The 144,179-nt window shown below is 41.7% G+C and overlaps 1 protein-coding gene across 1 annotated transcript; it reads right to left on the bottom strand.

Annotated features, from left to right (window-relative positions):
• Positions 1–715: 715 nt before the first annotated feature.
• Positions 716–98,132, bottom strand: VCAN (versican). Its single transcript, XM_044276014.1, has 15 exons — positions 97,892–98,132; positions 88,988–89,063; positions 65,780–66,157; positions 65,339–65,513; positions 63,955–64,082; positions 59,457–59,744; positions 51,753–53,972; positions 39,173–46,819; positions 38,493–38,609; positions 37,112–37,225; positions 29,864–30,022; positions 29,680–29,762; positions 5,266–5,410; positions 3,383–3,565; positions 716–1,958 (listed from the first exon to the last, which is right to left on the bottom strand). Exons 2-15 carry the CDS (start codon positions 89,055–89,057, stop codon positions 1,828–1,830), a joined length of 11,838 nt encoding a protein of 3,945 aa, XP_044131949.1. The 5' UTR covers positions 89,058–89,063; positions 97,892–98,132; the 3' UTR covers positions 716–1,827.
• Positions 98,133–144,179: the final 46,047 nt, after the last annotated feature.

The following is a 144,179-nucleotide window of genomic DNA, read 5'->3' on the forward strand; positions in this document are numbered from 1 at the left end:
GTGATGGGAATACCACTTTAAAGCATGCACACAATGCATTGTTTCATAGACTGAATACTTCATGATGACATTGATGACTCCTTGCTTGATGTCGATCATTTTCCCTTATTTAAAGTGCACTTGTCACATACACAAAGTAGAAGCAGCCATTTTGTAGGTCATTAATTGGAATGTATAGCCTCCAGAGTCATTATGTCATGTCATTAAATATTGGCAGAGCCTACAAAATGGCTTCATAAATATTTGTGTAGGCAAATTGTACACATTCATAAAATGATAAATAACTATAAAGGGATCTTTAAAAGCAGATAAGTTAATGTATGTTAAATACAAATTAATATAAAGATTTTTTTTTTTTACATTTTAGGTAATTATACCAGAGTTGTGAGTGATCATACCTAAAGGCGATATATCATTCAGGACTGCCCATTATAGGAATTGCCTATTCATATTTCAAGTGAGCAAGTATCTGGACTTCTTAATTTGTAAACCTACTGTAACTTAAAATATATTCAACTTGCTCCTAAAAACAAGAGATGACATACTGATGCTAAGAAATCATGGTCAGCATGCATGGCACGGAAGCACCCTATAAAGTAAATCAGTATGGCTTCCTAAATTTATGTCAGTATGCTTCACAGCTGCCGCATTCATCAATAAACATTCATAATTTCATTAAAAAAAGACCTAGAAAATGATTATATGTACAAAATTATTTACTTTTTTATTTTTATTTATTTTTTACAAAAATTGTAGAACTCACCTAGAATTTTAGTCTTTTTAAAGTCACTGAAATTCCCCCCTTTTAATTTTTTTTTGGGTGAAAACAACGGGAATCTCCCACTAGGTGTGTGGTACAAATTCAAAACTGACATAACTTGTTTTACCTGTGTTGCATCTATTTGTGCAGCAGTCTAGACATCATTTATAAAACCTGCATCAAATAAAATGATGCAATCTTTACATATAATCTGATGCAAATAGGGAGCGTGTATGTCAGGTCTGAGTTTGCATCAATGACCCTTACAAATAGAGCTCTTTATTGAATAGCATTATAAAATGCCAAATAAAAAAAAAACGAAAGACTTAAACAAGAAAAATTATTCATCCAGCAAATACATTTTGTTGAGTGGTCATGGACGGATAAAAAACTGTAAAAATTTTACTGCAGTCAATTAAAAAAATCGGGTGGAAATGCTGTTCCCCATGTATCTTTTTCCGTTTTTTTTTCCACAACACTAAAAACAATAATGTTCTATGGCACAAGTCATAATAATGCACCTATTTAAAAAAAATGCTTCGTGTGGCACTGTTTTTTTATTTTTTTTCACGCCAAGGTTTTAGGTTTTCTCCAGCCTTGATCAACTAGTATTGGCTTTATTTAGTGATTTAACAGTTAAGCCATATTGCAGCTATTAAATACGCCTGACTTTAGTATGACTATTCAATTTTATATACATGATTAGAAAACATATTTAGATCATCTTATTTACATAAGTCATCGGAGCTAGGGTCAAGCTGCTTAAATATTAACATAAGCTTGCATTAATACAATGTTTGCTTGCCTTGGTGACATACACTACATTTCATACTAGCAGTACAATTTCTAGTAGGCTGGATATTACTCTTACATCTCTTTAGTTCCCTATACGTTTTTAATGTTTGATTACAAAATGTTCGTGTTTTCTTCTGTTGTCTGAGTGATGCCATTGTCCAATACATCCATGATCTGATCAGCTAGATAATGCTTCTTGAAATTCGAAAGAAAGGCACTGTAATTTAGGACTTTGGCAGAAAGGATGTCCATTCAAGAGAAGTCCGATGCATTCAGCGAGGGGAATCCTGCCATGTCCTGCTCCAACGGTGAAGATGTTTAGGTGTGTTTAGAGGAGTCCTCATCTCGGGCGGGCTAAATTTGTAGTAATATTTCTTGGAGTAAGTCCTTTGGTAAATGGAAGCTAAAAATGTAATAGAGATATGTGTTCTGTATGTTAATCTAACATAAATGATAAAGAATCTTACATCATATATAAAGTACATAAACACAGCATTAAATGGGTTGTCTTGCCATATTGCCTTATTGGGACTTCACAGAGGGGGTCCTCTGTCTGGGATCACTACTTTAAGTACAAAAGCTCTTACACAGTCACTAACCCTTCAACAAATTTTACATACATCATTAGTACAGCTGAATGTAAGAAACACTGTAATATATCTTAGCAGAGAAAAATACCTCTTTTTCCACTTATCAGGGTCTTTTACTCTTCCTCCCACAAACTAACAACCCATTTTAAAATACCAAGAAGGGCTGGCAGCTCACTAAAGGATCATATTACATGCTGTCCATAGAAGACTTTGAAGAGGAAATGGGGTAGGCGGACAGAGCTGATGTTCAATCTCAGTCTAAAATGATGAATGTTAGTTTAGGAGGGGGAGGAAAAGAACCCAATAAGTGGAGCAATAGACATTTTTTTCTAATAAGATATATCACAAAATGTCTTATATACAACTGTACTATGGATTTACATAAAGTTGTGTGAAAAGTTAGTGATCACTGGGGTGTTGCCACATCATTAGACCTGCTTAATGTTTTTATTTTTATATTAAAGTCTTCTGTTCATGAGGCAACTCCTTTAAAGAGGAGGCAATGAAGAACAGAACCAAGTCGTTGACTTGGTATAAAATAAAAATAAATCCCCTTTCCACTCCAGTGGCGCCACTTTGGCAGTCTTCCCCAGTCCTGAAGCAGTTATGTCACATACTACTGTGACACTTACTTGAGGCCATGCAGGTGATATTGGTCATTTCATTGTTTTATACCATTCCCAGCTTGCAGGCAAATTTCATAATTTCCTGGATAACATCCTTGAATATAAGATTCCTTTATCTCACGGTATATGACTACATAAAAGGAAATCCTCTCATTTGCTAAAATTCTTCAAAGAGTAAAATCAAAGTTTTGTGCATATCAACCTAGGACCTGACACCTCCACTGGTGTCTTCACAGCAGGGTAGACCCAGGTTTGACCCCTTTAGCTTTGAATAGCCTCTAACTCAAAAATCACTTTTGTAGTTTAGGATAGTTGGGACTGGAAGCACATAGAGAGCAGAAGAAACCAAATCCAGGGATTAAAGGCTGGCCAGTCGATCTAATAAGATGTTTGACATCTTTAAGTAAAATGTTGAGTTTAAGGCTGGGGCTACATGGAGCATTTTTGTACAGCAATTTTCCAGTTGTAACTGCCCATTGAAAGCTGTAGTCTGCAGGTCAAAGTATTTCCCTGAAATACACCTGTAGCTCTAATTATAATGGAATGTGAATGATACACTTGCAACACTAAAGATACCCAAAAGTAGTTCACCTTTGAATTTATATACTTACGTTGCATACATGTGACTTTAGGTAGATCCCACCTTCCATCCCCTCTGCATCGTATAGTTGGCATGTGCCGTTGAATAAACCCATCTTTGCAGTGGTATCGGATCATGGAATTTATTTCATATCTCGGTTTGGTCTTTCCAAAAGTCTTAGCATTGTCAACAAGAGGAGGCTGTCCACAGGCAACTGAAAAATAAATGACCAGGTATGAGTTACTGAGCACTTTTTGCACTAAAATTTATTTTATCATTTCATGCCTTTGGGAAAATCTGACATGCATTAAAAGTCCAGTGAAATCATAACGTGAACTTGCCACCCTCCTTCCTAATTCAATGCTGCACTTCTCAGCCAGCCATGACTTAATTGTTTGCTAAAAGAAAGTCGAATGTCTCTGCAAACCAATTATCTCTCAGAGCCACAGAAAAGTTCATAAGTTTAAACATCGGCTTTATACTACAGGAACATGAGAAATGAATACCACCTCATTATTTCATACACACCACTTAAATATTTAATGTCGATATCTATATCACATATTAAAAGCAGTAATCAAAACTAGGTGGTTTGGGTAATTATTGGGATAATCTGGACTGGTTAAAATCACAATTTCCTCATATAACATACTGAGCATTTTAGTTTGCTGCAAGGCCACAGGTTGGAGACCACTGCCCTAGTAAATAGCTTTGTGATCCTTTGCTTAGCAATAAATTTACTTTCAAGTTTAGAAAAATGGACTTCATATTAAATCTTTAATGAGACCTTGCTATCATAAGTATTTCTGGCATATACCAGATTCCGCCCATAAATAGGTATAGTGACAAAAGATGAGTAATTTTCTTAAAATTAGTTTCAGGTCCGATTCTAACAAATAGGTCTCAAGACTCAATTGGGGTACAAATAATAAAATCGACCCAAATCGTAAGTGTTCAGATTTCCCTGAAAAGTCAGGTAGGGTAGTATTAGTAATGTCAAAGTAACAGCAACATATATGGCTATGGGTAAGCGGATAGTAGCTGGTGGTAACAAACAGTCAGATTGTATTTTTAAATTAAAACATGATTCACAAATTTTCCTTTTTTAGTGGTAGATTCCTTCTTCTCTGTCTTCTGACCTGCCGAATGGTGACCACTAGAGATGAGCAAAGTTTTGGAAAATTCAATTCAGCTGCTTCACTGAATTTTACCCAAAAATTTGCTTTGTAATTAATTAGTTTGCCACAAGGCACTTTTTTTGCGAGTAGCGGGTGCAATGACAGGGAGCTGCTATAGCGCTGCTCCCCATTATTGTACCCCTCATACATGATCGCAGCATCTGAGAGTAATAATACAGTGTCAAATTAACATTAAAAAATGAAATCATACTTACTGCCTCCATTTGCTCGCGACCTGCCACCATCTCGCTTGAAGATCTTGCGCGAAATCTCGCGTGGCGAGATATGATGTCATAACGCACAGGATTTCGTCCGAGATCTTCAATCAAGATGGCGCGTCCAGCCCGTCGCGAGCAAACGGAGAAGGTAAGTATGATTTTTATTTTATTTTTTTACACTATTTCAGGTTAAATCGATTCGCTACCACGAAGCACGAGGAACTCGGCTTCACAGAAAATCTAATTCATCCTGAAATTTGGATCGAATTCCACTTCGCTGGATTTGATTCTCTCATCTCTAGTGAACACTATTTCGAGAGATTCAGCTGAATCTAATCAGAATAGATTTCAATTTGGATTTCCGTGAAATTCGAGACAAACTGGATTTGTTTAGAATCAATCCGCTAATCTCTACTGGTGACATAATGTAGACCGTAGTGAACACAATAATAACACTACAGACAAGAACAAAACATATAACCTAACCAAAGATTTTTAAAAGTGCACTGTAAAAATACCTGTTCCCTTCTTGCAGGTGTATGTGAGATGATAGTTGCAGGGTACATCATTCCATTGTCCATTCTCATGCCAAATAATTACAACACAATCTTCACCCGCAGAAAAGAAGCTGTCTGGTTGGTTTGGCCTCCAGTTTTCATATTGCTAAAAGTAAAAAAATAAATAAAAAAAATTAATTTTGTATGTTTTATTGTTATTCAAATTTTGTTCAAGTATTTTGAAAATTCATTTTTTCAGTTTACAAAGAAGTTGTTACTATTATAATTGACATATTTTTTCTACTCGGGGTGAACAGTCCACAAGGTGATTCTATTAAATTCAGAAATTTGCCAGGCTAATGACTGGCACTGAAAAGGCTCCAAAACAATATACAGATTATTTATTTTCTCGCCATTGCTTTACTTATAAAAATTAGCAAGCTCCAGAGTTTGTGTTTTCTCAACATCTCTATGAGTGACATTTTATGACCTCACAGCTGATTACATCATCAAACACCTTTATCTTGGCTTAACAACTTTAGCATTTCTCAAGGCCAATGCCAAAACAAGAACAAGTTCACTTTCCATCCTATTTTTTTTTTAAGCATTTAATCTTCTCTTAGCACCTTGGCCCAGTGCCTGATACCATAATACTCTGCCACAATTTCAAAGAGATAATAGCACAGATAGTTTGTCATTTTTTATAACACTTTAAGGTTTAGAAGTATTGCATTTATGTTGGTTTTGTGACTCATACTGGAATTTGAGCTTTTTATAGTAATTTGCATGTCTGTCACAAATATGTTGTAGATTTAAAAAGATGAACCGTAACATACAAGGTTAAATACTAAAATAGAAATACAAAATAAAGAAAGATAAATACATCTAAAGAATACAATTTCAAAAGGATATAAAAAAACACAGCAGTGTAATATACTCACAGCTATCTATACTCAAATGTGTAATACAGTATATTTTATTGGGGAAGTATTTAGTTTAGAGTTACTAGTAGTGTTAAGCAAATTTTTGTAAAATTTGGGTCAAATTTGATTAATTTACATTTAGAATCAATTTGTTTATCTCTAGTTATTTAAATTAAAACAGAATATTCATCCAGGGATCTGTCTAAATTGCAATATGGAGTAAAGATTTTTTTTCACTCTATGGCTAAATGGTCATTGCCAATAAACAATGTTTTATGCCATCCTTTTGATCAACTCGGATTTGTAAGTATAAAAAGTTGAAATTGAAGGACTTATTTATTGTAGGTCTTGTTAACACATTAGGTAATTATACAATGTTCTTGACAACTAACAGTTTAAATAAAGAAAATAATAATTTATAGCCCTACTGCATATATTAAAAGGGCATCCTCTACTGCTATGGTCTGTTGAAAGGAGGCCCTAACCTAAGCTGGCCCTCTGCAATGGGTGGTGTGAAACTGCCCATGGTTCCCTTTCCACCAAAATAAAACTACGGTGAGCAGAAGGGTTATAGCACTCTTCTGTCAATCAGTGGTTGATCAGGTTCTGAGCACTATCACAGTGGGATGTAAGGTTTGGGGACCCAATATGAAGAATAGAAGGTTCCATTTTGCTTTGCCTTTTTTTTCTTGTGTAAATGGAATCTCATGAGTTATTAGTTTAATTGAACATTTTAGAGATCCATGCATGCAAAGTAGCTCCTTTCCAAAAAGGAACGAAAGCTGAGTCTCTAGTGCTACCAGATGTAAGGTAGCTATTTCCAGAAGACCATTGCCAGGCCTGTAAAACTCCTGCCACCTAATAGGCGCTCTCCATATTGGTCGAGCAATGACTTATAAGATAGTTACCTTACATCTGTACCCCACCAAATCCTGACAAAGGAATCTCACCCAGTTAAGCCAGTTCTTTCTGCTCTGCACTAATGAGGGGGAGTCACCATGAAACAGCAGACATTGGCTTAACTTTAATTCAAGTTATGTCTCAAAGTTGAGCATTGACGTATGGGATAGCTACCTTACATCTGGTGGCATCCGAAGTTCAGCTTTTAAAAGCTAATTTAGATAACTTTGTCTTATAGGCCTGGCAAAATAAGGGTGTCTTGACACACTACAGATTTTGATAAAAATTAATTCCATTCACCTGAATGGCGCTTGCAGAAATCCATGTACTTGCTGCCCCATTCAAATGAATGGAACTGATTTTCATTTGCTGAAATTTTTGCAACAAAATCTGCAGAGTGTGAAGGCGCCCTAAGACACCGTACGCCTACTAGGAGGAGAAATAGGACCACCAGAGATCCATGTGTAACAGCCAGTAAGAAGCCACCATTTATACCCTGACCATACCCATTGAATGATATCTTCCATCCACTGAATTTTGTATTACTGAATGCGTTTCACCTCAGACATCACAAATTACATTATTATTATTTTTGTAGTCTGTGAATTTTTTCCTAAGCCTGAGTTTTATATAATTAGTGAATATGGCAGCTTTATGGATTCAGCCATAAATATTCAGAAAATTGCATTTTAATCAAAATAAATTCTCCTTGACTGAGCATTTTGGCTTCATGCATAAAGTTGTTTGAGTTCACTAATGTCAATGCAGTCACTCAGGGTTTTTTAAGCATAATGGCAAGAAAATGTAATATTGAGACATGGGGCGCTATTCTTTTATATCTAACCTGTTGGAGATTCAATGGCACTCTTTGCATTTATTGTTAGAGATTAGATGTCAGGCAGCTGAAAGCATTGATCGCCATTCTGGGCGAGCTCCAGGAACTGCTTCATTTGATCATGTTTTCCCTTGAAATTACTTTACAATATTGTTTGCTACTAGGTATAAACTTGGAGAAAAGCTCCAAGAAAAGCAAATTTGACAAAACGTCTCTTTCTGAGTTTGCTGGTATCTAGACTGTATGTCATTTTTGCATGTGCCCAGTTTTAGCTATAAATCCAGGGGCCCTGTAATCTGGATATCGCAGAACAATGATCGGTCTACTGATTTTTATTGTTGGCATTGCTCCACTTTCTAGGATAAAACTGGCATCTGAACGTTTTGGGAAAATTTGGAGACATTAAAGTTAATTATGAAACCACTAAGGGCTCGTTCACCTATATTAGGCGGTGGAGTCAGTTCTTTCCAAAAGAAGTCTGCTGGATGGGTACAACAAATGAATAGGCGGTGCTCATCCTTTCCATTCAGAAGGTCATTGTTCTTCACTTTACATAGAATGTCAGTAGTAATTTTGCATGAGTGCAGGAGATGTGAACAAGCCCTAACATAACCTTTATAAAGTCTTGTCATGTATTTAAGTATGATAAATGGAGAAAGCTGTACGGGTTCTGAGGCTGGTATTCTTTTCTACGGCAATCGCATAATGATATTATTGTGCAGTTAGCATGGCATTAGGTAGCGCTGAGCAGACCCAAATTTACCATTCTGTTGTGATATAAGAACTATTGTCTTAATCCAGAAATGTATAATGGGACAAGAGATACCGCACTGCATACCAAAAGCAGCTCTGCTAGGTTATGCGCATGACAATGTAGCTCCTAGATCTAATATTAACACCAGCAATGAATGATGCAAATCCTGTTATTCTGCATATTGAACAGAGCTTTGTCCGATCTTTGTACTTTTCTCTATAAATATATATATATATATATATATATATATGTTAGAAATTTAGAACACTCAGTAAATAAACAAATATTTATAGCCATATCTTATAGCCCTTTAGGTTGTTTTTTTTTATGCCGCAAGCTTAGTTTTCTTTACAAAATCCACAGATCGAAAACTTTCTCTGAGAAGAACAGTGCCACCTTGTGGACATGATGGTGCAATACACCCAGGTTCTGGATCTTCAAATGACTGAATATAGTAAATGTTAAACTCACTCTCCGTGAAGGTTTTTGCAGTTTTGTCAACTATATAATGGAGCAAGAAAGCTGAATATATATCCTATCATTTCACCTTATAGTCCTTGCTTCTATTAGATGTAAAGGTCCCTCATATATTCATAACCTTATATGCAAGCCATATTGACGATGATTAGGGACATACATTTGGTCCGTGTTCTTCTCCCCAGTTATAAGGTAGATGACAGCTTAGATTCTGCGCTCGTCATAAATTACACGTGCAGAGAAGAGACATGGTTTATAAAGGTTTTCTTCCGTACACAGATGTCTAAGGGGCAGTGAGATCTTTTACGGGGTTACATAAACAGCGCCGTGGACTTGGTTACATTTCGGATGCCATATAAGGGAACTGCTGGCTTCAACAGAAGAAATGTCTCTATAAACGTCTGTGTGACTGCTTGATAGAAGTATGCTCAAGACACTGGCACCAAGAGGACACTGAAACTAGGCAAGAACTTATTAGAGAGATGCTTAAAGGGCACCTATCACTTCACAAAACTTTTAACCTGTCAGACGATTTGATCTGTGGGGTCATGGTGCTGAGAACCCCACTGATTGCTGAGACTAAGAGGCAGAACATATGAACTCATAGGTGGGGATTTATCATCCCACTGCACAAAGGATTTGGTGTTAAAAAGTCACAAAACCCAGTTTTGTGACTTTTTAAATGATATTTTTTTAGGTGCAACTGGCATTTTTACGCCACTCTCACCAGTTTCCGAAAAAGGGGTGTGATGAGGGTGGGGTGTGGGAAAGGCCATTGGTCTCGGCACACTTATCACATCTATGCCAGAAATAATGACTGAAACCTATGCCAGCCACAAGCTGGCTTACAGTAGATTTCAATCTGGCACATGGAATGCCGGAGGAGACATTTAATTTCTGACATGAATGAAATGCCTGCTCCAGCTGAGCAGGACGTATCAGGACCAGCGTAGCACACGCCAGTCTTTACAAATCAAGCCATAGTCTTTCTATGGATCCGTAGAGTGAATGCTCTGCTCTGCCAGGACAGCAGAGCAAAGCCACTCATGGCTGAAAAAGAGTGTCTCTGATCCTCTGTTTTATAAATCAGTGAGAGGTCTCAACATCCACCGATCACAACTTCTGATATGTCGCAAGTAGAGTTGAGCGAACACCTGGATGTTCGGGTTCGAGAAGTTCGGCCGAACATCCCGGAAATGTTCGGGTTCGGGATCCGAACCCGATCCGAACTTCGTCCCGAACCCGAACCCCATTGAAGTCAATGGGGACCCGAACTTTTCGGCACTAAAAAGGCTGTAAAACAGCCCAGGAAAGAGCTAGAGGGCTGCAAAAGGCAGCAACATGTAGGTAAATCCCCTGCAAACAAATGTGGATAGGGAAATGAATTAAAATAAAAATTAAATAAATAAAAATTAACCAAAATCAATTGGAGAGAGGTTCCATAGCAGAGAATCTGGCTTCCCGTCACCCACCACTGGAACAGTCCATTCTCAGATATTTAGGCCCCGGCACCCAGGCAGAGGAGAGAGGTCCCGTAACAGAGAATCTGTCTTCATGTCAGCAGAGAATTAGTCTGCATGTCATAGCAGAGAATGAGGCTTCACGTCAGCCACCACTGCAACAGTCCATTGGCATATATTTAGGCCCAGCACACACACAGGCAGAGGAGAGAGGTCCCGTAACAGACAATCTGGCTTCATGTCAGCAGAGAATCAGTCTGCATGTCATAGCAGAGAATCAGGCTTCACGTCAGCCACCACTGCAACAGTCCATTGGCATATATTTAGGCCCAGCACACACACAGGCAGAGGAGAGAGGTCCCGTAACAGACAATCTGGCTTCATGTCAGCAGAGAATCAGTCTGCATGTCATAGCAGAGAATGAGGCTTCACGTCACCCACCACTGCAACAGTCCATTGGCATATATTTAGGCCTAGCACACAGGCAGAGCAGAGAGGTCCCGTAACAGACAATCTGGCTTCATGACAGCAGAGAATTAGTCTGCATGTCATAGCAGAGAATGAGGCTTCACGTCAGCCACCACTGCAACAGTCCATTGGCATATATTTAGGCCCAGCACCCAGGCAGAGGAGAGAGGTCCCGTAACAGACAATCTGGCTTCATGTCAGCAGAGAATTAGTCTGCATGTCATAGCAGAGAATCAGGCTTCACGTCAGCCACCACTGCAACAGTCCATTGTCATAAATTTAGGCCCAGCACCCAGGCAGAGGAGAGAGGTCCCGTAACAGACAATCTGGCTTCATGTCAGCAGAGAATTAGTCTGCATGTCATAGCAGAGAATGAGGCTTCACGTCAGCCACCACTGCAACAGTCCATTGGCATATATTTAGGCCTAGCACACAGGCAGAGCAGAGAGGTCCCGTAACAGACAATCTGGCTTCATGACAGCAGAGAATCAGTCTGCATGTCATAGCAGAGAATCAGGCTTCACGTCAGCCACCACTGCAACAGTCCATTGTCATAAATTTAGGCCCAGAACCCAGGCAGAGGAGAAAGGTCCCGTAACAGACAATCTGGCTTCATGTCAGCAGAGAATCAGTCTTCATATCATAGCAGAGAATCAGGCTTCACGTCACCCACCACTGCAACAGTCAATTTTCATAAATTTAGGCCCAGAACCCAGGCAGAGGAGAAAGGTCCCGTAACAGACAATCTGGCTTCATGTCAGTAGAGAATCAGTCTTCATATCATAGCAGAGAATCAGGCTTCACGTCACCCACCACTGCAACAGTCAATTGTCATAAATTTAGGCCCAGCACCCAGGCAGAGGAGAGAGCTCCCGTAACAGAGGATCTGGCTTCATGTCAGCAGAGAATCAGTCTGCATGTCATAGCAGAGAATGAGGCTTCACGTCACCCACCACTGCAACAGTCCATTGGCATATATTTAGGCCTAGCACACAGGCAGAGGAGAGGTTCATTCAACTTTGGGTAGCCTCGCAATATAATGGTAAAATGAAAATAAAAATAGGATTGAATGAGGAAGTGCCCTGGAGTCCAATAATATATGGTTATGGGGAGGTAGTTAATGTCTAATCTGGACAAGGGACGGACAGGTCCTGTGGGATCCATGCCTGGTTCATTTTTATGAACGTCAGCTTGTCCACATTGGCTGTAGACAGGCGGCTGCGTTTGTCTGTAATGACGCCCCCTGCCGTGCTGAATACACGTTCAGACAAAACGCTGGCTGCCGGGCAGGCCAGCACCTCCAAGGCATAAAAGGCTAGCTCTGGCCACGTGGACAATTTAGAGACCCAGAAGTTGAATGGGGCCGAACCATCAGTCAGTACGTGGAGGGGTGTGCACACGTACTGTTCCACCATGTTAGTGAAATGTTGCCTCCTGCTAACACGTTGCGTATCAGGTGGTGGTGCAGTTAGCTGTGGCGTGTTGACAAAAGTTTTCCACATCTCTGCCATGCTAACCCTGCCCTCAGAGGAGCTGGCCGTGACACAGCTGCCTTGGCGACCTCTTGCTCCTCCTCTGCCTTGGCCTTGGGCTTCCACTTGTTCCCCTGTGACATTTGGGAATGCTCTCAGTAGCGTGTCTACCAACGTGCGCTTGTACTCGCGCATCTTCCTATCACGCTCCAGTGCAGGAAGTAAGGTGGGCACATTGTCTTTGTAGCGTGGATCCAGCAGGGTGGCAACCCAGTAGTCCGCACAGGTTAAAATGTGGGCAACTCTGCTGTCGTTGCGCAGGCACTGCAGCATGTAGTCGCTCATGTGTGCCAGGCTGCCCAGGGATAAGGACAAGCTGTCCTCTGTGGGAGGCGTATCGTCATCGTCCTGCCTTTCCCCCCAGCCACGCACCAGTGATGGACCCGAGCTGCGTTGGGTGCCACCCCGCTGTGACCATGCTTCATCCTCATCCTCCTCCACCTCCTCCTCATCCTCGTCCTCCTCGTCCTCCAGTAGTGGGCCCTGGCTGGCCACATTTGTACCTGGCCTCTGCTGTTGCCAAAAACCTCCCTCTGAGTCACTTCGAAGAGACTGGCCTGAAAGTGCTAAAAATGACCCCTCTTCCTCCTCCTCCTCCTCCTCCTCCTGGGCCACCTCCTCTTCCATCATCGCCCTAAGTGTTTTCTCAAGGAGACATAGAAGTGGTATTGTAACGCTGATAACGGTGTCATCGCCACTGGCCATGTTGGTGGAGTACTCGAAACAGCGCAACAGGGCACACAGGTCTCGCATGGAGGCCCAGTCATTGGTGGTGAAGTGGTGCTGTTCTGTAGTGCGACTGACCCGTGCGTGCTGCAGCTGAAACTCCACTATGGCCTGCTGCTGCTCGCACAGTCTGTCCAGCATGTGCAAGGTGGAGTTCCACCTGGTGGGCACGTCGCATATGAGGCGGTGAGCGGGAAGGCCGAAGTTACGCTGTAGCGCAGACAGGCGAGCAGCAGCAGGATGTGAACGCCGGAAGCGCGAACAGACGGCCCGCACTTTATGCAGCAGCTCTGACATGTCGGGGTAGTTGTGAATGAACTTCTGCACCACCAAATTCAGCACATGCGCCAAGCAAGGGATGTGCGTCAAATTGGCTAGTCCCAGAGCTGCAACGAGATTTCGCCCATTATCACACACCACCAGGCCGGGCTTGAGGCTCACCGGCAGCAACCACTCGTCGGTCTGTTGTTCTATACCCCGCCACAACTCCTGTGCGGTGTGGGGCCTGTCCCCCAAACATATGAGTTTCAGAATGGCCTGCTGACGTTTACCCCGGGCTGTGCTGAAGTTGGTGGTGAAGGTGTGTGGCTGACTGGATGAGCAGGTGGAAGAAGAGGAGGAGGAAGCCGAGAAGGAGGAGGTGGCAACAGGAGGCAAAGAATGTTGCCCTGCGATCCTTGGCGGCGGAAGGACGTGCGCCAAACAGCTCTCCGCCTGGGGCCCAGCTGCCACTACATTTACCCAGTGTGCAGTTAGGGAGATATAGCGTCCCTGGCCGTGCTTACTGGTCCACGTATCTGTGGTTAGGTGGACCTTGCTACAGATGGCGTTGCGCAGTGCACACTTGATTTTATGGGATACTTGGTTGTGCAGGGAAGGCACGGCTCTCTTGGAGAAGTAGTGCCGGCTGGGAACAACATACTGTGGGACAGCAAGCGACATGAGCTGTTTGAAGCTGTCTGTGTCCACCAGCCTAAATGACAGCATTTCATAGGCCAGTAGTTTAGAAATGCTGGCATTCAGGGCCAGGGATCGAGGGTGGCTAGGTGGGAATTTACGCTTTCTATCAAATGTTTGTGAGATGGAGAGCTGAACGCTGGCGTGTGACATGGTTGAGACGCTTGGTGACGGAGGTGGTGGTGGTGGTGGTGTTGGTGGTACATCCCCTGTTTGCTGGGCGGCAGGTGCCAACGTTCCTCCAGAGGCGGAGGAAGAGGCCGAGGCGGCAGCAGCAGAATAGGCCGAGGCGGCAGCAGCAGAAGAGGTAGCAGGGGGAGCCTGAGTGACTTCCTTGGTTTTAAGGTGTTTACTCCACTGCAGTTCATGCTTTGCATGCAGGTGCCTGGTCATGCAGGTTGTGCTCAGGTTCAGAACGTTAATGCCTCGCTTCAGGCTCTGATGGCACAGCGTGCAAACCACTCGGGTCTTGTCGTCAGCACATTGTTTGAAGAAGTGCCATGCCAGGGAACTCCTTGAAGCTGCCTTTGGGGTGCTCGGTCCCAGATGGCGGCGGTCAGTAGCAGGCGGAGTCTCTTGGCGGCGGGTGTTCTGCTTTTGCCCACTGCTCCCTCTTTTGCTACGCTGTTGGCTCGGTCTCACCACTGCCTCTTCCTCCGAACTGTGAAAGTCAGTGGCACGACCTTCATTCCATGTGGGGTCTAGGACCTCATCGTCCCCTGCATCGTCTTCCACCCAGTCTTGATCCCTGACCTCCTGTTCAGTCTGCACACTGCAGAAAGACGCAGCAGTTGGCACCTGTGTTTCGTCATCATCAGAGACATGCTGAGGTGGTATTCCCATGTCCTCATCATCAGGAAACATAAGTGGTTGTGCGTCAGTGCATTCTATGTCTTTCACCGCTGGGGAAGGGCTAGGTGGATGCCCTTGGGAAACCCTGCCAGCGGAGTCTTCAAACAGCATAAGAGACTGCTGCATAACTTGAGGCTGAGACAGTTTCCCTGGTATGCATGGGGGTGATGTGACAGACTGATGGGGTTGGTTTTCAGGCGCCATCTGTGCGCTTTCTGCAGAAGACTGGGTGGGAGATAATGTGAACGTGCTGGATCCACTGTCGGCCACCCAATTGACTAATGCCTGTACCTGCTCAGGCCTTACCATCCTTAGAACGGCATTGGGCCCCACCATATATCGCTGTAAATTCTGGCGGCTACTGGGACCTGAGGTAGTTGGTACACTAGGACGTGTGGATGTGGCAGAACGGCCACGTCCTCTCCCAGCACCAGAGGGTCCACTAACACCACCACGACCATGTCCACGTCCGCGTCCCTTACTAGATGTTTTTCTCATTGTTATGGTTCACCACAACAACAAATATATTATTTGGCCCAATGTATTGTATTCAAATTCAGCGGGATATAAATTTGAGGCCTAGTATTTAGGCGCTGGGTGACCGGTATGGATTTAGTGACAGAATTAGACTTGGAAATGCACAGAAGCGTGTGTGTGTGAAGTTATTCTGAATGACCCAATGTGCACCTTGAATATTATATACCCTTTTAGGGATAGATTTCAAATAGCTCTGATATAGCAGAAACCACTAAATTATGAAATTGCTAAATTGGGAATTGTACTTCAACCCAGAACAAAAAATGTGCTTTGACGGACACTAAATATCTTGCCCAGCAACAACAGTACAGCGGTGGGTAACGAGAGATTTAGAGGGAATTAAATTTGAGGCCTAGTATTTAGGCGCTGGGTCACCGGTATGGATTTAGTGACAGAATTAGACTTGGAAATACACAGTAGCGGGTGTGTGTGAAGTTACTCTGAATGACCCTATGTGCACCTTCAATATTATATACCCTTTTTGGGATAGATTTCAAATAGCTCTGATATAGCAGGAACCACTAAATTATGAAATTGCTAAATTGGGAATTGTACTTCAACCCAGAACAAAAAATGTGCTTTGACGGGCACTAAATAACTTTCCCAGCTACAACAGGACAACGGTAACGAGAGATTTAGAGGGATTTAAATTTGAGGCCTAGTATTTAGGCGCTGGGTGACAGGTATGGGTTTAGTGACAGAATTAGACTTGGAAATACACAGTAGCGGGTGTGTGTGAAGTTATTCTGAATGACCCTATGTGCACCTTCAATATTATATACCCTTTTAGGGATAGATTTCAAATAGCTCTGATATAGCAGAAACCACTAAATTATGAAATTGCTAAATTGGGAATTGTACTTCAACCCAGAACAAAAAATGTGCTTTGACGGACACTAAATATCTTGCCCAGCAACAACAGTACAGCGGTGGGTAACGAGAGATTTAGAGGGAATTAAATTTGAGGCCTAGTATTTAGGCGCTGGGTCACCGGTATGGATTTAGTGACAGAATTAGACTTGGAAATACACAGTAGCGGGTGTGTGTGAAGTTATTCTGAATGACCCTATGTGCACCTTCAATATTATATACCCTTTTAGGGATAGATTTCAAATAGCTCTGATATAGCAGAAACCACTAAATTATGAAATTGCTAAATTGGGAATTGTACTTCAACCCAGAACAAAAAATGTGCTTTGACGGACACTAAATATCTTGCCCAGCAACAACAGTACAGCGGTGGGTAACGAGAGATTTAGAGGGAATTAAATTTGAGGCCTAGTATTTAGGCGCTGGGTCACCGGTATGGATTTAGTGACAGAATTAGACTTGGAAATACACAGTAGCGGGTGTGTGTGAAGTTATTCTGAATGACCCTATGTGCACCTTCAATATTATATACCCTTTTTGGGATAGATTTCAAATAGCTCTGATATAGCAGGAACCACTAAATTATGAAATTGCTAAATTGGGAATTGTACTTCAACCCAGAACAAAAAATGTGCTTTGACGGGCACTAAATAACTTTCCCAGCTACAACAGGACAACGGTAACGAGAGATTTAGAGGGATTTAAATTTGAGGCCTAGTATTTAGGCGCTGGGTGACAGGTATGGGTTTAGTGACAGAATTAGACTTGGAAATACACAGTAGCGGGTGTGTGTGAAGTTATTCTGAATGACCCTATGTGCACCTTCAATATTATATACCCTTTTTGGGATAGATTTCAAATAGCTCTGATATAGCAGAAACCACTAAATTATGAAATTGCTAAATTGGGAATTGTACTTCAACCCAGAACAAAAAATGTGCTTTGACGGACACTAAATATCTTGCCCAGCAACAACAGTACAGCGGTGGGTAACGAGAGATTTAGAGGGAATTAAATTTGAGGCCTAGTATTTAGGCGCTGGGTCACCGGTATGGATTTAGTGACAGAATTAGACTTGGAAATACACAGTAGCGGGTGTGTGTGAAGTTACTCTGAATGACCCTATGTGCACCTTCAATATTATATACCCTTTTTGGGATAGATTTCAAAGAGCTCTGATATAGCAGGAACCACTAAATTATGAAATTGCTAAATTGGGAATTGTATTTCAACCCAGAACAAGAAATGTGCTTGAACGGACACTAAATAACTCGCCCAGCTACAGCACTAGGGACAGATTTAGCTGGATATAAATTTGAGGCCTAGTATTTAGGCGCTGGGTGACAGGTATGGGTTTAGTGACAGAATTAGACTTGGAAATACACAGTAGCGGGTGTGTGTGAAGTTATTCTGAATGACCCTATGTGCACCTTCAATATTATATACCCTTTTAGGGATAGATTTCAAATAGCTCTGATATAGCAGAAACCACTAAATTATGAAATTGCTAAATTGGGAATTGTACTTCAACCCAGAACAAAAAATGTGCTTTGACGGACACTAAATATCTTGCCCGGCAACAACAGTACAGCGGTGGGTAACGAGAGATTTAGAGGGAATTAAATTTGAGGCCTAGTATTTAGGCGCTGGGTCACCGGTATGGATTTAGTGACAGAATTAGACTTGGAAATACACAGTAGCGGGTGTGTGTGAAGTTATTCTGAATGACCCTATGTGCACCTTCAATATTATATACCCTTTTTGGGATAGATTTCAAATAGCTCTGATATAGCAGGAACCACTAAATTATGAAATTGCTAAATTGGGAATTGTACTTCAACCCAGAACAAAAAATGTGCTTTGACGGGCACTAAATAACTTTCCCAGCTACAACAGGACAACGGTAACGAGAGATTTAGAGGGATTTAAATTTGAGGCCTAGTATTTAGGCGCTGGGTGACAGGTATGGGTTTAGTGACAGAATTAGACTTGGAAATACACAGTAGCGGGTGTGTGTGAAGTTATTCTGAATGACCCTATGTGCACCTTCAATATTATATACCCTTTTTGGGATAGATTTCAAATAGCTCTGATATAGCAGAAACCACTAAATTATGAAATTGCTAAATTGGGAATTGTACTTCAACCCAGAACAAAAAATGTGCTTTGACGGACACTAAATATCTTGCCCAGCAACAACAGTACAGCGGTGGGTAACGAGAGATTTAGAGGGAATTAAATTTGAGGCCTAGTATTTAGGCGCTGGGTCACCGGTATGGATTTAGTGACAGAATTAGACTTGGAAATACACAGTAGCGGGTGTGTGTGAAGTTACTCTGAATGACCCTATGTGCACCTTCAATATTATATACCCTTTTTGGGATAGATTTCAAAGAGCTCTGATATAGCAGGAACCACTAAATTATGAAATTGCTAAATTGGGAATTGTATTTCAACCCAGAACAAGAAATGTGCTTGAACGGACACTAAATAACTCGCCCAGCTACAGCACTAGGGACAGATTTAGCTGGATATAAATTTGAGGCCTAGTATTTAGGCGCTGGGTGACCGGTATGGATTTAGTGACAGAATTAGACTGGGATATGGCCAAAAAATGAACAGACTATTGCTGGTTAAATGCACTTGGTGTGACAGCTTCACCCTGATGTAGGCTTTAGCCAAAAAACAACCACACCATTGAGGGTTAAATGCACTTGGTGACAGGCGCAGCTTGCCCCTGATTTTGTATATGGCCAAAAAATGAACAGACTATTGCTGGTTAAATGCACTTGGTGTGACAGCTTCACCCTGATGTAGGCTTTAGCCAAAAAACAACCACACCATTGAGGGTTAAATGCACTTGGTGACAGGCGCAGCTTGCCCCTGATTTTGTATATGGCCAAAAAATGAACAGACTATTGCTGGTTAAATGCACTTGGTGTGACAGCTTCACCCTGATGTAGGCTTTAGCCAAAAAACAACCACACCATTGAGGGTTAAATGCACTTGGTGACAGGCGCAGCTTGCCCCTGATTTTGTATATGGCCAAAAAATGAACAGACTATTGCTGGTTAAATGCACTTGGTGTCACAGCTTCACCCTGATGTAGGCTTTAGCCAAAAAACAACCACACCATTGAGGGTTAAATGCACTTGGTCGCAGCTTGTGCTGGCGCACCACAAGACACAAAATGGCCGCCGATCACCCCAGAAAAATGAGACTGACAAACGGTCTGTGCAGCCTAAAAACAGTGAGCAATTGAGGATCAGCAGCTCAATGATCCACAGCTGCAGATCGATCAGTTAATCAAGTCCTTTGGAGGAGTTAATCTGCCTAATCTCGCCCTACTGTCGCAGCCGCAACCTCTCCCTACGCTAATCAGAGCAGAGTGACGGGCGGCGCTATGTGACTCCAGCTTAAATAGAGGCTGGGTCACATGGTGCTCTGGCCAATCACAGCCATGCCAATAGTAGGCATGGCTGTGATGGCCTCTTGGGGCAAGTAGTATGACGCTTGTTGATTGGCTGCTTTGCAGCCTTTCAAAAAGCGCCAAGAAAGCGTCACAAAAGCGCGAAGAAAGCGACGAACACCGAACCCGAACCCGGACTTTTACGAAAATGTCCGGGTTCGGGTCCGTGTCACGGACACCCCAAAATTCGGTACGAACCCGAACTATACAGTTCGGGTTCGCTCATCCCTAGTCGCAAGGTTTTAATACGACAGTTACAGAGATCGGCTGCAGCAGTCACATGTCCCTGTCCCGGGACATCATCACTGCAGCAAGAAATGGATCAGTAAGGTAAGTATGCCTTTCTTATTTATTTCCACCATGTTCATCCATTTGAATAATATTATTTCCCCATAGAAAACCCTTAACCCATAATCACGTACATGTATATCATTATGCTTAGAGGGTTGTATGACGCAGCTGCCATGCTGAGCTTGGTCCATATGCCCAACTTAAATGACCGGGTTTGGCATCATCGCCGATCCCAGTCATAGAAGCCAGATGCCTGCTGTGTTATATTGCCATTTAACCCCTGAGATACTGCAGTCAATAGTGACTGTGGCATCTGTGTGGTTAGGGAGAAATAGAGGGCACCCTCTGCCTTCCGATCAGAGCCCCGCAGTAAAATCTGGGGGCTCTAATCAGTTACCATGACAGCCTGGGGCTGTCATTCTTCTTCTAAAGGCTCCCAAGTCTGTCATGGTTAAAAGGGTTTTCCAAGATCTTTATACTGATGACCTATCCTCTGAATAGGTCATCAGTATCCGATCGGTGGAGTTCCAACATCTGGGGCCCTCGCCAATCAGCTGTTTGAGAAGGCACCGGCGCTCGCAGTAGTGCCACGGTCTTCTCTAAGCTCACCAAGCACAGCGCCTTACATTATATAGCAGCTATGCTGTGTATCATAGCTCAGCCACAATCACTTCAATGGGGCTAAGCTGCTCCTACTCCATGTGACTGATAAATGTGACATCATTGGTCTAGACCAGGCATGCTCAACCTGCGGCCCTCCAGCTGTTGTAAAACTACAACTCCCACAATGCCCTTCTGTAGGCTGATAGCTGTAGGCTGTTCGGGCATGCTGGGAGTTGTAGCTTTGCAACAGCTGGAGGGCCGCAGGTTGGTCTAGACAAAGCTGCTGCGAGCGCCGATGCCTTCTCAAACAGCTGAGTTGGACCTCCACCGTGTGTCGGACCTCCACTGATCAGATACTGATGACCTACCCAGAGGATAGGCCATAAGTATAAAAGTCTCATAAAACCACTTTAATTGCCTATAAAGCCATGTGTGAGGCACGGCTCAGCAGGCAGTGTCTCAGAATCCCATAGACCGCAACAGTATTCTATAAGTAATGGGATAAACGATCAGAAGATCGCAGGTTCCAGTCCCTTAAGGGGACTAAAAGTTACTGTGGAGAAATAAAAAAAAACATAAAAAAATTTAAAATTCTAATCAACCCCTTTTCCAATTTTACATATAAAAATAAACAATATGAAAATATAAATATATAAATATTTTACTACGCGGTAAACACCATAATGAAAAAAAAATTATATAATTTGTCAGTTTTTGGAAAATCAGCCTTAATGTTGTCTAATATCTGCTGCTGATATCTGTGACTCTACAGTAAATAAATATTTCTTAATATTTAAGTCATGTTATAGACCTCAGATTACATCAGAATTATTGTCTGGATCTTAATATGTAAGGACTGAAGTGGACAGTTATGTGACAGTTATAGTCCCGTAATTAGTGTAATAGTCTGATCTAAGCTGAAATGATACATATACACGGGAGAACCTCCATATCAGAAGCTACCACAAGGTGGTGCTATTTCACAAGAGATGTTTGGAAGGTGCAGAAGTTCATTCTCAGCAGCCATTATATACCGTAATAATTATTATTAGACATGTACAGTATTGAGGAATTGTAGGTTATTTTTATGATGTTTACTTTTGAGAATATAGGCGCTAAGAATACCTAAATTAAATATTACTGCATGAGCTATTTGTTATTTTGGTGCAGTCCAGCGTTATAAAATGTCTTAAAATAAAACTATATTTGCGACTGTTCCCACTAAGTTGGAAGCATACAATTATCCAAAATGTCTCGATATGCTGAGGCATTGAGATTTCCCTTCACTGGAAGTTAGGGGCCTAGAAAAACCCCTGAAAATCAACCCCATAGGATTATGACTCTTCTGCCAAACTTTACAGCTGGCACAGTGTCATCAGGCAGCTAATGTTCTCCTTGCATTCTCCAAACCCAGACTTGCCCATCAAATACATGATACAGTATGTATAGTATATATAGCATAGTCTTCAATAAGCAACTGTAATACACTATAGAATGAGCTAGAATAATTAGACAATTTCCAATGAAAGTCAAAATCCAATGGGCAACAATGTGGCATCTGAAAAAGCCATGCAGAGCCCACAGGAATCAGGGGTGGACAGCGCTTTCCTAACTACTGCTGCCACTTTGTCTAGTGATTGGCAAGGATCAACACAGTCAGTCCTCTGGTGACCAGGCATTGATGACATATGGCAGCCATAAGCCATCACCTATGTGATAAAGTTCACCTTCAAATCATATATGATCATCCTGGTTATAAGGGTCAAAACTCATGTATATGGACAATATAAACGGTACTGTCCACAGTTGGATGGTCTACCACGGACTTACTAGTCATGGGGAGTCAAACAGCTGCGACCCCCAAAGATCAATTCTTATGGCCAGAGGGAATGGCTAGGCAAGTCAATTAACATGTCACAGCACCCATTAAATCAGGGGTCCTTCCCAGTGAGGGCTACTCTTTGCAGGGGACCACCATCTATTATTACCATTACTTATCCTATTAGGGTACATGAAATGGATTGATCAGAGTGTGCATTCCTCTTTAAAGGGGTAATCTAGTTATATAAAGTTATCCCCTATCCACAGAATAGGGGATCATTATTAGACTGCTAGAATCCTACAACAGAGTCCCCCACCAATTACCATAACGGGGCCCCGAACTCCATGAAGTCCACCAAATTAACAGAGTAGCTGGTCAGGCATATGCATGGCCGGTGAATTCATTTTTATGGGAGCGCCAGAGTACAGTGCTTCAATATCTCCAGAACTTCCACGGAAATTAATAGAATAGCCCCTCACATGCCCGAACGACCGCTCCGTCCATTTCAGGGGGCTCCACAGGGTACGAGGCCCTTGTTCTTGAGACCACTGGAGGTCCCAGCAGTAGGACATTCACCAATCTAATAGTTATCTCCTTTTCTGAAGATAGGGGATAACTTTATATAACTGGACTACCCCTTTAAGGCAACTCATGATAATGGGGCTCACAATGGCAAAATACAGGAGGCACATGTGAGAAGAAACTCGGGAGAGCAGAACTGGCAACGCTCAGGATTACAGATCGCTGCATCATGGGAAGTAACTGTATTATTTGTAAGCCGCAATAAGCACGATCTTAGCATTAAGTAGAATCAGTTTTGTATTATAACATGTTAATTCCTGTATGAAATGGCATCTATTTTCTGTAATTAACCTTCTCTAAAAGCAAGAAGAGGTTTAATGCCCGGAAATCTGGGAGTACAGACATCAGAGACGAGAGGAGCCTCAATGCTGGATCTGTGTAATGGAATAATAAGAAAGAATCTCTAGCTGTAACTTGTTGGATATATTTGTGCGGCTCCCGGTGAATTTGCCATCCTCAGCTAATCTGCGGCCCGCACACTTCCTTCCTATAAGCTAAGTGATGTAGGACATGAAACAGCCTCCTGATAGGATGCTAATCTTACATTATAGCAGTGACCTCACCGCTCTACAAAGTGCCATTTATCACCAGCATTTTCCAGATCTCATGAATAGCTCTTTGTATGACCTCTGCTGGTGAACATGGAGGACGATGGACGATCCATCAAGCTGCGCTAGTAATTGGTAGAACAACTGGATAATGCTGGCTAATTACACCCTAGATGGATCAGTCTCATTACTAAATTATTATACAGAATATTCAACATGCTTCAAGGTGAAATCAAGAATTCAAATCCTGCAAGATAATGCACCTGGGGTGTAAAAACCCAAGAGCAGAATATACAATCAGTGATACAGTCCTAACCTCAGTATCTGAGGAAAGGGATTTAGGGGTCATTATTTCAGAAGACTTAAAGGTAGGCAGACAATGTCATAGAGCAGCAGGAAATGCTAGCAGAATGCTTGGGTGTATAGGGAGAGGCATTACCAGTAGAAAGAGGGAGGTGCTCATGCCGCTCTACAGAGCACTAGTGAGACCTCATTTGGAGTATTGTGCGCAGTACTGGAGACCATATCTCCAGAAGGATATTGATACTCTAGAGAGAGTTCAGAGAAGAGCTACTAAACTGGTACATGGATTGCAGGATAAAGCTTACCAGGAAAGATTAAAGGACCTTAAGGCCCCTTTCACACGGGCGAGTATTCCGCGTGGATGCGATGCGTGAGTTGAACGCATTGCACCCGCACTGAATCAGGACCCATTCATTTCTATGGGGCTGTGCACATGAGCGGTGATTTTAACACATCACTTGTGCGTTGCATGAAAATCGCAGCATGCTCTATATTGTGCGTTTTCCATGCAACGCAGGCCCCATAGAAGTGAATGGGGCTGCGTGAAAATCGCAAGCATCCGCAAGCAAGTGCGGATGCGGTGCAATTTTTTCACGCACGGTTGCTAGGAGATGATCGGGATGGAGACCCGATCATTATTATTTTCCCTTATAACATGGTTTAAGGGAAAATAATAGCATTCTGAATACAGAATGCATAGTACAATAGCGCTGGAGGGGTTAAAAAAAAAAATATATAATTTAACTCACCGTAATCCACTTGCTCGCGCAGCCGGCATCTCTTCTGTCTGTCTTCTGTGCTGTGTGCAGGAAAAGGACCTGTGGTGACATCACTCCGGTCATCACATGATCCATCACCATGGTAAAAGATCATGTGATGGACCATGTGATTACCGGAGTGACGTCACCACAGGTCCTTTTCCTGCACACAGCACAGAAGACAGACAGAAGAGATGCCAGCTGTGCGAGCAAGTGGATTACGGTGAGTTAAATTTTTATTTTTATTTTTTAACCCCTCCAGCGCTATTGTACTATGCATTCTGTATTCAGAATGCTATTATTTTCCCTTTTAACCATGTTATAAGGGAAAATAATACAATCTACAGAACACCGATCCCAAGCCCGAACTTCTGTGAAGAAGTTCGGGTTTGGGTACCAAACACGCGCAAATTTTCTCACGCGCGTGCAAAACGCATTACAATGTTTTGCACTCACGCGGAAAAATCGTGCATGTTCCCGCAACGCACCCGCACCTTTTCCGTTTGAAAGAGGCCTAACATGTATAGCTTGGAAGAAAGACGAGACAGAGGGGATATGATAGAAACTTTTAAATCCATAAAGGGAATCAAGAAGGTGAAAAAGGAGAGAATATTTAAAAGAAGAAAAACTGCTACAAGAGGACATAGTTTTAAATTAGAGGGGCAAAGGTTTAAAAGTAATATCAGGAAGTATTACTTTACAGAGAGAGTAGTGGATGCATGGAATAGCCTTCCTGCAGAAGTGGCAGCTGCAAATACAGTGAAGGAGTTTAAGCATGCATGGAATAGGCATAAGGCCATCCTTCATATAAGATAGGGCCAGGGGCTAGTCATAGTATTCAGTATATTGGGCAGACTAGATGGGCCAAATGGTTCTTATCTGCCGACACATTCTATGTTTCTATGTTTCTACAGAGGGTTGTGCTTTGTGACATGCTCACTGTCGCCCCTGCTGAGTACGGCACTTTAGGTAAAGCGCTAAAAGGTAGAAGCACCTGCTGCGAACAGATTTCTGGCTAAATAAGGCTACTTTCACACTGGCGTTTTGGCTTTCCGTTTGTGAGATCCGTCATGGGCTCTCACAAGCGGTCCAAAACGGATCAGTTTTACCCTAATGCATTCTGAATGGAAAAGTATCCGCTCAGAATGTATCAGTTTGCCTCCGTTCAGTCTCCTTTCCGCTCTAGAGGCGGACACCAAAACGCTGCCTGCAGTGTTTTTCTGTCCGCCATGTGGTGCGGAACAAGACGGTTCCTTCCTGACACACAATGTAAGTCAATGTGGACAGATCTGTTTTCTCTGATACAACAGAAAACGGATCTGTCCCCCTATGACTTTCAATGGTGTTCATGACGGATCTGTCATGGCTATAGAAGACATAATACAACCGGATCCTTTCATGACGGATGCATGCAGTAGTATTATTGTAACGGAAGCGTTTTTGCAGATCCATGACGGATCTGCAAAAAATGCTAGTGTGAAAGTAGCCTTATAGACATTTTACTTTTCAATTACCCTTAAAAATATGTTCTACCAAATTTTGGGAATATTCTAGTCCAGGGGTGCCCACCCTGTGGCCCTCCAGCTGTTGTAAAACTACAACTCCCACAATGCCCTGCTGTAGACTGATAGCTGTAGGCTGTCCAGGCATGCTGGGAGTTGTAGTTTTGCAACATTTGGAGGGCCGCAGGTTGAGCATTCCTGTTCTAGTCTATTCTTGACAATGAGATTGTGTGGGAAATAAAATATTTGTAAATATGAAACCCTGTTAAAGGGATTGTCTGGCCATTTTAAGGGGCTATCCCAACATTACTTGTTAGTTTACTATAATTCATTCCACATGAAAAAGGAAGTATTTTGTTTAATTTACTTTCTGTTACAAATCTTTTCCAGTTGTGAGATATTCTCTTTATTTTAATATAATGGTGCCCCCTGGTGTTTGATTGGTATAGTAATGTGCTTGTCCATCTACTAAGGTGGTCGTACATGCTCATTTCCATCCTTCAGCTGCCACCAGCCACATCTGCAGTTAGAAGCTGTGGCAGTTACAAGGACAGGGCTGCATCAGATACGGACATGCCTCCTGAGAAAGGACACAACCCCTGAGAAAAGACCAGAATCTACCACAGCAATTGAAGCCATGAATGGGGAGATCTTTGGATCCATATGAGGTACATGGCTGGCTCTAGCTTAATTAGAAATAGATTGTCTTTTACTATATGATGTCTGATTTTCATTTTACATGAATAATGGGGTAACATTCAATTTAGTAAAAAATAACTGCTCAAAATGCTGTAAAATATTAAAAGTAATACTTACCTAACCAACTCGGCTACTCCCTTCCGTTCCTTCCGGGGCCTTCTGCTGGCCTCTACTTCTAGGTCCCTTTTGACATGACACACTACAGCCAATCACTGGTCACATATCCATGTCGAAAGGGACAAAGAAGTATAAAGGCTAGTAGGGGGCCAAGGAAGTGAGCTATGGAAGCACTGCTGTCCCATGCATAAGGATACTTCAGATATATCAGTAATAATTAGTATTTTCTATATAATGTTGATTTTAAAGGGTATGTTATCAGGAAAGACACTTATACATTTGGGAACCTTGAAGCCTACTAGGATTCCTAATATTGGCGATCTAGAGGGCAAGCATTGCCAATTATGGGGAAAGAATAAACTTTGCTATGTATATCCCTCCCCTTTGTGAGCCTTCTGGATCATTCAGTGGATATTAGAGATCACGATCAAAGGAAAGAGGAGTCAAGAGATAGATGTGGGTGCTCACTACTTCTGACCAACTGACTGCCACAATACGACATTCAAGGGCATGAGAATACGCCAGCTGGTTCCGCTGTGAAGAAGCATTAGCAGCTGTGCTAATGTAAGGGGAGCCTCTCCTCTTGACAGGGGCCTTTAAATAATGAAAACATTTCAAATAATATTTTCTTAAATAATTCCATAAAAATGTTTTCTATGTAATCCCATAATTGTCTTCCTCTCAGGTATCGATCTGTCTTGTTGGACACAAGCTTCTGTTATGTGGAGATGTTGAGTAACATTTGCTGTAGCTAGGCGAGTAATGAAGCTGAATAATTTCCAAACCTCAAGTTTGTGTCATTTCCAAATATCTAGAGTTTGGTTTCTAAGTGAGTCTGACAGAGTGGCAACATGCCTGATATGTAGAGAGTGGACAAAATGCTGAGCTGTGAAGACCGGCTACAATTATTCAATGTGCGGCCTCTGCCAGGTACTGTTCTCTGGCACAACATACCCTCCGATCTGTCGAATGCTAGAATCATTAAATACCAAGATATGATGTTTATGGAAAAGTGGCGCTGGGCTCTACAGCGGCCCTATCCTCGGTGCAGATTATGTGAGCTCACAACACAGTTTTATGGCACGCCTTAGGAGGATTTACAGCTGGGACATTGTCTGCTTTGTGGCTTGCTCTAGTATTTACTGGCAAGATGGTAAATGGCAGAGACACCTGATACGTGAGTCTTCTTTAAATGTAGATGGAGAGTATAATACATGGAGTTTTTTAAATACACTGTGTGACATGGAAAAAAAACTACATTTCTGCTTCCTTTCTTAATTTTCTTTGCTTGTAGTGTAGTCATACTTAGAAAGTCATTGGGTTTATTTATCATGACCCCACACCAGTTTTTGGCATAAAAAAGTCACAAGAACCCTAAATACAGGAGCATGTGTCAAGCGAGTGCCTCGTCATAAATATCATAAATGAAGTGCTAATTCCGGAAGCACAGGTGGTATCAAAGAGCAGAGTAAAACGCTGGTGACTCCTAGTAAGTCTCAGATTGCCCAGGTTTACACTCAAAACACAGAAACAGGTGCAGATCTTTCCATTATACCTTATCTCTGCGGAGGCTTCACTTCTGGATTTGGCTCACAATCACTGATGGAAATTACTGACCAAACACTGACTATGTGAAAACGGTCTAACTCCAGTAACACTTGAACACTGAAGCAGCAGAGTGATCCCAAACTCTATATTTGCTGGTCCCATCTCTGGGACTTACACCTATGCGGAAAGTGTACCATGTGCGGAAATTTAATGTCCAATATTTCTGTGTCCGCACTGCTCTATCCTGAGAAAAACACTATTTCTGGAGCACACTCTCATCCCTTGTGTAATCTCAGAAATATTGGACTTTTGATTCTGGGAGAGTGATCCAGCAGGGCTCACAAATCGAAGGCTAAAGATAAGGACTATATTTATTTGAAAAATTGAAATTTTACGTCCCAGATCCTCCTAAGTCGTGGGATGGTCAGAAGCTTAGGTAAGAAGCTTAGCTATCTTGGAAAAAGATAGGTTAAGCCAGCAGTAGACTAATGTGTATGGGGGCCTTTAGTCATAATGGTCAGATCTGATCAATGTATCAGGGCAAATGTTCTATGACTTAATTTTCATGTATTACATTGTGGCAAACATTGTAATAGAATTCTGATAGAATTTGCAGTTACATATGCCTTCTTAGGCTACTTTCACAATTGCATTGTTGTTTTCCTGTAATGAGATCCGGCAGATGATCTCAATACCGGAATTAACGACGCAAGTGTGAAAGTAGCCTTAAAAGGCCAATAGAATTTTTTATTTAATTCATTTTCATATAGAAGCTGTTTATAGCTCTTAAGTGTTTATATACATGTTTCCATATCTTGTCTTTTTTTTCTAAAAAAGATCACTGGAAAAATGCAGTTGCAGTGGCACCATAAAGACAACACCACGTGTATACAGTCACTTACCAGTGTGCTGCCATCAGTCCAGCGGAAATCGTGCTCAAACATCTTATCATTCAGACCAATCCACTGGTAGTCATGGCCCAAGCCTTGGTGAGAGGATATCAGAAAAGAGAAAATACTTGTTAAAAAATAAAACACGGTACAGGACAGAAACCAATAGCACCGTGACTAGTACACCGTTACTTACGGTTCACAAAGTTTTGTTCGTCCTGTGATAGGATGCTGGTTAGATGACCTCCCTGTACACGACATTCTCTCTCAGCGGCATCCCAAGTGCGTCGGTGAGCAAAGTACTTGTAGCAATGGCCTTGGAATTTGTGCCAGCCATAGTCACAGACTTCTGAGTCTAAAAGGCATCACAAAGATATTACCTTTCAGAAATTGTATTTATATACTATGCACACCACAGTTAAACCACTGTAAAAGACATGCACTGCGCCAAATAACAAATTCAGTTCTGTTTTTCCTGGTTGCAAATATTTGTAATGAAAGTATAAGTGTTAGGGCTCTTCGACAAGTTGTGACCAGTACACACAAATACGTTTTTAAATGGGCTGGACGGCGTCCTTGCGTGGTCTGTTGTTTTTGCACACTTATTCACTTGATTGGGCGAGTCTTGTAGGGAAAATTGGACATAAATAGTACAATATTCACTCCATGGGCCGATGGTTCGTGCAGAAGATCGGGTATGTGAATTTGCCTATTCACAATATTGTGCCAGTCTGGGTGCTGTCCGTTTTACACTCAGACAGCACCTGGACGTGAACGTCTCCAGTATGAATGAGCCCTACAGATGCTGTTCTGTAATACAAGGTATTACTGTGACCAGCCTTCCCTCCTCCTCTACTGGACATGTAAAAGTCATAAGCTTTGATAAGGAGCTCCAGATAACACACGGCTCATTTATAATAGTGTTCTCCTTATATCTAGGATAGAAGGATACCCCCTCTTTATGGTCAGGACACATGTACATCATAGGAAGAAGGGATTTTTGGTGCTCCTTAAAGAGCATCTGTCAGCATGATGAACCCTATTAAACCAGGTAGGGTTCAGGGTTGTAACTACCATAGCGGCAGACCAGGCGACTGCTATGGGGCACAGGGCAAGAGGGGGCCCAGTGTTAGTAGGGGTTATCTCCTCTTCTACTTGAGGTGAAAACTTGGTCAGGAATCTACCCTCTAAAGCAAGAACTTTTAGCAAAAAAGACAGTGGAAAAATGGCCCAAGGGTCATTGAAAAGGATTTAGGCAGAAACCCTTCTGTCCTCTGTGGAGGGTTTGGTTTGACGCTTGCTATGGGGCTCTTACTTCTCTATGTACACCACTGGTAGGGTTGATCATGCTGATAAAAAAGATACCTTTGTTTTGCATGTTAAACATCTGCAGAGATATCTATGTTTTTATTCATATGCAAATGCGCACAATTGAGTACTAGGGGGGCAAGGCTGGATCATTGGAGCCGCTTTTGTAACATCCCCTTTTTCTCTGCAAACTTCCCCCTCCCCTTGATTGACAGGGCTAGGAATCAGCATGCTGAGGGCAGAGCTGTGTCCTAGAGCTTTGTCATAGCATGTACACATCATATACACTACTTGCATTATCGAGTTTTCTATGCTTAGAGGTTTTCTTTACTTAGAAAGCTAAAAGAAATGTATCATTTTAATCAGCATGATAAACCCTACCAAGCAATAAGCCTGATTTAATAGGGTTGATCATGCTTACAAAGGTCTAGGATGAAAGTGCAAATGCAACCTCTGCACCCCTTGATATGTTTATGTATGTTAAAATCAGGAATGTAACATATGTAATGTATGGGGTGCAGTGATTGCAATTGTAAATGCACCCAGGACCCTAAGATGAACCAAAATATCTGTCATATATTCAGAGACAAGCACAACTGTATTAATGACCAATGACAGCTGAGGCGGTCCTGTGTCAGGCTATGCATTGGAGTGCAAGCTATGCCTTTGCATGTTAAGTGGAAAAGAATCCCAGGCAGTATTTCTAAGAATCCCATAGATTCCCATTGATATCTATAGTGCAGAGACTGCACATACAATACCATATAACATAGCCAGCATTCTGTCACAAGTGCCTTCTAATTTTGGAGCCTGATATCAGCCGGGTTGTCTACTACCTGTTACTAACATTGTGTCACATCTGGCTTGTCAAAAGCCTTGACAGAGCTATCTGGTGCTGGTTTATTGGTGTCGACTCCACTAATATGAACTCTATTATATTCCCTGCACCTGTGTTCTTTCTCTTTGTAATGTTAAGTGATGGCTTCAGTAGTAGAATTTTGCAAATGTAGCACTTAAACTCGCCAGCGCAGCTCCCATCTGCCGCCGGGACATAGAGCTGATACTATGTGATACTGTAAATTCTGCAAGCTTGGCAAATTTTACAGAACGTAGTCTACAATAATGCAAAACAGCAAAACATGATTTATATTTTTGTCCTGCACTGTAACATGTCTATAAAAAGTTGAAGAAATAGCCGATCATAGAAAGCTAAGAGATTTATCATTTATGTCAGTGCTGTGTTAGGATCTGGTCGGTTTTCAGCATGAGATCATTCAGGACACTTCTAGGTGTGAACGCAGCTTAGAGACGTAAAACACTTATTGTTCCACGTGAAATACAGTCTGACCAAATTGCAAGTAGTAAAAGTTAATCTAAGTATTAACCCACACCCATCCTGTGGTACAACGTGGTACATGATCAATCTACTTGGCAGTTCCTTCATTCCAATGAATTCAGGACTGACGCGGCAAAATGTAGTCTCCTGCCAGACAAGAGTGTCTACATCACTAATAAAGCTTTATTTTGTCTGGCAGAATGGAAATTTGGCTGGGGATACCTTGCTCGATTCCCAAACCACTGCAGAGCCATCAAGTAAAGGAAAAAATAAATCCAGAGATGAGGAACCAAGAATTCTGTTACTAAATGATACAATAGGAAACTTCTAACCATCTATGGAAGCAGCGATGCTGGTCCGCGTTATCCTTATATGATGGGATATCTCAGTTAAAGAGGTTGCCCACAGTTTTCACTCCCGTAGACCAGCAGTGAATTACACAGATGCCCTTTAATTTCACACAGCCTCATGACTAGCTAGCCACTAAAAGACCTGCTGAATGAAAGGGAATTTCTGAAGTGAACAATCCCTTTAAGATGTCTGCAGACACACCAATAATTTACTTGGTCCGTTACAAACCATCTTATTAATTGTAAAATTGATTTACCTGCTGGCTACTAGTTGTACCTAATGGTTGTCAGTACAATCATGGGGGTCACCGATGGGATAATTTCTCATTTACGGCAATGCAAACTGGGAATGAACTTACTTTTTCTAACTGCTGAATATCTGTAATTTGTGGCAGATGTTTTAATGTTGCAACATCTCATCTTGTTCAGATTTTGATCTCTGGTCCCATTTAGTATCACAATTGAGAGAAATTTCAATATGCCCTTAATATGATAACATCAGTTGAAAGTCAATGCCAGCTGACTCTCAGGCCTCTCGCCCACGACCATATGCCCTCCGAGATATACAGTCCATGAGCGAGCCATATGTCCCGGGAGTACACAGCATCATAGATTACAATGATGCTCTGCACATCGGGCCGCCCACAGGACTATTGTCCCGTACTCATATGATCAGAGTCACAATAGTCCCTCGGGCGGCCCGACTGCACAGCATCATTGTAATCTATGATGCTGTTTACTCCCATGCGCACAATTAATGCCGCTCACGGAATCATATATATCTCAGAGGGAATACGGTCGTGGGCAAGAGGCCTTAGGGTCCACTCACATGAGTTGGATCTGATGCAGCTTTCGGCACAGATACAGCCCCAAAATCCATGTCTAATGCAATGACAATCTGCATCCCATACATGTGAATGTGGTCTCTGCTGAGAACATAAGTTCGTAGTAGCTACTTATTTTGCAGGGAAATGTGGAGGACTGGCCCCTGCAGATGACAATAGGGGCCTCTTGAGATTCTGCTGCACATCTGCATCAATGTGGATTCCTACCATGGACCATGTAGTATGATACATGTTAGATTTGCAATATGCAAATCCAAAAGGTATGAATATGTCCTTCGATTAGTTCAGTAAAAAAATGTTTACATTGAAATCATTTATTAGATTTTATGGAATACTTGAAATAAATTAGAACAGAATATGTTTAAGAAACTGCCTAGCAACGAGCAAAGCCATAAGCAGGTGACTTTCTATTCGATCCATGGCTATTAGCACATTATAACATCTGCCGTTCTTATGTGACCGATGCACCACACCGAAACTTCAAAGCATAGCATGAGTCGGCATCCTTAATCAAGTCTAATTATCCATTAAGTGAAAAGTGTTGAATGAAATAAAGATGTTCTTTCTCTTCCAGCATGAACTCCTGCTACGTGGAGCTATCCCCCTCAGGACAACAGGTGACATGGTATTCCTGGACTGCACTTTATATTAGGAAATTGTAATATATCATCGTATTGGAAATAGTCTAGGGGGTAAATACAGGGTTAAGTGTTCTGGGCTGTACAGTAAGAGCGGTCCAAATGTCACAGATGTTTTTTGGAAACTAACCACTTGAAAACAAGTGTTTCTAATAAAATGTTGCATTTTGTAACCAACGATTTCATCTGTTGATAAGCACTGGACAGTTTTAATCAACATGTTCCTACTTTGCCAGCTAAAGGGGTCACCACAATTAATACAAAGATGTAGCAGAGCTGAATTTGCTTGTTAAGCCTCTCCAACCTAAAGTCCAATGCAAAACCAAGATTAAGGTTCATCCAAATTACTGCTACAAGATCCCGACCTCCACAATTCTGCTGAACTGAAGTTAGATCTTCCACAGAGTGATCATCGGGGTGTTCAACTGTTGCATTCATCTGAATGTGAGTCCAGAGCATAGAACTCGCTCGTCTGAAAGGGGCCTAAGGGTTCTCCATTCAAATGAACTACTGGCTGTCACGTTCTAATGAGGAACCACCACCGCTAAAACATATCTGAGACAAACACACAAGCACACAGCGTAAATAGAGGCAAGACATGACAGTAAGGCAGAACCTGGATCAGCAGGTAAGGGATCAGTGGCAAGAAATACCACTGGACCAAGTCCACCAGTTTTACTAGGGGGCAAACCCAGAGGGCAGAGACGCAGTGAGCCCCGTTCTTTACAGAGCCTCAGATGTTAGGGATGAACTTAGCTGAGGCTCACTGGTTGCACCTCCAGGATGGTCCCGCTGCACTGCAGAGACTGCTGGAGAAGCACCAGCAGTCAACACAAATAGGACTGGAACACGAACAATCTTACAGGACCAATAAGACAGGACAAACAAGAACCAGTACACAAGCAGCTGCCTGGACCCCATGTAGACTGACATGGCAGCAGGGCCGTCTTTAATATTGATTGGACCCTGGGCAAAAATTTACTTGGGCCCCCTGGATCCCGCCTTCCCACACCTTAGCATGCAATCACGCCCTCCACCACAACACACACACAAAAAATCCACACATCTGGTAGAGTCCAGTGAATGATTGTAAATACTTCCAGTTCAGAAGACTCCAGCGGCTCAGGATCAGTGCTCTGGGCTGGAAGTGGGCACCGCTCTGCAGGAAGGAGACCAGGGCTCGGCTCACCCTAGTGTTACAGTGCAGCACCCCACAGTATGCAGTATAGCACCCTATAGTATACAGCACCACACAGTATGCAGTATAGCACCCTATAGTATACAGCACCACACAGTATGCAGTTTAGCACCCCACACTATACAGTACCCCACAGTATATAGTAGAGCAGTATAGCAGCCCACAGTATACAGAACCTCACGGAATACAACACCTCACTGTATACAGCACCCCAAACTATACACGATACAGCCCCCCACACTATACAGTACAGCAGTATAGCACTCCCCCCCCACTATACAGGCCCCCCCACACTATACAGGCCCCCCACAGTATACAGCCCACCACACAGTATACAGCCCACCACACAATATACAGCCCATTACACAATATATAGCCCACCACACAATATACAGCCCACCACACAGTATACAGCACCCCACTATACAGTAGTTTACAGTATATTAACATAACAGCCCCTGTCACCTTTTTCTGATGTAATCTTTACACAAAAAAGCTCCACAGTTAACTTCTGGAACACTCAGTAGGACCTGTGATGACCTCATAGCCATGTGACCAGTAATTGCTAGGTTACTGGTCACATGGTAATGATGACATTAAGGTCCTAGAGCAAAACTCATTAAGGTCCTAGAATTAAGATCATTAACACAGTACGATCATGATGCCTGTGTAGCCTGACACCCGGGGCAGTAGCTAGCAGGGCTCAAGAGGCAGCTGCCTTGGGCCCCCCAGGAGCAACTGGGCCCAGGGCAGCTGCCCCTTTTGCCCCTTGGTAAAGACGGCCCTGCATGGCAGTCACAGGATGAGCTGCACATAGACTAGATGCCCTCCCTTCGGAGAACCCAGGAGCCCTCTCATGAAGGCAAGGACAAGATAAGCAGATGCCTGTTCCTCATGCATATGTAATCCATGGCTGAACAGACAGAGCTGTGAACAAAACAGGGACATACTAGACAGGACTAGCAGATGCCTGTTCCCCATGCGTAGTTAGTCCATGAGCGAACAGACAGAGCTGCACACAAACTCGATGTGCTCCCTACGGAGAACCCAGGAACCCTCTCACAAAGGCATAGACATGCAAATGTCTGGACTCCATGCAAGACGATGCATGACACTAACAAACCAGACACAGAACCAGGCTAGGCGACCTCGATGACATAGTAGGTGGCCACACAAACAGGGTAGATGGAATCACCCAGGTCCTGAACCTAGCAAGGATGGAGACAGACTGAGCCCAAAACCCAGGCTCACAGGAATATAAAGAGCACCTAGTGACCACAGCCAGACCAAGACCAGTAACCTCATCAGAACCAAACAGGGAGGGGAGCCTGTATGATCACAGAAGTGAAAGCACAGGCTGCAGTACTGGACGTTGCCTCTGGCAACCAGCATACACGGAGTCCACCGCAGCCAGTACAAAAAACCTGTGTCACAGTGACCACACTGTGACACTAAAAGAACAGAGACAGGGAGGGAATCAAGGATACACTAGGAGTAGTATACACAAAGTCTGCCGCAACAACACGTAGGTCAAAGCAACCAGCTACACGGAAACCACTGCAGCCAGTACGCCCGGGAGCTACGAAAGTGAGAAACACGGCAACCCATGTCACAGTGAACTACACTGTGACACTGCCTACTTTAAAAAGCTGTTCACAGTCTGAAGTGAAACAGATGTGGCATGTACAGTATATGACGAACATTGACAAGCCATTTTTACAAAAAAGATTTCTGATATGAAATAATTGATGACTTTTATATTATTTTACCTTGTTCACAAAGCGCTCCACTGTAGCTGGGGAGACACATGCACTTGAACGAATTAATGCCATCAAAACAAGCAGCTCCATTACGGCAGGGGTTTGACTGGCATTCATCAATGTCTGCAGAAGGTAAGCTGAGTTAGAAACAGGTAAGACTAAAAAGACAATTCTATTAGTGGGGACATATTCCTCATGGAGGTATCCTGCATAGTGACAAGAAATCTCTTCCCAAGAATATAAAACTTATTTAAATCCAGACCATTATGGAAGCCAAACATTCAACATACTAAGAACTTGGTGGTTATTCGCATTATATACTTCTGGACAGTTGACAATTTGAGTATTATGACACCAACAGATATGGGAAAAGACTTAGTAAGAAAATCTCTGAAATGGAAGAGGAATGCTTTAAAAGATGGAAGCATAGTAGTTTATCATCATACAAGTGTTCTCACCTGTATCCCCCTGTAGGGTGATATTATGTGTGATCAGTTTTAGGGCTCATGCACATGACTGTATGTATTTTACGGTCTGCAAAACACAGATCCCCAAAAAATACAGATGATGTCTGTGTGCATTCGGTATTTTGCGGAACAGAACAGCTGGCCCCTAGTAGAACAGTCCTGTCCTTGTCCGTAATGCAGACAATAATAGGACATGTTCTATTTTATGTGGAATGAACATCCGGACATCCGGAAACAGAATGCACACAGAGTAATTTCCGTTTTTTCTTGCGGACCCATCGAAATGAATGGTTCCGCATGCGGTCCGCAAAAAAAACCGCAACGGACACGGAAAGAAAATACATTCGTGTGTATGAGCACTTAGACAGGGGTTCCTTGTCCCCAACAGCGGTATTCTGAGGACCCGCACCGCATCTACAAAACACATCTGCACATCCTTTTTTAATTGCATTTTAAGCTTAGTTATCATCGCACACTTAGGGCACCAAAAAAGGTCTATCAGGTAATTTAACAACAAAACAAAAAAACTGAAAAAAAAATAAAGAAGTTTGTGGGAAGTGACTGGCTCCAAAACATCCATGTTGGAGATCTACTAGTACTATTTTGGGACAGTACATAAGCAATAGGGTAACCACTGACCGCCCTGCGACACAATGAAACATTCTCTTTAATAAACCTTACATATGCATAGATGCATTCTATATTGGCCTCTCTATAAGGCTCGTTACTATTGTTGTTGTATACTACTACCTATAAAATATAAGAATGGTAGATAGGTGTGGGGTTCTTAGAGGTGGGACCACATCTATCACATATTTATGGCATAGTCTGTGGATATAACAAAAAACTAAGATCGGAATAACCCTTTAAAATCCTGTCCATTTGTGACTGAGCAGCTACACATATATATTTCCTTTACATACCGATTTCGCATAGCTCTCCAGTGAATCCAGGCATGCATGTGCAGACATATGAAGAAGCCCCACGAGCATAGCATGTTCCTCCCTGCTGACAAGGATTTATCCTGCAAGGATCTTGGGCTGCAATGAGGAAATATCAAGACTTTTGGTATAATACTGTATGAGTTAAAGCTTTTACAATTTACTAAACTTCATAATATAAATTATACAATATATGTTTCACATAAACCAACAGCAACTGTAGCAGCTATGCTTTTATTTTATTATACATAGATACGTCATTCCCAACTTTACCACTTAGCCTAAAATTAATTCAGTAGAAATTTCAATTTAAAATGCAATTGCTTGATTAATGAGATGCATAGATACATACACAATAGAGCACATATGGATGGAGACCAGTGAGAAACATTGCCAGTAAAGCTGTGCAAGCAATGGTAATGACTACAGCACTGACGTTAATACTGTCCTCACACAGGATGTAATGATTATTAATGAACACTGTACACACATATATATACATACACACACAGAGTTCAAGAGCAATCACCCACACAGGGTAAATTCTGGATGCTAACTGTATGTTCTAAACCTATACTCAAAAGGATGAAAACTAAAAGAATAACATTTCATAAATACTAATGTTAATAAAAGTTAAATAAAATAGTATGCTTGTCTCTTACTTGTTATGCGAATTTCAGTTCCATCAACGTTATTACTAGTAGAAATCTGGATGTCAAGATCTGGAAGTGGTGTTACTCTCTCATAAGGAGTATCTTCAGTTCCTGTTTCCACTATTTCAGTCTCTTGAATTTGCTCCCCAGGCTGAGGAGAGGTAGGAGAATCTGGGTCAGCTGGTACTACCGCAATACTTTCTGTAGAGTAAATCAGCAATGAAGGACCAGGTGTAGCCCCCTCTTCAGGTTCCGGAGGGCTTCCTGTTGCATCAATTGACTGAAAGCCTACTGGTTTGTAAGTAGCAGTAATATCTGCACTAGCTTCTTGCCCTATGACAACATGGTCAGTTTCATTGCCGGAGGAAGGTAAAGTACTTGGAATAATTTTTCCAGTGTAATCTGATGCTCCATTGACAAGAATGACAGTGACGGGATCTTTAGGTTCTTCGGTTGAGTGGACAATTTCCTTTATACTTTCCGTTACATATACTTCTGGTTGCTTAGAGGTTTCAACCACAACATCAGTATCTGTTGTTGAATATTCTGTGCTAAATAATTCACCTTTAGTTATTTCAGTGGTGACTTTAGGACTGGCTGAAGATACAAAATCCACATTCTGCAGATCTGTGACAAGTTTCTCCTCTACTGTTGCAGAATCAGTGGAGTGCTCAATAGATGTAATTGCTGAGGTGGACTGAACTTTGTCTTCTTCAGCACCTACACTTGTTAAGTCTTCATATATTTGACTAAAGTCCTCAACAGAAAGAATATTTGGTGTAGGTTGAACCTTGACCTGCTTAGTCTCTTCACTAAATGTGGGATATTGTTCTGCTTCTGTTGTTTCTTGGCCAACTTTAGGCTCATCTATAGCTGATTCCAATGTGGTTTTAATCCTTGGCAATTCAGTTATTTTTAAGTCAGCTGTTGTTGCCTCATCCAAATCCTTGCTAACAATTATTAGTATGGTGGATGAAATACCTTCTGTGATTTCTGAACTTGGTAAGCTGGTTGATATCCCATCTTTCTGAGTGGAAACAGGAAATGTAGAAGCAAACGTGCTTGTTTGATCTGGCTGGTGGGTTGCATCTGTAGCTGTTGAAGGTTGTTCTAAGCCAGATCCTTCTGTTGAACCCTCAAATATATCAGTAAGAAGCACAGTGGGTTTTTTCTCGACATCAGAACTTACTGCTCCAGCTGTTGTGAACTGGATAACACTACTTTCCTTCACTGGTAATTGTGTTGTTTGTTGCTGGTAATCATCATCACTTGTGATTGTTCTGGTTTCCATGACAAATAAATCATCTGTCATCTCACTTAATGTGGCATCCTGAACCTCAGTCTGTTGTGGAGTTGGAAGCTCAACTAGATTATATGGTGGTAGTGTCTCTGGGGATATCGTAGTAGAATCAGCATGTGTACTAATAGAACTTAGCGTGGTAAGTTTAACAACAATAGGTTCCTCTGTATGTGCCTCTTCACCAGAACTTAGTTTTTCTTGTAAATGAACCTTAGTTTGTTGTAAAGTTGAATGCTCAACTAGATGATATGGTTGAAGTGTCTCTGGAGATATTGTAGTAGAATCAGCATCTGTACCAACTGAACTTACGCTGGTAACTTTAACAACAACAACAGGTTCCTCAGTATGTGTATCATCGCCAGAACTTAGTTCTTCTTGTACATGAACCTCAGTTTCTTGTGAAGTTGAAAGCTTAGTTAGATCATATGGTTGTAATGTCTCTGGAGATATTGTAGTAGAATCAGCATCTGCACTAACCGAACTTACAGTGGTAACTTTAACTACAATAGGTTCCTCAGTATGTGTATCATCACCAGAACTTAGTTCTTCTTGTACATGAACCTCAGTTTCTTGTGAAGTTGAAAGCTTAGTTAGATCATATGGTTGTAATGTCTCTGGAGATATTGTAGTAGAATCAGCATCTGCAGTAATTGAACTTACAGTGGTAACTTTAACAACAATAGGTTCCTCGGTATGTGTATCATCACCAGAACTTAGTTCTTCTTGTACATGAACCTCAGTTTCTTGTGAAGTTGAAAGCTTACTTAGATCATATGGTTGTAATGTCTCTGGAGATATTGTAGTAGAATCAGTATCTGCACTAATTGAACTTACAGTGGTAACTTTAACAACAATAGGTTCCTCGGTATGTGTATCATCACCAGAACTTAGTTCTTCTTGTACATGAACCTCAGTTTCTTGTGAAGTTGAAAGCTTAGTTAGATCATATGGTTGTAATGTCTCTGGAGATATTGTAGTAGAATCAGCATCTGCACTAACTGAACTTACAGTGGTAACTTTAACTACAATAGGTTCCTCAGTATGTGTCTCATCTCCAGAACTTAGTTCTTCTTGTACATAAACATCAGTTTGTTGTGAAGTTGAAAGCTTAGTTAGATCATATGGTTCTAATGTCTCTGGAGATATTGTAGTAGAATCAGCATCTGCACTAATTGAACTTACAGTGGTAACTTTAACAACAATTGGTTCCTCGGTATGTGTATCATCACCAGAACTTAGTTCTTCTTGTACATGAACCACAGTTTGTTGTGAAGTTGAAAGCTTAGTTAGATCATATGGTTGTACTGTCTCTGGAGATATTGTAGTAGAATCAGCATCTGCACTAACTGAACTTACAGTGGTAACTTTAACTACAATAGGTTCCTCAGTATGTGTCTCATCTCCAGAACTTAGTTCTTCTTGTACATAAACATCAGTTTCTTGTGAAGTGGAAAGCTTAGTTAGATCATATGGTTGTAGTGTCTCTGGAGATATTGTATTATATTCACCATCTGTTTTAATGGAACTAAGAGTGGTAACTTTAGCAACAATTGGTTCTTCAGTAATTATATCATCTCCAGAAGTTTGCTCTGTAAACAGCTCTGTAGGTTCTGTTCTCTCTGGCTCAGCTGTGGATTGCACACATGAATGTGTACCTTTATCTATAGTTTCTGTAACATAAATATCATGACCAACTGTTTCTTCAGAACTCACTGTAACAATCATATCAGTAACTTCTTCAAGTGGTACTGAAGTAGCAGCTGTGTACTGTATGGCTGATGGCAAATCCAAGGTTGAACTTTCTGGAAAATGGTCATCAGTCAAGTGTTGTGAACTAGGTGTGATACTTTCTTGGTCTTCTTCTTTACTGGGTGAAGTTGATTTCAAATCAGTGAGATCCACTTGTGTTGAAGTGTAGAGTTTTGTTGCAGGTGTTGTACGGATATCAGAAACAAATTCACCAGAGCCTTCAACATCAAATTTTTCAGTGTAAACAACTTTTTCTTGAGATATAGTGACAGTTGCCTTTAAGCTATCATCTGACTCCAGAGTAGATGATTGAAGTTCTTCTGTAAATTGTGTACTAGATTTATCATCCACAATAAATTCAGATGGAACGGGTGTAGAACTAATTACTTCGCTTATAGTGTCATTAAGGTGTGAGAGACCCCATATGCTAATAGTACTTTCTTCTATTACTTCTAAACTAGATGTTTTACCTGTACCAATCATGAACTCTTTTTCATCTTCAACACTTATAGGGGATGTGGTTACCACATTGGTTTGCCAAACTTCTTCTGTAAATGACTTTGTTTTATCTGTTAATAGCTGAGATATGCTGGGGCTAAGACTGATTAGTGATACTGGAACCTCTGGTTTTTGGGTTAAATCTTGCAAATCACTAACAAAATCAGTCTTTCTTGCAGGTAGAGTTACTGTGCTAACATGCTCTTCTGAAACAAAGGTTTCAATAAAAGAACCTGTGCGTGTTTCTAACTCCTCTCCCGAACCATCAAAATGAGAATCAGTTTTTTCTAGTTTCCTTGGTATATAATCTGAGGTTGCTGTGCTTTCATCAGTATAAACCTTGGTAGTTTCAGTCACATCTACTGCATATGTTATATCTGGTTTTAAAGTGTGCTCAGGTTGTAATGTTTCAGATTTTTCAGAAATCAGCTGAATTAGTTCTACAGTTTTAGGGCTATCAACATAGCTAACTGTAGATACTTTTTCAGGCTCAATGGCTGATGTTGGTACAGCACGTGAAATCTCTACCAAGTCACCAGAGCCTAAATCATGAAATTCAGTGCTGAAGAGTTTCTGAAGAGTTGAGGCAGTGCTATGCTCTATGATGACTTCAGGTTCATCTGTGATTACGCTACTTGTTTCTATCTCCACTTTAGATGAGCCTGTTTCAAGTTTATTTTCATGTTCTGTGCTAACAGGATCAGAAAGCTGTGGCTGCCGGGTCTGTGTTATTTCAGTTTCACCACTGGGAGCAGTTGTACTAAACAAATCTTCCTCTACTCCAGAACCATAGTCAACAAATGATTGTGATGTGCTGATCTGTTCCTTTAGCTGGAGTGATTTGGTATAAGTTTGTAAATCTTCCACTTCTGTAGTTGAGAAAACTGTTTCAGGTTTACTTGAATAAGTTTCAAAAGTGACACTTGAGCCTCCTGACCCAAGATCAGTAAATGGTAAACCAGTAGTTATTATGTCTACAGTGGCATAGCTGGTTTGTGTTTTCAAGCTTAGTATGGATTCCTCACTTGGCATAGCACTAGCACCTTCAGTACTTGTTCTAATTGAAGAGGTTGTAAACAGAATAGCCTCATCTCCACCTGAGCCATATTCAGAGCTGGCTGTGTCGCTAGTGGCTTTCAGCTGAGAACTGATCTCTGTGATCACCTCTGAAGGACTGATGGTGGACACAGCTGTAAGCTTTGACTCCAAGCTTCCTGATAATCCAGGTTCTCCTGTGCTTAACTGAATAATCACTTGTGGTGTCTTAGTTGAAGATGTTTCTAGTTCAAATTCAGTTAGTGATTCATCTGCACTCTTAGATATTTCTATACTTGGCAAAACTGTAGTAGTATCTTCTAGTTCTGGTTTTGTTTCAGATTCAGAACTGGTTATAAATGAAACTGTAAGCGCCTTATCTTCTTCACCTGAGCCTTCTTGAACAAATGGAGATGTGGTGATAGAAACTGTGGCTTTAGTATCGGAAACAGCAGGTGATGATGTGACTTCTATTTTATCACTCTCAGGGGATTCAGATGTTACAGTGGAAAGTGATAATGGTAAACTAGATACTGTTTCGTACAACTTTTCTGTCTCTGTTTCAAACTGAAGTTCTTTCAGAGGGCTTGTAGAACTAGTATCAGGAGTTGAATGAAAATCACCAGAACCAAAAAAGTCTTCCTTTGTTTCAGATGATAATTTTTTGGGCTCCTCAAAAGTAATAGAAGATGTTGTGGCATAGATTTCGGAAGTGTCCGCTTCACTTTTTTCAACTTCAAAAGGCTTAGTAGTAAAAATTACCTCCTCTCCAGAGCCCTCAATTGCGAAAGGAAATATGGTGGTGATAGTATCTGAGACTGAATCTTTTGTGACCCTAGGAGTAAAAGTCTCTTCTACAGATGATGTTCTATGATCACTTGCAGTGAGTTTTGCTCTTGGAGTACTAAATATTATGACATCATCTACAGTGGTTGATTCAATATCACCTGATCCAAATACACCATATATACCATCTTTTACAGTTGTCTTTGGAACTAAGGTAGAGAATGTTTCATGATCTCGTTCTGTTTCAGTATCTTTATCCAGCGGTTCAAACTTTGTTGTAGTTTCTTTATCTAGCAATTCATATTGGATGCCTGTTGGTGCAGCTGTAGCTAGTATATCCTCATCTGATTCTTTTATATCTCCTGAGGCTTCGGTATCAAAAATTGTCTGAGCACTTGTATGTTTTGGAGGTTGTGACTCTACAGCCTGTTCAGTTATAGTGATAGAGGATTCTGTAATGGCATCTGTTAATATTTCCTTATCTGTTAGTATTTCTGGTTTTGCAGGTATAACAGTAATTTTCTCTACTTCTATAGAATGTTTCACATCTATTGAAGATGTTTCTGTGGAATCAGTATCAATACTTTCTGTTTCAACCTGGGATGTTGTACTTAAAATGGATTCACCTGCAGCATCACCATCTACTGAACTCCCCCTTGTTATGGTGGTCTCAAGAGAAGTAGTTTTTGTTACTGTTTGACTCATTTCAGTAGTATGTATTTCTACAGTAGATAAATCTAAAGGTGACCCCTCTGTTTCATTAAACAACAATTTTTCTGGTGCTTTAGTTAAAATGCTTTCTTCTTCCCTTATTTCCGTAACTGTAGTACTTGATTCTGCAACTTCCTCAAAGGGTTGTGGAGTACTGTAAAATAGAGAGTCTTGCACTACTGCAGACAGGATAATATTTGCATCCTTGGTGGCCTGTGTTGTATGTTCTTCACTGTCTTTAAATACCTGCACCGGTGTTGTTACATTAATGATGGTCTCATCCACATCACCAGAACCTTCCGGAAGGAGAAATGCAGTTGGGACTTCTTTAAGTTTCAGTGGACCAGATGTTGCAACTCCTAGCTCTACATGGGAATCAGTAACTGATAAAGCATCCTCTTTTAAAATAATTTTAGTTGTAGGTAGGATTGATACTGAACTTGAGTCTTGTGTTACAATTTTAGAAAGTCCATGGGTTGGAGATGGTTTAAAGGACAACTCTGCAGTTACTGGTTTTAAACTGTCAATGACTGGTTTAGCAGTGGTTGTTAAAGGAACATCAGATTCTAAATCACCAGATGATTCTATCGTGAATATAGGCAACTTGGGTATAGAACTAACTTCAAATAATGTTTCAGGCACTTTTGATGTCAAGTCTTCACCTTCTGTAATTACTGGTTTCAAACTCTCAATAACTGGTTCAGCAGTGGTTGTTAGAGGAATGTCAGATTCCAAATCACCAGATGATTCTATCGTGAATATAGGCAACTTGGGTGTAGAACTAACTTCAAATAATGTTTCAGACTCTTTCGATGTCAAGTTTTGAACTTCTGCTATTACTGGTTTCAAACTCTGAGTGACTGGTTTAGCAGTGGTCACTAGAGGAACATCAGATTCTGCATCACCAGGTGATTCTATCGGGAATATAGGCAACTTAGGTGTAGCGCTAGTCTCAAATAATGTTTCAGGCTCTTTTGATGTCAAGTCTTCACCTTCTGTCGTTACTGGTTTCAAACTCTCAATAACTGGCTTAGCAGTGGTTGTTAGAGGAACATCAGATTCTGCATCGCCCGATGATTTTACCGTGAATATAGACAACTTGGGTGTAGAACTAGCTTCAAATAATGTTTCAGGCTCTTTTGATGTCAAGTCTTCAACTTGTAAAATTGATTGAGTAGTTGGTAAGTCTTTAATTTTAATGTCTATGTCACCACTTGCTTCAGGTTCTTGAGTTTCAACAGAAGTATATTCTGGTGTGTCTGTCTGAAGTACACTTTGCTCAGTAACCTCACTCAGCTGAATAACTGATGCATTTAAAGATGGTGTAACACTTTCAATCAGTTCTCCTTTAGCCTCTTCTGTTTTTGAGTGTTTTGGCTCTGGTGTAATTTCTTGTTTTCCATTAATAAACTTTAAAGATGGGGACGTAGCAACAGCAGTTGAATTGTCACAATCTGTCTCCTCCTCAGAAGAACTTAAAATAGGCGGTAAAAATTCTAGGAAAGGATATTGACTGGAATCATCGGTAGCATTGTGTTCTGGTATACCCAGTTTATGAAGGAGATGTTCCACTGATCCTGTAGAAAAACAAATAATGTTTTTAGCTTGTGAATGTGTTAATGTACACGCATATATGGCTGTATTATTGCCAATGAACTGTAAATATAGTTAATGAAGTTAATAAGTGTGATATTTACTATGAACAAACATGACGAACAAAGGCAATGTAGCAAAGCAGACAACATTGTCAAACAATGAGGTGAGGTGTCTGCAACATCATCCTCTCTTCCTAATTTACATGACTAATGTAAAACTTTGGTTTGTTTCATTTTTTTACTTAAAAAGTAAACTAGAATTTTCAATAAACATATATGATTAGTTGGGCAGCGATCCGCCCAACTAATGGAAGAAACAGAGCACTAAGAGATTAGGACCAGGTCTAATGCTGCTGTTCACACTGTATCTCTGACGCTAAACATTTCTTCCAATCATAACACAGAGGTCTCAGGGACTCGCCACCGCCACCTCAGAAGAGATTGAGGGTAGGAAGGCCTCATATTCAGTCCTGTATCTCCTTCCACCAACTGCACATACAAGCTTGGCACAGATGTCGCACAATCACTGCTTGCCACACCAGCGGTAGGAGGTTACTCCAAGCTGAGCTCAGAATACTGTAGAGGTTCTTACCCTTGATCTCTTCTGAGGTGGCGGTGGTGAAACTATTCTAAAGAGATCAAATAATAAAAAGCTTATATGGCAGCCACTGTTAGGTTAAAACGTGGCCACAATGCAACAACAGTTTTAATTGGAAAAAGGTACAAACATTAACAATTACTTTAAAAAGGGCAGATGTGTAATAAAATCACATGTCAGAGTGTTTCTCAGACACATTTTGACCAGACAGCAGCTACATCTTGTCTGCGCCCTTAGAGAATTATTCCAAACTGTTTACAAAGCGGAAGATGATTGTTATAACCCTCCACACACATACTGGATATGATTTTCAATTTTGAAATTTGTTATAAATCTGAATACAATGACCATATAATACTATGCCTAAAAAACCCATAAAATAACACACTAAGTGGGTGGGCAGTCACCTTATTATCTCCCAACTGCTAGGCTAATACATAGGAGTACACAAGAGTCTCTATAAAACACAATAACCCTTAGTCTCTTCTTGCGGTGTGTTTCTAAATTACGCCCTTCCCGCAAGAACTAGTTTAAATAGATTATTGGCTTGGAAGGCAAAACAGACACCTGTGTCAGTAGATATAGCACATGCTGACATCTGTTTTCCACAGGGGCTTTATAACCTGGGAAGCACTTTATTCCTATAGATGTGTAGTTAACTAGGACAAACTCGCACCATCTTATGAAGTGGGATTTTTGTATTCAAAAGATCACATTACTAATTGTTTGGTGTAATCTCATGTGCCCTTTTAGAAAGTCTAATTAGCAGGGAAACAACAGCCAAAACCTCTGGAAAAAAAAAATGAATTTTAGGTCTGGAATTGTTCCAAAACTCCATGGCATATAGACATCAAGAACACAGAGACACCTCAGAAAGTCTCTCAAGTGTGAGAAATTACAAAAGAAACAATGTCCCTTGCTGGCATAGTACTTTATATTGTAGTTCAGTTTAAGTTATCTTTTCTCATGGTTCAGAGTCCTTACTCAATGTCGGTGAGTGACAGTGATTCTCTACCAGGTGGTCCTTGTCAACTCATTAGGTATTACCTACAAGACATTTGCGAGTTATTACTTTTATACTAGGGGTAGGGTAGTTTTATGGGTTCATAAAAAGGGAAGTGTTTTACAGGGGTAACCTCATGGTAAAGAGGTTGGGATTTATTGACTTAAATGTAGTGTCTTGATTTGTTAACCATAAAATATAAATATAAAGAAATAGTCTGTCTGTCAGGCGCTCCGTTCCCCCGCTGTGGCCCCTGTTCACTTTGACTGATATGCTGCCCCCTACTTATTTCATAATGTCTGGACCCATGATAGGTCCTCTTTAACATCCTCCATAATTCAAACTTCTCACCCCCTTTTCAAGACTTTTCACGAGCTGCACATGCTCTCTGGAAGGCAAAGCCCTGGACAATCAGGTTAACTCCCAACTTCCTTTGCAAACATGCCTTAAAAACACATCTTTTCAGATAGGCTTATCATGTTCCCTAAACTGACCCTTCCTCGTTTACCATCTGCCCAGTACAAAGATTGTTGGACCACTTTAATCAATTTACCTTTTGTGTCACCCTTATTTCTTCATAGATTGTAAGCTCTTGTGAACAGGGACCTCACTACTAGTGTATCAGTTGTATAGTAGCCTGTAATTTTGAGATGTCTTGTCTTGTACAGGAACCCTTTGAATTGTAAAGTGCTGAGGCTATGGTACCAATATATAAATAAAGATTATTATTATTATTCTATTTTAAAGTGTGTTTACTAAGGAGATTGTTAGAACTTGACTATATATAATTATTGGTATATTTGGCTCAATGTGACTTTTCCCATGTAATACACTGCACTCTGACTTGACAAGTGTGAAGAGCCATTGAACTCTGACAGCTTGTAAAGAATGATAATGTCTTTCTGGAAACTGCTACTCAATGAAAACAGCCGTCAAAGATTTTAAACAATTCATCTCTGATTTCAAAGGGGAGCTCACATTTGTATTTCCCATCCTCCAGGCTAATGGCTTGGACGTGTGGTAATTGCTTTTGAGAAGCTCACCTCAGAGTCCTCACCTGGACATGAATATTAAACGAAGCATCTCAGGCATGAAAAGTACCGACACTACTGTGGGAAAGTGAGATGAAAGGCGACGTGTTTACGCCCAGATAGACCCCATGTTAGTTATGCCTATATGCATTTCATCTCTGATTTCCTTTAAGAAAGTTAAACATTTGCCAATGCTTAAAACCAACAATTTTCATACCAAAAAAAGTTGAAAAGTAGATCCTTTTTCTAGACTTAAATGCCTTATCGAGATGGATGTGCTCATATTAAAAGTGTTTTACAAATCTCTCTCTGCATGAGTTGTAAGGCATGCTTTGTCAGAAGCCATGTTGGTAAATGCAGTCCAATTACACTTAGAAAGCCACCAGACAATTGCAGAGCAGTGGTGGGCTCTATACAGTCCCGGTGTAAAAGGAATTAAAGAATAATACTTCAAGTGTGTAATCACTGCTAAAACATTGCGTGTTTCCTTGGCAATAAACAAAAGATTGGAAGGATTGTGTATGTATTCTAAGCACTGTATGTTGTATAATGGCCACACATCCTTGTCTCTAAGGAAGCCTACAAAAGACGCTAAAATATGGTGAAACTATCGAAACGACTAACTTGTGAAAGAAGACGGGTGATCTCATAAAAGACATTTCGGCTTGTTAAGCATTTTCAATACCACGGTAAGAAGAAAAGAATTGGTCTATTCAGCCCGTTTTATGAACGTTTTTGTCTAAGCCGTAAATCCAATCCAGTGTCCCAGTGAAATCTATTCTATGGTGGGAGAGTCAGTAAAATCCAGTAGTGACAAGTTTCTAAATACCCCTCAGACGCCAGGACTATACGAGGCATGCCAGTAACATAACTCCAAGCATTGTAAAACTTTTTCTGCACCTTAACAGCTACTTAACGTGTTCATCACCTGTTATAGTCCTAATTAGAAGACTTAAAAGGATTTTCTCACAAATAACATTTATGGCATGTTATGTCATTAATGTCTGATTACTGGGGGTCCATGGTTCCCTGAATTGACCATGTATGCACATTTAGCTATTTTGCATTTCTATAAAGCACAAGAAACTGTGGATCCTGCACCTTTTTGTTGCAATTGGTTGGTGTTACAGCAGTTTAACCACTACTGTACCGATAAAAAAAAACGTATGGCCTATCAAATCCATGTGATGTGTATGTTTTTTTGTGGAAAAACACTTTAAATAGGCTTTTTAGTGCAAGGTTATATATGGAGTAAAAATATATACTGATCTATGATGTGCTCCATAGTACCAAGCAGCAGAGACGCCATGTGCTGCCATACAATACTCTGGTGGGGGCTATAAGTTAGAGCTATTCTCCCCTAGACGAGAATGACTACATACAACATGGCCATCAGTACTTGAATGAAATCCTATATTTTACCCTATAAAATGCTTACACATTTGCTAGTGTATACAGCACAATACAAGACACATACTAAATACATGGTCGATACAAAACATAACCAAGTCATCCAAGCCTCCCATCCTCTATTAATCTTTACACATGCATTAATCCTGTATCTGCCACATTGGGATTCTGGAGCATTTATTTTACCTATAAACACATGCACCTGCATGTAAACTGTGTAAGCTATGAAGCTATAAATATATGCTTCATTTTATATGAACTAGGAGCCAACAAAATTTCACCACATATTCTATCCAAAGTAAATCACCTTTCAAGCAGCTATTCTGTCAAAACCAAAAACCTGACAATATAAATAACACATGTGGTCAAGATTCCTGTCACCCCCTGCTCCTCTTTCCATGCTACTCTTGCTCCTCTGTTAGGGTCCCCCATCAGATTATTTTGAAGAGGACTGCCACTTTCACAGAATTTCCCATTCAGAACACTGTAGTAAAGTTGGATGTTGTTCTCTACGTTATTGGTGCTGGTCCACCTTGGCTGGTCCATCCAAGACCAATGGAAACGGATGTCTTAGACTTTTCCATTGTGTTCTGTAGTGGGAGGTTTAGGCAGCCCTCCTGAAAGGAAATACAACAGGGGACAAGAATAGAGGAAAACGACAGCATGGTCAGAGGGGAGAGCATCGGATATGTTGACTATACATGATTCAAGCATAGTCAAATTTGAGGCTTGAGGATTTCTTTACATTACTGTTCAATCATAGCATTCCTGAAATAAACAATTTTCTTAAAATATATTATGCACAGTTGGATTTAAATAGAAAAGTCTATGAAAGTAAACTACGTGAGATTCAAATAAGAGGAAAAATTGTACCTGTGTAGTTTTCTGGAACATCAACAACAATGACATTGATAGCTGGAGGAACATGAATATCATCTTCTGTAGAACTTGTTGTTGACACATCTTTAGACTCCTCACAAGGTTTATCAGCACTTGAGATAAATTCTGAATCAATTTCTCCTTCTGCCTTTATACTTGTCATATCATATTCAGAGGTGGTTTTCACAGGAGAAACTGATTCCTCAATCACTATTGTTCCTTTACTAGTGTCTTCATCTGGTTCTACATTAAACAAGACTGGTTTTTGAGTACTAATGGGTGGAGGTAATAAAGTTGTATGCAGACCTACAGTCTCATCAGAGGCAGTACTTCCTTCTGCAATTTGTATTGTATCAGTCACTGCAGATAACGGAACATCTGTTAAAACTAATTTGTGACCTTCATCAGAATATTTAGTGACAGTAGGAGTTTCTGATGAAGATGGTACAGATTCAGTAACATACTGACTGTGTGGAAGCTCTGTTGCTGATAGTGTTACCGTGCCAACAACTATTTTGTCTTCTACCTCTGATGATCCTTCAACTTCTGACTGCAAATCTGTATCAGCCATTTTGATTGTGACACTAACGGGCACGGTGGAACTGATGGTGATGGAACGTTCTGTGGTTTCATCTTCAGTAGGTTTCTCTGTAGTGATAGCAGCAACAATTTCTTTCCCTGCTGTAACTTGGATTCTGTCTGTTACAGTTGGAGTTTCTCCTTCTTGTCCTAGGCCACTTCCTTCAGAAGTCAAGTCTAGTGGTTTAATTGATACTAAACTCTCCATTGTAACTGATGATTCTGTTAAAATTTCAGATGTTGTGGGTGAAACAGTATATGATTTTTTACTCTCTGATACTGGTGCATACTGAACAGATATCTCAGATGTCCGGATCACGTGTGCAGATGATGTTTCAGTTGAAATAGTTGCATCATCTGTTTTTTCTCCAGGTACCACAGTGACATCTTCTAAATCTTTTTGTAAAGTTTCTTGTGTAGTAAAATATTTGGGAGCTACTGAAATTGGTTCTTCTGTTTTATCCAAAATGGACACTTTAGACCAAGTATCTACTTCAATTATTCCAGACCCTTCAGTTTTATCAAATGGGGAAAACAATGTTGCAGTTGCAACTGTCTCACTTGGTGATGGCTTCTCGGTTTCTGCAATGACCTCTTTGGGTATGCTAGTAGTGTGATATTGTTCTCTTGCAGTTAAAACCTGGTCAGTAGAAGTTTCAGATTCAGAAGTCAATACTGGCTCTTTTTCTACTTTATCTGTAAACTCCACATATTGCTTTGATGATGTGGCTGTATCTATATCTGGGATTTCTGTAACTTGACTTGCAGATGTCTCTTTCTCATAAGATAGTGTGATATCTTCTTCTGAGGATGGCCTGCTTGTGTCAGGAGAGAGTTTGAACACTGTGAATACATCCACCTCAGGCTGGATACTGGGGACCTCAGGTTCTTGTGGTGTCAATGAGTCCCTTGTAGTCAAGCTAACCTGCTCTGAACTTGCTCCTGATACACTGAAAGACTCAGAGCTGCTAGAATATGCAATAGTTGATAAAGCAGGTATTTCGTCTTTGTCTTCAGTAATCTCATGTGGAAGAATAACTGTTGGAATAATTTCTGCGCTTTTAGCTTCTAGAGTTTCTTTGGGAGAGTGAGAACTTAAGTGTAGGACTTCTTTAGTCAATGTAATGGTGCTGAAAGTTTCTGCAGTGTCTTCTGGTTTTGATGTTACAACATGGATTTCAATTGTGGCCTCACGACTTGCCTCAGATGGTGGTACATCATCTTTTATGTCATCAATTGATTGAATACTTTCAATTTCTGCAGTTTTCTCTAAGATGGTGCTTTGTGATGGTTCCACTGTATCTGAAGTCTGTGCAATTGTGTCACCCTCTTCTTGAAATGCAGCTTCTTCTGACGTCACAGGACTCAATGATGTTAGTTCTTGTATGAGCAATAGGGGGCCTTTTTCTGACTCAGTTGATGTTTCAGTTGCTTGACTGCTAGCTTCCTGCACAGAACTTACTGGAAAAGTAGATTGCACAACAGTTTCTTTTACAGCTGGTTGCACTGTAGGTATTCTGGGCTTTGGTGTCACTTTAACTGGTTGGACATCCAGTTTCTTTATGGTACTTTGTGTTATAGCTTCTGTAGGTAATATTAGCTTGACAGAAACTGATTCTGTGATATTTTTTCTATCTGTAAAGCCAAAACAAAAAGTTCATTAAACACAAATCAAAATCATACTGTTTATCGTATCTGACTTTCCAGCTATGGATTCCTATAAAAATGTGGAAAGTCTTACAATAAATGTGAAATAAAGTTGGATTTTATTATGTTGTTTCAGTAGCCTGTAAAGGCCTCTTGCCAAAATATTACTCAAAATATATACAATATTCAATGGCTTCCTTATTCTCAGGAGTTACTGCCAAACAATTATACTTTTATACTGCATTTCATAGTTTTAAACTGCAATTTCCTGTTCTTGTAAATTGTCTCAAATCATGTGGTAAATACCTGTGCTGCTTAAAGATAGACTTATTTTCTTTCGACTTCTATCTCTGTTGGGTTATTTTTGCAAGGTCCTATAAATTAGTTGTACCATAAATGTTGTGGATGTTATTTCAGGTTTCTGTATAACGTACAATTCCAATGCAGTATACTTAGTAAGAAAATACCAGTTTGATATTCACTGAGCAAGTATGCAATTACATCTTAGAAAGCAGTCTCTTAAAACTACATGCTATGCAAGTGAGCACTTTCGTTCTCTCTACTTCTTTCTGTTCTCTTTTTATATATCAGTTTGTATGTTAACATCGTCAGTTGGACGAATGCTAAATTTAATAATTTTGTGCAGACTCCTTGGTTTATATGTCTCTATGTATGTACCATATCTATTTCTAAACAGATGTCACTAGAGGATCAATTGAGGATTACTCCATCAAAGGTGTATGTGTATGAGTTCCAAGATTGTACATTAGCATGGCTCTGTAGTAAAGATCTGCAGAAATTTTCTTCATATTCTATCAGTATATTTCTTCTTAAAGGGGTTGTCTCACTTCAGCAAATAGCCTTTATTATGTAGAGGAACTTAATATAAGCCAGTTACTAATGTATTGTTATCGATATTGCTTCCTTTGCTGGTTGGATTCCTTTTTCCATCACATTATGCACTGCTCGTTTTTATGGTTGCAATCCAATATTGGTGGCCGTGCTTGCACACTATAGGAAAGAGCACTGGCCCACTCCCAAGGACCCGACTACCAGAGAAGCCAGAGCTTTTTCCTATAATGTGCAAGCACGACCACACTGCTGGATTGCAGGGTGGTCATAACCATGGAAACGAGCAGTGTATAATGTGATGGAAAAATGAATCCAGCCAGCAAAGGAAGCAATATGGATAATAATACATTAGTAACTGGCTAGTATTAAGTTCCTCTACATAATAAAGGCTATTTGCTGAAGTGAGACAACACCTTTAAGATGGCCATACAAATTAGATGAATGTTAACAGAACTCCTGAATCTGGAATGACTGTCCAATGATTTAATGTGTGTAGTGGTCAGGGAAAAGAAGGGTCGTGCAAGTTGCACTTAAAGGGGTTGGCCTCTTTCTGGCTACTGTTGACCAATGTGTTTTGAGATGTCTATATGACACTTACTAATGTAGCCTTTGTTAAAATTATGTGCCATTTTCTATATTTCATAAGGTATGCCCTCTTTGTTGGCCAAGTCTTTTATTGCTGTCCACATGGAGGTCCTATTCATAAGATGGCTCTTGATGGAGGGTCATGTGACCAGGCAAATCCAGCAGTCTCCTCTATTCAAATACATGGCACATGCAGTGTTGGGAGTTTAGTACAGGTGAAGTGTGTTGGTATGGATGCTGAGTGATGTTTCTGTTCACATGACCCTCCATCAGCGGCCATCTTATGGACAGGATCTCTGAGCAGACAGAGCAGAAGATTTGCCTAACAAGGAAACATGGCTTATGAAATATAGCAAACAGCACTAAAAAGTCTATATTAGTAAGTGCCATATAGTCTTCTTACATACACATTGATCCACACTACCCAGAAAGTGGCCAACTACTTTAAACATACCTAATCATTTTGGCCTGAAAGTACATATGCCAAGAAAGGTGTCTGGCAGTGACTTATTCACCTCTCCCTATAGAGAAAGCATGCACTCTTGACCTAGCTGAGCATTCATGTGCATATGGATGGGGCATTCAGAAGAAATAGCTGTGTCTTTTCAGTTATAAAGGACTTCCTGGATTGGAGACCACATTGTCTATACATGATAAATCCATGGTGACCAGTGGTAGCATGCAGAATATTTTTTTTTAAATAAACTCCTTAAGCAGCTCAGTTGTCATATTGATATATACCGATACTTCAGCTATGGCCTTATAAAGAACAGCAGATGGTCTCCAGATTAATCCAGCTCTGGTAACCAGCTTTGGGCCAAATAGAGCTCCATATGTCTGGACAAAAAGGTTTTCTCCGCGACTTAGTTTTTCAAGAATTTTAAGTGCCGGAAGTATCTCCTCACCGTATTGATTTCCTACTTAAGCTATATATGAAACAAAATGGTTTCCTCCATTGTGAACTTTTTCTTTTTTTTTTTTTATTTCTTTTTTTTAATCTCAAAGCTTTTTAGAACTATAAATCTGATTTGCTCTAAGAAATGCTTCCACGAATCTACACTGCTTATCACCTTGCACCTTTTTAGTCAGTGTTTTCCTGCAAAAATCCAGCTGTTAGTGATGTCACTTGAATGATTACAAGACTGTAAAATATGAGGGTGTGTTAGAGTCAGAAAGAGCTGTAAAAAAAAACCTCTTTTATAGCTATAGACTATGGAAAAATGGTTGGCTGGCAATTTTTATCTGATTTGAGATCTTCAACAATAACACAAGTCAGGACTCAACTATACTAATAATTATTAAATGTTTAGTTAGAGGCGGGACAGTACCGACTTTCTTTTCTCTGCGCCTAGACAGGAATTAAGAGGAGATACGCTTAAATTATTTGCAGGCGCTGGTTCGTAGATATAAGTATATATTATCTGCAATGAAGGGTCCTAGACACACCTCATGTCTATGCATCAGACAGAAAGTGATTCAAGCAAGTAACACTCATGCAAAAAAAAAAAAAAAAAAAAAATATATATATATATATATATATATTAGTTCCTCTGTATCAAGGGACCAAACTCATGGGGAAAGTATTTATGAATCACATTTTTTCCCATACATTCTTAAGTAATTATACTACTCTGTGTTCCAATGTTTGACTTTAGTCTATATGAAAAGTTAAAGTTCTAAAGGCTTACTCAGCACAGGGTCAAGTGGCCACTCCTAATACATCTATCTTGTATCATGCAAGGCATGCTCATCATGACAGTTTTAGTATATTGATGATATGAAATACAGGAGGAGCAACTGATGTATAGTAACTTGCTTGATGTTTTTTCTTTAGAGATTTTTGTCCATTTTATTGTTGTATTTACTTTTTGCCTCTACTCAAAACTTTATATTGGCTAATAAACAATTTGTAACCTGTACAGGATTCCTCTTACCAGAAAAACTGCATTCTTAACAAACAAGGGGGAAAGTAATTGGCGTACATGTCATAAAGTGGATGCAGAGGGGAAAACAGTCACTAGGCACTTCTGTACTTATTAGGAAAAAAAAATGATTATGAGGGCATTATAATCTTTGCTATGAGGTGCATTCTCTTCCATATAGGCTATACTTCTAAAATAAATGACATGAGATAGTTGAGGGGCCCAATTGTACATCAGGGCTTAGAAGCCTTATCCATTAATTCTGTATATAGAATGTTGTGCATATAATAAATATGGGTAGTTATTGAAAATTCACGTTTGTCCAATGTGTATTATCAACTTAAAGGGATTTTCCCCCATTGACTTATCCACTATCCACAGGTCACAAGAACAAAGGTCCTAGAGTGCCCCATGAGAACCACTCCATTCCTGTCTATGGGAATACCGAGTACAGCGCTCAGAGCTATCTCCACCAACCCCCCAGGATGGAACGGAGCACTCCAGGATCACCATTCTCATGACTGTGCAACTGAAATCTTGATCCATCACTTATCCCTATTCTGTAGATAAGGGATATGTATTTTTATTGAGAAATCTCCTTTAATATCTCATGTAACTCTTATGTAAAAAAAAAAAAAAATCCTATTGCTTATTCCTAAAATATCAGCACAAAGTTGTGATTATTTCAACAGTTTTATTGGTTGGACCATCCTTAGAAGCTTCATATATGTATATGTATATATCTATATATATATATAGAGAGAGAGAGAGAGAGACAGTGACCTTCAGGAGACTAATGATTAAAAGTACTTCTACCCTATTAGTAAAATGTGTATATAGAGGAGATTAGATAGCTATACAATCTGCATGTGATCTTGAAGAAAGCTCAAGATATCCTAGCAGTTGACCTAAATATGAGAAATACTAGACAATGGTTTGTATTAGTTTCTGTTACTAACATTGCAGCTGAAGAAAATTTCCAACACTGGAATTAAAGGTCATAGGGATTCATTTATTACCGTGGGAGGAGTAGAAGGTTTTTACTGTTAACAGCTGCAAAAGGTGACATCATCTTTCTTGTAACATCTGGATCACAGGCCTTAAGTATAGCTAATGTAAATTATGGGACGAAAGTGTGTGTTTGAACAATTGTTCTAGCTCCACACCGACCCATTATTGAAAAATGTGCGATCTTATCAGTACTGAAGCAGGAAATAGAAGTTTTTGATAAGACTCACAGTTTACACTGTCTAAAAAGGTTCATGCCCCAAGCGAACACTTTAGTAATGGGCCTATTAGACTGGATGATTTTCAGGCCAATTATTGTGAACAAGTGAAGGTTCAATCTCAATAACTGTCTTGTATAATCGTGAGACTCATTTATTGGCTGATTGGCATCTTTCATCAGGAGGAAAAACTCAGGATTATAAGCAGCACATCTCCATGTGTAATTATTAGAACCAAACAGGAGAAGAACGATGGCATTAGTCTGCATAATAGGTTGATGGAGACGAGCGCCGATCAACGTGTTTCTTGTCGACTATAATATCAGGCAGTCTGATAGGGTTCCAAATGATAAAATGAGGAGAGCATCAGGGTCAACTTGAGGAGTATAGATAATATAAATTTATAATACAATATTTAAATGTCTATGAGTTTGGCATGCTGATTTCTCATATAATACATTTCCATGTTTTCACATCTATAGGTTTCATATTTTTCACTAACAAATTTGCATTGAAGGACAACATAACATCGGAATGGAGCCTTAAATATGTCTTAGTGCAGTCACTGACGATGGTGTCTCCCATGGCTTGCTTGCATGTAGCTTTCGGGCCAATAGTTGCAAATACTATTGCTGATTCATGTCAAGCTGTAATGGTTGTAAAGAGTACAAAATATTACTGCCTTACTGTGAAATGTCGTAAGTAAACTTCAGTAATATGAGGTTGGATATGTAGACTTCTTGCATGGACACTAATAATATAATTAGGCTATGTCTACATACTCTGCATTGGGCAGCTTTCACCAGGGTTAGTGAATCACAAGACACTAGGAGCAGAACAATAAAATAGCACAGCATTACTAGTACTAGGTATAAATGAGTACTTACTTTGGACGCAATATGCATTATATTTTTCTTTTGGTTGAGGGAAGTATGTTTGGTTGGTAAATCGATATTTAGTCCTCACCCCGAGGAGGCCACCGCCACACTGGGGCCTTGCCAAAGACACTGGGTAACGGACACTACCATCTGCTAGCCAGCCGTAATCACATTGGTCAAAGCCTGCACGCCATGCAGCATACATGTCTCCCACTGTTGCTAAGACTGCATTCTTCTCCTCGCAAGCTTTTTTGGCTTCATCAAATGTCACCTTTTTGGGCAGGTGGAATAGGTCACCTAAAAAAAAAATATTAAGTTAATTATTGGCCCACTCACCAGCGGACATACTTTACCTTCATTATATATAACCAATGAAATTCAGCCATGAAAAATAAGAACAACAGAGACTGAGTCACTGAACTTTCTATAAATCAAATACATCAAAGTTCTAGACTATGATATTTCACATAATAAAGACTGGTTCTCAGAGAAGTCTAAATAATCTTAGAAAGTTAAGGCAGCAACCAAAAGTCATTTTCGTCTTTCTCTTCCAATTTTAAGTTGCAGCTTTAATCTTAGAACAAACCACTGCTAAAAGAAAAACTATCCCCAGCACACAAACACAAACAATGAGGTATTTTACTTGGGAAGGATTTTCTCCAGGAACTATTGGTAGCTGTGAGTTGTGCGCTCATGTGTAAATACCAGGTTACACCTTCATCTTGTGAAATGAACAATCAGACAGAAGGAACCAGCAGGAAAAATGTGATAATTAAAGAACCAGCTCTAATGTCTTACTAGTCTCATTGTATTAACGTTCTATAAATCATTATAAAACGAGAACTGTCAAATCTAAGTCCAGTATCTAATAGATTAATGCATCAACCAGTAAAAAGGCCACCTCAAACACCTCAACAGGAGGTTTTGGAATTAAGAGGCAGGATCCACTATTTTTTCACCCCAAAAAAGTGCCACTCTGACATTGCAATTTATCAACATTCAAGGGTCAGGCTACAATACCTAACACAACCTATGTGCAAGAGTGGTGCTATTCATTTTCATTTTATTCTAAAAAATCCATGATGGCCACACCGCTTCTCAGCTTGTCTTAACACATCTTGATGCTCTTGGATTGACCAGCACTGCTCACATGAACAATGCTGGCCAATCCAAGAACAGGGCTAGACAAACAGGAAGGGTCTTGGGCTAACTATGCAGAGTGTGAGCCTGAGAGGCGGTGCAGCCATCTTGAATGGCAGAAGAGGAGCCCAAGAATTAGAGGACCTGCAACTAAAAGGTTGGAAAGGAGGTCACCATGTAAGTATTTATTTAGCTTCCTAGTTAATGTGATTTTTTTTCTTCAACCAGACCGACGCTTCAACCTATTCCCTAAATAAAACTATACCCTAATGATCAAGGCATAGCTTCCTGTCAATAAGTGAAAAGGGAAAGGGAAAAAGCAGAAACAAGGTTTTATAGCTGAATGTATAAAGAATTTAGCAACATCAGGATGGTAGAATAATGTTAAAGTCCATATGCAATACAGACTCATGCTATAACTGCAGAGCAGAAGATGGAAACCATGACAGCGTTTATGTTGTAGACAATAATGCAGTGTGTGTTAACTTTGGCAGGCTTTTCCATCCAGGTTGAAGTCAGCTCTCGAAGAATTGACGGGATTTTCCTGTTCTGTGTGTATGCAGTTTAGGATTGAAAGAAAAACACCTGACTATGTACGGTTCCTATTTTATGACTGTTAAATACCACAGACTAGACTTACGAGGCAGGCTTTCTGGTCCAGACAAAGGCTGATTCAGAATCATCTCACTGAAAAGCGCTAGACGCTGTCTTATTAGCCTGTTCTTCAAAAGTCTGTCAAAGCTTAAGCACCCGGAGTTAGATTCCGCTTTCATGTTTCCTTATTAATATTATCCCACCTGTTTAGTTTGCCACTTTATTTATCCCCAAGCATATATGCATGTGTTTTATGATGCCTGGAGAATATTAAATAGACGGCTTGCAAAATCTTACATGCCTTGCAGTTTATAGTTGGGGTGCAAGTTTCCAAGCAACTTTTTTTCCCTTTATTTAAGTTTGTGATCAGTGTTTTTAATACAAGACCTACGCAAATTCACTAGGCTTTAGTCATAAGGGTATTAGTGCAATTAGTTAAAGGGGTTCCCCTAAAGGATGACGTATCACTAGCTTATAGGTTCCAACTAGACATGAGCAAAGTATTAAAAAATTTGATTCGGCTGCTTCGCTAAATTTTACAAAATAAATTTGCTTTGTGACGAATTACGTCATCATGAAGTGCATTTCTTTGTAAGTAGTGGGTCCAATGACAGGGAGCGGCGATTGCGCTGCTCCCTATCATTGTACCCATCAGATAATGCATTCATACCGCAGCCTCTGATAGCAATAATTGGGTGTAAAATAAAAAGATATAATCATACTTACCTCATCAGGCCAGCCACCATCACCTTGATTGAAGATCTAGCATGAAAATAGGTTACAAAATTTAATGCTAGATCTTCAATCAAGATGGTGGTGGCCAGGATGTTGCGAGCAATTGGATGAGGTAAGTATGATTTTTTTTTTTTTTTTTTTACACTATTTCAGGGAAAGTCGATTTGCTATCACGAAGCACGAGGAAATTCGGCTTTGCGGCGATTCAAATTTTCCCTGAATTTTCACTTCATGGACTTCGATTCGCTCAACACTAGTTCCAGCACCCCACACCACTGCCAACCGGCTATTCAGGTGTAGCTTCGGCATTGGAACCACACAGGTCCATCAACTGCGTAGTGAAAAGAGACCATCACTTCAGTGGGAGCAGCCCTACACTACACAGTTGACAAGTCCGGAGCTATACCCAAACAGCTGACCAGCAGGGTTGTAGGGTGTCAGATCCCCACCGATCAGCTGGAAGTTAGGCCACCACTTAATAAAAGCTGGACATCCCCTTTAACTCGCCCCACGTGTGTAGATCCCCATTTTTCTGTCTCACTGAAAATCTTTCTGTGTCCAAATTTCACATCACTTTCTTCCTAACATAAAAATTGGTTGGTTAGAAAGAAGCAGGTGACAGATGGGAAGCAGTAAGACTGCAGAATCAGACTACACAGGGTTTGTTTGTAGTCTGTTACTATGGAGATAAATAGACATAGCAACTATAGACACTGGTCTATAAAACATGGTTGGAAAAGAGTGCAAAATGGTTGAGCACAAGAAAACTTTACCTTAGCTTTATTGGTTGATACTAAAACAGTGTTTAGAAATTTTGCACTCAGAACTAGGACTATTATCAATATTATTATAATACTCAAATATTATAAAAATATGTTTTGCTACAATAGATTTATATATGTATGTTTTAGCCCTAAGCTTTCAGCTGTTAAATGTAATATAAACCCTTGCTGTCTTCTGCTAGCTTCCCAAGGTCCTTTTTATTTTTATTAGAGATTTTAGCTGTACAACCTCACTTGACCTCATACATTAGCGCAAAAGAAACTATTTTTAGACCATGCGCATTAACTGGCAGTATTAATTGTCAGAAAGAATCTCAGGATGCCAGTGAGGGATATCTAAAATAATATGCTAATTTCTAGCTGTGGATTTTTTTTTGAAAACTTAATCTACCTGATTTACTGTAGATATAAAGGTATTCATATAAGGACCAATTCATCACAGTCATCAAGGTATCTGCCCATCCCTGTTTTTGCAGCCCTCCCAGCCATACATTTTTTATTTTTTCATTTATATAGCCGTATAAGAGCTTGTTTTTTCCACCAGTTGGGGGTGTGCCTCTACACACTCTTAATCTGTCCATCCAATCAGTGCTAGATGTGTCAGACCTTGATGGAGCATGCCCCTTTGACAAGGGGGTGGTGACACACATTTGTTACTTTGTTACTTTATCCTCTGGATAGATCATCAGCATCTGATCGGCGGGGGTCCGACACCCGGGACCCCTGCCGATCAGCTGTTTGAGAAGGCAGCGGCGCTGGCAGTAGTGCTGCGGCCTTTTCGCTGTTTACCGCAGGCCCAGTGACATCACAACTAGTATCACTGGCCTGGGCGGGGCTAAGCTCCATTCAAGTGTACAGAACTTAGCCCCGTCCAGGCCATTGATATTAGTCACTGGGCCTGCGGTAAACAGCGAGAAGGCCACGGCGCTACTGACAGAGACGCTGCCTTCTCAAACAGCTGATCGGCAGGGTCCCCGGGTGCTGGACCCCCACCGATCAGATGCTGATGATTTATCCAGAGGATATGATCATCAGTTTAAAAAAACTGCAGAACTCCTTTAATAGTGTTTCCTAAATGCGCTAGCTGCACAGTCTGCTTAAACTGAAATCTAACTGACCACATAACTATAGGGTTGGGTCAAGTTTTTTTTTTTTTTTTTTTTTACTCAATATAAATGTAATGCTCTGAAGTGAGGCTTCCTGACCCTCAATTCACTGGTGTCTTTAAAATAAAGCACACAGTTTTAGAAACTCACCGTTTGCTTCATCTACAAAACAGTATACATCATATTGCTCCTCAGCTGGACGCCTTCCGTAGGTTCGTATTCCCTCTTTCCCTTTTTTGTCACCATAACAGCCAGCTCTTGGATTACGGATTGGATATCTTAAAAAAGACAGTAACAGGAAAATATTATTTGTGCTTCTTGGTTACTGGCTGTCATCATTATTACAGTCATTTTATTCCTCTACCCTATTATATGCAGATCAATAACTCCAACCATAGGGTGACACTAAATCAGCAGCTAAAACTTCACAGTCTATACAGTCAACTATTGCGCAAGAACAAAAATGAACACAGTTTAAATTATATTAACTATTTTCAAAGAGGATAATGCACCCTTAAGAAATCCCGAAACCTCTGATAAATGTACTGTATAATGTTGAGATGGTTGTAAATAACTTTTAACACAATGGATTGCTAAAAGGGGTAGCCTGGTTGAAAAAGTCCACAATATTCTAATAATATTTTAATTCCCTTTGAGGTGATAAATGGGGGTCCTCCTTCAGGAATTCAGTTAGCCACAGCAAACAGTGGTAACAGACTGCAAAAACCCAGCATATGTGTGCATTAAAGGGGTTATCCAACATTAACCTCCCGGAGTGGCCAACCTGCAGTGAACATACTTATCTGGTCCCTACCACTGGGTTCAGCCTCCATCACTCCCCAGCCTGCCCTTCATCTCCCTGGTGTGCTGATATCAACATCCTGTTGACGAGGGGATGGGGCATATGACCGCTGCAGCCAGGTGCTGGCTTCAGTAGTGACCTGATCGCCTTGTGTCTCAACAAATGGTTATTTGGAAAAGGTCAATGCTGAAGCCACTTATTGGCTTTAGCGGTCACTGCCCTCCTCCCCCACCATCAACAGGATCTTGATATCAGCACACCAGGGAGATGAAGAGCTAACTGAAGACCAAACCCAGCAGCAAGGGCCAGGTAAGTATGATGTAATGTTAGATAATCCCTTTAAACAGATGATCTATTCATTTCAATAGGTATAATGTACTGTTATTTATATGGTGGCATTGTCAGGAAATTCAATTCTTGCTGCTGGTGTCCCCCGTATATTACATCTGATCTTTAGCAGGAGTCTCAGCAGTAAGACAACTTGAAATCAGGGTATTTTTGTGGAACTCTTCTAACAGAAAGGGAGGGATACCTACAGAATTCTTGGTCTTAAGCAACAGGGAACCAGTGCCCGTATCATCTAAAATCAGACTCAAGAATCCCATCCATTCCAAAACATCAATTTGCAGGCCATAAATTACATAGTTTTAGCATTTTGCTTCTCACAAACTAAATAGTGATTTCACTGATTAGAAAATATACAATGGAAAGTGAAGCGTTATAATATTTTACCTAACACTTTGGTCAGCCAGCCAGCCAGCATCACACTGCTCAAATCCATCTTCATAGGCCGCTCTCAGTTGTCCAGGTGTTGCAATTTGGGCACCATTGTCAATACAAGCCTTTTGGGCACCTTCAAAATCTAAAATGTATTTGTCTACCGACGCCCGATAGTGAAACACAACACCTGCAAAAAAAGAATGACACATGACAACATCAACTATAGTTTGATGCAATTATCGATTTGCAAAATGGCTGAAAATGTTACCAATCCATGGTGCTTTACAGTTTTAAGGTAACATATAACATTCTTGTTTAGGAAATGGATAAAATATAGTAAAAAGAACCATTGCTTAGCAAAGTATGATGGATGTAAGCAGTTAGAAGTATGTGTAGACTATACATTTATTGATCATGATGAGAAAACTACTCCAGTATAAGTGTAACCCTCACCTGAAACGTCCAAAGAGATGGTATCTTGAGTATCTTCGATTCCAAACAGCACCTCGCAGCGGTAGGTACCAGCGTCGCTAGCACGAAGTTTGACCACTGTTAATGATGCATCACCAATGTCTTCTGGATGACTAGGTACAGACACTCTACCCCTATAATTTTGGCCAATTTTTATTCCACCACTTTGGGCAACTAAAACTGTAGTCTCCTTTGGATCTTTTCCATCTCTACTTTTCTCAATTTTTGTCCATTTTATCCTCAAAAATTCTGTTGTAATGTTGTAGCTTGGTGGCAGTGTAGGTATTGTTGAGAAGAAACATGGTAATGTCACTCTTCCAGACAATGATCCTTTGACAGGAGGACTTTTTTCCAATTTAACTGAAAAGATAAGATAAAGATAAGTTATATAAGAACCTAATATAACAAATACGTTATTTAACGTTAAAGGCTATGTACAGTTCACCTTTTTTTTATTATTGCATTGTACTTATTTTAAGCTAAAAATCGTTTTTTCAATTGGTCTTTATTAAAAATATGGAATCCTTTTTTCTGTACAGAGCTGAGATACTGTAGTAGCAGCCCGTGGATTGTCTGTTTTTTCTGTCATGTGGGAGCTGACAGGCTCCTTATCTCTGCTCTCTGGCCTTATAAACACCCATTATAGCTCAGTTCTTATCTTACTGATAAGAATGTGACTTAAATACTTGTTTATAACATATTAGTAGTTTAGAGATAAGGTTTATTTGATGACTGTCACAAAGAGAAAGTACCAATCACACAGCTAGTAAACAATTAACCCTTTGTGACAGAATGCCTCAATATTTTTTAATAAAGGCCAAATGAAAATATGACATTTAGCCAAAAATGAGTAAAATGCAATCATAACAATTGCTTCCGAAGGTGTACATAGCCGTAGGTGTACATAGTGGCATAATTTACTCAGCATTTAAAATTTTCCCTTCACTTTCCTCAATTTTGCATTTTATCTTTCCAAAAGCAAACCACAAAAAAATGATTTTTCTGCCCACACGGAATGCAATGCCAGTGCCCATCAGAAGTGATTGCCCGTAATCACCGGCTGGTAAAAAATAAAACAGTCATAAACAATCAAAAGTGGGCAGAACATTCTCAACAACATAATTGTACTGCATGTGCAATAACCATCCCAAATGACCCCCAGATTGCCTACGTATAAAGTCCTTTATGTTCCACAAATCAAAAGAATGTGGTTTCATTATTTTCCTACTTTGCTTCAACAAATTACATCATATTTGTCTGGAATGTATAGGAAGTAAGTGTGGGCTGCCAAGTGATTTGGATAATGGTTTAACTACTCTGCTCAGTGTAAATGCATAAAACAATCATCTCTATTGTTGTCTACTAAAACCTTTGTGAATACTATTTTCCTTTGTAGCCTCAGGACCCAGAATAGTCCACAAGGAGAACAATAATACTACAAATACTACAAGGGTAATTTATACCATCTTCCAGCTGAGATTTGTGGCTACAAGGCGTTTTTTCAGGGTCTGCAACTGTATCCAGCAGCCAGTATGTTGTCCTTGAGTGAACTGTATGTAAAATTAACATGGATTTTCATAATATAAAAAATACTATTTAAATGCATTGTCCAGGATCAAAGTAGAGTGTCTGCTTTAATTCCATAAACCATGCCATTCTTTTCAATGGACTGTGTCTGGTATGGCAACTCAGCTCCGTTCACTTAAATAAGGATGGGCAGCATTGCCAGAGACAGTCCATGAGCAAAAATGACACAGTTTCTTGGGGGGAGGGCAGAATCAAGGGTAGTAGTAACAAAATGTTGTCAAAGTCTGACTATAAGTTTCTCAAGACAGTCTTGACAAAGTGTTTCCTATTTTATTATAAACTCAATGTCAGATGAAGTCTTGGTTTTATAAGAAGATTGAATAGTTTGGTCCAAAGTAAAATGTCTGACAACCACCATAGTCAACAGGACATGCCTCTGATCTGTTACCACAGTAGTGTAGAGTTTGGTGTATGCCTCTTTGTGCTACACATTGCCATATACTGGTGGATTTAATGCATATGTTATGGCTGTGGATGTGGTCCCATTGGGACAAGCAACAGATTTGACTCTGGGCTACTTCTAACTAAATTATCCTGGCAATCCCCCGGTTTCACCCTTTAACCCCTGTGCAGAGATCTGGACTTCGCTGCAGGGAAAACACCATGCTGATACCTTCTGTAGTAGTCTCTATGATTGAAAGCTGACTCATGGGATCAAGAGACACAGCTGCAAAGCATCGAGGGCTCAAGCTAAATCATAGTTAGGGGCTAGCCTAGGTCAGGCCACGCATAGTATGTGAAGTATGGTAAATGGTCCAAGGTCAGGTTTGGCAGCAAAATGTCAATACGGAGTTCACTCAGCAGAGGCTCACAATCCAGGAAATAGGGAGCAGGGGGAAGTCGGTACAAGGGCAGAAAACAGAAACAACACACTTTCATATGATACTAGCAACCTAGGGAACCTAGTGCTCAGGCACCTTCCCACAGGGGAAGGTGCCTTAAGTACTGCAAGGCAGCCAGCCACAGACTGAAGCAGATTAGTGTGCACAAACTGGCCTTTTAAGAGCAGATGCATATGCCCTATGGGCATAGGAGAAGGGCCTCTCCAGCAAGCAGGCTGCAGCATGCAGGGACACAGGTGGATCAGCACTGGCGGGATACAGAAACCCGGGACAGGTGAGTCGAGCAGAGCTGTCCATGTGCCTCTGATGTAACAGCATATATCCAGCATTACATTAAGTAACACAATAGGATTTCTGGCTTGTTAATAAGATATATCATTTATTAATATCATTATTGATTAGTCTGTCTCTTGTTGCTAAAGCAAACATGTCCATGGCATGTAATAGGTCTGGTTACATGGAACCAGAAGTTTGGTATGCTTGCCACAGTTACATCTGTGAAAAATATTCCAAACTATACATATGTTTCTTATTTAGCAATGCACTTAATAATGTAGTATCACAGGCAAAACCTTCAATGTAATGTACAAATAATAGGACTTTTCCGCAAAGCCCTGAGAAAAGGGAGGTTTATAATAAACATATCTTTAAAACACATTAGTAGATATACAAACAGATGTTAATTATTAGATATTTTCTTTTTGTTATGTTTTTTTCTTTTTTTCAAGAGTTGCAAAGATGAAGTTCTCCCATTAAGGCCGTGAAAAATAGCCGGGAATGGCCAAGTACGGTGAACGAGATAAAAAAATAATAATAATAATAATAATCTCTTCTGGATGTCCCAGTTCCTGTGGTGCGTCTCCATCCCTGTCACTTCCAGCACCCGCTGGCCAGAGGTGAGATGTGTCACCAAGTCAAACTCCTCACAGAAATTAGATTGTTGACCTCTTCTACTGAACATGGTGGGTTCTGTCAATAATACTCTAAAGTGTATACTAGCCTTCAAGGGGTTGGTCCATCTGGGATGTTGATGGCATATCGCTAGGATATACCTTCAATGTTAGATGCAGGTTCCACGTCTGGGGCCCACTCCTTTCTCCAGACCAGGGCTACTGAAGTGAACAGAGAACAACAGCTAATGCCCAGCCCCTTCTCTGCATTGCTATGGGAGTTCCGAAGATAGGCAAGTGCTGGTTTGGTTATTTCCAGCAATCCCGTAGAAGTGAATGGAAAGCATGCAGTGCAAGTGCCGTATGCCCTCCTTCACTTCAAGGGTCCTGTTCCGGAGATAGAAGCGAGTTCCAGAGGTGGGAGCTGCACCTATCTAACACTAAAGGCATATCCTAGTGATATGCCTAAAATGTCCTAGATGGGCCAACCGCTTTAAGACTTTGTGATCTACAGGTGAAACTCGAAAAATTTGAATATCGTGCAAACATCCATTTATTTCAGTAATGCAAATGAAAAGGAATTGCATTAATGCAGCTTGAAATTAGAATTTTGTGAAAAGGTTCAATATTCTAAGCTGAAAGTGTCACACAGTAGTCAGCTAATTAATCCATACCCCCTGAGCAAAGGGTACCTCAAAATTGTGACTTTGGGGTTTCATAAGCTGTAAGCCATAATCATCCATATTATAACAAATGAAGGCTTGAAATATCTCGCTTTGCATATAGTTTCACCTTCTAAGTTGCATTACTGAAATAAATTAACTTTGCACGATATTCAAATTTTTCGAGTTTCACCTGTATAATGTGCATTCACATAAATTGAGCATGTGACTTCTAGTTGAGAAGGCAATGGTAAATTAAAAATTTTGGAGGAAGAAACTTCTGTGTGTGTAATGCTTGAAAATGGTTGAATGCAATTTCTTTCCACATTACTTTGTAAGATTACGAGGTGGCTAGACATTCACTATGGGAGTCGGTTTGTTCAAGCTTTCCATTTCAGTGGTAATTAAGCAGAGTCATGAAACGTATGCACCTTACAGCCTGAAGGCAGATACAATGACGCAATTACTTTCTGTCTATCACCCACATTACCGCACGTGATCACTGAGATAATGGTGTCTGTCATCATAACACTTCAGGACTCTCAATAGTAGAAGATTCTTTTTCACCCTTCATTCACCTTTATAACTGGAGGATTAATGCAGAATGAAATCTGCCACATTTTATGCATTTTACTGAACAGTTTATGACCAAACATGGAAATGAAACATTTCTAGAAAGAAAATAAGCTTAAACGCTGAGGAAAACCCCAAAAACATTTGTTTCCTATTAGCATCATTAGGGATCTGCTGATCAAACCCCATTGGATTGTCCATACGTCTGTAAAAAACTAAAAAAAAGTCTCATTTTAATGTTCAATGCACTTTGGCATAAAAGCTATTGTTAGATGATGAAATACAAAATTCTTTTTAAATGCGAGAGTTGGATTTTATTCTAACAAAACTAACTTATAAATCACTTTTCACTCTGTTGTTAGAATTCCCCAGCATTAATGGCAAAGTACAAGTCTTAATTGGACTTACTTAGAGACACGGGTAGGGATTGTAGCAATAGCAGAAGTTACTTCCATTAAAAGTAACATATAGGCGAAGGCTAGCTAGAATATATATGTTCAGTAGAGGAGAACAATATAAAAGACTTAATTAAGAGCTTAACGGTGTCATTCTGTCATCACAATATCACACGCGGACAACAAGGTAATAGCTGTCAAATACTTACCCTGCTGACTAACATCGCGCCAATAAAAACAATAAAAAGTGATTTACATCTACAATCCTAACCACAGCATATGACAGCCAGGGCCCATTTCTTTTCCAACAGTGAAAAAGCAACTGCAGTGCCAAGTCAATGTATCTTGCATATGGTACTGCATTTATGTCAAATATCTACAACACCTACATTGTCATTGTTTAGCACATAAATCTACCTACAATTGGAGACCAGCAACCAGAGCAGAATTATTTTTAAACCATCTTACTAAAGATTAAAGGGTTTTCCGGGAGTATGATACCAATGACCTATCCTCAGGATAGTTAATCAATAACAAACAAGTGGGGATTTGACTAACAGCTCCCACATGAATAGCTGCTTGAAAAGACTGCAGCACTCCCATGAGCGTTGCAGCCTCCTCCAAGGCCAGTGACGTCACGTTAATTGATCACATGGCCTATGTGCAGCTAAGTCCCATTCAAGTGAACGGGCTAAGCTGTATTATCCAGCACAGCCACTATACAATGTACAGCGCTGTGCTTGATATGTTGTGAGACGGTCACGGCAGTCACCGGAATTCCTCGGTCTAAAACCTGAGTCGGACCCCTAGCAATCTGATACTGATCACCTTTCCTAAGGATAGGCCATTAATATTGTATTCCAACCACAAGCTTTCCTAGAAGGTCAGAAGACGTCATACACACGAATCAAAAGTCTATTGAAACTGCAGAATTTGATTTTAGATTTGGTCGTCTGAAACTACATGTATATAGCATGATTGACCTTGAGTCCAAAAAAATTACTCCTTGGTGGACCCATCTAGTTTGGCATGTTGCTAGTAGGACACTTGTGTAGGGCCAGCTTAAGAATCTTGCCCCTGGAAAGTAATCAGATTATTAACAGCATTCTGATAAGCCAATTGGTTGTGGTCAAGGTATAGCATGGTCATACGTTTTTTAAAGGTCCCCATACACATTTGTCTTAAGTTGAACAAAATGGATGTTCGTCTGATGAGATCTAACAATGATTGATTGATGACGGGCCATCATCATCTGAAAAGAAGTTGACCGTGTTTTAAATTTTCCTCCACTGGTCAAATAACCCTTCATTCAAAAAAAGATCTTCAATGATGAAAGATCTTTCTTCAAAAAAGTGATTATCTTTGCCCAGTGTCATTGAGTATACATGACCAGTTTCAGTGACTGTAATGGCCAAAATAAACTATAATATACGGTGGCACTGAAACGTTTGTGAACCCTTCAGAATTTTTCATATTTCTGCATACATTCGACTTAGAACTACATGAGATTTTTTACACAAGTCCTAAAAGTAGATAAAGATAACCAAATCAAACTAATTAGTCAAAAATATTGGACTTGGTCCAATTATAGAGGAAAATGATACAATATCACATACTTGTTAGTGGCAAATGTGAACCTATGCATTGTGTCTGTTGTCACCCGCTTGCGTGGCTATAACTGCAGCTAAACGTTTCCAGTAATTGTTAATTAGTCCTGAATATCGGCTCAGAGTTATTTTAGCCATTCCGCCATATAAAACAGCTTCATCTCTGTTATGTTGGTAGGTTTCTTCCCCTAAACTGCTTGCTTCAGGTCCTTCTATAACACGTTTATTGGGATTAAGGTCAGGACTTTGATATGGCCATACCACTTTTAGGAACTTTATAATCAGAAAATGATTTTTTAAATCACGTTTTTATGGTTTATATTTTTGTTGGTTACTTTTTTTTTTAGAACTGATGGTGAACTTATTTTAAATTTTACATCTATAAAATTGTAAATAATCCTGTAATTTTCACAATGGTCACTTGGCCTAAAATATGTTAAGACTTACTGTATTTTGACAGTAGCCTTCCTCTGGATCAACTTGCAGGATAACAGGCTGAACTGGATCGACGTATGTCTTGTTTAAGTTTTATAGACTATGTTACTATGTTACATGGGCTATAGACAGAATGGACAGGAACTGACCTCATTGACTTCTATGGGATAGTTTTCTAGGCATGCTCTGTGACCTGTGCAGAGGTCAGAAGGGAGAAGATAAGCTGTGATATCACCTATTGTGAATGGTAGAGTCTGTGTTATCTATGTAGACGTGTTACTTGTCAATGTAATTCTAACTGTGGTGATAATGGCAATAGCTACTGAAAAGTTAGACCTAGTGGCTAGTGTGAAAATTGCAGGATTACAGTGTATACATTTATTTTAAAATCTAAAAAAAATAAAAAAGAAGTCACCAAAAATGTGATTTAAACAAAAGGTCATTTTTGCTGATACATTGCCTATAACTTTCTTTCTTGTTTTTCTTTCACAATTCTTTGGTAGAATGACTTGTGTGCTTAGGGTCATTGTCTTGCTGAATGACACATTCTCTTGAGATTCAACTCATGGACAGATGTCCTGACATTTTCCTTTAGCATTTACTGGTATAATGCAGAATTCATTGTTCCATGAATGAAGTCAAGCCATCTTGGCCCAAATGCAGCAAAACAGGCTCAAACCATGATACTACTACCGTTTCATAGATGGGATGATTTTTTTTTTTTTGCTGGAATGCAGTGTTTTCCTTTCTCTAAACATAACCCTTCTCATTTAAAACAAAAAGCTCTATTTTGGTCTCATCCATTCAAAAACATTGTTCCTATAGCCTTCTGGCTTGTCCAGGTGATCTTTAGAAAACGACAGACTGTACATTTTGTACTACAATGTACATTTTGGAGAGCAGCGGCTTTTTCCTTGAAATCCTGCCATGTACACCATTGGTGATCAGTGATCTCCTAATGATGGACTCAGAGTCATGAACATTAACATTAGCTAATGTGAGAAAGGCCTTTATTTGCTTAGATTGGGTTCCTTTTTGACTCTGCAGACTATTACATGCCTTGCTCTTGGTGTGATCTTTGGATCCCTGGTTGACTAATAATGGGGATGGTAATAATGGTATTGAATTACTTCTTTTTGTACACAATCTGTCTGACTGTGGATTGGTGGAATCCAAACTCTTAAGAGATGGTTTTGCAACCTTTAAAACCTTAGCTCCTCAGAAATCTCCTCTGTTTATGCCATGATACACTTCCACAAACATGTGTTGTAAAGATAAGATTTTCATAGATCCCTGTTCTTTTTTTTTTTTTTAAAGGGTTGTCCAAGCACAACTGATTGTCATCCCATTGATTGAAAACATCTGACTCTAATTTTATCTTCAAAATATAAAGGTTTCACATTCTTTTGCCACTCACAGATATGTGATATTGAATCATTTTCCCCAAATAGTAAATTACCAAGTCTAATATTTTTTTACTCATTTAAGTTGGTTATCTTCTATTTGGTTATCTACTTTTAGGAGTTTTTTGAAAAACTGATGTTGCTTTAGGTCAAATTTATGCACAAATATAGAAAATTCTGAAAGGTTATAACTTCCAAGCATCACTGTATATGGCTTCTAAACAATCATTCACCATATGATCATTCGTTCTGTGGTTGTTCAACTATCAACCTACTTCCATCTAATTTGTACAGAAACCTTTATATTTTATGACCTCTAGGGCTTTGTCTATTTTGTGCAACATTTTGTATTTAATTTTTAATGAGCTAGTACTGCCAAAATGAAGAAAATAAAACAGCCAAAAATTCTAATAAAACTTGTTTTTTTATAAAATACTGAGTTTAAAAAATAGCTCTTTTTTATAAAATAATCCCTTTAAGATTGTTTTCTTGAACAGCTTTCCAGTGAAAGTTAGTGTTTACTTTGCTAGGCAAAATTTACCGTGACTTAAACTTAAAGGTAACCTGTCACCTGGATTTTGGGTATAGAACTGAGGACATGGGCTGCCAGATCTCTCTGTGCTTTTGTGTCAAAAAAACGATTTTAAAGATATGTAAATTAACTTTAGATGAGTCCTGTCTCATGCTTGAGAGATGAGTTCAGCATTCTCTGAGCCCAGTCACGTCCACTGTGAAGGAGCTCAGCCCCGCTCCGCATCCTCCGAATCTCCTCCTTGCTTCCCGACGTCACGTAATCTCGCGATGCACGACCTAGCGCATGCGCAATTCGTTCTTTGAAGCTGATGCCAGCATGGGTAAGGAACACTATGCTGACACTGTACATGCGCTAGCTCGCGCATCGCGAGATTATGGCGCTCTAGCTTTGTGACGTCAGGGAGCAGGTAGGCGATTCGGAGGATGTGGGGCGGTGCTGTGCTCCTTCACAGTGGGTGAGGCTGGGCTCCGGAGAAGTTAGTAGCCTCATTTACATATATATAAAAAGCACAGAGACCTATGGGGAATGGATATTGCGGACGTGCTAGCAGCGATCTAGCAGCCAATGTCCTCAGCTCTATACCCCAAATCCAGATGACAGGTTCCCTTTAAGTACAATTGTGACACGATGGACTTAAGACACACAAAAGTTAAACTGCATTCTGTGACTTAATGCAAATCTTGGAAGAATAGATGTTGAGTATTTTGGGTTCTAACAAACATTACAGAACCAAAATATCTGGGTAACTGAATCAATGAAGCACATGGTTAAAGGTGTGCAGAGTTTGTGCAATGGTTACAGAAAATGACCAAAAAATACCAAAACATGCACACACTAAAATTTGAAATGTGATTGGTATTTGACAAATGACTAATTATGGCACGTTGTTTTCATAAATTAGCTCATAATTACTCATCCTTCACTCTTACTTGATGTTATAGAAGTTACCAGAGCACAACACAGTCCCACCTACTCAAATAACATTACTAGGGGAGACTTGGCCACAATGACTGAATCCAACCTGTACAGGAGGTTTTCTTCATATAAACAACTGATTTATAAAATGACCTAAGAAACCACTTAGTTTCTGATGAAAAGTACACACTGCTAATATTTCTTGGAACACTGACACAGATGGTCCATTTTCTCAATCTTGTTTTTTTTTTTTTTTTTTTTTTTTGGGGGGGGGGGGTTATTACTGGGCATAAGTTATTCCCCCTATTTTGGAATTTTTCATTTCCACTGGCTTTTGAGCTAACAGCAGAATAAGTATGTTCAGTGTATAGCTATAGTCTAAAGCTGTTAACTCATAACTACTCAACAACTGACAATGCAACATACTTATCCTATCAGTACAGGCTAATGTTTTTTTCCGAAACTCTAATACTGATTGTGGGGGTCCGACACCCGGGATCCCCACCGATCAGCTGTTTAAGAAAGCAGTGATGCTTGCAGTAGGGCCGCATCCTTCTCTCAGCTTTTCCTAGGCCAGTGACAACACATTCATCGGTCACGTGGCCTAGGCGCAGCTCAGCCTCATAGAAGTTGAGCAAAGGATGAGCGAGATACCAAGGACAGCTGCTATACAATGTAAGGCACTGTGCTTGGTATGCACAGAGAAGGCCGTGGCGATCACAGGAGCTCTGGTGCCTTCTCAAACACCTTATCAGTGGGGGTCCTGCGTGTTGGACCCTCACCGATCACATACTGATGACCTATGCAAAGGATAGGTCATCAGTTATAAAATCTTGGAAAACCTTTTTAAAATAGCTTTTGTCATACGTTTAAATCGATACGTGTAAATCAAGACGTATAGTGTGTTAACTGCCCACATATTCTTTATTGTCATATGGCATGCCATTTGTACATCCTGACATTAGTGTAGCAATGGCACACTAACTAGCTCAGGGCCAAAAGCACCAATATTCAGCACTCCACTGAAACTGCATCACTTGATATCCAGAATAGTAATCCACATGGGCAGGATACAACAACCTAAATTGAACTGCAAGGCTACTATCACATCTGTTGCGTGTATTCTGTCTGGCTGTTCTAGAAGAGAACAGCCTATTGGAATTCTCTAGATCTGGCACTGCCGGATACAAGCAGAATGCCCACCAGCCCTATTAGGTATATTGAGGTCCAGCAGAGATCCGGCCACATTTCAGCAAAAATGCAGATAATCAGCCAGATAAAACCAAACGATTCCCAGCATTGTCTGTCGGATGAGGCGGCTGGATCTATGTGTCGCAGATGTGAAACTAGCCTAACCTGCTCATCACTGGAAAGATCAAAACTGTATGTTGAATTAAAAAAATCTGTTGCAGTGAACTACACCAACTGCAGCGTTGAGACAAAAATAGAATGACAGTCCATATAGTAGGCCATTCTTAAAGGGGTTGACTAGGATTAGAAAAAACAGCACCATTCAAGTAAATTAGTGCTGTTGTAAAACTGGATATATACAAGGTAACTGTTGGCCAAACTGTTGTGACTGGGAGAGTGGAGAAAGCTACTATCAGACATCTCTGGCGGATGGCTAATCTCCCATAGAACAAAGAGTCGGCCAAGCTGAAATTAGGTTGACCCTTCTCATCTCAAAATGATATGCTATAGAAGATTATGGAGGCTGCCATACACATCACAAGGTCAGCTTGTATCGTACATGTTGCGTGTATGGCCAGCTTAAAGAGAACCTGTCACCACAAAATGCAGTTCAATCTGCAGGCAACATGTCATAGAGAAGGAGGAGAGCAGGAGCTGAGCAGATTGATATATAGTTTTGTGGGAAAAGATTCAGTAAAACTGGATGTTTATATATTTAAATCTATGCTCTTTCTGATCTCAGTTGTACACAGGGACCATCTTATCAGTGATAGCATCCCCTGTATAGTCACTCATAGTTGTGCATGGCGGGGGGTCTTAAGTTAAGAAACAGCCAACACTTGTAAATTACAATTTATTTTTTATTTTTTTTTGCTGAATCTTTTCCCACAAATCTGTATATCTGCTCAGCTTCTCCTGCTTACATTGCATTTCATGGCGACAAGTTCTTGATAAAACCAGCCATAGCCATGACTGTATCTTTTTTTGGGGGGAGGGGGGGAAACTAACATTCGACTTCATTATTATTATTATTTAATGATTTATTTATTATTGTTCCATTTATTATTAATTCCTCATTAAAAAAATAATCACTGAATCCTTGATTTTCCCAAATCCTGTGATCAGTAACATACTTGATTAAAATACCAAGGGCTAAAAATCACAATGTCTAGGTTTGCCTTATAAAAATGTACATTGCCCTCTTGCGGGTTTTAGTTGTCTACATGAACATGTTTAACTAATCTCTACCCTATTTAATCAAAAATCCTTTTCACGCATATATTTATGGCTCTGTGAAAACCAGAAGTGATGCCAGTAATGCGTTCTTGCTGGAAATGTTTCAATTTCCCCAGCTAAACACACAACAGTTCACTATTTTCTAATAATTGGGAATTGAATTTTCACACTTCAGAACGTAACAATTTGTCATTCGCAGTTTGGGAGAGAGAGTACATCCAATGGGAACATAACTGGGGTTTGGACTTGAAGGTAATAAATAGTAAGGGAACAAAAGCCTCAGTGTTTTCACCAGATGGATTGTGGCAAAGGCTACTATACTGTAAGGAGGAGGATGTTAAACAGGCATTAGGTGCTGAGGGATCAATTACTTGATGTAGACTCTCTATAAATCATTGAAAACCAAGCTAATTGAAATTCCATCTGCACACTTCATCTTAACTTTATGACCATTAACTAGTCCTAGAAAGACACAGCCTGAAAGGCTACTGTGAGGATTAACTACAGAGCAATGGACTTCAATACACTTCTGTGTATCCCACCTTAAACCTCTAAGACTGAAACTCAGACAGAGCTTTAAACTTTGAACTCTACTTCCAATGTATGGAGAAGGAAAGTTGGCACTGACTTTCCTGGACTAAATCCATATGTAAAACATTTTAGGAGAGCTGTATTGAATTATAAAAGTGTTTTGGTCCTTCACAAAGTCACAGTTGGGGTCAACAGTAGGACATTCTAGGAGTCAGCTTAGGAAAGGTACTGGCTCTCCTTAAATGGACCAGCCCTGAGTGGAGTCCAACTCAAAGTGCTCCATGGTATAGAGGTTTATTGGCAGTGCTCCATGGGAAAATAATATGCAGAGATGTATCTCCTGAGAAAAGAGAACCCTCAAGGCTTGCTAAAAAGTTGAATTGTGACTCATACAGAACCACTTCCACGAGGTGGCTCTAGAGAAATGGTTCCCTTTTCCCCATGGAGCATTGTCAGTAGGTCTCCATAACATGGAGCACCTCCAGTAAGGCTTGTCCCTTTAAGGAGAGCAAGTACCCCGCTTAGGCTGCATCCAAGGCATCACACTCAGCCAGCCAGAATTCTACTGCGTACTGATGAGGAGCAAGCAGCCTGAGAACAGCTGTCTACAGATGGATATTTGGTTTGGCTATTTTCCCTTATCATGTCCCAAGGCTTGTTAAAAAGTTGGATTGTGATTCATAGGGAGCTACTTCCACAAGGTGGTGCTAGCGAGATGGTTCTCTTGTCTCAGGAAATACTTCTCTGTATATCCTAGAAGTCAGTACTGAAGGAGCTGATCTCTTTTTAGAAGGGATTGACAGATGTTCACCAGGTAAGATCCATAAATCCTAAACAATACTGGGATGGTATAGCTACCATACTTACACACTGTTATGTTTGTCAAGTCAAGCTCTCTTGACATATCTGTAAATACTTAGATGCCAGTCTTAATAAAGCCCCATAGCTGGCGGTGGATTGCTGGAGTTATGAAGAGATGCTGGCCTCTCCATAAGTCCGGCACATCCAGTGCCAGGTCTAAATGTAATACAGCTTCCGAATTGTCTGACATTTAGACCATTTTCTACACCTAAAACAGGAGAAGTAAATGATGAATGAGATGGGCCCCTTCCCCGACCACGTCACACCCACAATTTGGACTGACCCCCATAGTCCCTATAATATAGCTATTCTGGATCATCTTTTCTAAGAACTCTGTATATTGCTACTAGAAATTTATGAATAATTGCCAACTACCAATTGGGTGTGTGTCCCTATATACTGTGACACTGTCCAATCAGAACTGGTAGTGCATGAATTGGGAAGACACACTTCTTTTACAGAAGAATAGCCATACCCAGTAATCAAAATATGCATACATTTCTAGTAGAGATAACAGAGGAACAGCACAAGGCAGATTTCTAAGAAAAGGTTCTCCAGAATTGATATAGTTACAAAAACAGACTTAATCTAGAAGACATATGTTCTTTAAAAGACATATCAAGTATCATTTTGCTCACAGTTACTTGAAAAAAGGTTTAAAAGATATCGGTGTTGTTAGGGGCCATGTACAATATATATTGGCCACCATAAAAGATGGTCCATACTGTTTAAGTGTCACCTCCCCTTAGGGGCAGACTGGGAACTTAAAGTAGTCCTTGAAAAAAAACGTATAAGTGTCCCCATGTAGGCAGGGTCAGCAATACTTTAGTGCAGTACCAAATACCACCCCAGCAAAACTAAATACCACAATGCAGCATAAAATACTGTCCTATCACCATACTGAGGACAGCAATGCAGTTGAATTCAGAGGGGCACCTTCGGCTGCTGGCTAGGCACATAAGAAACTGATGCTCTTAACATTAACTGATGCTGAAAGCATCAGGTCGTTATGATTCCAGCCAGTGGCCATTAGGAGGACTCGGACAGTCCCCTGGGCATTGGCCCACTGGGAAATTTTACTTTAGGGTTTATGGCCAGTCCGCCACGCATGCCCTGTTTTAATATTCTTTATTCTGAAGACATACACTATATTGCCTTATGTTTCGGGATGTCTTATAGGGGAAGGATAGGTCTAATTTTTGAGGTAAAGAGGAGACAAGGTTTGGTTAAAGGTTGTATTAGTTTCTTAGACCTTGGATTCCTCATATTGCCATTGAATGACATTGCACATGATTCCTATTAACTATAATGAGTGCTTCTTCATCAAAAGTTCAATTGTATCTATAATCCAACCTAAAAATCTAAGAATTTTCTTTGATGATATCCATGACCTCAGATATCAAGAAAAGAAACCTCACCAAGTCAACAAATTTCTTCTGGAATTTAAAAACCAGCCAATATACATTATCGTTGCTACTGCATTTTAACAAGATCTTCGGAGAAGGGAAAGCTAGATATACAACTTTTCACATCTTCTGAGATCTTTTCCATTTATGTTTTTTTTTCAAAATTGACATATTTTCTGCTTAAAAGCTCAATGAACAAAGAAAAGTATTCTTATCCAGAGGGGATGAAAATAGGTTTCCTCTGAGAACCGTCTTTTAGGATAATGACACCTGCCACAAATTAAGTGGAGGAGGAAATCCATGACTATAAGGCGAGGACATTAATTCACAATGAGAGATAACAATTGAGATAAAAGGGAGATAAGACTCTAGACTGTGAGCAGACATGTAACAAACACAAAGAGTCTTTAATAATGGGGGTTCTGCCTATTATCAATCACTAGCATTTACCTTTTTCACATCTCTGAAAGAGCAATAATGTCAATTGTGCGTTAATTAAAATAACGACTATTGGGCCAATTATCAGGAACGAGGGTTTGGATGATTGCCCCGAGTTAATGTGTCACTGATCCCTTGAAAAAATAGCAAAACTCTTGTTTCTAAGGTGATCTGCTTCTGCTGTTTACATGACAAACAAAATCATTGTTTGTCAAAAGCACATCGAACAGTGAAGCTGTATGGGGACAAATGATCGTAGTAGTGATTGTTCATCCCCATATGAAAGGGAAGATGATTGCTGCATTTGAATGCAGTTTAAATGAGCAGGCAATGACCAGGAACAAATGGTTTGTTCTCAGTCATTGCCCTGTGGGCATGTAAATGGTTCCTAGCACACAACGGATCAAACTAGTAAATTCAGTAAAGATCAAAGTGAGACAATAGCTTAAAATACAGATTGAACATTATATTAGGAACTAAATAAAGGTAAGGGTGAGAGCATTTTTCTTGTAATTAAGGACAAAAAATTTTAGACAGCTTTTAACTGGGGATGTTTGGGCCCACCAAATTGTGAAGATCCAACCTCCATCTTTACAGACCCCGCACATGTCCACTTTTAATAACATCTTAATCTTTTATTGCTAATATTACACAAAAATGACAAGTCATTTTGAAAATTGGTTATTTTGTGAATCATGCCATAAGAAATAGACTCAGGTGGCCAGTGATTGGTTACAAAGTCAACTCCAAGTAGGTTTCTCTTGTGCTGGACCCTTGGGTCCATTATCGTGTCAGAGTATCGGTTTACCATAAGATCCCCTGGTTCTCATGTAGGCCAATCAGACCCTGGCTCCAGGAATCATTCATCGTAGGACAGTTTCTAAATTATTTTACTTATATACCAAGATCAGTTTTACAAAATTATTCATTTTCACCATCATAAAATGTATGCAAAAAGTCTCCTAGCAGGACTTTACATTTGCTTCAGATCCAAGAATCCCAACTCGCACAATACCTCTGTGCTGATGTCTTAAAACTATAATTATATTGATATCACATCACACTAAGCCCTTTGTCTGTCTTCTTAACCTCTGGCCTCGGTGAAAAACTAAACAAGGAATAACATCTCTTCAACTGTCCAAGTCTCCTTGTAGACTCCGGTTCTTGACACATGTGGATTACCAAGTTGATTGAACTGAGTGTTGGCTATCAGAAAGATTAGCTGGATCACGTTGAGCTGGCCAAGAGGTTTTTGACAACTGCTGGATGTTCTGGAATCACGCATATACAATACATGGAATTTGGGATTAAGATGGTCAATTTAGCCATCCAAATAGCTGCCATTTATGGGTAGCTTTAATTCCACTGATAAGATTAGATTTACCTCCTCTGTTTATTTGTACTAGAATAACCTTCAAATGGAAATCAGGAAAACAGGTCATCTACCCATTTTACGCTAAATGGTTATATACCGAAGCACAAAGCAATAACTGCTGTAGTGCATCAATGAGGGGAATTGTACTTAGTGTGGTAATCAAGTTTATGTTTTTTGAACTTCATTAATGTCATGATGATCTTAATGTGAGAGCAGGTGACTTGGTTATTCAGTGAGAAGCATAGGTTCTAGCTTCCAAAATATATATGGATATATAATGGCAAATATACGTTAGCCATAAGCTTTCAGTTGTCACTATTTTACTATCTATCACTTTTTTTCAATGCTCAAACTTTTAATGCACATGTACAGTATGTCCAAAAATTCCTGGGTTTGTTGGAAATTAGAATCATATACCCAATGTACAACCTCCAGTGTTCATGTCACACCTGCCTTATGCCGTAATAGTAAAGGTGGACACATTCTATTTGGATATATTCAAAAAGACAGGGAGGAATTGCATTCCTATAATGTACAGTGAACATTGTTGTTCACAATAAGTTTCTCAAGAAGGAGGACCAAGTATTTGAAACCTCAGGAGAGGTAATCAATATCACCACCACTGATCATCTGTGTGAACAGGCCGCAACACTCCAGAACCTCACCAACCCTCCTCAAAGCATTCCAGCACAGTGTCATACACTGTATAATAGCTGTGCTTGGTATTGCAGCCCAGGCCGATTCATTTGAATGAGACTGAGCTGCACCTAGGCGATGTGACTAATGAACGTGACATACCTGGCCTAGGAAGTGGAAGAGAACTCACTGGAGTGCAGCATCCTCTTCAAACAGCTGATTGGTAGAGGTGCCGGGAGTAGGATCCCCATCAATCTAATATTGATGCGCTATCCTAAGAATAGGTCATCAATATTTTATTCCTAGAAACCACTTTAATGTCCCAGAAAATATCTTTAAGCATTAATGACACAACTCGCCAAGCAGGAAGTAGTGTTTCCTCGTGGTAAGCTGTAAAGATCACAAAGATGGAAATGTCCAACAAGTCTATTGCAAGAACTACTGAAATCATTGATAGTGGTTTGAAAAGTTGTTGGATTTAAAGGGACCTTTGGTAAAAGCAGAACTTGAGAAAATTAGTGAAACACAACAAATAGTTTTAAGATACATTATAGGGGTTGTCTGATTTAGAAAAATATATTTTCAGATATCCTGTTAGGGAATACTGAGTTAATAGAGGGAATCCTCTGTTTGAGGTCATCATCTCATGCACAGGTTGGAAAGTGGTTACAAAGACAGTCTCTAGCTCTGGAGGACCTGTTCTGTTCTGTGATACACAGACAGCCCATTGATTTGAATGGACACTGTGTAATGCTTACTTTCCCCTGTGGTGGTGCTACTGGAAAATGGAGCACTTACTGCAAGGTTTCCCCACAGAGTACAGTCGATCACTGGGGGTTTCAGCATAGGGACACTATGATCTGCGTGTTTCCAAAAGACCCTTCTAATAAGAAGAAATTGCTCAAAGCAGAGAACCCGTTTACGATTTATTTTGCTTTCCTTAATCAGCACTAAAGACATTTTGTTTGGCCCATTAAGCACCGCTGTGAACTAAAAAATTTTTACCCAATCTTCCGTTGCCTAATTATTGAGTAGATCTTTTCTTTCATTTCTGGCAAATTTAATTGTGCTTACAATCCAGCATTTTAGGACTTATTGTAGCACATTCAATAGATGTGGTTAAATCTGTATGCTTCGTCCTTTTAACTAGACCTCTGCCTGTTATCAAATTACAGACTAAGTTCTCTCATGCATAATTCGATCAGGGCTCACAAATATGAACACAACTGTTATTATTCGCTCAATTTTACCCATAATAATATTTCTTTGTTAATTAAATTCATTAAAACACAATTCTAATATGATGGCATAATACGGCCAAGTGCCTCTTATTACTTTATCTCATTTAATTGTTTTCATAAATTTCAACATAACCATTAGATCACCCACACACTGACGGCCTCATGTAGACTTTGAGTTTCCAGGCTTCACTTCTCCTGTGATCAGATTGGTCGTTCTACTTTTCATATATGAACCCTAATAACTTTGTTCAAGTACTATACTATTTAGCAAATTTAGCACAATTTAAAAGAGTTGGATTTTATTATTATTATTATTATTCTATTGACAATCTGCTGAAAGTAGGGTGTCCTGATGCTGAGATCCCCAATGATCTTCTGTAATCTATGGGATAATTTAGCACCATGTGCTCATTTTCTCTGCAGTACCACCACAGGAGAAATTATATATTACACAGTTTTCAGTAAAAATCTATAGACTGTGCAATCTATGGACATCCAGGGTCCTCCAGAGCTAGAGACTCTTTGTACCCACTCTTTGCTCTTCTCCTTAAAGGGTATTCCTATCTCAGGGGGGAAGCGTGAAGCTCTGATTTAAAACAGTTAATCACTGTGGCCTACTAATATAGGAATAATGAAAGACACAGTGCCGACACAATACAGGCAAGTGCAGTAGTGTGATCGAATCTAGCAGCAGGCATACTCAGTCAGATGACCACACTGTCAATATGCCCTAAGTGATATATAAAGGCCAGTGATACTGGAAATTTTAAACCACTATTTGTCACTTATATAAATTTTAGTAATAATAACTAATAAAAGTTAAGTCTTAGGATTTTGGTAGGTGCAGGATTAATAGGTGTAAAGTAGTCCTAAAGGACATTAGTAGTAGTGAATATTCCTATCTCAGGCACTGATGTTGTGCGTGGCCACCCTCTGTTCACCTCTAAGGAAGCTCAGAAAACAGATGATTGCTGGCTTGGCTATTTCCAATAGTCCAATAGCAGTGAGTGGAGATTTGGGAGCTCTGAAAATAGCCAAACAACATCACACAGCTATTTTCAGAAGTCCCATAGAGGTAAATGTAGAGAACACCACCCATGCACATCCAACTGTTCATGGACTGTCAGAGCTCCCACAGTGGTGAACAGATGGTGGCCACACAAGTATGGCTGATCTCACTTCACTTTGGTGGGCCCTTCCTGGAGATAGGACTGGGTCCCAGAGGTGGGACCTGCATTTATCTACCATTGATGGCATAGCCTAGAGATATGCCATCAACATCTGAGATGGGAATACCTTTGTAACTGGACCCTACTTTCTATCCTGAACTTCCTAACAGGTTCCTTGAAATGGGATTTCTAAAGCAGAAACTTCTTGAACCTACGTAGATGTTTCTTTTTTTATTAGTAAAAAATGATATGCAAAAAAATAATAATATGAAAGAAAGAACAAAGCTAACCACATTTTTCCCCTAACCAGGTTCACAATTAATCCTTATGAACTGCTGTGTGTGTAACGAAAGATGGAAAAATATGAAATGTTTAAAATTGGAAATAATGTGTCAGCCACTTGCTCAAACAATCACTTTAGTTTTCCAGATACCAAGGAAAGATTTTTCTCCCTGGCATGAACCTAACTGTAATTGCCAGAGCTCAAGTCATGGAATACTTTAGTAATTGTACATTCTCATTGAATGATACCATATTAATCCTTTTCCAGGTGTCACAGTAGATAATTATTACTGTATTATCTACATGAAAGGGACAATGGGACAAATGACAATGAATGCTGGGAATATAAAGCTGTAAATATATACAGTCCAGCCTCAATATTCATCAAGGAGCCATAATTTCTATGAATATCTAGACCTAAAATACACGACAGCTCATCCAATCCTAATGAGCTCTTGGAGGGACTTATTCTATGGCCAATTAACATTAATATTGGCCAATTTGACATGCCCAGCTGCAATTTAAAGTGTGTATGGGTGTCTCAAAATTTCCTGACGTGATATGTCAAGGATCAGGCTGTTGGATTCCCACATGTCTGCTCCTTTTGTACTCAGGGGAGATAAGACACCACTAGAGGTGTCTGCCCATTCGGTCAGAACACAAGCATGCTGGGACCAAGCCACGCATGTGTGCATATGGAGGAGGATGGGGGGAAATTGGCTGTCACCCAAATTACTATTTGGCCAGCTTTTAAGTTATTAGTCTTGCACAAGGTTCTTAGAGGCTGTATATAAGTTAATGAGCACTTGGGTTAATTAAAAAAAAAAATGAGTGCTCCAACTCTTCTGAAGAAACGCATGTGAGCAATGGGAGAGGAACTATAGATGTTAGAGGACCCTACCACAGAGAGGTGTGCATGTGTGGAGGGGTTTAGGAGATGGAAGAAAATTGGGGCTATGCATTATAAATAAGAATGGTGGGAAAGAAGGGTAAATAGGGGAAATTAAATGTATGACCAACAGATATCATCCTGACCTTTAGGAACCAATGATGGAGGGTCACATTCTTAAACCTCTTTTAAGAGCTGACCATGTCCCTGGTGGCATGAATACAATGCCAATGCAATAAATCACTGCAGAGTACCAATTCAAATGATATAATGATATCCCTGTGCCATGTACTTTAGATTGGGCATCAATCTCTGATTTATCTAGCAAGGAAGACACTCCGATCTACTGTCTACAAAAAGCAAAAGGTGAGGGGTAGTCTACTTGTAGCCATGTCCAAGATTTACTAATCCTAAAAATGCCATAAACTTAGGCTGTTTAGAAGTGCACCAGATGTATCAAATGTGGTGCAGGGATACTTTTATCTAGCCTTATACCAACTATTGGATGGCTTACTTTGAGAACTTGCAGCACAATTCTGGCCATAAGCACAGCATCTTAGGGTACTGTCACACTAGAGTTTAGAGGGAACCTGTCACCAGCTTTATGGTATCCTAACTAAGGGCAGCATAAATAAGTGACTGATTCTCTTAGCAAAATGCTGGGTCACTTTCTTTAATTGACCCAGTCAATCTGCCAACATCTTGTATTGAAAAGCTCCAGCTGATAATGATGAGTCATGAATATTTATGAGCTCCTGACTCTCCCCGCCCACCTGCTGCTGATTGACAGTTATTTTCCATATGAATCAGCAGCAGGTGGGCAGGGGAGTGGCTATAGCTGTTAATTAAATAAACGCTGGACTCAATGACATCACACTGGACTCAAATCAGCTCAATAGCATACGGCATGTGGCATCTTTGTGTGTATACTATGAGATAACCATCTGTCACACCAGTAAGTAAATACATCTAAGGTACTTTTTAGTAGTTAATGATTGTATATAACTAGATTATAATCAAATATCCATATGACAGGTTCCCTTTAAGTTTTCCGGTATTGAGTTCCATCATAGGGGCTCAATACAGAAACAAAAATGCTTCAGTTTTGTCCACATTCATTGTTAATGGGGACAAAACTGAACTGAACAGAACAGAATGCTCCAAAATGCATTCCGTTCCGTTTAGTTGCATTACCATACAGGAGAGAAAACCGCAACATGTTGTATTTCACTTTCCGTCCTGGGATACGTCCTGGGATACAATATAGATACAATAGAAAACGGATCCGTTCCCCATTGACTTTCAATTGAGTTCATGACATATCTGTCTTGGCAATGTTAAAGATAATACAGCCGGATCCATTCATAACGGATGCGAATGGTTGTATTATCAGTAACGGAACCGTTTTTGCTGAACCCTGCTGGATCCAGTAAAAACACTAGTGTGAAAGTAGCCTTAGACCACACTCCGTCCATGATGAGCTCCGGTCCTCCCTGATAAGCCCCATCCACTTTTCAAGCAACTTAGGAAAACTGTAGAAACCCTATTTGCACCACTTTTAGGGCTCATGCACACAAACGTATTTTCTCTCCGTGTCCGTTCCGTTTTTTTTTTTTTTTGCAGACCGTATGCGGAACCATTAATTTCAATGGGTTCACAAAAAAAAGGAAGGTAGTCTGTGTGCATTCCGTTTCTGTATGTCCGTATTTTCATTCCGCAAAAAAATAGAACATGTCCTATTATTGCCAGCATTACGGACAAGGATAGGACTGTTCTATTAGGGGCCAGCTGTTCTGTTCCACAAAATACGGAATGCACACGGACGTCATCTGTATTTTTTGTGGACCGCAAAATACATACGGCCGTGTGCATGAGCCCTTACACAGATTCTAGGTGCAGACACATTAGCAAATCTGGGCCTTTGTGATTGCAAGTTCTACATAAGCAGACAGTCCCATGACTGCAGGCCACTCTATGATAATCATCATACTGTAGTATGAAAAGAGCAGATGGATACATGACTACGAAAAACTGTTCATCCTGAAAAAGAAGGTTTCATTAAGAAATAATCCAAGTAAATTAAATGCTTACCTGAACGGAATGCATTAGAGAGATGGAATGCTGAGCATATCCAGAATATATATTTCAGATCTAACAACATATTGACCTGGGGAGAAAAAAAGAAAGTATTGCATTAAGTAAAGCTTCGCAGTCTTGGGTTTGATATTTTAGGAACAAACAAACACAATTTCGCTATGGCGTCTCAAAGCTGGCGTGCATTTTCTAGCTCACAATGACTGATCTGTGGGAGCCCTAGACTTCTTGACAATCAGCTGCTCTGGCCTGCTCCCCATGATGATGTCAGAGACGCGAGGGAGAGGACGGCTGAGAACCTCGTGTTCTGGTCAGTGACAATAAACAGATGTGAGGAAAGGAAACACCTTGAAAAAAATCTGTGTTTCAAATAAAAGTTGATGTTCATTTCATTAACGTGACTGGACCCCAAAAATGTACTTGCATTATAGCTTGTTAAATGAAAACAAACGTAGAATTAATACTCAGGTGAGATTAGCTGACCTTGTGATTTCGACATGAAAACGTAAGTACCCTGGCTGCTCTCAGTACTGAACCCATACGCATTTTGTGCTGTATTATTTGAAATATATAAGGAAAGCAAAGCAAAGCAAAGAGACTGGTTCCACTAATTACTAAAAAATAATAATAATAAAAACAGGCCCTATAGCATGGTCTGACAGGTAACTCTTTAAGAGAGAACCTTAGAAAAAGTCGATACTATCCATGTTATCATGTCAAACAATTCAGACAGCACTGCAGTTTTTCATAATGCTTAATTGATTTTTATTGGCCGGACATGGTGGTACACAAAGAAACGTTTCGGGCAAATAGGATGCCCTTCATCAGGCAGAAGAGTGTCCACTGGACCGAGGACAGCGCCGGCTCTTTCCTCGGTCCAGTGGACACTCTTCTGCCTGATGAAGGGCATCCGATTTGCCTGAAATGTTGATTTGTGTACCACCATGTCCGGCCAATAAAAATCAATTAAGCATTATGAAAAACTGCAGTGCTGTCTGAATTGTTTGACACTTATTGAGTTCCAGGAGGTAGAGACAGGAGCAAACCCCTGACGAGCACCCACACCAGCCAGAACAGACAGAGTGCTTTGATCAACTAGGATTATTATCCATGTTATCATAAAATATTTCAAAATGTTGGATTTTGGCTCATCAGGAGCCATTACAACAAGGTGGCGCTAGCGAGATGGTTCTCTTTCCTTGGGAGATACCTCTTTGCATATTCGATTCCCATGGAGCTTTGTGTATAAGTGATACTAAGGATCACTTACAGTAAGTCTCCATACACAGCTGGTCTTTTTAAGGAGAACCAATATCATGCTTAAGCCGCATCCAAGGTATTGCACTCATCCAGCCACAATCCTACTCTGTACAGGCTAGGGGCAAGCACCCCAAATCAGCTGTCTACGGATGAATACTTGGCTTGGCTTTTTTCCCTTGTCATGTCCCAAGGCCTGTTAAAAAATTTAAAGAATTCTGACTCATAGAAAGCCACTTCCGCAAGGTGGCACTAGCGAGATGGTTCTCTTTTCTTGGGAGATACTTCTTTAAATAATGTAAATTATTAAAAGCCAAGAGTTTAAAACGTAAATGCCCAGCATTGCATCACACCCATCTGTAAATCGTCAGGACAAAGCAGTGACATAAATGTGCAGGATTTACAGAAAATACTGGATCAAACTACAAAGCAAAATGCTTAGTGGCCTACGTGGGAGTGATCCAGTCACTACGACTGGTCATTGATGGTTTGAATTATCTGAGCCCTTCAAGCTCCAATACAGACCACATGTATAGATAAGACCTATTGTCATGGGGACCATGTTCTGACATCACTTTCTGCTTCTCTGCTGACTGTTTAAAGATACCAGACAATTAAGGTGGATTTAGAAGGGCCGACTGAGTGGCCGATTATCGGGAAGGAAGCTTTCCTTTCCGACAGTTGGCTGCTCGTCCGGTGAAGGAGACAACACTTTTACATGCAGCGATCTTCTTCACTGTATGAGGACTGGGGACGAATCATGGCTTCTGAGCAGCAGATCGCTGTTTAGACCATACCATCTGCTGCTCAGAAGCCATGAATGGTGGTGCCTGCACAAGTGACAGGATCGCCAGGTGAACGAGTGTTTCACTCGTTCATGGGGTGATCGGCCGCATATTTAGACGGCCAGATGGTTAGGAACAACCGTTCGAAGGAACGGTCATTTTCGATAATCTGGACGATTATTGGTGTGTCTAGAGATACATGAAAAGGGCTGATTCCAACTCTTGGGTGGAAAATTTTACAAGTCATTCTATCCTCTGTTTCCTTCCCTGATGTTCTACATTTTAGAAATTCCTGAAGAAAACCTGCACAAAGGCCTGGTTCACAGCAGAGCACCTCTTTTGTCACTATTTTCACCACAGTTTTTTGACCATTGTGTCCAACAGTAATAAAGTGTTACTATGATGTTAGGTATTTATGGTATGAAGACATACTGATAGGGAACCTAAATTGTGAGCCCCATTGGGGACAGTGATGATAAGTGAGTAAAATAAATAAGTATTAAAATAATTATAGCAAGTTATAAATAAATAAAATAGATACATAAACAAATTAATGTTGACAGGCTAGTCATAAATGCCTGACTGGGACCCTGACTTATGGGGAGAATGTGGTTCTGGTGGATGTCACACTCTCCATATAGTCCAAAAGAGGTGTCCACACTTGTGCACGTCTTCCTCCATGAAACTATATGGGAGTTATGGAAACAGTGAGAAATGCTTAAAGGGATTCTGTCACCTCGTTTTAACCTATAGAGTTGCGGACATGCACGGCTAGATCGCCGCTAGCATGTCCGCAATATACCTGTCCCATAGGGCTGTGTGCTTTTATTGTGTTTAAAAAATGATTTTATAGATACGTAAATGAGCCTGGTAAGGCGCCCGAGGGGCTGTACGAACCTTCTTGGAGCCCAGCCACGCCCTCCTGTGAAGGAGCCCAGCACCGCCTGCATCCTCCGAATCTCCTCCTTGCTCACAGTTAGATAGCCGTAATCTCGTGATGCACGTGCTCGCACATGCGCAGTTCCTTCCCTGAGGCTGATACCAGCACAGGAAAGGAACACTATGCCGGTACTGTGCATGCGCGAACTCGCCCATCGCGAGATAACGGCGATCTAACTGTGAGCAAGGAGGAGATTCGGAGGACGCAGGCGGTGCTGGGCTCCTTCACAGGGGGGCATGGCTGGGCTCCAAGAAGGTTAGTACAGCCCCTTGGGCTCCTTACCAGGCTCATTTACATATCTATAAAGTCTTTTTTTAAACACAATAAAAGGACACAGCGATATGGGACAGGTAAATTGCGGACATGCTAGCGGCATAGAGCTGTCCGCAGCTCTATAGGGTAAAACGAGGTGACAGAATCCCTTTAAAGCATTTCTCCTGGAATTAAGAAAATGAGAATAAAATATTACTTTATTATAAATATATTCCTATATACATTTAATTAGTTATAATAGTTTGATTTGTCTAGGGAGCAACATTTAGGAGAAATAAAATGGCTGTAATCACACAGCAAGATGTTACTTCACAGCACTGAGCTAAACAGCTGCCTCATCCTCCTCTCCTACTTGTCAGGGATAATGATACTGAGCAGAGAGGAGGATGAGGCAGCTCTTTAGCGCAGTGTTGTGAAGTAACTTGTCCTCCTGTGTGATTAGGACAGGTTTTCTGTGTACTAATAGGACAGTGGCCATTTTATTTTCCCTGATGTTTGCTCCCCAGACAAAAAAGACATTATAACTAATGAAAGGTATTTGGGAATATATTTCTAATAACGTAATCTTTAAAGTGGTTGTGTCACTTCAGCAAATGGCATGTATCATGTAGACAAAGTTAATACAAGTCACTTACTAATGTATTATTATTATCCATATTGCCTCCTTTGCTGGCTTGATTCATTTTTCCATCACATAACACACTGCTTGTTTCCATGGTTACAACCACCATGCAATTCAGCAGCGGTGGCCGTGCTTGCACGCTATAGAAAAAAGCACCGACCTACAGTGTGTGCACTCCTACACTCCCGGCCACCAGAGAGGCTGGAAGCAATATGGACAATCACAATACATTAGTAAGCGCCTTGTAGGAACTTTCTCTACATGATAAATGCCACTTGCCGAAGTGTCAGAACCCCTTTAAGTTTTTTCAGTTATTTTATTTTCTTAATTCCCAGAGAACCCCTTTAAGGCTTGGTTCACACTAGCGGTATATTCTTCTGGAGGCTGTTCAGATAGAGGAACAGCCTGCCGAAAGACATCGTATCTGGCATAGCTAGATAATACCTGACCCTGCCCGAGCCCATTGACTATAATGGGATTTGCTGTGGATCCAGTCTGTTTCCGGCATTAGTGCCGGGATTCAGCCGGACAAAAAACGCAGCTTTGCAGCGGTATATGTCCGGACTAATCCCAGCACTAATGTCAGAAACAGACTGAATCCACACCAAATCCAATTACAGTCAATGGGGCCTGGCGGTGCTCCGGCCTTTTACGGTAATACTGTGTTTGCAGGTACAACATTGATGAGAATTATCTAAAGTAGAAGACTTGAGAGTGCAAATTTTATTTTTATTTTTTAGAAAATTATGATTAATAGACTGACTAGAATAGAATGACTCTTCCCATTGATTGCTGCTAGCACAGTGACAGCACAAGTTTCAGGTACCTACCTCAGTTATGCAGGACAGGCTCATCGCTAGGGGTAGGCTGCCACAAAACCATAACATTTCCAAGGGGGTTGTCAGGCTGCAATTCCCTAGCAACCAGCCTGTCCCAGATTACTCAGCTCAAATCTAAAGGACTTCTGAGCTGAGGACACGGAAATCTGGCAGGACTCAAACCTTCCTCAATATCATTAATCAGCATCTAGTAAAAGTAAACATTAAAGGGCTTGTCCCACCACAACATTTTATCACAGATCCTGGGATAGAAGACAAGTGTCTACTCAGTGGGTTCTGACCACTGGAAGCCCCAAAGATCAGGAGAACGGGGTCCCTGAGTTGCCCAACGGCCTCCGATGTTCCAATCAGATGCTCTTCACTGGCGATAACTTCTTATGGTAGGACAATCCCTTAAACTATCATATATACAAAAAGAGACAGAATAATTAGGCCACGTGACTGATGAACGTGACGTCACTGGCCTAGGAAAAGCTGCTGCGGCTTTCTCAAATAGCTGATTGGTGGGGGTTCCAGCTGTCCCCTCCCCACCGGTCAAATACTGATATGCAGAGGATAAGTCATCAGTATAAAAAAAAAGTTGGAAAACTCCTTTAAAACTAAGCTAAATAAAAGTGGCCCCATTTTGTGGGCGGGTCCAAATTAACAGAAGGCGGGGAAACACAAGTAGGCGGTGTCAGCAATACCGTGGTGCAAAATACCATCCGAGCAGATGTCAAATAACACAGTGTAGCACAATGTACTGCCCCAAAAGCTGGCCCTCTGTGGTGGCCATCAATAGCTGCCATCTTCTGCCCTCCTCCTCCAGTTGTCTATGGAACAGGGGGCTTAGGAGTTGAGGTGCGGGCCACAGCAGTTGGATTCAGTTGGGTCTATGCGGTCGGTCGCTGGCCAGGTACATGAGCATTAATTACTGTGGAGAGCCCTGTGGACTTGGGTGGCCCCCTGGGAAATTACCCTGTAGGGTCTATGGCCAATTCGCCCCTGGCTATGGACCAAGAGAGTATACATTGCGAATGTAGTCAAATATAGATTTGTCCAGTTTAGATGCAAACAAATTGAAATGGCATGCATCATGCATTACACAATGGCTTCCACTGTTTGGTTACTAGACATATAATCCACGGAAATGTGCAGTAACCCTGGCAGAATGCCTCCAATCACACTGCCTATCCATTTCATCCCAGCATGTACAAAGCTGTAAGAACCTGGCAAAGTTCACGACCACTGCAGACTATTAGGGCATAAATGACCTCGTGGCGACAGATAATGGGGGCTGCAGAGATGAAGCCACTGGCCCTCTTAGTACCTAGCTGTGATTGTGCACAGGGCTGCTGGTAAACCTACTGCACTATTCCAAAGTCAAAGATAACACATTCAGCACTGCTACATCTGTAGAGTCAACAGGTCACCTGCTTATTAGCAAAGCACGCTGGCACTAAACACAAAAGAAACTGGAAATGGATTGCCTACCTCTGGTCTCTATGGTATAAGTTGTGTCTCCAGCTCCAGTCTTTGATGTCAGGGTCACTGAGGAGCCTCAAGTGACAGCCATTCCATTGTAGGCTATGGAGCTGCTCCAGTGACCCAGTCTAATCCTTACCTCTCTTTCTGGAGGATGAAGAGTCCTGGGATCCTTTTAAAGCCCCCCCCCCCCCCCCCAGCCCCCTCCTCCTCAAGCCTGCACGTTCACACAGCCCCCTCCTCAGTGTTACTGGTGGTCTTTAACAATAAGCAGTTGTCAAGCTCTGTCCTTTCCTCCAAGTGGGTGGTGAAGATGTGGACTTCTAGGGGCAATCCCTGTGTTGTTCCAGAGGTGGTGACCCCAGTGCATGTGGCGGGCACAGGTCATACAATAACGCACTGTGTGTAACTGGCTCCATCAACACTGGGGAGGAAGAGTTCTCTGGGGGAGGGGAGGTGTCCCCCAGCATTGTGTCTGTGGTGGTCTATGATGGTCTGCCCTGGACAGCTCAAGTGACAACAATCGAAATACATTCAATAAATCTATCATCTATCTGTGTATGTCTAATATATTTCTATTGATCTCATATCTATCTACTATATATTTACCTCTCTGTCTCCTATCTAATATCTATTATACATGTGTCTAATATCTATCATCTGTATCTATATCTCTATCTATATAATCTATATCTATCTAATATCTATCATCTGTATATATCTAATATCTATCATCTGTATCTATTTATCTATCTCTATCATCTATATCTATCTATATTTTATACATTTATCTATTATATATCTAGCTGTCTTATATCTATCTAATATCTATCTAATATATATTTATCTATCTGTCTCCTATCTATCATCTATATCTATATAGCTAATATCTATGATCTGTATCTATCTATCTAATATATATGTATTTATCTCTCTGTCTCCTATCTATCTATCATCTATATCTATCTATCTATCATCTATATCTATCTATCATCATCTATTATCTATCTATCTAGCTGTCTCCTATCTATCTAGCTCTCTGTATACACTCACACTATTCTCTTCATTACTACTCTCATCGTCTTGTTCTTTGTTATAATATTGCCACATAAGATACAGAACTCTATCTCACATGGGGATCTTTCCATGCAGAGATGGATCTGGTACAATCGCAGCGGGCACAGGACACAGGCCACATGATAAGAAGGGGCGGCTTTTCTTTGCTGCCTCCCTCAGAGCTGGTCACTGGACCTCCGCTATCCGTGATACGGCTGTGGTCCACGTGGCGGTCATAATACGGACCTTCCCGGCCTCCCTCCCTCCTCTGCTAGCCGTCCCCGCCCTATCTGTGGCTGACGGAGACCGCTGGCTTTTGTTACGGCAGACTGACATGGGGCTGCATCTTCTCAGAGGTCCCTGTGCCAGTCTCTGGGGTGTCACTGATGTCTCCGGTCCCTGTTTAACCTCACACCCTGGTGACACAGGCATTCCCAGCAGACGATGCACCACAAGTCCCAGAATGCACCGCCAGTCAGAGACTGTAGTTTTACAGTCCATGTGGCTGCCTTTCACCCTTTCAGTGCCAGGGATGCTGTCGACTAGATCGCTTCTTGTATGCAAGATTGCTATTAACCCCTTAGCTCCATAGAAAAGCCTTAATAATTTGCCTCCACGGACTTCTACCAGAAATGAGTGATCTGACACAAAGGGGGTGTGCGACCACCTCGTGCTCCCGGCGCTCTGCTGCAAGATGCTGCGGTAAGCAGGCAGTTCTCCTCTCCGCCAGCAGAGGTCGCGCCTGCCATTAGCACAGCAGTATTCTGCATTCCTAGACATCCCAGTGCCGGGGTCTGCTCCAGAACAATACCCCCAGAGCTGTGATCCCCCGTCTCAATGAGCCCTTCAGGAGCCATAGGTCACATAGGCTCTTGTCTGACTCTTTTTGTTACAACACTGGTTTATTTGTGTTGCTTGTCTTAGCCTTAATCCTTAACCCCATAAAGTCAAACACCAGTGTAAATACTGCTCCCATGCTGTACTGAAATGCAGCAAGACAGTGTAACATATGTGGAGTCAATATTGCCTGTAAGGGTGGGCATTGTTCACACAGCATGGTCAATGTACACAGACTTTGGGGGATGCATGAGAAATGTACTCATTAACTTGTACCGAGGGCTGACCCCTGCCCTGGGGCATCTGGAGGGGCATCTTGGTAAGTACAGAACTAAAGAAACTGCTGCAATGATGGTGGGGTAGTGATAGTGCATATATATACCCTTCCCCTAATATATTTCTTTGTCTAGTGCTCGGTTTCATGGGGCACGCACCCCCTTGTGCTAGCCACCTCCATTTGCATGTTCCTTGAAGCTATCTCGAATAGACTTTTGGGGTGTCCAGGTGTCCCAGCTTTCCAGGAACAGCAGCCGAGAGGACCTGCCGGATGTCACCCCTGACAAGCACCTTTCCATCCATCCTCAGTAGACCTGCCTCTCTGTGGCACCTTGGCACATAGTATCACAGAACAATACAGAAAAGACATTGGAAGCATCTATATCCTAAGTGTAACCCTTTCCCACTACAACCACTTGTTTCCCAAATTTTGGTGTATATATATATTTTTTTTATGTATATATTTTTTTTTTTCATTTTGCTGTAAGTGCAATTGACCCATTATCACCATGCACAAAAAGATGAAAAAGTATTTTTTTAAAAAAAAATTACCTTGAAAGGTGACTTAATATTGTCTCAGCTTCATCAAGTCCAGTTTTATACAGGGAAGTAGTCCAGAGAGGCTGCTGGATGATGCCTATGTAGTTCCCCGGGTCAAAGGATGCTGTAGGGCTATTGTCTTTCCTGTGCTGCTGCTATCAGTCGCCCTGGGGTGTAGATTTCCCAGCAGATGGCAGAGCTCTCTCCAGCCTGTGTCTGTACAGAGTCCTAGTGAAAGAAGAACCAGAGTCTGGTTGGCTGCAAGTTCAAATGCGGGATCTGACACCCCTCATGATTATATCATTACACCGTCAGCACTGTGAGAAGGAGGGGCACTCAATGTAAGAGGAGGGCTCACTCACCCTCCCAGACTCCAAGGAGATCCTAAATACAGCACCAGCCCTCCCCAGCACTTTAGACTTCAATACCAGCCCTTCACACTGCATCCCAGCATACTGCTCCATCCACTCACAGGCGCCTGATCAGCACAACCCAATCACATCCATTGATTACCACTAACATCTTCAGATTATATATATATATTTAAATAGCATTTTTCCTTCCCTTACTTTGTGAAGTGGTGTAGCAGTATATATATATATATTTTATTATATTTATTATACTCACTTATATAGCGCTGCTATATTCCTCAGCGCTTTACAGACATTAGCATCGCGCTGTCCACAATGGGGCTCACAATCTAAGGCTGCTTTCACACTGGCGTTTAGGCTTTCCGTTTGTGAGATCCGTTCAGGGCTCTCACAAGCGCTCCAAAACGGATCATTCTGAATGGAAAAGGATCCGCTCAGAATGCATCAGTTTGCCTCCGTTCCGCTCTGCAGCGTTTTGGTGTCCGCCTGACGATGCGGAGGCAAACAAATCCGTCCTGACAGACAATGTAAGTCAATAGGGACGGATCCGTTTTCACTGACACAATGACTTTCACTGACTTTCAATGGTGTTCAAGACGGATCCTTTTTGGCTTTGTTAAAGATAATACAAACGGATCCGTTCAGAACGGATGCATACGGTTGTATTATCGGTGCGGATCCATGACGGATCCGCACCAAACGCAAGTGTGAAAGTAGCCTAATATATATATATATTATATTAATGCTTTTATTATAAAAGAATTCCGATGTGACATGAACAGGAGGAATTCCTCTTCTTTACTGTAAAGCTGATCATTTTTTGTACAATAACCACCATTAGGATATTGGGGACAACCTTATTGATTTATTCCAAAAAATAAAAACGTATTAGGTACATTTGGAATACATCTAATTGTTATGGAGTACAGTAGACCGGTAGATTGTATGTGAATGCAGTAGACCTTCACGTGAGGGAAGATGATTTCTGTGAATGGATTTTGGAACGACGCTGATCAGAACATTTTTGGACCACTTTTTGTTTTCTACATCCCCTTACCCCCTTTTTGGGATAGCCTCTGTATCATCTCCTGTGTGACAGTCCAAGAAAACGCCTAGACATTCAACCCAGAGCCAAAACCATGTCTTCCTCCCTCCCCCCCAACACATCCCTTTTGGCCTCTACGTTATGCAGATTGTAATACACATTTCGTACATCTGGTGATTAAAACTTCTGGCATCCCTCGCTCCTCAGCATTTACATAGCGACTGCATGGTCTCCCAGTACACACAGGTCTTCAACTGGGAAGGAGAGAATAGATTCCCATGATGTAAGTATTGTCTTTGCTGGCTTTGGTTACTGGAAACACAGCACTGGTATTTCTTAGAGGTAACACCTCCTGCTAGAAGCCTAGATGAATGGGATGGGTTTTGCCTATGCACCTAATGTGTTTTTAATGACACATGAGTCTTTTCAGCTGTCACCTAGATAAACCAATGATCTTCTAGTAAAGAAGAAAGAGAAGTTTGTGTAACCACAGATGGAAGACTGGGAATGAAGCCAGGACGGTCGTGTAATCGCTTTGGATTCGTTTGTGAGAGACATCCCAGCCGAACGATGTGATCTGACCACTGTGGTTGCTATAAACACGATTAGATGGAAATCTCTGCATTGTGTGTATTATCTGCATTGACTCCCTGGGGAGCTTGCCAAAGACAAGGCTTCGGTTTACTCTGTACACCCATGCACTTTAAATATCTGCAGCCCTAGATGCTGTGTTCACACCTGTTGAAGTGAAAGCAGGGCAAACAAATAAATGAATTTAGTGATCCTTGTTAACAGGCGCTCTTCCTCTGACTGTGGTCCTCACAGTAGTAAAGCGTTCATTGTCTGCATACAGCCCCATACAATGATGATTCAACCCAGAGGTTAAGCAAGCAGTGCTGATCACATATACCTGAAGGTAAATAGACTTGGAATGTCTTGTGGTCATTCTCCTATTCACTGTCACACAATGATGTAGATGCTACTAAAACTTGACTCATCACAGATTAGGTGGAAAAAGCTCTCCAGATGTTGGACAACTAGACATTCAATAATGGTTGCCCAAAATATCCAACTCCGCTCTTAAACCTTATGTTATGTAGTTGCCCTTTAATTATGCACTGGATGAATCGTCTTCATCACTCTTCTGAAACCTATACAATGAAAGTGTTACCTAGCTACTGCCTTGAGTCTCTAGAAGAGCACTACTTCAAGAAATGTCCAAATATTTTCTAGTACCACGACTTGTCGGAAAATTTGAATTTATTGAGGCACTTTAAAACGGCATACAGCAGGTAATAGTGTGTTTCCGGCCTCTTAGAGAGGTCCTTGGTCATCTTCTCAATTTTATAGCCCATTTACATGACCAATATTTGGTCAGACTTTTAGATCAGTATTTGTAAGTGAAAACCACGATTAATTATGAAAAAAATTGGCACCTCTTCTATTTTGGAGCTATTCAAGGTTCTGACTTATATATACTAACCAAAATACCGCCATGTGAAGGTGGTCTTACTCAGGGAAATATCATATTTGGACAGCTCAAAATCTATTGTCCAATTTCCATTCCAAGAGAAGATCTGATAGCTCACTGGACACCAGATTGTCAGCAGTTCACACTGAGATTGTAGTGATCTGCTTTTAGTTATTTGACCTTTATGATTGGCCATAGACGTAGCAATTTTCTGTTATAAATCTTTAGGCGCATAATACGTCTGCTGTAGACTGAGAGATTTACCTCCATGATGCAAAAGACTTGGTGGTCTGCTTAGAAGTCCTTCACCAGGCCATTGTTAGACAATTATAAGGTTTGTGATATGATATCATCTGATATGACTATCATTATTAGCCATATGGCTTGAAACATTATTAGGGTATGCCCACGCGGTCAGGTTTCCTGATGCGGTTTTGGAAGCCAAAATCAGGAGTGGATCATAAAAGGAGAGAACATATAAAGGACGCATACTTCTCCTCTTTTTTCAAATTCACTTCTGGTTTTGTGGCCTCACACTTGCATCTCTGACCAGCATCATAAGTCAGTTTTTCAGCTTTTTTTTTTACACTGTTCAGACTAGAATAAATATAATGCAAGATTTAGAATTTTAATAGTTGTTATAGAATTTCTGGCTACAGACAGAAAAACATTATATCTAGTAGCATGACATGCAGTAAAATGTAAGGGACTAATGATGCAGACAGATGTCAGGTACTGGGCTAGCAGCTACCTCCCATGTGGAATTTCCGTCACCAACTGGTTTCCCACAGTCCCTTCTTGGAACACACTACAGATAATGGAAAATGCCAGCCCTGGTGCCCAAAATAGTCCGAGCTATCCTGTAAGTGAAAGTGATAGCTAAAAATAAGTGTCATGACGTCACACGCTGTCTGCAGTATACGGAGATACAACGCTACGGAATATGGTGGAGATATATGGACATCCTGTGATAACATGCCCCGTACACAGGTTCTGGTGCTTAGCGCTTACCTTGACCCTTCACATGACGTGTGCAGATATTCAATAGGCATTCTTATCTTTCAGTTTTAAATAAGGGAATGACATTGGTTGTCTTATTGCTTAATGGCCATTGATCTGCACAATACAAGAGCGAAATCAATGGCTGGTGTGCGAGAGCTGGCAGGGTACAGCAGTGAAGGAACGCTACGCTCCTGTCTGTGCTTAGTCACCAATATACCCTAGTGACCACAAGGGCAAGTGTAAATGTAGCTAGGTCTATAGCTATCTATCTGTTATATTATATATCAGTCGATCTGTCTACCTACCCACCTAATATCTATCTATTATCTATCTATCTGTTATATTATATATCAGTCGATCTGTCTACCTACCCACCTAATATCTATCTACTATCTATCTATCTAAGAATCCAAAGGAGGGCAGCACTCCAAAGTAAAAAAAGAAAAAACTTGTATTCACCCAAGGGGTACAGCGACGTTTCAGCTCAACAATAGAGCCTTTCTCAAGCTCTATTGTGGGTAATTGCTTATTCCCATTGGGCTTTGCACCCATTTGTTGCCGCTGTCTTTTGTCTGTGCTGCCATTTTCCTTATTTTTATTGATCAAATTTTTTTTGTATACTCACTTATATAGCGCTGACATATTCTGAAGCGCTTTGCAGACATTAGCATCATCTATCTAATATCATCTGTGTACTATTTGTCTAATATCTATCTATCTACCATATATACGTCCATCTATCTATCTCTATATTACACATAGTCCTTAGTACGTTTTATTTGTAGACGCGTTTCGCACGTCTGTGTACTTATTGAATAGTTTGGGTGTTCCTCAGCATAGTGCTGCCCTCCTTCGTCCTCTGTAGATCCAGGGATGGACTGCTTCACCAGCTGTATGAGTTAGGCCTGCATCTGAACACAAGGAAGCAGTAGAGATCTGGAAACAGGAGGCTCCGTCTTCATTGTAAGAGGTCGCTTGGCTCTCACTGTACATAGCAATTAACTGTACACGTCCCTGCTGCTCAGGGAACCACAATGAATTAAACCAAGCCAGAGAGAAGAAAGACCAATTTAACATGCTACAGGGGTGGGATGAGAAGGCAGAATAGCGCCCCAGTGCAGCCCTGGCTCGATGCGTCACATAGCTAATTAATGACAAGGTTACTGATGATGCAGCCAGCGAACTCCTTAAAGGGTTAATGCATAGAAAGGCAGACTCCTCACCATTTCCCTCTCTTTCTCCTAATATCCTTTGTTGTCTGTTAATCTCCCTTCTCCACAAATCCCAACACACCCTGAGCTCAGGGTTTTGTCTCCCCTGTCTCCCGTTTTGCATCAAGTCATCCAGTCACATCAATCAAACACTATTGCATCTCCTAAGCCCTAATTACTTCCTATGAACTGTCGCTGCTAAGTACAATGACACAGGCAGAAAGGAAAGGTTAGCGCTTCATACGCCGTGATTTGTGAAAACTTGTTAGCGTAAGAAATGGGGGGGAAAAAATCATTAGGAATTTAGGAAAATGAGCTTGAACCTTTCAGCCAGGTATTAGAATGGCGCGGTGTGACGTCATAGAGATACAATATACTTTTATTATGTTTCTTTAGTCTGACGTGATGTAATTCTTAAATCTATGGTATGGAATTGATACAATCAATCAGAAACTTGCGATTCGTTGGGAAACTTTAGCAGAAATTCTAAAAAAATGTATGGATCAGCAGAATCAAGTACTTCTAAAATCACAGTCTGTGAGGCACGTGGACTGTAGTGGCACAGTAAAATTGATATACGCTATAATAAATCATATCAGATGCACAGAACAACAAAAATCAATTTATAGTTTTTAATAAAAAAGAAGTGACCACATTAATACATGCATATGGCACACATCATCCAAACCGACTATTTAAAAGAGGGCTCCCGTCATAGAAATGTGCGGCATATTCACTGCATGTACCAGGCATGGCCGACCTGCCTGCAGCTCTCCAGCTGTTGCAAAACTACAACCAGGGGTGCACCACCAATGAGGCCAGGTGAGGCGATCTCCCCAGGCAGCCCCTGGTAGGGGGAAGAGAGGGGCAGCAGAAGTGTTTCATTGTAGCAAAGAGGTTAGGTTAAGAAATTGGCACGGGGGGGTGCTGTTTCAGTTTTTGCCTCAGGCAGCAGAAAGGCTAGGTGCACCCCTGACTGCAACCCCCAGCATGCCCAGACTGCCTACAGCTATGAGCCTACAGCAGGGCATGGTGGGAATTGAAGTTTTACAACAGCTAGAGAGTCGCAGGTTGGCCATCCCTGCCATAGATACTTGATAGGTATGTGACCCTCTACACTACGGAGTTGCCAAAAGAACCGAACAAGCTGCATTAAGTTCATTCCCTAATTCCCATAGACTTCCATCAAAAGGACCACCTCCTCACAGCCCCCAGGCTGAATCTGCAAATAGGGGTCATGGATATTAAAGGGGTTTTCTAACAGGAAAGAAATTGGTGGCAATGGGTTCAGAAGGGGTTAAGGTAAAGGAGCCCTCTTGTTTTTAAATGTAACTTTCTGAAACAAAACCTTTAAAATGGTTTTCTCATGAAGATATCCCTCTGTATATACAATATGACATATGGAGATCATCTACCAGTCAAAGCAGGGAGTTGGTAATAAAGAGTGTTGCAGACCCAACGTGCCAGCCAACCGATCTGACTTTGGACTAGCCCTGAGGGGGCTATCCCTAGTATCCACCCTTTAAGCCTTATACAGAGATCTAGCCTTCTCTGTAGGGGAGCTACCAGACCACTACCTCTTGGAATACACCTGATATGGTTGGCTGCTGACCACAGGGGTCACGGGAACCAGTATGTGGCACAGAGGGATCAGGCAATACACGTAGACAGGAAACAGGCAGAGGTCTAACACACCCTCAGGAAGAGTCCATGCTACCAAGCTACGGCCGGCAGCGTGGGACACAGGAGTCTGATGGTTGGGCAGAAGCTAGGTGAGTGAAGCAGCAGACGTGCCCACTCCAGATAGTGGGGGGGCATAGACCGCCACAAAGAGTGCCTTACAATCTGGTGGATCCAGCACATCAGTGTATTTAATGGCCAGTTGTACATTTCACAGCCTTTAACTAAATAGTAAATGTGATGTCTGACTATAATATGAATTAGTTAATACAATTGAGTTATTTATAGTTGTAAAGGATACTGCTCATTGAGATTCTCACAATGGGTTAAGCAGTGGCTTTAGTGGGGGAGGGGAGTAGTGTTACTTTGCCTGCACTATTACATGTGAACAAATACATAAATATACATCAATGAAAACACTTTTCTCTCCCCATTGAAGTCACAGTTCCCCAGATCAGGATAGAACATCAGAGTTGCAGAAATTTTGGCCACTGTCCTATTCAACGGGATTAGGCATGCAGAAATCCATGCACAAGCTGCAGAAACCCCCCAAAAGTGCAGCAGGGAATGGATTGTAAGTCACAGACGCTTCCACTACAAAACCATAAAGGGGTTTCCGAATAACATTCATCTATCAACAGGATAGGTGATAAATGTCTGATCTCTGGTGACCACCACTCTGTGGGACTGATGAAGATAGCTGACCACTGTATTCCCCATATGTATTCCACCATACACAGTGAATGGTCTCACATGTGCACTGCTGCTCCATTCACACAGAGGGCACGGGGACCCTCAGTCTCATGATTAGTGGTTGTCCTAGTGGTTGGGCTCTGGCCTTCCTTCTTCTCCAAGAGCATTCCTGTCCATCTTATGATCATAGAAGGAGACATCATTTTTTCTCAGTTCTGGTAGCTGGCAGCAACAACAAAAAAGTAAAGTATCACCACATCACTCAAACTATGCAACATAAATCACTTTACAGCAAAAAAAAACAAACCTTAAAACATAGCTTTTAATCATATAATATAGACTATAAAATAAATGACCCCCACAAAGAATGATTATTCTTAGATTAAATATATTCCCACAAGAAAAATAGTGTGACTAGATATTATATACAGATACATTGGCATAGCCAGGACAAATTGTACACGAACAATACAATGTGCACACAATGTGGGCGACTGAGTCAGGTTACTCACGGTTCCTGAGACCATTAGGCGCCTACATTATCCTGGTTGCCAGCATCCAATATTTCATCTGACAGTGTCTATGTCCCCTGATGAACCATTACCATCATGGGGAAACGTGTCAGGAATCAGTTTGACTAATTATTTTAGGGCTTTCCAGGGCATCTTCAGGGTTTAGCCACCGAGAAGTGGGGTCGCCCTTTCGGGGCGGGTGCTCCGCTTTTAGACAGGGATAGCCAAAAGAGACACCAAGGGATAGGTCATCTCCCGACAACATCTCGCTTCTCTGGTTACAGCATACCCTGCATACTATTCTCCTATCTCAGGAACCGTGACTACTTTCATCAAGTGGCGCTACTTCTCACTCACAGGAACCGTGCGTAACCTGACTTAGTGGCCCACATTGTGTGAACATTCTATTGTTCGTGTACAATTTGTCCTGGTTATGCCAATGTATCTGTATATAATATCTAGTCACACTATTTTTCTTGTGGGCATATATTTAATCTAAGAATAATCATTCTTTGAGGGGGTCATTTATTTTATAGTCTATATTATAAGATTAAAAGCTATGTTTTAAGGTTTTGTTTCTTATGTAAGCTAGTTTTCTATAACTCCAATTGTAACTTGTCTGTGAGTCAATAAATCGCTTTGCAACTGAACGTGGCCTCATGCTAGGTGACGTGACATGTCTGATAATACATCGTTTGCTAGGACAAAAATAGACATCTGTCCATCCAGTTCAGATTGTTATCTTGCAAGTTGATCTAGAGGAAGGCAACCCCCCACCCCCCATGAGGTAGAAGCCTATTTTCCTCATTTTAGGGGAAATATTCCTTCCTGACTCCAATCAGGCAATCAGAATAACTCCCTGGATCAACGACCCCTCTCTAGTAGCTATAGCCTGTAATATTACTACACTCCAGAAATACATCCAGGCCCCTCTCTAGTAGCTATAGTCTGTAATATTATTATGCTCCAGGAATACATCCAGGCCCCTCTTGAACTCTTTTTGTGAACTCACCATCACCAGCTCCTCAGGCACAGAGTTCCATAGTCTCACTGCTCTTACCGTAAAGAATCCTCTTCTATGTTTGTGTACAAACCTTCTTACCTCCAGACGCAGAGGATGTCCCCTCGTCACAGTCACAGTCCTGGGGATAAATAGCTGATGGGATAGATCTCTGTACTGACCCCTGATATATTTATACATAATTATTAGACCTCTCCTCAGTCGTCTGTTTTCTAAACTGAATAACCCTAATTTTGATAATCTTTCAGGGTACTGTAGTCCCCACATTCCAGTTATTACTTTAGTTGCCCTCCTCTGTACCCTCTCCAGCTTTGTTATGTCTGCCTTGTTCACAGGAGCCCAGAACTGTACACAGTCCTCCATGTGTGGCCTGACTAGTGATGTGTAAAGTGGTAGGACTATGTTCTCATCACGGGCATCTATGCCCCTTTTGATGCAACCCATTATCTTATTGGCCTTGGCAGCAGCTGCCTGACACTGGTTTCTATTGCTTAATTTGCTGTCTACTAAAATTCCTAGGCCCTTTTCCAAGTAAGTGTTACTGAGTGTTTTACTATTTAGTATGTACGGGTGACTTACATTATTCCTTCTCATATGCATAACCTTACATTTGCTAGTGTTAAGCCTCATCTGCCACTTATCTGCCCAAGCCTCCAATCTATGCAGATCCTTCTTCAGTGTTAATTACTTTACACAGTTTAGTGTCATCTGCGAAAATTAATATTGTACCGTGCAAGCCTTCTACAAGATCATTAATAAATATATTGAACAGAATAAGGCCTAATACTGACCCCTGAGGTATCCCACTAGTGACAGTGACCCAATCTGAGTGTGTAACGTTAATAATCACCCTCTGTTTTCTATCACTGAGCCAGTTACTTACCCACATACAGACGTTTTCTCCCAGTCCGAGCATTCTCATTTTATATACTAACCTTTTATGTGGCATAGTATCAAATGCTTTCGAGAGGTCCAGATATACAACATCCATTCGCCGATGTCAAGTCTATTTCATTAGTTTGACATGACCGTTCCCTCATAAAGCCATGATGATATGGCGTTATATGCTTTTTTTGTGAATAGATTTCGACATAAAAGTGATTAATATAGGGATTGAATTTTATTATCTTGTACGAAACTTTTTTGTTTCACATTTCTGATGTACATAAATAGGGGAACCATATCTACCTGGATTGCTGCATACATATATATCCATACACACATGCACCCATACTTTTATATATCTATTCATTCATACACTCATATACTCAACCCATTCATTCACTCTCTTATATACTCAATTATTCATACACTCATATACCCAGTTATTAATTCTCTGATATGCCTGTTCTTTCATATACTCATATACTCGTTCATTCACACTCATATGCTCATTCATCCATTCATACACTTATATATTCACCTTGTTAGTCAGAAAATGTAATATCAGTCACTCTTACTGAAGAGGGGGTATGTGCCTTTGTGAAAAGAAAGCAATTGGCTCCCTTAATCTATTCCATGGGTGATATTAATGCATACGGTGGTCTAAAGGCTAAAGGCAGATTTAGACAGGCCGATGGAGCGGCCAATTGTAAGGAAGGAAGCGTTCCTTCCCGGCAATCGGCTGCTCGTTCAGTGAAGGAGACTGCTGCATTTACATGCATCGATCTTCTCCAAAGTATGAGAATTAAGGATTGCTAATGCCATCACTTATGGAACTGTTAGGTGATTTTACTCAAGCAATCTTCCATCTGACTTTTGAATGGATATTACAAACCGGATTCCAAAAAAGTTGGGACACTAAACAAATTGTGAATAAAAACTGAATGCAATGATGTGGAGATGGCAAATGTCAATATTTTATTTGTAATAGAAGGTAGATGACAGATCAAATGTTTAATCCGAGTAAATGTATCATTTTAAAGAAAAAATACGTTGATTCAAATTTTCACGGTGTCAACAAATCCCCAAAAAGTTGGGACAAGTAGCAATAAGAGGCTGGAAAAAGTACATTTGAGCATAACGAAGAGCTGGAAGACCAATTAACACTAATTAGGTCAATTGGCAACATGATTGGGTATAAAAAGAGCTTCTCAGAGTGGCAGTGTCTCTCAGAAGCCAAGATGGGTAGAGGATCACCAATTCCCACAATGTTGCGCAGAAAGATAGTGGAGCAATATCAGAAAGGTGTTACCCAGCGAAAAATTGCAAAGACTTTGTATCTATCATCATCAACTGTGCATAACATCATCCGAAGATTCAGAAAATCTGGAACAATCTCTGTGCATAAGGGTCAAGGCCGTAAAACCATACTGGATGCCCGTCATCTCCGGGCCCTTGAACGACACTGCACCACAAACAGGAATGCTACTGTAAAGGAAATCACAGAATGGGCTCAGGAATACTTCCAGAAACCATTGTCAGTGAACACAATCCACCGTGCCATCAGCCGTTGCCAGCTGAAACTCTACAGTGCAAAGAAGAAGCCATTTCTAAGCAAGATCCTCAGGCGTTTTCACTGGGCCAGGGATCATTTAAAATGGAGTGTGGCAAAATGGAAGACTGTTCTGTGGTCAGACGAGTCACGATTCGAAGTTCTTTTTGGAAATCTGGGATGCCATGTCATCTGGACCAAAGAGGACAAGGACAACCCAAGTTGTTATCAACGCTCAGTTCAGAAGCCTGCATCTCTGATGGTATGGGTTTGCATGAGTGCTTGTGGCATGGGCAGCTTGCATGTCTGGAAAGGCACCATCAATGCAGAAAAATATATTCAGGTTCTAGAACAACATATGCTCCCATCCAGACGTCATCTCTTTCAGGGAAGACCCTGCATTTTTTAACAAGATAATGCCAGACCACATTCTGCATCAATCACAACATCATGGCTGCGTAGGAGAAGGATCCGGGTACTGAAATGGCCAGTCTGCAGTCCAGATCTTTCACCTATAGAGAACATTTGGTGCATCACAAAGAGGAAGGTGCAACAAAGAAGGCCCAAGACGATTGAACAGTTAGAGGCCTGTATTAGACAAGAATGGGAGAGCATTCGTATTTCTAAACTTGAGAAACTGGTCTCCTCGGTCCCCAGACGTCTGTTGAGTGTTGTAAGAAGAAGGGGAGATGCCACACAGTGGTGAAAATGGCCTTGTCCCAACTTTTTGGGGATTTGTTGACACCATGAAACTCTGATTCAACATATTTTTCTCTTAAAATGGTACATTTTCTCAGTTTAAACTTTTGTTCCATGATTTATGTTCTATTCTGAATAAAATATTAGAAGTTGGCACCTCCACATCATTGCATTCAGTTTTTATTCATGATTTGTATAGTGTCCCAACTTTTTTGGATCCGGTTTGTACATGCATTCCAGTGCATCCAGTTGTGAATGTGGCAATAATACATACAACTAAGGTGTTCAGTATAATAAGAATGATACATTTTTCTTAATGGGAATCTGTCACCTGCTTTTACCATTTTAAGCTGGCACCATCGCTATGTTCACTAAAGTACCTTATTTCTAGCAGTCTTCTTTTTACTTTATTTCGTTTTGTCCTTTTTATTTAAAGCGCTTTTTATGATATGCTAATGAGGCTCCAAGGTGCCCAGAGGGGCATTTTTTTCCTTCTCCGGTGCCCAGTGACGCTCCCCCTGCAGTGCCCAAGAACGCCTCCTGATCCTCAAATAACCTCCCACAGCCCTGGCAAATGGTTCTGCCCCCTCCCCACGTCATAGTCTACCTTCTAGAAATGCCCCGTCCTTCTTCCTGTCAGTGGCCAGAAAACTCGCACAGGCGCAGTACCGCCTGCGGCCTGCGCGATCATCAACCTCCTCAGGGCAACAGCGCTCAGGTTACATCACTGGGCTCAGCGCATGCCCAGTGAGACTTTTGAGGCTCCCTCAGGAGTGTTCTGGCCGCCGACAGGAAGAAGGACGGGGCATTTCTAGAAGGTAGACTATGACGTGGGAAAGGGGGCAGAACCGTTTGCCGGGGCTGGGGGAGGTTATTTGAGGATCAGGAGGCGTTCTTGGGCACTGCAGGGGGGCGTCACTGGGCACCGAAGAAGGAAAAAAACGCCCCTCTGGGCACCTTGGAGCCTCATTAGCATTAGCTTTTATATCAAAAGGACAAAACTAAAAAAGTAAAATGAAGAATGCTGGAAATAAGGTACTTTAGTGAACATAGCGATGGTGACAGCTTAAAATGGTAAAAGCAGGTGACAGATTCCCTTTAATTGGAATGATAATTCTATTTCTTAATATATGTTTTTATCCATCCTCCTCTTTCTTCTCTTTGCTTTAGTTAATAGAATATCCATGTGACCTACTAGGGCACATTAACATGGGATATACTGATGTACACATTTGGCTTGGCCAATCTCAATAGAGCACATACATGAACTGTGTAGCAGACATTACTAAACTCCACAGCAAATAAGGGGCTTCGTACAAGAAGAAAACATTTTGTTGGGTTCATGTTCTCCTCCGTATTAGACATCAGGATCCCCAATCGGCACTACATGAGGAAACTTCCAGCTATAATCTATAACCCTTGTGACAATTTGAGGGCCACTTAGTTTTCTGGGATAGCCATCTTCTGGGTAAGATGGTTGGCACATATCAAGAAGTCACCCTAACACTGTTGATTTGGTTACAAACCAGCTTTATTTGTCCATATGCTAAAAAGGTGGTCACATCACACTGTACACTACACTGTTCAAAATATACAAAGAAAATCCTCAGCTGTCTGGCCACTATCTACACAGTAGTTTTCCCTCACTACCAGGACCTTGGTCTACCACCCATTGTCCACAAAACTCGTCACAGTTCAAACCAATACATCTTGTGCCATGGATACCATAGACATCTACAATGCCTGTCTTCTTCCCAGAGTGGGGGCTCTTGAGCTCTTCGGGCAGGCTACTAATGAGCCTCATCAGATCCAAAGCAGGAGTTGATTATAGAGGAGTTGGGAGCCCACCCTTCTCTCCCCTATCTCCAGCAAATCACACCCTTTGTAAAAACCTCCAATAAAGCTTTGCTGCAGTTTCACCCCTGGTTGCTTAAATCTCAGTTTCGGTGACATAACCCTGCCATTCTTGAAGCGTCGGTTACACATCTCTGACACTGCCAAACCATCTTAGGCCCCACTCAAACAACTGTATTTTTGGTCCACATCCGATCCACATTTTTTATGGATGGGATGCAGACTCATTCATTTCTACAGGTCTGCAAAAAAAAAAAGACAGCCCACAATGTGCTGTCCGCATCTGTACGTACGTTCTGCAGTCCTGGAGACAAAATAGAACAAGTCCTATTGTCCGTTCTGCAGAGAAAAATAGGCATTGTTACAATGGGTCTGTAAAAAACTGAATGCAACACGGGCGTCACATGGACACATCTGTATTTTTTGTGGATTCGTGTTTTGAGGACTGCAAAATACATACAGTCGTGTGAATGCCCCCTTAAGCTAGACAAAGCCTGATAATAGTAATAGTGCATTTACAGGGGAGATGTTCTTTGTGTGGCGCAATTATTTTAAAATAGCCATATGAGATATTTCTCATGGTAGCTGTATTTCACAATACTTTTTTATCCGGGTGGTTCTGTTCTTTGTCTGTTGGACCTTCCTTTTTGACTCATTTTATTTGCTACAAAGCTGATTAAAACAAAGTAAGAATTATAGTGATAGGAAGGGTTTTTCCTCCAAAATGACTAAGACAAAATTAAGTCATAATTTCCATAGTAAAAGCCTAGTATAAGGTCAAGCTTTTATATTTTTACAGTCCAGAGAGAATGGAAGCATACAGTATCTTTTCATAAGTGGCTGGAAATCATACAACGTTCTTCTTCATGAAGCTGTACTTTGTAGGTTTTTCTCTTGACTTATTTCTGAAATTGAATATGTTGCCACATCAACAAGCAGGGGTGGACAGGGAACTTAAAGTGGCCCTGAAGAAAAACCTAAAAGTGGCCCCATGTTGTAGGTGGATTTAAACTCACAAAAGGTGGGGCAACACAAGTAGACAGGGCCAACACCTCTAGGCAGGAACAACAGAAGTAGGAGAGGCCAGAAATACCATAGTGCCTCAGCAGAACGAAATACCAAAGTGCAGTACAAAATACTGCCTCCTGTGCCCCAATATGAAACTGTATCAGCTTCTTGAGGACGTTGTTACAGTTGAATTCAAAAGGGCACCTGTGGCCCCTGGCCAGGTGCATAAGTGCCTGATGCTCATACATTAATGCTGAGAGCATCAGATCTTTATGTACCTAGCTGGCGGTCATGAGGAGGCTTTGGGTGGCCCCATGGGCATCGGCCCACTGGGAAATTTCCATGTAGGGTCTATGGTGAGTCTATCCCTGTCAACAAGTAGCACATTGTACGTGCATGATATGAGTTATACTATTTATTTATTACAATTATGGCTAGATGCATTCATTTAATAAAATCATCTATTATCATCATCATCATTATTTTATAAAAAAAAATTGTTATTAGAAAAAAGACATCCTCTCAAATGGTTGTGTTGTACGGCACAACACAGTTTTCAACATATTCAGCCCAGATTAGGAATGCAAACAGGGCTGGACTTAGGGATGTGCGACCCGTGAACAGGGCACATCAACTCTAACTCCTAAAGGGTGAGCCAGATGATTCCCTCTCCTAGGCACCTGGTCACTGGGATGATTTTCCCGGATTGTATCTGCATCCATAGGAACTATTAGTTCCCTGCCCTGCCACTCAGAGCTTTGTTGTGACGCATGGTGGCGCAAAGTGCCTCTTGTGACATTCCGCAGATGCCGGCCTGGTCTGAAGAGCCAAGGACTATCGCTGGAGGATGTCCTCAAAGCAGGAAAAGGTAAGCATTACAGCGTGTATACTGGGGCACATATCAGGGGGCAAAGAGTATGCAAGCACAGAGCATGGGGCACAGAGAAAGGAGACACAGAGCATGGGCACATAGCAGGAGGCACAGAGCATGGGGCACATATCAGGGGGCACAGACCCATGGGCCACACAGCAGGAGGCACAGGACATGGGTGCACGAAGCAATGAGACACATAGCAGGGGGCACAGAGCATGTAATACTATAAATGGCACAAAGCATGAGGCATAGTATATAGGCACAGAGCATTTGACACAGAGAATATAGCACTATATAAGAAGACGCAAAGTATGTGGCACATTGTTGCACTATGTAAGGGTGCACAGGGCATGTGGCACAATGTGGGGGCACAGAATGTATGGCACTTCCAGTGTGGCCATTGTATGATACAGTGCATGCTGCTGTAATATCATTGACACAGCATGTGGCACTAAGATGGGTTTGTGATAAACAGGGTGCTGTCATGGAACCATGAACCAGACGTACAACAAGAGATAAGTGGAAATAAGAAGGCTTTATTGAAAATCAAGCTGTAAGCAAAAGTCCAAACGGATGGCTAAACCGAAGCAGGGTCTTGCGTAGACAGAGGTCAGGAACCAGAAGGGTAGTCAGACGAAGCCTGGATCAGGAACCAGCAGGGTAGTCAGACGAAGCCAGGATCAGGAACCAACGGGGTAGTCAGACGAGGCCAGGATCAGGAACCAGAAGCAGCAGCAGTCTTAGAAGCATGTGAACAAATGAGGACCAAGCAAGGAACTGAAGCCACAGACCTCCTATATATGAGCTAGGCATCCAGCTCCTCCCAGTGGGAAGAAGAAGCCGCAGGGTGGGAGGCTACAAGAAACCCAGAAACCAAGATGGCCGCCAGCACATGTCAAACGAAGGAGAACAGTAAGAAGGTAAGACCATGACAGTACCTCCCCCTCAAGGGCCCCTCCTCCGCGGAGTAAGGAACGGTTTCTGAGGGAAGCGTGCGTGGAAGGCTCGGAGCAAAGCAGGAGCATGGACATCTGCGGAGGGAACCCAGGAACGCTCCTCTGGACCATAACCACGCCAATGGACCAAAAACTGCAACCGACCGCGGACCAGGCGTGAGTCCAGGATATTGCTCACCTCATATTCCTCACGATTGCCCACTTGGACCGGACGGGGCCGAGGAACCGAGGAAGTGAAACGATTACACACCAATGGCTTCAACAGGGAGACATGAAACACGTTGGAGATCCGCATGCCAGGAGGAAGCGCAAGGGCATAGGCTACCGGGTTTACCCTGCAAAGCACTCGGAAGGGACCAACAAAGCGAGGCGCCAGCTTGGGAGTGGGCACTCGAAGGTTGAGGTTGCGGGTGGACAACCATACACGGTCTCCGACCTGGTAGGAAGGAGCGGGCGCTCGTCTGCGATCAGCCTGGAGTCTCTGGCGCTGCGCAGAGACCTCAAGGGACCTCTGGATCTGTACCCAAGAAGCACGTAGGACGGAAAGGTGATCCTCCACAGCCGGAATATCCTGGGGAGAGAATACCTCCGGTAACACGGCAGGTTGGAACCCATAATTGGCCATGAAGGGAGACGTCCCAGAGGAAGAGTTCACCGCCGTGTTCCTGGCAAACTCAGCCCAAGGCAGGAGGTCAACCCAATTGTCTTGGTGATCGGAGACATAGCAACGAAGGAATTGCTCCAAGGCCTGATTGGATCGTTCTGCGGCCCCATTGGACTGAGGGTGGTAGGCCGAGGAGAAAGAGAGATGAATCCCCAACTGGGAGCAAAAGGCGCGCCAGAACCTGGACACAAACTGACTCCCCCGATCCGACACAATCTCCTTGGGCAAACCGTGCAACCGGAAGACCTCCCTGGCGAAAATCGTGGCCAACTCTTGTGCAGAGGGTAACTTCTTGAGAGGAACACAGTGGCACATTTTGGAAAACCGATCCACAATCATGAGAATGACCGTATGGCCTCGGGATGCAGGGAGGTCCACAATGAAATCCATCCCCAGGTGTGACCATGGGCTCTCCCCGGTGGCTATGGGTTGCAAAAGGCCCAACGGAAGGTGCCGAGGGGACTTACTCTGGGCACAAACGGAGCATGCCGCTACATATGCGGCGATGTCGGAACGTAGAGAAGGCCACCAGAACAGACGTGAAACAGCCCAGGACAGCTGATTCTTTCCAGGATGCCCCGCGGCCTTGGAGTTATGGTAGGTTCGCAACAACCGAGTGCGCAACTCCTCAGGCACAAAACACCTGCCATTGGGTCTCCCAGAGGGAGCACCAGATTGAGCCGCCAAAATCTGCTCACCCAGGGGAGAGGTCAGGCTGGTGCGAATGGCGGCCAGGATCTGATTCGGAGGTATGACCGAAGTCGGAATCGACTCCTCCCCGGACAGCTCGGAGTACTGCCGTGATAAGGCATCCGCTCTGATGTTCTTGGAACCGGGTAGGTAGGAGACCACGTAATTAAAACGTGACAAGAACAGAGCCCATCTGGCCTGACGTGGTGTCAATCTCTTGGCCTCATAAAGGTAGGTCAGATTCTTGTGGTCCGTCAGGATGAGAACCGGAACCACCGAACCCTCGAGCAAGTGCCTCCATTCTTTAAGGGCCTGCACGATGGCCAATAACTCCCTGTCACCAATCTGATAGTTGCACTCCGCGGAAGACAGTTTCCGGGAGTAAAACCCACAAGGAAGCAGAGGACCCTCTGGTATTCTACGCTGAGACAGAAGGGCGCCTACTCCCGTCTCAGACGCGTCCACCTCGAGGACAAAGGGCAACCCAGGGTTGGGATGCGACAGAATCGGAGCCGACACAAAGGCGGACTTTAGAGCCTCAAAAGCTCGGATGGCCTCGAGCGGCCAGACCTGGAAATTACTGCCCTTCCTGGTCAGATCCGTGAGAGGCTTGGCTAGCATAGAAAAGTCCCTGATGAACTTCCGATAATAATTGGCGAAGCCCAAAAAGCGCTGCAGGGCACGGAGACCACTGGGCTGGGGCCACTGTAAGACAGCCGAAACCTTCTCAGGATCCATGGAGAACCCCTCAGCGGAAATGATGTAACCTAAGAAGGTTACCTGGGATCGGTGAAATTCGCATTTCTCAAGCTTACCGAAGAGCTTGTTCTCTCGTAACCGTTGCAACACTCGTCTGACATCCATAATGTGGGCCTCCATGGATTCAGAATATACCAAGATGTCATCCAAATAGACCACCACACACTGCTGCAACAGGTCACGGAAAACATCGTTGATGAATTCCTGGAAGACTGCGGGCGCATTGCACAACCCAAAGGGCATAACCAAGGATTCATAATGACCGGTCCTGGTGTTAAACGCGGTCTTCCACTCATCGCCCGCCTTGATCCTTACCAGGTTATATGCCGCCCTCAGGTCGAGTTTGGTAAAGACCGTGGCCCCTTTGAGGCGATCGAACAGCTCGGAAATCAAGGGTATCGGGTAAGCGTTCTTGATCGTGATGCGATTGAGACCCCTGTAATCGATGCAAGGCCTCAACTCACCGCCCTTCTTTTTCACAAAGAAAAATCCAGCCCCTGCCGGGGACGAGGAGACTCCACCCAAGATCTGCCCCCGACAGGATCTCAGGTGCGAGCGTTTCCCGGACGGTTCGGACATGCCAACCGAAAATGCCCACCGAGACCACAGTACATGCATCGGCCCTCGCGTCTCCGGAGTACCCTCTCCCCCTCGGACAGGCGAGCAAACCCCAGCTGCATGGGTTCACCCCCAGACAAGTCATCCCCAGGAGGCGTGGGAGGAGAGGGAGGCACGGGTGGGACAGCAAACGTAGGCGCCAATCTGTTAGAAGACCTCCGCAGACTCTCCTTAAAGGAAGGTCTCTCCCTGAGTCTGGTGTCAATCAAAATCAGGAAAGAAATAAGAGACTCGAGCTCCACTGGTAGGTCCTTAGCTGCAACCTCATCCTTCAAGGCATCCGAGAGACCATGAGAGAAAGCAGCGACCAGAGCCTCATTATTCCAGCCCACCTCTGCTGCCAGGGTACGAAACTCAATGGCGTATTCAGCTACGGATCGTGAACCCTGTCTGATGGACATAAGGAGCTTCGCAGCAGAGGCAGCACGAGCCGGCACATCGAATACCTTCCGAAGAGAAGCAACAAAACCGGAAAACTCGGCAACCACCGGATTGTTGTTCTCCCATAAAGGACTGGCCCAGGCCAAGGCCTTGTCCGAGAGCAGCGAGATCAAGAAGCCCACCTTTGATCTCTCAGTAGGAAAGGCATGTGGCAGCAACTCGAAATAAATGCCCACCTGGTTAAGGAAACCTCGGCACTGAGTTGGCTCTCCCCCAAAGCGCTGTGGAAGGGGGGCAGAACCGGTCATACCCCGAGACACCGCAGGCGCAGCAACAGGTGTCGGGGTAGACTCTGGCGCAACAACCGGTGCGGCAGTAGGAGCGGGCCCAGGAGCGACAACCGACCCATCGGCAACGGAAGCGAAATGAGCCGTGCGTTCAAGCAGGGTTTGCAACGCCACAGCGAACCGACCCAACAGGTGATCCTGCTGATCAAGTCTGGCAACCAGCGTAGGTAGCGAGGATGGCCCTGTACCGTCAGAATTAGGCTTGGTCCTAATGTCATGGAACCATGAACCAGACGTACAACAAGAGATAAGTGGAAATAAGAAGGCTTTATTGAAAATCAAGCTGTAAGCAAAAGTCCAAACGGATGGCTAAACCGAAGCAGGGTCTTGCGTAGACAGAGGTCAGGAACCAGAAGGGTAGTCAGACGAAGCCTGGATCAGGAACCAGCAGGGTAGTCAGACGAAGCCAGGATCAGGAACCAACGGGGTAGTCAGACGAGGCCAGGATCAGGAACCAGAAGCAGCAGCAGTCTTAGAAGCATGTGAACACAGGAGGACCAAGCAAGGAACTGAAGCCACAGACCTCCTATATATGAGCTAGGCATCCAGCTCCTCCCAGTGGGAAGGAGAAGCCGCAGGGTGGGAGGCTACAAGAAACCCAGAAACCAAGATGGCCGCCAGCACATGTCAAACGAAGGAGAACAGTAAGAAGGTAAGACCATGACAGGTGCATTGCAAAAGTTGGTAAAGCAAAAAGCTATAGACATCTGTGTGGCAAACTCTGTAGAGATTAATTGTGGCCTGGAGAAACCAACTATGTTGGTCTGAACCGAATGGAAAGAAAAGAAAAAAGAACTTTAGAGGAGATGTCAACTGTAAGTCACTAAGTATAAACTATTATTTTGCCACTGGCTGTGTCTGATGAGTGCTGTAGTCTCTTGTATGGGTGACATCGTGATGATGGGTGGTAGAATTCTCTTTCATGAAACAACTTGTAGCATACTTTTACACCTGTTCCGGACATACTGGGAACTGGACTTTAACACTGTACTGTGTACTATGGATCCACCGGGCCAAACCCTAAGGGTGTAATTCTGGCACCTTCCCAGTATTCACCCTTTAACCCCTATACAGGGATGTTGCCTTCGCTGCAGGTTAGCAACCAGACTGCTACCTCCTTGGATAGTCCCAGTGGACTTAGCAGCTGACCCTAGGGCTAAGGAACACAGGCAGGAACAGGAAATGCGCAAACCACAGGCACAGTCTGAAAAGGAACTAAGAATAAAACACAGGTCTGTGGAACACCACAACAGGCAGACTGGAACAAGAGCAGAAACACCGGATGGGATGACAAAACATGAACAGAACTAAACTGAAACGAGCAAACAGGGTAACACAGACAGATCACGACAGGAACTCAGGCAGGGAAAGGTCAGACACAACATCGAACACAGACCAGACATACAGACTGGGAAGGACTGGACAGACAAACAGAACAACAGATGCAGAAACAGCACCTAATGTTCAACCAAGGGAAGGGATACACAGACAGGACATATAGCTGGTCTCATTAGCCAAAAACACCCACAGGTGCACACAAAGAGGGATTAACCGTTACATGGCACACAGAACACCCAGCAAGCAAGAGGATTTTAACACCTACTTTGCTGAACAGAAAGGAGAGACATAAGGTGGGTTTACACACTGCAATGTACAGTCGCTTCCTTCCCGACACTCGGCTGCTTGTTGCATTTACAGGCAGCATTTTCTTTCACAGTATGAGAACGAGGTATCGCTATTGACATCGCTCGTCTTCATACAACTGCTTTGTTTCTGGGCAGGAGATCGCTGTTTAGAGTGCACTATCTGCTGGCCATAAACAATTATTGATGTGCCTGCATGAATGACAGGATCACCCAATAAACAAGTAATTTGGACATTTAAATGGGCAGATTGTCAGGAACGCGTGTTCCCTTTAATCTAATGTGTAAATCCACCTATACACAATGGTCATGTTCACACCACAAAGTATAAGCGGCCAGTACGCACAACAAGGCCACTAACCCAAACAGCATACAATGGGATACCACAAGTATCCACGGGCAGTGTGCATGAGACAGAGGCAGATGTGCACTGCCACATCAACACATGGCCCAGGATACACACCACCAGTATTCGGCAACCACCCCACAGTTTCTGCAACTTAGATTGCTGTCCACTAAAATTCTTAGGTCCCTTTCCATGTCAGTGTTACCCAGTGTTTTACTATTTAGTATGTACTGGTGACTTGCATTATTCCTTACCATGTGCACAACCTTACATTTGCCAGTGTTAAACCTCATCTGCCACTCATCTGCCCAAGCCTCCAATCTATCCAGATCCATCTGTAGTAGTATACTGTCCTCTTCTATATTAATTACTTTACACAGTTTAGTGTCATCTGCGAAAATTGATACTTTACTATGCAAGTCTTCTACAAGATCGTTAATAAACATATTGTAGAGGATAGGTCCCAATACTGACCCCTGAGGTACCCCACTAGTGACAGTGACCCAATCTGAGTGTGTACCGTTAATAGCCACCCTCTGTTTTCTATTACTGAGCCGGTTAGTTACCCACATACAGATGTTTTCTCCCAGTCCGAGCATTCTCATTTTATATACTAACCTTTTATATGTTGCAGTGTCAAATGCTTTGGAGAAGTCCAGATTTACGACATCCTTTAGATTTGCCGTGGTCAAGACTAGAAAGTACCTCCTCATAGAAACTGATTAAATTAGTTTGACATGGCCGATTCCTCATGAAGCCATGCTGATATTTGAGGTACTCTAAGACATCTCTTAGAAAACCTTTAAACAGTTTACCCACGACTAATGTTGAGCGCTAATATTCGAAAACTAAACATTTTTTCGCGAATGTCGGCACTTCGAGAATTTGCGAACATTTAGAATATAGTGCTATATATTCGTAATTACGAATCTTCTTTTTTTTTTTTTTTTTTTAACACAGTACATTTCAGATGATCATCCCTCCCTTCTTCTAGCTTATGGGCCAATGAGAAGGCTATGTCACAGCATAGCTACATCCCTAGCAACAGAAAAGTTGGCTACCCCACGCTGATATTTCACGCACATTACGCAAATAATGCATTGCTGATTTTTTGCAATCAAGAATATTATCTCGAATTCGCGAATTTACGAATATATGACGAATATCACGAATTCGAATATTGCCCCTGCCGCTCATAACTACCCACAACAGATATTAAACTTACCAGCCTATAGTTTCCCGGCTCTGTTTTTGGACCTTTTTTGAATAATGGCATCACATTTGTTAGGCACCAATCATGTGGAACATTCCCTATCAATATAGAGTCCTTAAATATCAGAAATAAGGGTCTGTCTATGACATTACTTAATTTTCTTAGGATGCGGGGGCGTATGCCATCTGGTTCCAGCAATTTGTCTATTTTCATCTTTTTAAGACGCAGCTCCACTTCTTCTTGGGTGAGACAGGGCACTTTTAATGAGGAATTTTCTTTTACATTCTGCATTTCATCTGACAGTTTATTTTCCTGACTGAATACAGTGCAGAAAAAAATATTTAATATCTTTGATTTCTCCTCATCGCTGTCTGCAACTCCCCCCCTCATCACTCTGTGAATGGTCGACACCTTCAGATTTATACTTTTCACCATTTATATAATTAACGGGGTTGTCTCATCATGAACAATGGGGGCATGTAGCACCTATATTGAGAACGGAGCCCTGCAAGGTGGTGGCTGGAGGACTCTGGTCCGGCCACTACCAAGCCAGCTCCTCAAAGAAGTGAATGGGAGCGTACCGTGCGTACCCCAAGTCCCGCTACCTGCCCCTGAACTGTGACCTCCATAGCACTCCGCTCCATTAACAGTGTCAGTCATGCACAGCGCCATGCGTATTTAACCCCTTAAAGACTTAGGACGTACCGGTAAGCCATGTTTGCCGAGTTCTTAAGGACCCATGACGTACTGGTACGTCCTAACTTTAAAACTACATTGCGGCGCGGCGGGGGTTAATCGGAACAGGATGTCTGCTGAAATCATTCAGAGGGCATCCTGTCACAACGCCGTGGGGGGTCATGTGACCCCCCGCATCGGCAATCACAGCAAACCGCAGGTCAATTCAGACCAGCAGTTTGCGGCTTTACTTGAGGTTGGCGGCAGCGATCGGCGGTGTAATCGGGTCCACATGCGGCTGTAGGGGGACCCGATGGCATGGAAGGCAGCGCAATGCCTTCCTTAGGCATCAGCACTGCCTTCCGGTGACGAGCCTCAAAGAAGTGAATGGGAGCGTACCGTGCGTACCCCAAGTCCCGCTACCTGCCCCTGAACTGTGACCTCCATAGCACTCCGCTCCATTAACAGTGTCAGTCATGCACAGCGCCATGCGTATTTAACCCCTTAAAGACTTAGGACGTACCGGTAAGCCATGTTTGCCGAGTTCTTAAGGACCCATGACGTACTGGTACGTCCTAACTTTAAAACTACATTGCGGCGCGGCGGGGGTTAATCGGAACAGGATGTCTGCTGAAATCATTCAGAGGGCATCCTGTCACAACGCCGTGGGGGGGTCATGTGACCCCCCCGCATCGGCAATCACAGCAAACCGCAGGTCAATTCAGACCAGCAGTTTGCGGCTTTACTTGAGGTTGGCGGCAGCGATCGGCGGTGTAATCGGGTCCACATGCGGCTGTAGGGGGACCCGATGGCATGGAAGGCAGCGCAATGCCTTCCTTAGGCATCAGCACTGCCTTCCGGTGACGAGCCTGTGAGATCCAGCCCCCCAGAAGTATTGGAATGCATTGTAAAGGGGATTAGACGCCCAAAAGTTCAAGTCCCAAAGTGGGACAAAAAATGAAAAAAAGTGAAAAAAAAGTTTTCCCCCCCAAAAATTAAAAGTTTCAAGTAAAAATAAACAAAAACGTAATTTTCCCCAAATAAAGTAAAAAAGAAATTGGCAAAAAATAGGGGGAAAAAAAGTATACATATTAGGTATCGCCGTGTCCGTATATACCGGCTCTATAAACATATCACATGACCTAACCCCTCAGATGAACACTGTAAAAAATAAAAACTATGCTAAAAAAAATTTTTTGTCACCTTACATCACAAAACGAACAACAGCAAGCGATCTAAAAGGTGTTTGCCTACCAAAATAGTACCACTCTAACCGTCACCTCATCCCGCAAAAAATGAGCCCCTACCTCAGACAATCACCCAAAAAATAAAAAAAACTATGGCTCAGAATATGGAGACACTAAAACATCATTTTTTTTTTGTTTTAAAAAAGCTGTTATTGTGTAAAACTTACATAAATAAAAAAAAGTATACATATTAGGTATTGCTGCGTCCGTATAGACCGGCTCTATTAATATATCACATGACCTAACCCCTGAGATGAACACCATAAAAAAAACAAAAAAACTGTGCTAAATAAGCAATTTTTTGTCACCTTACATCACAAAAAGTGTAATAGCAAGCGATCAAAAAGTAATATGCACCCCAAAATAGTGCCAATCAAACCGTCATCTCATCTCGCAAAAAATGTGACTCTACCTAAGATGACGCCCAAAAACTAAAAAAAATATGGCTCTCAGAATATGGAGACACTAAACATGATTTTTTTGTTTGTTTCAAAAATGATATTGTTGTGTAAAACTTACATAAATAAATAAAAAGTATACATATTAGGTATCGCCGCGTTCGTATCGACCGGCTCTATAAAAATATGACATGACCTAACCCCTCAGATGAACACCGTAAAAAAATTAAAATAAAAACAGTGCTAAATAAACCATTTTTTGTCACCTTACATCACAAAAAGTGTAATAGCAAACAATCAAAAAGTCACACGCACCCCAAAATAGTGCCAAATATTATGGCTCTCAGACTATGGAAACACTAAAACATGTTTTTTTTAGCTTCAAAAATGAAATCATTTTGTAAAGCTTACATAAATAAAAAGAAAGTATGCATATTAGGTATCGCAGCGTCCCTAATAACTTGCTCTATAAAAATATCCCATGACCTAACCGCTCAGATGAATAACGTAAAAAATTTAAAATAAAAGCGGTGTAAAAAAAGCCATTTTTTGTCACCTTACATCACAAAAAGTGTAATAGCAAGCGATCAAAAAGACACACACACCCCAAAATAGTGCCAATAAAACCATCATCTCATCCCGCAAAAATCCTATCCTAGCCAAGGTAATCGCCCAAAAACAGAAAAAATTATGGCTCTCAGCCTATGGAAACACTAAAACATGATTTTTTTTGCTTCCAAAATGAAATCATTGTGTAAAACTTACATAAATAAAAAAGAAAGTATACATATTAGGTTTTGCACGGTCCGTGAAACCTGATCTATAAAAATATCACATGATCTAACCTGTCAGACGAATGTTGTAAATAACAAAAAATAAAAACGGTGCCAAAACAGCTATTTCTTGTTACCTTGCATCACAAAAAGTGTAATATAGAGCAAACAAAAATCATATGTACCCTAAACTAGTACCAACAATACTGCCACCCTATCCCGTAGTTTATAAAATGGGGTCACTTTTTTGGAGTTTCTACTCTAGGGGTGCATCAGGGGGGCTTCAAATGGGACATGGTGTAAAAAAAAATAACAGTCCAGCAAAACCTGCCTTCCAAAGACTGTATGGCATTCCTTTCCTTCTGCGCCCTGCCGTGTGCCCGTACAGTGGTTTACGACCACATATGTGGTGTTTCTGTAAAGTACAGAATCAAGGCCATAAATATTGAGTTTGGTTTGGCTGTTAACCCTTGCTTTGTAATTGGAAAAAAATATTAAAATAGAAAATCTGAAAAAAAAAAGTAAAATTTTGAAATTGTATCTCTATTTTCCATTAATTCTTGTGGAACACCTAAAGGGTTAACAACGTTTTAAAAAATCAGTTTTGAATACCTTGAGGGGTGTAGTTTCTTAGATGGGGTCACTTTTATGAAGTTTCTACTCTAGGGGTGCATCAGGGGGGCTTCAAATGTGACATGGTGTAAAAAAAAAAAAAACAGTCCAGCAAAACCTGCCTTCCAAAAACCGTATGACATTCCTTTCCTTCTGCGCCCTGCCGTGTGCCGGTACAGCGGTTAACGACCACATATGGGGTGTTTCTGTAAACTACAGAATCAGGGCCATAAATATTGAGTTTGGTTTGGCTGTTCACCCTTGCTTTGTAACTGGAAAAAAAATTGTAAAATGGAAAATCTGCCAAAAATGTGAAATTTTGAAATTGAATCTCTATTTTACATTAGTTCTTGTGGAACACCTAAAGGGTAAACAACATTTGAAAAATCAGTTTTGAATACCTTGAGGGATGTAGTTTCTTAGATGGGGTCACTTTTATGGGGTTTCTACTCTAGAGGTGCATCAGGGGGGCTTCAAATGGGACATGGTGTCGAAAAAAACAGTCCAGCAAAACCTGCCTTCCAAAAACCGTATGGCATTCCTTTCCTTCTACCCCCTGCCATGTGCCCATTCAGCAGTTTATGACCACATTTGGGGTGTTTCTGTAAACTACAGAATCAGGGACATAAATACTGAGTTTGGTTTGGCTGTTAACCCTTGCTTTGTAACTGGAAAAAAATTATTAAAATGGAAAATCTGCCAAAAATTTGAAATTTTGAAATTGTATCTCTATTTTCCATTAATTCTTGTGGGGTTAACAAAGTTTGTAAAAATCAGTTTTGAATACCTTGAGGGGTGTAGTTTATAGAATGGGGTCATTTTTGGGTGGTTTCTATTATGTAAGCATCGCAAAGTGACTTCAGACCTGAACTGGTTCCTAAAAATTGGGTTTTTGAAAATTTCTGAAACATTTCAAGATTTGCTTCTAAACTTCTAAGCCTTGTAACATCCCCCAAAAATAAAATATCATTACCAAAATAATCCAAACATGAAGTAGACATATGGGGAATGTAAAGTAATAACTATTTTTGGAGGTATTACTATGTATTATAGAAGTAGAGAAATTAAAACTTGGAAATTTGCAATTTTTAAAAAAGTTTTGGTAAATTTGGTATTTTTTTATAGATAAAAATTATTATTTTTTAACTTCATTTTACCAGTGTCATGAAGTACAATATGTGACGAAAAAAACTGTCTCAGAATGGCCTGGATAAGCCAAAGCGTTTTAAAGTTATCAGCACTTAAAGTGACACTGGTCAGATTTGCAAAAAATGGCCAAGTCCTTAAGGTGAAATAGGGCTTAAGGGGTTAAAGCTGACACGCAGCAGTGAAAAAGAATGGCTAGGTTTTTATGGAAACATGGGTTTATGTGGAGACTAAGGGCCTGCAAGCTTCTATCGGCTGATAAGGGTCATGTGACCAGGCTTCTATTGGCTAATGCATTTTTGGGGGAATGTCTCAGGAACCAGGGACAGCAAACTGGGCAATTACCCCAATCCTCTAAGGGGCACCTCTGCTTCATTCCTGACAGATCACACCCCAAGCATGGTCACTGTGCTTGGGGACACCCGGTGTATAAAAGTCTAATTTAGGCCCCCTGCACACGGCCGTGTGCGGGCCGTGGAACCGCGGCCTGGATCCCTCCTGAGAGCAGGAGCGCACGGCGTCACTGGTTGCTATGACGCCGTGCGCTCCCTGCTGCCGCCGCAATACAGTAATACACTGGTATGATCTATACCAGTGTATTACTGTACTGTGCCGGCAGCAGGGAGCGCAGGGCGTCATAGCAACCAGTGACGTCGTGCGCTCCTGCTCTCAGGAGGGATCCAGGCCGCGGTTCCACGGCCCGCACACGGCTGTGAAACACGGCCGTGTGCAGGGGGCCTTAGACTGTATTTTTGAAATGTTTCTGTGGGGATTCAAACTCACAACCATCTATCTACATTAAAGGCAAGAACCTTAACCACTGGGCTATAGAGCTCAATGCTAAGTAAGTGCTGAAAAACCTTATAGAAGTGTCTCTTGTATAATACAAAATAAACTTATATGAGTTTTTTTTTAATACAAGAGAAACTTCTATGAAGTTTTCAGCCATGACTTAGCATTGAGCTCTATAGCCCAGTGGTTAAGGTTCTTGCCTTAATTTATTTATTTAATTATTTTATGCACTTATATAGCGCTACAATATTCAGCAGCGCTTTACAGACATTAGCATCCAACTGTCCCCAATGGTGCTCAGAATCTAAGTTCCCTATCAGTATGTCTTCAGAGTGTGGGAGGAAGCCGGAGTACCCTAAGTAAACCCACGCAAACACGATGTAGATGGTTGTAAGTTTGAATCCCCACAGAAACATTAAAAATAGAGGCTAAATAAAACTTAAATACACAGGTTGACACCAACAGTGAAAAGTTTGATTTTAATGAGAAAGCAAAACGTAAAATATGATCAAATAACACCCATATTAACCCACATCAACCTTTTTAATTTGTGTTACCAGTATTATTTTTGGAAAAGGTGGCAACCCTAACAGCACCCCTGCTCAGGATGACTATAGGCCTGCTCACTGCAGCATGCTAAGGCCGAATGCACACGGCCGTAAGCAGTCCGTGGAACCACGGGCTGGATTCCTGCTGAGAGCAGGAGCGCACGGCGTCATTGGTTGCTATGACGCCGTGCGCTCCCTGATGCCGCCGCAATATGATCTATACCAGTGTATCACTGTACTGTGGCGGCAGCAGGGAGCGCACGGCGTCATAGCAACCAATGACGCCGTGCGCTCCTGCTCTCAGCAGGAATCCAGCCCGTCATTCCACGGACTGCTCACGGCCGTGTAAAACGGCCGTGTGCATTCGGCCTAAGCCTCTATAGGACTCACTTTGTAAAAAATATTTTTTTTCTTTTCATCACGATATTCTAAACCTTATAAATGTTTTATAGTTATGTCTACGGAGATGTGTGGGGGCTCATTTTGTCGTTTTTGACAATATAATTTTGGGGTGTGTATGACTTGATCACTTTTTATTCAATTTTCTTGGGAGATAAGGTGATGAAAAAAAAATTGCCATTCACCATATGGGCTAACTTTTTAATATTATAATAGTATGGGCATTTTCTCATGCGGCGATGTCCATTATGCTATTTTTTAGCATAATGTATATATTTTTTTTAATTTTCGAAACTTTTTTTTTTTTTTTTTTTTTACTTCTTTGGTCCCCAAAGTGGACCACAACTTACAATCATAATATGTAAATTGCTCTATTAGGCTAAATGCACATGACCATATGTGTTTTGCGTTCCCGCAAAAAATAATAATGACATCCGTATGCCATCCGTTTTTTTTTGGTGGATCCATTGTAACAATGCCTAAAAAGTACAAGAATAGGACATGTCATGTAAAAACCAGTGCCAGGCAACTGCTGCCAAGATAATAAGATAATGGGTTGCAGCAAAAAGAGCATAGATGCCCGTTATGAGAACATGGTTCTACCACTTTACAAATCCCTGGTCAGACCACACATTTAGTACTGTGTACAGTTCTGGGCTCCTGTGAACAAGGCAGACATAGCAGAACTGGAGGGGGTTCAGAGGAGGGCAACTAAAGTAATTACGGGAATAAGGGAATTACAGTACCCTAAAAAATTATCAAAATTAGGGTTATTCACTTTAGAAAAAAGACGACTGAGGGGAGATCTAATAACTATGTATCGTTATCTTTCCCATCATCTATTTATCCCCATGACTGTGACTGTGACAAGGGGACATCCTCTGCGTCTGGAGGAAAGAAGGTTTGTACACAAACAAAGAAGAGGATTCTTTATGGTAAGAGCAGTGAGACTATGGAACTCTCTGCCTGAGGAGGTGGTGATGGTGAGTACAATAAAGGAATTTAAGAGGGGCCTGGATGTATTTCTGGAGCTAATAATATTACAGGCTATAGCTACTAGAGAGGGGTCGTTGATCCAGGGAGTTATTCTGATTGCCTGAATGGAGTCGGGAAGGAATTTTTTCCCCTTGGGGAAAATTGGCTTCTACCTCACATTTTTTTTTTGTCTTCCTCTGGATCAACTTGCAGGATGACAGGCCGAACTGGATGGACAAATGTCATTTTTTCTGCCTTATATACTATGTTACTATGTAACTATGTTATATTTTTTTTGCGGGGCTAAGGAACGGACATACGGATGCAGATAGTACACGATGTGCTGTCCGCAGTTTTTGCGGACCCATTGAAATTAATGGGTCTGCATCCTATCCGCAAAAAAAATGGAATGGACACAGAAACAAACAACGTTCATGTGCATGTAGCCTTAGTCTGTATAGAGATCACTATATCTAGTACAGGCTGCGGCTCATTTTAAGAACAGGGTGCTTTTCCCAATCTCCGCTGGTGGAATATGGACCTGAAGAGGAATCCCAAGCTTCCTTTTTTTTGGGCCGTGAATGAGGGGAGGGGGAATGTGGCGTATTCTGGGGCCATGAGGGTGAAGAACTGTGTGAGGAGCTTTACGGGGTGCAAATCTGTGAGGGAGGGCCGAAGTTGACAGAACTTTTGATTTTGCCCAGGGCCACATTTTATTCAAAACCATCCCTGTCAAGAACGGTACGTGCTAGAGAGCTAAGACCCGGTCTAAAACCTTTCTGGACACCTGATGTACCTGTGTGCCAAATTTTGAGATTGTAAATGCGACGGTGCGGATTCCTTTAGCGGACACACACTCAGCTTTATATATTAGATATTTTCATATATATATATATATATATATATATACAGTGCCTTGCAAAAGTATTCATCCCTCTTGACTTTTTTTGTATTTTGTTACATTACAGCCTTAAGTTCAATATTTTTTTAATCTGAATTTTATGTGATGGATCAGAACACAATAGTCTAAGTTGTGAAGTGAAATTAGAAAAATATATAAATAAAACTATTGTTTATAAATAGAAAACAGAAAATTGGCATGTGCGTATGTATTCACCCCCTTGGTTAGGAAGCCCATAAAAAGCTCTGGTGCAACCAATTACCTTCAGAATTCACATAATTAGTGAAAAGATGTCCACCTGTGTGCAATCTAAGTGTTACATGATCTGTCATTACATATACACACCTTTTTTGAAAGGCCCCAGAGGCTGCAACACCTAAGCAACACTGCCACGAAGACCAAGGAACTCTCATAACAAGTAAGGGACAATGTTGTTGAGAAGTACAAGTCAGGGTTACGTTATAAAAAAATATCCAAATCTTTGATGATCCCCAGGAGCACCATGAAATCTATCATAACCAAATGGAAAGAACATGGCACAACATAAAACCTGCCAAGAGACGGCCGCCCACCAAAACTCACGGACCGGGCAAGGAGGGCATTAATCAGAGAGGCAGCACAGAGACCTAAGGTAACCCTGGAGGAGCTGCAGAGTTCCACAGCAGAGACTGGAAAATCTGTATATAGGACGACATTAAGCCGTACGCTCTATAGAGTTGGGCTTTATGGCAGAGTAGCCAGAAGAAAGCCATTACTTTCAGCTAAAAACAATAAGGCACATTGCGAGTTTGTAAAAAAAAAAAAAAAAAAGGCATGTGGGAGACTCCCAAAATGTATGGAGGAAGGTGCTCTGGTCTGATGAGACTAAAATTGAACTTTTTGGCCATCAAAGAAAATGCTATGTCTGGAGCAAACCCAACACATCACATCACCCAAAGAACACCATGCTGTAGGTATATTTTTTAGCAGCCAGGACTGGGAAACTGGTCAGAGTTGAGGCAAAGATGAATGGTGCTAAATACAGGGATATTCTTGAGCAAACCCTGTACCACTCTGTGCGTGATTTGAGGCTAGAACGGAGGTTCACCTTCCAGCAGGACAATGAACCCAAACAAACTGCTAAAGCAACACTTGACTGGTTTAAGGGGAAACATGTAAATGTGTTGGAATGGCCTAGTCAAAGCCCAGATCTCAATCCAATAGAAAATCTGTGGTCAGACTTAAAGATTGCTGTTTACAAGCGCAAACTATCCAATTGGAAGGAGCTGGGGCAGTTTTGCAAGGAGGAATGGGCAAAAATCCCAGTGTTAACATGTGGAAACTACTCATAGAGACTTATCCAAAGTGACTTGGAGCTGTGATTGCCACAAAAGGTGGCTCTACAAAGTATTGACTTTAAGGGGGTGAATAGTTATGCACATTGACTTTTTCTGTTATTTTGTCCTATTTCTTGCTTCACAATAAAAAATAAAAAAATAAAAACATCTTCAAAGTTGTGGGCATGTTCTGTAAATGAAATGATGCAAATCCTCAAACAATCCATGTTAATTTCAGGTTGTGAGGCACCAAAATACAAAAAAAAGTCAAGGGGGGTGAATACTTTTGCAAGGCACTGTATGTATATATATATATTTGTGGTCGAGGCTAAATACGAGACTAGGGCAGAGTGCCTGCCTGGAACCTAAACCGGCTGGCGTGTGCCTGGAGCCGGGTATGAGAGTAGCCTAAAAGGGGGCTACCCCAAGGAAGACCCTTGAAATGAAGGGAATGGGTGGGTGGGACCAAGAACCGGAACGCCCACTGTGATGAGGTAAGTGGGGGTTTAAGAAGGCTCAAGCCCCTCCCACAAATGCAGGCTGAACCTCAGCCTTACCAACTTGTGGTCGAGGCTAAATACGAGACTAGGGCAGAGTGCCTGCCTGGAACCTAAACCGGCTGGGGTGTGCCTGGAGCCGGGTATGAGAGTAGCCTAAAAGGGGGCAAAAATGACAACAATAGTTAAGGTGTAAGACTTTATTACCTTATAACACCAAAGACCGAAATGCCTGCGAAATCTCCACCTGCGGGTTAGGTATGTATCTGGCGAAGCAAGACGAACGCCATCTCCCCATTTTCCGGATGACATGGGCGGGGACCCCCCGCCGGGAAGCCGCGGAGGCGGCACCAATGCGGAAGGAATGACCGGATATCGCTCCTGAGCCCAATCCCAAGCCAGCCGCCACCGTGCGGATGTGGCTGACGAATTGCGCCGTGGTGAGAGCTCCCTTCAGATGGGGTAGCAGAGGGCTGTGAGGTGGTGCCTCCCGGAGGGCGAGGATGAGCCGGTCAAATACCTGTATCGGGCACCATTCATTGCTAGTGGGAAAGAACTGGACCTCCACCGGGGCCCTGTTTGACTGGTTTTGGTGGTAATTATCTTCAGCGCGTAATGGTTAATCCCCCTCACCAGATGTTCTCTGTGCAGGCTGCACCGTCCCGCCGTACCGCACGTGAACTCGCCCGGCCTGAGGAAGCCATAAAAAGCTAAGTACATGGCAGCCTTGATGACCAGGCTGGGAAAGGGCCCAAAAGGAGCACCATCCAGGGCTGAAGATAATTTCCGGAACATTTCCCCCGTGATGCCCTGCCTGCGGGACGGGGCATTGGGCCCACCCTTCTGGACCCCTCGCAAGGTGGCCTTGACCGCATGCGCAGAAAGAATGGACCCACCCCCCGGGTTGCGGAGCATGGTGTGGTGTTGCACGCCCGCCAGGTACAACTTAATGGTGTTGTAGGAGAGGTGTAACTGGTGGTGACAATGGGCGATGAAGGCCATGACGTAGGGAATGTCTTCCAGGCCAGCCTGCGGGTGCAGATGTGAGAACTCCTGGAAGGTTCTTAGGCCTGAAAGGTAGTTCCTGGCCGTGTTGGGGGCAAGGGACTGCTGCGCCAGGTCCCTTGCTGACGCGATGAGTACGCTTAGTCCATTGTCAGGGAACTGAAGGGCGGGGTGGGAAATCTGCGTGGCTCGGCCTCCGGCATTACCTGAAAGAAAAGTTCGAAATTAAACCTGGACAGCGCGTCGGCTGCAATATTTTTCTCCCCCGGGATGTGGCTACAATGCACGTGGAAGTTATGTGACAGGGCCAGCCAAACCAGCTGGCGCAACAGTGCCATGATTTTGGGGGACTTGGCCCTGCCCTTGGCCAATATGTCGACCAAGGCCTGGTTGTCTGTCACAAACATCACCGGTAAGTTGGCCCAGAAGTGGCCCCAAGCCTGAGTTGCTGCCACAATGGGGTATAACTCCAACAAAGAGGAGGTGCGGATGGATTTAGCCTCCTCCAAGATGGCGCTGGGCCAACGATCTGCTAGCCACTGGGAACCCCAAATGGCAGCATAGCCGCAAGATGCCGCTGCGTCTGAAAAAATAGTCGGGCAGGAGGAAGACCAAGATGACACGAAAAAGGAGACACCGTTCCACCGGGACAGGAACAGCTCCCACATAGCCAGGTCCGCCATGGCCTGGCCGTCCAACCGGATGACGCTGTCCTGTTCGGGTGCCGAGGGAAGAAGCTGGAGTAGCCTTGACACGAAGGTTCTCCCCTGGGGCATAATCCTGGAGGCAAAGTTGAGCCGCCCCAGAAGAGACTGCAACTCGACTCTAGTGAGGCATCCCGTGGCTGCCGCATGGGAAATGACCTCCCGACACTGAGCGAGTTTCTCCTCTGGTAGGCTGGCTTGCAACAGAACCGAATCCAGGATGATGCCCAAGAAAGATACCCTCGTGGCCGGACCCTCAGTCTTAGCCTCCACGACCGGAACAGCCAGACTGGCAAACAATTCGAGGAGGATGGAAAGTATGCCGGACCCGCTCTGTGGATCCTCGACAACAAGAAAATCGTCAAGGTAGTGAATGACCGACCGGAGGCCCCCGTGATGGATCAGGATCCAATGTAGCGCCTTGGCCAGCTGGTCGAATAACCACGGGCTACTCTTGGATCCAAACGTGAGCCTGTTGGCGAAAAAATACTGGCCGGCCCACTCAATACCGTAGAACTGCCATAACTGTGGCAGTATGGGAAGGAGTTTAAATGCATCTGCAATGTCAACTTTTGCCAGCCAAGCGCCCCTACCATGCGACAGGATTGCCTGGATGGCGTCGTCCACCGAGGAATATCGCATGGAAAATTCTTCTGAGGGGATCAGAGAATTGAGGCTTGGAACACCGGACACATGGGGGGCGGACAGATCATAAATTAATCTTTTTTTATTGGTGTTTTTCTTTGCTACCAGGCCGATGGGGTTAATGCGCCATGAGGAAAATGGAATGCATGGGAATGGGCCTATGAGGAATCCCTTGGATACCTCCGACTGGAGCAATTCGCTGGTTGCCGGTGGGTCCAGGGTGGCGGACAGCAGATTCTTGCCCTCCCAGGGCACCTGTGGCAGAGCGATGAGCCCTGTGTGGAACCCCTTGCGGAAGCCTGCCAACAAGAACGCCACGAAGTTCTGATCGTGGTGGTCGCGAAGGAGTGCCGCCAAGAGGTCCACGTTGATGTCTGCTAGTCAGGAACCCTTGGAAGACTTCTTTGGGCAGGCGGACCGTGGGTGGGCCCTGAAGCACAGGGAGCAGACAAGGAGCGATCGGCAGCTGGCATAAGAGCACCCCCCTGAATTAAAGTTATTGCAGACCTGGCTCTTCCCCAGGTAGACAATGGGTCTGCCGAGCTTGTCTGTGGAGGGGTTGGAAGGAAATGATCCAGAGGTCCCCGGGATGGGCCTGTCCTGAGACGGGTGCGCGGTATTGGGGCACCATTCAGAGGAGTGGAAAATCGACTGACATGTCACACAGTTGGGAGCCCTGAGGCCAGCGAAGTGACGGCAGAAAAGCTCAGGTATTAGGGATGAGCGAACTCGAACTGTATAGTTCGGGTTCGTACCGAATTTTGGGGTGTCCGTGACACGGACCCGAACCCGGACATTTTCGTAAAAGTCCGGGTTCGGGTTCGGTGTTCGTCGCTTTCTTCGCGCTTTTGTGACGCTTTCTTGGCGCTTTTTGAAAGGCTGCAAAGCAGCCAATCAACAAGCGTCATACTACTTGCCCCAAGAGGCCATCACAGCCATGCCTACTATTGGCATGGCTGTGATTGGCCAGAGCACCATGTGACCCAGCCTCTATTTAAGCTGGAGTCACATAGCGCCGCCCGTCACTCTGCTCTGATTAGCGTAGGGAGAGGTTGCGGCTGCGACAGTAGGGCGAGATTAGGCAGATTAACTCCTCCAAAGGACTTGATTAACTGATCGATCTGCAGCTGTGGATCATTGAGCTGCTGATCCTCAATTGCTCACTGTTTTTAGGCTGCCCAGACCGTTTGTCAGTCACATTTTTCTGGGGTGATCGGCGGCCATTTTGAGTCTTGTGGTGCGCCAGCACAAGCTGCGACCAAGTGCATTTAACCCTCAATGGTGTGGTTGTTTTTTGGCTAAAGCCTACATCAGGGTGAAGCTGTCACACCAAGTGCATTTAACCAGCAATAGTCTGTTTATTTTTTGGCCATATACTACATCAGGGGCAAGCTGCGCCTGTCACCAAGTGCATTTAACCCTCAATGGTGCGTTTGTTTTTTGGCTAAAGCCTACATCAGGGTGAAGCTGTCACACCAAGTGCATTTAACCAGCAATAGTCTGTTTATTTTTTGGCCATATACTACATCAGGGGCAAGCTGCGCCCGTCACCAAGTGCATTTAACCCTCAGTAGTGTGGTTGGTCAAGCTATCACACCAAGTGCATTTAACCAGCAATAGTCTGTTCATTTTTTGGCCATATACTAAATCAGGGGCAAGCTGCGCCCGTCACCAAGTGCATTTAACCAGCAATAGTCTGTTCATTTTTTGGCCATATACTACATCAGGAGCAAGCTGCGCCCGTCACCAAGTGCATTTAACCCTCAGTAGTGTGGTTGGTCAAGCTGTGACACCAAGTGCATTTAACCAGCAATAGTCTGTTCATTTTTTGGCCATATACTACATCAGGGGCAAGCTGCGCCCATCACCAAGTGCATTTAACCAGCAATAGTGTGGTTATTTTTTGGCCATATCCCAGTCTAATTCTGTCACTAAATCCATACCGGTCACCCAGCGCCTAAATACTAGGCCTCAAATTTATATCCCGCTAAATCTCTCGTTACCGCTGTCCTGTTGTGGCTGGGAAAGTTATTTAGTGTCCGTCAAAGCACATTTTTTGTTCTGGGTTGAAATACAATTCCCAATTTAGCAATTAAAAAATTTAGTGGTTTCTGCTGTATCAGAGCTATTTGAAATCTATCCCTAAAAGGGTATATAATATTCAAGGTGCACATTGGGTCATTCAGAATAACTTCACACACCCGCTACTGTGCATTTCCAAGTCTAATTCTGTCACTAAACCCATACCTGTCACCCAGCGCCTAAATACTAGGCCTCAAATTCATATCCAGCTAAATCTGTCGTTAGTGCTGTAGCTGGGCGAGTTATTTAGTGTCCGTTCAAGCACATTTCTTGTTCTGGGTTGAAATACAATTCCCAATTTAGCAATTTCATAATTTAGTGGTTTCTGCTATATCAGAGCTATTTGAAATCTATCCCTAAAAGGGTAGATCATATTGAAGGTGCACATAGGGACATTCAGAATAACTTCACACACCCGCTACTGTGCATTTCCAAGTCTAATTCTGTCACTAAACCCATACCTGTCACCCAGCGCCTAAATACTAGGCCTCAAATTTATATCCAGCTAAATCTGTCCTTAGTGCTGTAGCTGGGCGAGTTATTTAGTGTCCGTTCAAGCACATTTCTTGTTCTGGGTTGAAATACAATTCCCAATTTAGCAATTTCATAATTTAGTGGTTTCTGCTATATCAGAGCTATTTGAAATCTATCCCTAAAAGGGTATATAATATTCAAGGTGCACATTGGGTCATTCAGAATAACTTCACACACACCCGCTACTGTGTATTTCCAAGTCTAATTCTGTCACTAAACCCATACCTGTCACCCAGCGCCTAAATACTAGGCCTCAAATTTATATCCAGCTAAATCTGTCCTTAGTGCTGTAGCTGGGCGAGTTATTTAGTGTCCGTTCAAGCACATTTCTTGTTCTGGGTTGAAATACAATTCCCAATTTAGCAATTTCATAATTTAGTGGTTTCTGCTATATCAGAGCTATTTGAAATCTATCCCTAAAAGGGTAGATCATATTGAAGGTGCACATAGGGACATTCAGAATAACTTCACACACCCGCTACTGTGCATTTCCAAGTCTAATTCTGTCACTAAACCCATACCTGTCACCCAGCGCCTAAATACTAGGCCTCAAATTTATATCCAGCTAAATCTGTCCTTAGTGCTGTAGCTGGGCGAGTTATTTAGTGTCCGTTCAAGCACATTTCTTGTTCTGGGTTGAAATACAATTCCCAATTTAGCAATTTCATAATTTAGTGGTTTCTGCTATATCAGAGCTATTTGAAATCTATCCCTAAAAGGGTAGATCATATTGAAGGTGCACATAGGGACATTCAGAATAACTTCACACACCCGCTACTGTGCATTTCCAAGTCTAATTCTGTCACTAAACCCATACCTGTCACCCAGCGCCTAAATACTAGGCCTCAAATTTATATCCAGCTAAATCTGTCCTTAGTGCTGTAGCTGGGCGAGTTATTTAGTGTCCGTTCAAGCACATTTCTTGTTCTGGGTTGAAATACAATTCCCAATTTAGCAATTTCATAATTTAGTGGTTTCTGCTATACCAGAGCTATTTGAAATCTATCCCTAAAAGGGTATATAATATTCAAGGTGCACATTGGGTCATTCAGAATAACTTCACACACACCCGCTACTGTGTATTTCCAAGTCTAATTCTGTCACTAAACCCATACCTGTCACCCAGCGCCTAAATACTAGGCCTCAAATTTATATCCTGCTAAATCTCTCGTTAACGCTGTCCTGTTGTGGCTGGGAAAGTTATTTAGTGTCCGTCAAAGCACATTTTTTGTTCTGGGTTGAAATACAATTCCCAATTTAGCAATTTCATAATTTAGTGGTTTCTGCTATATCAGAGCTATTTGAAATCTATCCCTAAAAGGGTATATAATATTCAAGGTGCACATTGGGTCATTCAGAATAACTTCACACACACCCGCTACTGTGTATTTCTAAGTCTAATTCTGTCACTAAACCCATACCTGTCACCCAGCGCCTAAATACTAGGCCTCAAATTTATATCCTGCTAAATCTCTCGTTAACGCTGTCCTGTTGTGGCTGGGAAAGTTATTTAGTGTCCGTCAAAGCACATTTTTTGTTCTGGGTTGAAATACAATTCCCAATTTAGCAATTTCATAATTTAGTGGTTTCTGCTATATCAGAGCTATTTGAAATCTATCCCTAAAAGGGTATATAATATTCAAGGTGCACATTGGGTCATTCAGAATAACTTCACACACACACGCTTCTGTGCATTTCCAAGTCTAATTCTGTCACTAAATCCATACCGGTCACCCAGCGCCTAAATACTAGGCCTCAAATTTATATCCTGCTAAATCTCTCGTTAACGCTGTCCTGTTGTGGCTGGGAAAGTTATTTAGTGTCCGTCAAAGCACATTTTTTGTTCTGGGTTGAAATACAATTCCCAATTTAGCAATTTCATAATTTAGTGGTTTCTGCTATATCAGAGCTATTTGAAATCTATCCCTAAAAGGGTATATAATATTCAAGGTGCACATTGGGTCATTCAGAATAACTTCACACACCCGCTACTGTGCATTTCCAAGTCTAATTCTGTCACTAAACCCATACCTGTCACCCAGCGCCTAAATACTAGGCCTCAAATTTATATCCAGCTAAATCTGTCCTTAGTGCTGTAGCTGGGCGAGTTATTTAGTGTCCGTTCAAGCACATTTTTTGTTCTGGGTTGAAATACAATTCCCAATTTAGCAATTTCATAATTTAGTGGTTTCTGCTATATCAGAGCTATTTGAAATCTATCCCTAAAAGGGTAGATCATATTGAAGGTGCACATAGGGACATTCAGAATAACTTCACACACCCGCTACTGTGCATTTCCAAGTCTAATTCTGTCACTAAACCCATACCTGTCACCCAGCGCCTAAATACTAGGCCTCAAATTTATATCCAGCTAAATCTGTCCTTAGTGCTGTAGCTGGGCGAGTTATTTAGTGTCCGTTCAAGCACATTTCTTGTTCTGGGTTGAAATACAATTCCCAATTTAGCAATTTCATAATTTAGTGGTTTCTGCTATATCAGAGCTATTTGAAATCTATCCCTAAAAGGGTAGATCATATTGAAGGTGCACATAGGGACATTCAGAATAACTTCACACACCCGCTACTGTGCATTTCCAAGTCTAATTCTGTCACTAAACCCATACCTGTCACCCAGCGCCTAAATACTAGGCCTCAAATTTATATCCAGCTAAATCTGTCCTTAGTGCTGTAGCTGGGCGAGTTATTTAGTGTCCGTTCAAGCACATTTCTTGTTCTGGGTTGAAATACAATTCCCAATTTAGCAATTTCATAATTTAGTGGTTTCTGCTATACCAGAGCTATTTGAAATCTATCCCTAAAAGGGTATATAATATTCAAGGTGCACATTGGGTCATTCAGAATAACTTCACACACACCCGCTACTGTGTATTTCCAAGTCTAATTCTGTCACTAAACCCATACCTGTCACCCAGCGCCTAAATACTAGGCCTCAAATTTATATCCTGCTAAATCTCTCGTTAACGCTGTCCTGTTGTGGCTGGGAAAGTTATTTAGTGTCCGTCAAAGCACATTTTTTGTTCTGGGTTGAAATACAATTCCCAATTTAGCAATTTCATAATTTAGTGGTTTCTGCTATATCAGAGCTATTTGAAATCTATCCCTAAAAGGGTATATAATATTCAAGGTGCACATTGGGTCATTCAGAATAACTTCACACACACCCGCTACTGTGTATTTCTAAGTCTAATTCTGTCACTAAACCCATACCTGTCACCCAGCGCCTAAATACTAGGCCTCAAATTTATATCCTGCTAAATCTCTCGTTAACGCTGTCCTGTTGTGGCTGGGAAAGTTATTTAGTGTCCGTCAAAGCACATTTTTTGTTCTGGGTTGAAATACAATTCCCAATTTAGCAATTTCATAATTTAGTGGTTTCTGCTATATCAGAGCTATTTGAAATCTATCCCTAAAAGGGTATATAATATTCAAGGTGCACATTGGGTCATTCAGAATAACTTCACACACACCCGCTACTGTGTATTTCTAAGTCTAATTCTGTCACTAAACCCATACCTGTCACCCAGCGCCTAAATACTAGGCCTCAAATTTATATCCTGCTAAATCTCTCGTTAACGCTGTCCTGTTGTGGCTGGGAAAGTTATTTAGTGTCCGTCAAAGCACATTTTTTGTTCTGGGTTGAAATACAATTCCCAATTTAGCAATTTCATAATTTAGTGGTTTCTGCTATATCAGAGCTATTTGAAATCTATCCCTAAAAGGGTATATAATATTCAAGGTGCACATTGGGTCATTCAGAATAACTTCACACACACACGCTTCTGTGCATTTCCAAGTCTAATTCTGTCACTAAATCCATACCGGTCACCCAGCGCCTAAATACTAGGCCTCAAATTTATATCCTGCTAAATCTCTCGTTAACGCTGTCCTGTTGTGGCTGGGAAAGTTATTTAGTGTCCGTCAAAGCACATTTTTTGTTCTGGGTTGAAATACAATTCCCAATTTAGCAATTTCATAATTTAGTGGTTTCTGCTATATCAGAGCTATTTGAAATCTATCCCTAAAAGGGTATATAATATTCAAGGTGCACATTGGGTCATTCAGAATAACTTCACACACACCCGCTACTGTGTATTTCTAAGTCTAATTCTGTCACTAAACCCATACCTGTCACCCAGCGCCTAAATACTAGGCCTCAAATTTATATCCTGCTAAATCTCTCGTTAACGCTGTCCTGTTGTGGCTGGGAAAGTTATTTAGTGTCCGTCAAAGCACATTTTTTGTTCTGGGTTGAAATACAATTCCCAATTTAGCAATTTCATAATTTAGTGGTTTCTGCTATATCAGAGCTATTTGAAATCTATCCCTAAAAGGGTATATAATATTCAAGGTGCACATTGGGTCATTCAGAATAACTTCACACACACCCGCTACTGTGTATTTCTAAGTCTAATTCTGTCACTAAACCCATACCTGTCACCCAGCGCCTAAATACTAGGCCTCAAATTTATATCCTGCTAAATCTCTCGTTAACGCTGTCCTGTTGTGGCTGGGAAAGTTATTTAGTGTCCGTCAAAGCACATTTTTTGTTCTGGGTTGAAATACAATTCCCAATTTAGCAATTTCATAATTTAGTGGTTTCTGCTATATCAGAGCTATTTGAAATCTATCCCTAAAAGGGTATATAATATTCAAGGTGCACATTGGGTCATTCAGAATAACTTCACACACACACGCTTCTGTGCATTTCCAAGTCTAATTCTGTCACTAAATCCATACCGGTCACCCAGCGCCTAAATACTAGGCCTCAAATTTATATCCTGCTAAATCTCTCGTTAACGCTGTCCTGTTGTGGCTGGGAAAGTTATTTAGTGTCCGTCAAAGCACATTTTTTGTTCTGGGTTGAAATACAATTCCCAATTTAGCAATTTCATAATTTAGTGGTTTCTGCTATATCAGAGCTATTTGAAATCTATCCCTAAAAGGGTATATAATATTCAAGGTGCACATTGGGTCATTCAGAATAACTTCACACACCCGCTACTGTGCATTTCCAAGTCTAATTCTGTCACTAAACCCATACCTGTCACCCAGCGCCTAAATACTAGGCCTCAAATTTATATCCAGCTAAATCTGTCCTTAGTGCTGTAGCTGGGCGAGTTATTTAGTGTCCGTTCAAGCACATTTCTTGTTCTGGGTTGAAATACAATTCCCAATTTAGCAATTTCATAATTTAGTGGTTTCTGCTATATCAGAGCTATTTGAAATCTATCCCTAAAAGGGTAGATCATATTGAAGGTGCACATAGGGACATTCAGAATAACTTCACACACCCGCTACTGTGCATTTCCAAGTCTAATTCTGTCACTAAACCCATACCTGTCACCCAGCGCCTAAATACTAGGCCTCAAATTTATATCCAGCTAAATCTGTCCTTAGTGCTGTAGCTGGGCGAGTTATTTAGTGTCCGTTCAAGCACATTTCTTGTTCTGGGTTGAAATACAATTCCCAATTTAGCAATTTCATAATTTAGTGGTTTCTGCTATATCAGAGCTATTTGAAATCTATCCCTAAAAGGGTAGATCATATTGAAGGTGCACATAGGGACATTCAGAATAACTTCACACACCCGCTACTGTGCATTTCCAAGTCTAATTCTGTCACTAAACCCATACCTGTCACCCAGCGCCTAAATACTAGGCCTCAAATTTATATCCAGCTAAATCTGTCCTTAGTGCTGTAGCTGGGCGAGTTATTTAGTGTCCGTTCAAGCACATTTCTTGTTCTGGGTTGAAATACAATTCCCAATTTAGCAATTTCATAATTTAGTGGTTTCTGCTATACCAGAGCTATTTGAAATCTATCCCTAAAAGGGTATATAATATTCAAGGTGCACATTGGGTCATTCAGAATAACTTCACACACACCCGCTACTGTGTATTTCCAAGTCTAATTCTGTCACTAAACCCATACCTGTCACCCAGCGCCTAAATACTAGGCCTCAAATTTATATCCTGCTAAATCTCTCGTTAACGCTGTCCTGTTGTGGCTGGGAAAGTTATTTAGTGTCCGTCAAAGCACATTTTTTGTTCTGGGTTGAAATACAATTCCCAATTTAGCAATTTCATAATTTAGTGGTTTCTGCTATATCAGAGCTATTTGAAATCTATCCCTAAAAGGGTATATAATATTCAAGGTGCACATTGGGTCATTCAGAATAACTTCACACACACCCGCTACTGTGTATTTCTAAGTCTAATTCTGTCACTAAACCCATACCTGTCACCCAGCGCCTAAATACTAGGCCTCAAATTTATATCCTGCTAAATCTCTCGTTAACGCTGTCCTGTTGTGGCTGGGAAAGTTATTTAGTGTCCGTCAAAGCACATTTTTTGTTCTGGGTTGAAATACAATTCCCAATTTAGCAATTTCATAATTTAGTGGTTTCTGCTATATCAGAGCTATTTGAAATCTATCCCTAAAAGGGTATATAATATTCAAGGTGCACATTGGGTCATTCAGAATAACTTCACACACACCCGCTACTGTGTATTTCTAAGTCTAATTCTGTCACTAAACCCATACCTGTCACCCAGCGCCTAAATACTAGGCCTCAAATTTATATCCTGCTAAATCTCTCGTTAACGCTGTCCTGTTGTGGCTGGGAAAGTTATTTAGTGTCCGTCAAAGCACATTTTTTGTTCTGGGTTGAAATACAATTCCCAATTTAGCAATTTCATAATTTAGTGGTTTCTGCTATATCAGAGCTATTTGAAATCTATCCCTAAAAGGGTATATAATATTCAAGGTGCACATTGGGTCATTCAGAATAACTTCACACACACACGCTTCTGTGCATTTCCAAGTCTAATTCTGTCACTAAATCCATACCGGTCACCCAGCGCCTAAATACTAGGCCTCAAATTTATATCCTGCTAAATCTCTCGTTAACGCTGTCCCTGTTGTGGCTGGGAAAGTTATTTAGTGTCCGTCAAAGCACATTTTTTGTTCTGGGTTGAAATACAATTCCCAATTTAGCAATTTCATAATTTAGTGGTTTCTGCTATATCAGAGCTATTTGAAATCTATCCCTAAAAGGGTATATAATATTCAAGGTGCACATTGGGTCATTCAGAATAACTTCACACACACACGCTTCTGTGCATTTCCAAGTCTAATTCTGTCACTAAATCCATACCGGTCACCCAGCGCCTAAATACTAGGCCTCAAATTTATATCCCGCTGAATTTGAATACAATACATTGGGCCAAATAATATATTTGTTGTTGTGGTGAACCATAACAATGAGAAAAACATCTAGTAAGGGACGCGGACGTGGACATGGTCGTGGTGGTGTTAGTGGACCCTCTGGTGCTGGGAGAGGACGTGGCCGTTCTGCCACATCCACACGTCCTAGTGTACCAACTACCTCAGGTCCCAGTAGCCGCCAGAATTTACAGCGATATATGGTGGGGCCCAATGCCGTTCTAAGGATGGTAAGGCCTGAGCAGGTACAGGCATTAGTCAATTGGGTGGCCGACAGTGGATCCAGCACGTTCACATTATCTCCCACCCAGTCTT

Source organism: Bufo gargarizans, chromosome 1, assembly GCF_014858855.1.
Source record: "Bufo gargarizans isolate SCDJY-AF-19 chromosome 1, ASM1485885v1, whole genome shotgun sequence".
Taxonomy (NCBI): Eukaryota; Metazoa; Chordata; class Amphibia; order Anura; family Bufonidae; genus Bufo; species Bufo gargarizans.

Bases quoted from the DNA above. Each gene is read 5' to 3' on its own strand.
- VCAN (XM_044276014.1), bottom strand. From the start codon at position 89,057: ATGTTGTTAGATCTGAAATATATATTCTGGATATGCTCAGCATTCCAT. The intron at 53,973-59,456 runs GTAAGTACTCAT...TTGGCTTTACAG, and splicing joins TAATGCATATTGCGTCCAAA to ATAGAAAAAATATCACAGAA. The intron at 38,610-39,172 runs GTAAGAGACAAG...TCCTCATTGCAG, and splicing joins AACTGAAATTCGCATAACAA to CCCAAGATCCTTGCAGGATA.